Source organism: Artibeus jamaicensis, unplaced genomic scaffold (genome assembly GCF_021234435.1).
Source record: "Artibeus jamaicensis isolate MK-2021 breed Jamaican fruit bat unplaced genomic scaffold, CSHL_Jam_final contig_589, whole genome shotgun sequence".
NCBI classification, from domain to species: Eukaryota; Metazoa; Chordata; class Mammalia; order Chiroptera; family Phyllostomidae; genus Artibeus; species Artibeus jamaicensis.
Window position 1 is genome coordinate 2047356 of NW_026521896.1, and position 138262 is coordinate 2185617.

Consider the following 138262-nt stretch of genomic DNA (forward strand, 5'->3'; position numbering starts at 1 on the left):
GCAGCAGCCATTGAGAGAGCAACACGCTTCTGGCAGAGTGGGGACCCCCACAGCCATGTGAGAGGAGGGAACCATGTGGCTTTGCCGAGTGGGGACCCCACAGCTCAGGTGGAAAGAATCATCATGTAGCTTTAGCAGAGAACCACCACTGGGCTTTGGCAGAGTGGTGACCCCCCATCCCTGTAGCTTTGGTAGGAAGAACCATGAGGTTTTGGCCAGAGTGGAAACCCCTGCAGCTTTGATAGAAGAGGACCACGTGGCTTTGGGTTGCTCCCTTTGGCCATGTGGCCTCAGAAGCAGGAGAGTCTTTGCCTGAAAGAACTCTTGCCAGTAGGCCATGAGAAGGGGCCACATGGCTTTGGATTAGTTAGAGATCCTGCCTGGACAGCAACATAGCTGATGGTGTCAGGAACCTGAATCATGAATGTTTGCTTCTTTTCCTGAGATACAGTACCCTGAATTAGGGCAGGGGGAGAAGGAAGCACTGTGGGTATCTGTTGGTATCCAAGAGGACTTTGATATTTTGGTGAGGACATTATGTCACTACTTTAAGTCTGTATAGCCTTAAACAGACATTTCCTTTCCTTTTCACAAATCGCTGGCTTTGAGAGATGTCTTTCCTAAGGCAGCGGACAATCAAACCTAGTGGGGGTTCTTTTCAGTAAAAATATATTGTACCCACCTTGGCCCTGTGTGTGTCTGTTCTGTAACAACTGTATGGAAGAACATATTTGCCAATGATACATTGTACAAGGGTTAATCTCCAAAATATATAAAGAACTCATATGACTTACCACTAAGGGCATAAACAATCCAATTAAAAATGAGCAAAGAACCTGAATAGACACTCTTCAAGGAGGACATGCAGATGGTACATAGACATATACAAAATGGTCAACATCATTAGCCATCAAATAGATGCAAATTCAAACCACAATGAGATATTAACTCATACCTGCAAAAATGGTTATCATTAATAAATCAACAAAAACCAGCTCTTGGTGAAGACCTAGTGCACTATTTGTGGGAATGTATGCTGATGCAACCTCTCTGGAAAACAGTATGGAGTTTTTTCACAAAACTAAACATGGAACTGCCTTTCGAGCCAGTCATGCTGCTGGAATTATACCCTAAGAATCCTGAAACACCAATTTAAAAGTACCTATGTACCCCAATGTTCATAGCAGAATTATTTACAATAGCCAAGTGCTGGAAACAGCCTAAATGCCCATCAGTAAGTGAGTGGATCAAAAACCTATGGTATATTTACATAATGGAATGCTACAAAGCAGAAAGAAAGAAGGAGCTCTTACCCTTTGTGACAGCATGGATAGAACTGGAGAGCATAATGCTGAGTGCAATAAGCCATGTACTGAAAAATAAATACCATATGATATCACGTATAGGTGTACCCTAATCAACAAAACCAACAAATGAACAAAATAGAACCAGAGACATGGAAATAAAGAATAAACTTTCAACTTCCGGCCAAATGGAGGAGTAGGTAGACACACTGTGCCTCCTCACACAACCAAAATAAGGACAACAACAATTTAGAACTAAAATAATCAGAACTGACAGAAAATTGAACTGTATGGAAGAAGGACAGCCAAGGAGCTGAAATAGACACATGCATCCATACCAGTAGGCATGGCAGAGTTGGGCGGCCAAGTGGAGAGGGTTTGAGGCACAAGAAGCAGTGACACTGGGCTCGCAAAGCACCCTGGGTGTGCAAAATGGCAGCGGGCAGACCCTGGGTGCCCGGGCAGCAGTTGGAAGATCCCAGGCTCAGGGTGGCAACAGGCAGACCCAGTGAGGGGGCGAGTGTGAAGCGAGACACTGTGTGCAAGGTGGCTGGCTGACCGGGTGGTCCCACATTCACACACATATAACTGGGGAGGAAGACAGACCACACAACCCAGGGTCCAAGCACCAGGAAATAAAGCCACAAAACACGGACCGAAAACACGTGTGGGGGTTGATGCACAGCGAGAGACTTCCAGTCTCATGGAAGAGTTTGTTGGAGAGACCCACAGGTCCTAGAACATACACAAACCCACCCACCTGGGAACCAGCAACAGAAGGGCCTAATTTGCTTGGGGGAAGTGGCAGAAGAGACTGAAATTCTAGAGAGAGTAGAGCAAGCACCATTGTTCCCTCTCTGACCCTACTCCCACATACAGTGTCACAACCCAGCCACTGAGTTACCCTGCCCAGGTGAACACCTAGGGCTCCACCCCTCATACAAACAGGTGCATCAAGACTGAAAAAAATGGCCCAAATGGAAGAACAGATCAGAGCTCCACAGCAAATACAACTAAGTGACCAAGAGCTAGCCAACCTCTCAAATGCACAGTTCAAAGCATTGGTAATCAGGATGCTCACAGAATTGGTTGAATTTGGTCACAAATTAGATGAAAAAATGAAGGTTACACTAAGTGAAATGAAGAAAAATGCACAGGGAACCAATAGTGATGAAAAGAAAACTGTGACTCAAATCAATGGAGTGGAACAGAAGGAATAAAGAAACAACCAAACAGAAAGTAATGAAGAAATAAGAATTCAAAAAAATGAGGAGAGGTTTAGGAACCTCCAGGACATCCTTAAACATTCCAACATTCAAATTATAGGGGTACCAAAAGAGGAAGGGCAACAAATGGAAAACTTATCTGAACAAATAATGACAGAGAACATCCCTAATCTGGCTAAGGAAATAGACTTCCAGGAAGTACAGGAAACTCAGAGAGTCCCAAAGAAGGTGGGCCCAAGAAGGAACACACCAAGACACATCATAATTACATTAGCCAAGATTAAAATGAAGGAGAGAATCCTAGAAGCAGCAAAAGAGGAGACAGTTACCTACAAAGGAGTTCTCATCAGACTGTCAGCTGATTTCTCAAAAGAGACTTTACAGGCAAGAAGGGGCTGGAAAGAAGTATTTCAATTCATGAAAGATAAGGACCTACATCCAAGATTGCTGTGTCCAGCAAAGCTTTCATTTAGAATAGAAGGACAGATAAAGTGCTTCTCAGATAAGGTCAAGTTAAAGGAGTTCATCATCACCAAGCCTTTATTTTATGAAATGTTAAAGGTACTTGTCTAAGAAAAAGAAGATAAAAAAACGTGTAGTAAAATGACAGCAAACTCACAATTACTAACAATCACATATGAAACAAAAGCAGAAACAAAGTAAGCAAACAACTAGAACAGGAACAGAAACACAGAAATGGAGATCACATGGAGGGTTAGCAACAGTGGAGTGGGAGGAGGAGAGTGAGGGAGAAGGTACAGAGAATAAGTAGCATAGACAGTAGGTAAAAAATAGGGGGAGGGCAAAAATAGTATGGGAGATGGAAATGGTAAAGAACTTAAGACACATGGACATGAACTAAAAGGGGGAAATGTGGGTGGGAGAGGGTGTGCAGGGTGGAGGGAAATGAAGGGGGGAAATGGGACAAGTGTAATAGCATAATCAATAAAATACATATTTTTAAAAAAGAACAAACTTTCAGTGACCAGATAGGAGGAGGGATGGGGGGATAACAGGGGAAAGAAGGGGAAGAGGCAAGTCAAAAAACATGTATAGAGGACCCATGGGCATGGGCAACAGAGTGGGGATTGACTGTGGGAGGAGAGGGTTGGGGCAGGACAGAGCAACAGGCGTAAATTTGGGACAACTGTACTTGAACAGCAATAAAAAAAGTAATAATTTAAATGTGACAAACTAGATGATAATTATTCATAAAATAATAATAGTAAATGTTTGCCATTTTGTTCATGTTCTGGTCATTGTGTTCTATTTTTTTTATTGTTGTTCAAGTACAGTTGTCTCCATTTTGCCTCCACCAGAAACATAAAAAAATATGTGTATCTTTTACTCAGAGCAGCCCTCCAAGCTAAAATTAAATAAATAATCCATGTTTGCTGATTCAAAAAAAAAATTCACTGAAGCTCTATGCAGCCTCTCACAACAATACCAGCTAGTACACTGATACAGAATTGTTTCTAGAACACTCACCTAGTAAGGAAGTCTGCACTACAAAGGGCCTACCTTCCCAAAAAACGTTTTTTTTGGGGGGGGGCTCTCCCTCACAATAAAGGCCCTATGTGCAAACCCAAACTAACATCATACTCAATGGGGGAAAACTGAAAAAGTTTTTCTTAATATCAGTAATAAGACAAAGATGTCCACTCCCACTGATGAATTGATGTCCATTTCGATTCAACATAATATTATAAGTCCTAGTAAGGAAATCAGACAAGAAGAAGTAATAGAGTACATCCAAATTGGAAGAGATGTATTCAAACTGCCATTATTTGCAGGTGACATTATACTTTAGAGAGAATTCTAAAGATTTCACTAAAAACTATTAAAAATGCTAAATTCAGTAAAAAAGGATAGAAATTAATATTCAGAATGTTGCATTTTTATATACCAATAAAGAACATTTGCAATTGCATTAAAAATACATAGGAATAAATTTAACCAAGGAGGTAAAAGTCCTTACTCAGAAAATTATGACATTAAAGGAAGATTGAAGAAGATACAAATAAATGAAGCATATACCATACTCCTGTATATGAAGAACTAACATCATTAAAATATCCATACTACCCACAGATTTGATCAAATCCATATGCTTAATGCAATTTCCATCAAAATACCAATGGCATTTTTCACAGAATTAGAACAATAATTCTCAAAATTATGCAGATTTACATAATACCTTGAATAGCCACAACAACCTTGCAAAAGAACATGGTTGGAAGTATCACAGTACCTAACATCAAACTATATTACAAGACTATAGTAAATATAATGGCATGGTAACAGCATAAAAACAGACACACAGATCAATGGAATAGGAAGCCCAGAAATAAACCCACTCCAGTAAGGTCAATTAATCTATGACAAAGGACGCAATAATATAAAATTAGGTAAAGACAGTGTATTCAATAAATGGTATTGTGAAAACTAGACTACCTTCTTATACCATATACATTAATAAACCCAAAGTGTATTAAAGACTTACATGTAACCTAAAACCATAAAACTCCTACACAAAAAGATGGGAAGTAAACTTTCTGGCATTGCTCTTTACATTATTTTTAAACATGTCTCCTCCAGCAAGAGAAGCAAAAGAAAGCTAAACAAATGAGACTACATCAAACTACATTTTTTTTGCGCAGTGAAGGAAATAATCAACAAAATGAGAAGAAAATCTACAAAGTAAAACATTTGTCAATCATACACCCAGCAAGAGGTTAATAGCTAAAAAATATAAGGAGTGTGCAATTTAACACACACACACACACACACACAACTACATTCCAATTAAAATTGGGTAGAGGGGGACTTCCGCCAAGATGGAGGCATAGATGGAAACACCTTGCATCCTCGCACAACCAAATCTAAAAACAACAAAGTTTTAACAACAATAAACGCAACCAAACCACACAGAAAATCGACAATACGGAGTTTTGTCTGAAAACAACGAAATGCTCAGCTAAGAAACCAGTAAGAGGGGTGAAGCCAGCAGTAGAGCGGGTTGGCCAAAAAGATTCCCGACCCAGGTGGTGTGCAAGCAGCTGAACGCACGGATCCCAGGTGTGGGCTAGCTACTAGTGGACACAGGGAAGAGGCGTGGCTGTCTGTCTGCGGTAGGTTGAGCATTTGCATGCAGATAAATGAGTGAAGAGGCTAGCATTCAGACCGCATGGCAGGGCGGCAGGCTCCCACATTTCCACTCAGATAAACAGGCGGGGGCGAGCTGTGAGGCGGACCGGGCCAGCGGAGAGGACCGCCAATGCTCCCTCTCTGACCCCGCCCCCACATACAGCATCACAAACCAGCAACCTGTGTGGCTCCACCCTGGTAAACAACTAAGGCTCCACTCCTCATATGTAACAGGCACAAACAGATAAAAAAAATGGCTCAAGAACAACTCAGAGCCCCTGAGCCCATAAATCTAAGCAACCAAGAAATAGCCAAACTTTCAGATGCACAGTTCAAAACACTGGTGATCAGGATGATTACAGAACTGGTTGATTTTAGTCACAAATTAGAGGAACATATGAAGGCTAAACTAATTGAAATGAAGGGAAATACACAGGAAACCAATAGTAATGGAAAGGAAACTGGGACTCAAATCAAAGAAGTGGACCAGAAAGAAGAAAAAAAATAACCAAACAGAAAAATATGAAGAATCATAAATTCAAAAAAATGAGGAGAGGCTTAGGAACCTTCAGGACATCTTTAAACGCTGCAACATCTGAATTATAGGGGTACCAGAAAGGGAAGAGGAACAGTCACCAGTGGAAACCTTATTTGAACAAATAATAAAAGAGAACTTCCCGTTCTGGCAGAGGAAATAGACTTCCAGGAAATCCAGGAAGCTCAGAGAGTCCCAAAGAAGCTGGACCCAAGAAGGAACACACCAAGGCACATCATAATTACATTAGCCAAGATGAAAATGAAGGAGAGAATCCTAGAAGCAGCAAGAGATAGGGGACTGTCACCTACAAAGGAGTTCCCATCAGACTGTCAGCTGATTTCTCAAAAGAGACCTTACAGGCAAGAAGGGGCTGGAAAGAGGTGTTCCAAGTCATGAAACCCAAAGACCTACAACCAAGATTGCTCTATCCAGCAAAGTTTTCATTTAAAATGGAAGGACAGATAAAGTGCTTCTCAGATCAGATCAAATTCAAGGAATTCATCATCACCAAACCCTTATTATATGAAATGTTAAAGGGACTTATCTAAGAAAAAGAAGATAAAAAAGATGAATAGTGAAAGGACAGCAAACTCACAGTTATCAACAACCACACCTAAAACAAAAGCAAATTAAGAGGACAGCTTGATCAGTAGTGAACCATAGAAATGAAGATCACGTGGAGGATTATCAACAGAGGAGTGAGAGAAGGAGAAGGGGGGAGAAGGTACAGAAAATAAGTAGCATAGACAGTAGATAGAAAATAGATAGGGGGAGGGTAAGAATAGTAGGGGAAATACAGAACCTAAAGAACTTGAGACAGGTGTTCATGAACTAAAGGAGGGGATGGTGGGGGAGGGGTGTGCAGGGTGGAGGGGAACAGAGGGGGGAAATAGAACAAATGTAATGGCATAATCAATAAAAAAATAAAAAATAAATAAAAAATAAAATTGGGTAGAGGATCTGAATACACATTTCTCCAAAGAGTACATACAGATGACCAATATACATATGAAAAGATGCTCAACATGACTAATCATCAGAGAACTATAAATAAAAAGTATAATAAGTTACCACCTAACAACTTCCAGAAAGGCTATTATTAAGAAGTCAACAGGATGCTGGGAAGATGGCGACGGAGTAAGACGGAGCTGATGCTAGCTCCTGTACTCATGGGTGAAAATCCTGGCAGATCTATAGAGAAACAGCACAATAAGCCATTGGTTACCCAGCATTTATGAAATTAAAAGACCAGAGATTCTGACCGACGCTGAAACACCAGACAGCGGCAGAGTCAGCTACTGGAGCTGGGACACACACGGCCCCTGTGCTGCCGCCAGAGCAACAGGCCTGGGAGCCGGGGAGTCAGGTACGGGAGCCGGACACTCCAAGCCCGTGACGGTCCTGGGCGACAGAGGAGTCAGGAAACAGAGCTGGGACATTCTTGGCCCCTGTGCCGATGCCACAGCTACTGGCCTGGGCAACAGAAGAGTCAGTTGCAGGACCTGGGACATTCCCAGCCCCTGTGCCGCTGCCTTAGTTACAGGCCTGGGCACTTGAGGAGGTGGCTACTAGAGCCGGGTCATTAGCAGTGGTAGGCGAACAACGCAGGGACCAGCACGAGGACCAGCGTGGAGATGAAGAACATCAAGAAACTTCAAGGAGTCTGCACCACTGAACTTCACAAGGATCATACCACAGAAGTTCACACCATAAAACCAGGGTTTCAGAACAGATCAATTTTAGAAGCAGAGACTAACAAGAAGAGTCTCGAACAATGGGAAGACAAAGAAACAATCCCCAAATGAAAGAAAAAGCAGAAACTTCAGAAAGAATGTTAGATGAAAGAGAGGATGATCAACTATCAGATAGTGAATTCAAAGCACTGGTTATTACGAAGTTCAAAGAGCTCACAGTGAACTACCAGAAACTACAGAGGAACTATAATGATCTCTCTGCAAACTACATCAACATGAAAAAGGAAATGGAAACTATCAGCAAGAGTCAAAAGGAAATGAAGAATACAATTTCCGAAATGAAGAACACAGTAGAAAGTTTCAAAAGCAGGATAGATGAAGCGGAGGATAGGATTAGTGAGTTGTAGGACAAGGTAGAAAGCATCTCACAGAAAGAGCAAGAAAATGAAAAGAGGCTCAGAAAGAATGAAGAGGGATTAAGAGAAATGCGAGACAATATGAAACATAATAATATCTGAATAATAGGAATACCAGAAGGAGAAGAAGAAGAAGAAGGGATATAAAACGTATTTGAATAAGTAATGAGAGAAAATTTCCCTAATTTGATAAGAGAAAAAGTCTCACAAATCCAGGAATCACAGAGAGTCCCAATCAAGAGGAACCCAAGGAGGCCCTTCAAGACACATCATCATCAAAATGGCAAAATTCCAAGACAAAGAGAGAATCTTAAAGGCAGCAAGGGAGAAAAAAGAAATAACATACAAGGGAGCCCCAGTAAGGATAGCTACTGACTTCTCAATGGAAACATTTCAAACAAGAAGAGAATGGCAAGAAATATTCTAAGTAATGAGAACCACAGGCCTACAACCAAGGCTACTTTACCCAGCAAGGCTCTCAATCAAGATAGAAGGCCAAATAAAGAGCTTCCAAGACAAAAGAAGCCTAAAAGAATACGCCTCCACCAAACCAGCTCTACAAGAAATACTAAAAGGACTGCTTTAAGGGAAGGAAGGATAAGGGGGAGACAGAGAGGAACACAGGTACAAAAATGACAATGAATAAGTACCTATCAATAATAACCTTAAATGTAAATGGATTAAATGCTCCAATCAAAAGACACAGAATAGCTGAATGGATAAGAAAGCATGACCCACACATGTGCTGCCTACAAGAGACCCACCTCAGGACAAAAGACCATCACAGACTAAAAGTGAAAGGCTGGAAACAAGTTTTCCAACCAAATGGACAAGAAAAAAAGGTGGGGTAGCAATTCTGATATCGGACAAAATAGACTTCAAAAAAAGGGCCATAAAGAGAGACCCAGAAGGTCACTTCATTATACTCAAGGGAAGAATCCACCAAGAAGACATTAACATTGTAAACATATATGCACCAAACATAGGGGCACCCAAATATATCAAGAAAATCTTAGAGGACTTTGAGAAAGATATTGACAGCAACACAATTACAGTAGCGGATTTTAACACCCCACTATCAAAAATGGACAGATCTTCCAAACAAAATATCAACAAAGATATTGTGGCATTAAACAACACCCTAGAGGAAATGGACTTAACTGATATATATATAGAGAGAGAGCCCTTCATCCCAAAGAAGCTAAATACACATTCTTTTCAAATGCACATGGAACATTTTCAAAGATAGACCACATGATAGGACACAAAACGAGCCTCAACAAATTCAAGAAAATTGAAATCATACCAAGCATCTTCTCTGACCACAAGGGACTGAAATTGGAAACCAACCCCAAAGGAAAAAATCCAAAGCACTCAAACTCATGGAGACTGAATGGTATGCTATTAAACAACAAATGGGTCAAAATGAAATTAGGGAAGAAGTCAAAACGTTTCTGGAAACAAATGAAAATGATCTCACAACAACCCAAAACTTATGGGACACAGTGAAGGCAGTCCTGAGAGGGAAGTTTATAGCAATACAGGCCTACCTAAAGAAGATAGAAACATTTCAAACAAACAACCTAACCCTATGTCTGCAAGAACTCGAGGAACAACAACAAAGACAGCCCAGAACAAGCAGAAGGAAGGAAATAACCAAGATTAGAGCAGAATTAAATGACATAGAAACTAAAAGTACAATTTTAAGGATCAATGAATCCAGGAGTTGGTTCTTTGAGAAGATAAACAAAATAGACAAGCCTTTAAGTAGAGTCATCAAGAAGAGAGAGGACACAAATAAACACAATCAGAAATGAAAGAGGAGAGATTACAACTGATACCACAGAAATAGAAGGGACTGTAAGAAATTACTATGAAGAACTGTATGCCACAAAATTTGAAAATCTAGGGGAAATGGACACATTTCTAGAAAAATACAATCTCCCAAAACTCAGTGAAAAAGAAGCAGAAAATCTTTATACACCAATAACAGCAAAAGAAGTTGAAGCAGTAATCAAAAAACTCCCATCACACAAAAGCCCCGGACCAGATGGTTTCACAGGAGAATTCTACAAAGCATTTAAGGAAGAGCTAAACCCTATTCTCCACAGCCTATTCCAAAAAATCCAAAAGGATGGAAAACTCCCAAATTCTTTTTATGAAGCCAGCATCATCTTAATTCCAAAACCAGATAGAGACACTACAAAGAAGGAAAACTTCAAGCCAATATCACTGATGAACACAGATGCTAAAAGCCTCAACAAAATATTGGCAAATTGCATCCAACAATATATCAAAAAGATCATACACCACGACGAAGTGGGATTCATCCCAGGGATGCAAGAATGGTTCAATATTCGCACATCAGTAAATGTAATACATCACATAAACAAAAGCAAAGACAAAAATCACATGATCATATCAATAGATGCGGAAAAAGCTTTTGATAAGGTACAACACCCATTTATAATAAAAACACTCAGCAAAGTGGGAATACAGGGAGCATTCTCAACATACTAAAGGTCATATATGAGAGACCTACAGCCAATATCATACTCAATGGGAAAAAACTAAAAGCTTTTCCACTAAGATCAGGAACAAGACAAGGATGTCCACTTTCACCACTTCTATTCAATATAATATTGGAAGTTTTAGCCACAGCGATCAGGCAAGAAAAGGAAATAAAAGGCATCCAAATAGGAAAGGAGGAAGCAAAACTCTCACTGTTTGCAAATTAAATAATCTGCTTGAAGTAGATAAATCCCTAGAAACATACAGTCTTCAAAGCCTTAACCAGGAAGAATCAGAAAGTCTGACTAGATGAATTACAACTAATGAAATTAAAGTAGTAATAAAAAAAAGGACTCCCAATAAATGAAATTCCAGAACTAGATAGCTTCACAGGTGGATTTTACCAAACTTTCAAAGAGAACTAACACCTATCTTTCTAAAACTATTCCAAAACACTCAAGAGGAGAGAAGACTTCCCAGCTCATTTTGCAAGGCCAGCATTACCCTAATTTGAAAACCAGAAAAAGACACTACAACGAAAGAAAATTATAGGCCAACATCCCTGATAAACATAGATTCAAGAATCCTCAACAAAATGTAGCCCTGGCTGGTGTAGCTCAGTGGATTGAGTGCGGGCCTGCGAACCAGAGTATCTCAGTTCGATTCCCAGTCAGGGCACATTCCTAGGTTGTAGGACAGTTTCCAACGGGAGACACATGAGAAGCAACCATACATTGTTTCTCTCCCTCTCTCCTTCCCTTCCCGTCTAAAGATGGATGAATAAAATCTTATTAAAAAAAAGAATCCTCAACAAAATATTAACAAACCAAATCCAGCAATAATTAAAAAGGTCAAATATGATCAAGTGAGATTTATTCCAGGGATGCAAGGTTGGTGTAGTGTCTATAAATCAATTAATGTGATACTTCACATAAAGAACATGAATTAAAATCATGTAATCATATAACCATATCAGTAGATGCAGCAAAGCATTTGACAAAAATAGCACCCATTTGTAATTAAAAAAAAACTCTCAGTAAAGTAGGAATAGAGAATACACACCTCAACACAATAAAGGCCAAATATGACAAACCTATATCTAACATCATACTTTTTAGGGAAACCAAAAGGCATTTCCCTTAACATCAGGAACAAGACAGGGATGTACACTTTCACTACTCTTATTCAACATAGTACTGGAAATCCTATCCACAGCAATGAGAGAAGAAGAAATAAAAGGCATCTAAACTGGAACGGAAGAAGTAAAACTAATTATTTGCAAATGAGAAGATACCATATAGAGGGAACCCTAAAGATCCATTGAAAAATTACTAGAACTGATAAATAAATTCAATAAAGCAGCAGGATACAAAATAAATATCCAGAAATCAGTTGTATTTTTATACACCAGAAATGAACTTGCAGAGAGGGAAACTAAGAAAACAATCCAATTTATAATTGCATCAAAAATAAAGTAAAATACCTAGGAATAAATTTAACCCAGGATGAAAAAGACCTGTACTTGGAAAATTATAAGACACTACAAATGAGATTGAAGCAGATGCAAGTAAAGGGAAGCAAGTACCATGTTCATGGACAGGAATAATTAACATATTAAAATGTCCAAACTTCACAAATCGATCTATAGACTGAACACAATTCCTATCAAGATACCAATGGCACATTTCACAGAATAAGAACAAGTATTCCAAAATTTATGGGGAACTAAAAAAGCCCCACATATCCTCCACAGTCTTGAGACAGAGGAACAAAGTTGGGGGAATCACTCTACCTGATATCATACTATACTACAAGGGCATAGTAAAAAAAAAAAAAAGAAAAGAAAAAAAATATATATATACACAATACCATGATACTGGCATAAAAACAAAAATGAATCCACATCTTTATGGTCAATTAATCTTTTACAAAGGAAGCAAAAACACACATTGGGTGTAAAGACAGTCTATTCAATAAGTGGTGCTGAGAAAACTGGACAGGTATGTGCAAAAAAGTGAAACTAGGCCACCAATTTACACCATACACAAGAATAAACTCAAAATGGATTGAAGACGTAAATGTAAAACTTAAAACCATAGAAATCCTAGAAGAAAGCATACAGTAAAATCTTGGGCATTTGTAGTAGTAATGTCACAGGTGGGCACAGGTAACCAGGTTCTTGGAGCTTGGGACAAAGATTTGAACTGAACACCCACAGTGTATAGCAGAGAACATGAGAGCAGGCCAGCTCCAAGCAGAGACTGACCTCATGGGCTGGAGGGACTCTATTCTTATAGGGCAGATCCTTCCTGGCTAGTGTTGACAGGCTTTTACTGTGACAGGTAGTTGTAAAGGTACTGCACATGTGGTCTCCCATGGTTTTCCCAGATTGGCTGCCCGGGAAGGGGTCCCACAATGTTACCTAGTTGACCCCCCTTCTCCTGGGGTCCCCCTGTACTAGGTTCACCTTTCCCTTCATCAGAGAATTATAGCTCTCCATGTTAGAGATTGGTGGAAAGGAAGGGAATTATTTATTCAAGTTATACAGGCTTAAGAGTAATGACTTAATGTCTTCATCAAAATCCCAAAGTCCCTTAAAACACCTACATGACCATTCTAGAGGTTATCCTTGAAACTGTTGCTATGCAAAACAACTCAGTGGCCCTGCTCCATGTACCCCATCCCCCCAGCTCAGACTTGTGGGGGTGAGGACATCTCATATTTTTAATATTTCCTGGACACCCTGAGTTCTGGACCCCATTACAAATCCTTCTTTTGGGGGGCTCCTGGCTGTACACTCCTACAGCAATATTGTTTTTGATACGTCTCCTTGGGCAAAGGAAACAAAAGAAAAAAACAAACAAATGGGACTACATCAAGCTAAAAAGTTTTTGCACAGTGACAAAAACCAGCAACAAAATGAAAAGATGGCCCACTGAATGGGAGAGCATAATGTGAAGCAAAGCTATTTTATTTCACATTTTACTATTGTACTATTTTACATATTTACTATTGTACTCACATTTTACTCTGGCTTTGCCAGAGTGGTGACCCTACCCTCTCTGCAGCCAAGTGAAGGAAAGAACCAAGTGTTTTCAATCAGAGTGCTGACCCCTGCAGCTTTGGTAGAAGAGGCCCACGCAGCTTTGAGGTGCTCCCCTTGGCTGCATGGCCTGGGAAGCAGGAGAGACTTTGCCTGGAAGAAGAGTGAAAGAACTCTTTGCCAGTGGACCATGAGAAGGCGCCACATGGCTTTGGAGTAATTAGTGATCCTGCCTAGAGATGGTGACCCACAGGATGATGGCAGCAACCTGAAACATGGACGTGTGCTTCTTTTCCCGAGATACGGTACCCCGAATTAGGGCCAGGGGGAAGGAAGCACTGTGGGCATGTGTGGTTATCTAAAGGACTTTGATACATTAATGGGGACATTGGGTCACTACTTTAAGTCTGTATAGCTTTAAATAAACCTTTCCTTTCCTTTTCACAAATGTCTGGCCAGCATTGAGAGATGTCTTTCCTCTGGGGGCGGACAGATGAGCCCAGTAGGTATTAGTATACTGTCCTTGGGAGGGGCCCCTGTTTTCTGTAACAGTTTTTGGCATCCCTGGGTGAGCCAAATATTGCCCCCCCCCCGACCTCTGTTCTGTAACAGTATTTCCCACAGGTTGTTTCCTCCTTCATCTCCGTAATGGCTCCATCATACTTTTCCTAAATAATTCTCATCCAAATTCTGGTCCCAGTCCTATATACTTAATCCACTTACTTTCTACATCCTTTTCCAGTTATGCCAGGTTTACTGAACATTTTAGAATGGGTATTTGTTTTTTATTTTCAGGTATTTTTATATTTTAATGACCATCCTCTTTATTAACATAAACCAGCCTATCCTTTATACATAGTATTGCCCCTGGTTCTCTCTCAATTAAAGATGAGTCTAAATTATATCTGTACCTGAACTGCAACCTGATTTTGGAGAAAAACCTTTAGCTTTCACTCTTTCCTGATTTTTCCTTTGGTTTTGCTCCACTGATTTCTGGTGCTAAATATTATTGAGTAGAAACTTAACACTTGTCCACATCTGTTCTCCTTTAAGCCACTTGAGGTTTTCCCTGAATCCTCCAGAGCCTTCCTTTATTTTACAGACCAGTAAATGTGACGTATTTTAGTTTTCTGGATTAATTTTCCCATAAACATGACAGTCCTGATTTTGGCACTTGGGCTTTTTTTCTTATATCACTCTACTTAACCTCTATTCTTTTCATGACAGTTCTGTAGGGGGCCCCCAAAAGAAGGATTTGTAATGGGGCCCAAAACTCAGGGTGTCCAGGAAATATTAAAAATATGGGATGTCCTCACCCCCACAAGTCGGAGCTGGGGGGATGGGATACATGGAGCAGGGCCATTGAGTCATTTTGTACAGCAACAGCTTTCAGATAACCTCTAGAATGGTCATTTAACATAGCTATAACCTTTAACTGGTTTCATAGATATGTTAAATATCTGTGGCAATGCTTTGAGCAAGGGAGAAGGGAGTGACTTCCACCCAAGATGTAACTGGGAGGCGACTCCCCAGCCCCCCCCCCCCCCCTTACAGCACCTGTGTGAGAGCTTGGAGTTGAGTGGCTCCATGCCATGGGGCCATGCCTGCCCAGACTATGGTAGCCCAGTAAAGCTGGAAGGATATGGGAGTCTTGGCCGGTGTAGCCAATTGCAGGAGGAGTCGGAAATGGGACTGCAGAGGAATCCCACTGACATGGGATTTAAATGCAGACGTGGCAACCGTTGAAGGGAGAACCATGTGGCTTTGGCCAGAGTGGGGGGACCCCACCCCCTGCAGCCATGAGAAGAATCATCATGCAGCTTTAGCGGAGAACTACCACATGGCTTTCTATTTCTTTTCCTGAGATACAGTACCTTGGACTGGGCAAAGGGGGAAAGGACTGTGTATGTTTGTGGGTGTTTTAAGGGACTTTGGGATTTTGATGAAGACATTAAGTCATTACTCTTAAGTCTGTATAACTCGAATAAATAATTCCCTTCCTTTCCACCAATCTCTAACATGGAGAGCTATAATTCTCTGGTGAAGGGAAAGGTGAACCTAGTACAGGGGGACCCCAGGAGAAGGCAGGTCAACTAGGTAATGTTGTGAGACCCCCTTCCCTGGCAGCCAATCTGGGAAAACCATGGGAGACCACATGTGCAGTACCTTTACAACTACCTGTCACAGTAAAAGCCTGCCAACACTAGCCAAGAAGGATCTGCCCTATAAGAATAGAGTCCCTCCAGCCCATGAGGTCAGTCTCTGCTTGGAGCTGGCCTGCTCCCAAGTTCTCTGCTATACACTGTGGGTGTTCAGTTCAAATCTTTGTCCCAAGCACCAAGAACCTGGTTACCTGTGCCCACCTGTGACAGTTCTGTCTTCAAAGTTTATTATTCAAGATAAATGTCTAGTGTTTGTGGAATTATCTTTTCTCCTATTTCTGGAGTCTTCTTTAATATGTTTCACCAGTTTCTAAGGACCCCTTCTCATCTCTGATTAGCAAGGTTCTCATCCTGTAACAAGCTTCTGTCTAGCCTCGCCCATATTAGAAAGCACTTAGGGTTTTTTTTGGAGTTTGTGGATTTTCCTTTCTCTAAATTTCACTGAAATTGGAGTTTGCTGTTTTGGTCCCCATTTGTGACTTTGAATTGTTCCCAAGAGATGAAAGAGTTAAGACTCACATCTAAGCTGTTACACTGGTCATACTAGGAACTCTTCCCCCCCTACCCTCCCCCAGGGTGGGGCTATGGAAGCGGTCTTGGAGAAGAACAAAGCAAAACTCTAAATGCTGCAGAGAGGATTTAAGTTGTACATATGAAAACAAAATCCCTAAAACAACGGAAGGTGAAGGATCCATAACCACATGCAAGAAACGGACATTATTTTATTTTTTTAAAAAATATCTGAATCTTTCGTCAGGCCAAGTGGTTTTCTTTTTGATTCTTCAATAGTCAATTTTAGTCAAATAAAATTGATGGTACAAGCCCTGGCTAGTGTGGCTCAGTGGGTTGAGTGCCGGCCTGTGAACCAAAAGGTCACTGGTTCAATTGCCAGTCAGGGCACGTGCCTAGGTTGTGGGCTAGGTCCCCAGGAGAGGATAGAGGCAAACACACATTGATGTTTCTCTCCCTCTTTCTACCTCCCTTTCCTGCTCTCTAAAAATAAATAAATGACATCTTCAGAAAAACTGATGGTACAAAAATATATGACCCTCAGATAACTTAGGAACCTGACCCCAGATTCCACTAAGAAAAAACCAAAGAGCTGGTGGCACCCTGCCGACCGTTGTTAGGATTCCAAGGATGATGTGAGATGGGAGCCCTGGAGGAACCACGGAGAAGACAGCGAGCTAATAACAAAAAGCAAGTTTACTGAAAGCAGGGTCCCTTGGGAGCAAGGGAGGGGAAGCAGCAAAGCTGAGTTTGCATTTGGGTTGTTCTGTGCAGGGTTTTTATATAAAACCTGCGCACTTTGGGGAAGTCTTGTCTATCTCTGGGTGTATCCAAACCGTGCCATCCAGCCCCCGGAACCTGCCTCCCAATCGTCCACTTGGGTGTTGCCCCACGCTGGTCTGCCTGCTGATTTTCTGTTTTGCAGACTCAGGCACCTCGTATGCAGCGTCAGGCCAGACTGTCAGTAGCCACATGACCTGGGGAAAAAGAAAACACACCTCATAAGTCCACCACAAAAATATAATCACCCCTCCACTCTTTATTAAAAAAGAAAGCCTTGTTTCTTTTCTATCAGCTTCCTAAAAAAAGAAAAACAAAACCCCCCAAAACTAGCGGGCGCATGCGCATCTGAACAACGATGCAGAAGTAGACACCAAGAAACCCAAAAGAAGAAAAAAGTTCACAGGATCCCTCCCCACTTCCCAGCCAATAAAAGGCCTTTCTCTCAACTCCTGGGAGCACATGTTCCTCTTTTCAGTCTGGGGGCAGGTTCCCTTGAGCACAAGCTTAATAAGCCTTTGCCTAACTCTTTTTTTTTTTCCCTTCTTCTTCTTCTTCTGGAGGAATAGAAATGCCAATTTCTATCTCTGGGTAGAAATAAAGAGAACCCAGGTCTCAGGTAATACCCCCAGTATCATTTTTTTCCAGGTGAAGAAAATGAGGTAACCCTTCCAAATTTGCCTATGGCCTTACACACACTAGGGCCATACTCAGAGAGTCACTCCTCTTCCCCTCTTCCCCTAGTCATCTCCCCGCCCGCCCAGTACACACTGCTTGATGCGTGTGTGGGTAACCTGTCTCCTTCAGCACCATTGTGAGCTCTCCCTGGTGCCTTTTGGATCTGAGACTTCCAGGTTTCCACTCCCTGAGCGGTGCAGGTTCCCTGCTCACCCACTGATTAAGACCAAAATGCCAATTTAGTCAGTCTCGAGTATTCGCCGAGTGGGATGTAATTCCTAGAAGAAGCACAGTTCCACTCATCCCTGTTGGACAACTCATGGCAGAGTGTCATCTCTGACAATCTTCCACTTGGGCGGATGCCTCACCCTTTCCGGCTCTAGACTACAGTTCCCAGTATTTCTTGCGGCTCCAATCAACTTCCGGCAGGGACGGGGCTACCCCGCTTACCTCCCTTGGAACACACGTAGGACTCCTTGGGATTGGCCAGATCTTGTCTTCAGGGTGTGGGATCTGCGTAGTGTGGAAGCCGCACTCCGAGACTGCAGGTGGCTCTCGAACACTGCTGGCAGCAATTTGGGGAGGGCACCGGGCTGTGGGCTTGGCCTAGTATTTGCGCTAGCGGAAATCTTAGTGACGGCGCCAATTTGACCAAACCGATCCGCTCGGGACTACATTTCCCAGAGGACCCCGCAGGGACAAGGCCTCTTCTTCCCTCGCGTGTGTTATTTTGGGCCTCCTGGTAAGGTGCTGTGCAAGGTGAGCGTTCTCGATCTTTGGGACGCGACTGCACTACTCTGGTGCATCCCTGAGGGTTTGAAGGGACGGTCCGTGCGGGTCCGGAGTCTCAGGCCTGCTTCAGATGGTCAGGCTGGGGCGAAGTGCGGGGATTCCATCTGTACTATTGTGACCTTATGTGACTGTGTGGTGCTCTGTGCATGGATGTGATTGTATATCTCGTGGTAGGCGTGTCATTGTGACTGTGACCGTGCGAGGAGCTCTGTGTACAGGTGTCAGTGTGGATATATACGTTGTAGGTGTGTGATTGCGACAGTATTACGGTGCTGTGTGTAGGTGTGACTGTGGCCCTGGGGTGGGGCTGTGATTGTGTGCATTCGTATAACTTTGTGTGACATTTTGTGGGAGGTAGTAGAGGGAATGTACATAATCTGTGATGATGTGGCTGTGATTGTTATCCGAGGGCTGCGTGTTTGTAATTGAGGTTGTGTGAATGTAGGCGGCACTAAGTGTACTGGATGTCTGTGACTGAGGATGTGTGAGCAGGATCATGTAACTGTTTGTGGCACTCTCTGAGCAGTGGGAGGGTGCTTGTAATTGTACCAGGGAGACAATGTGTTGGTGTGTGAGTCCAGGACGAATTTTGGTCCCGGACAGCAGACTTTTCCAGTTCTAACATTCAGAATGCTCAGCACAGCCTCGACTCCTCTGACCTCTCTCCATGGGTGGTAGGTTTAGGAGACCTGCCTCTGATCTGGCGAGCTGGCATCTCACAAGAAAAACCTGGCATCTATTGACTTCTTTCTCCTTCCCCAGCTCTGCTTCTCAGGAGGTCCTCAGAAGAAGGAGAAATGGCTGCTGGCCAAGCCAAATACAAGGTGCATTGGGGTTTCCTATTTGCTCTTTTTCTCTGGGATGGTCTTGCTTAACATATAGGCCCGTTAAATGTCCTCTTTCTACAAATTAACACTTAAGAAAATAATGAGAATACCTGAGGGCAGACACACATCTCAGTATACATCCTCATTTTCTACTAAATAATGTTTGCATATTAATTTAGGAAATAGCTTAGTTACATCTGTGTGCTAAGTTTTTGCTTCTTAAACACACATGTACGTACCACAAAACATGATTATTTTAAAGACTGTGGAAAGTAGGAAGTTAAAAAGAGTATAGCCGGTCAATATTTTGATCTATTTCCTTCTAATAAGTTTCCTATGCATATATTGTGTATATTTTTTCAACATTGGAATTTTACAGTGTTTACCATTTCATAGCTTATGTTTTCACTAAAATTTATTTGTTGCTATTATATAGTTTCTTCTTCATTCTTTTAAAAAAGTTCTGAATATTACAAGCACATACATGCACAAAAGTGCTTAAATATAAGCATAAGAGCATAGTTTATAAGCATATAAGCATAATTTAAGAAGTATAAAGAGAAACTCTGTATAATAAAATGTTTAAAAAATATCTTATTGATTATGCCACTTCACTTGTCCCATTTCCCCCCCTTTCATTCCCCTTCACCCTGCAGACCCCCTCCCCCACCATTCCCCCCTTTAGTTTATGTCCCTGTGTTACAAGTTCTTTAGATTCTATATTTCCCATACTGTTCTTGCCCTCCCCCCTCTATTTTCTACCTACCGTCTATGCTACTTATTCTCTGTACCTTCTCCCCCCTTCTCCTCCTCCCACTCCCCTGTTGCTAACCCTCCATGTGATCTCCATTTCTATGGTTCCACTCCTGATCTAGCTGTCCTCTTAGTTTGCTTTTGTTTTAGGTGTGGTTGTTAATAACTGTGAGTTTGCTGTCCTTTCACTGTTCATCTTTTTATATCTTCTTTTTCTTAGGTAAGTCCCTTTAACATTTCATATAATAAGGGCTTGGTGATGATGAACTCCTTGAATTTGATCTTACCTGAGAAGTACTTTATCTGCCCTTCCATTCTAAATGAAAGCTTTGCTGGATAGAGCAATCTTGGTTGTAGGTCTTTGGATTTCATGAGTTGGAATACTTCTTTCCAGCCCCTTCTTGCCTGTAAGGTCTCTTTTGAGAAATCAGCTGACAGTCTGATGGGAACTCCTTTGTAGGTGACTGTCCCCTTCTCTCTTGCTGCTTCTAGGATTCTCTCCTTCATTTTAATCTTGGCTCATGTAATTATAATGTGCCTTGGTGTGTTCCTTCTTGGGTCCAACTTCCTTGGGACTCTCTGAGCTTCCTGGATTTTCTAGAAGTCTATTTCCTTTGCCAGCTTGGGGAAGTTCTCCTTTATTATTTGTTCAAATAAATTTTCCACGCATGGCTGTTCCTCTTCCCCTTCTGGTACCCCTATAATTCAGATGTTGGAGCATTTAAACATGTCCTGGAGGTTCCTAAGGCTCTCCTCATTTTTTTTGAATTCTTGTTTTTTCATTCTTCTCTGTTTGGTCATTTTTTTCTTCCTTCTTGTTCACTGGATTGATTTGAGTCCCAGTTTCCTTTCCATCACTATTGGTTTCCTGTGCATTTCCCTTCATTTCAATGAGTTTAGCCTTCATTTGTTCCTCTAATTTGTGACTAAAATCAACCAGTTCTGTGAGCATCCTGATCACCAGTGTTTTGAACTGTGCATCTGATAGGTTGGCTATCTCTTGGTCGCTTAGAAGTATTGTCTCTGGGGCTTTGAGGTGTTTTTCTGCTTGAGTCAAAATGTTTTGGTCTGTTTGAGCCTGTTACATATGAGGGGAGGAGCCTTAGTTGTTCACCAGGGTGGGGTGACCCAGTCACTGGTTTGTGATGCTGTATGTGGGGGCAGGGTCAGAGAGGGGCAGTGGCATTTGTTCCACTCTCTCTAGGATTCCTGTCCCCTCTGCCGCTTCCCACAAGCAAATTGGGCTCTTCTGGTGCTGGTTCCTGGGTATGTGGGCTTGTGCACCCTCCAGAACCCTATGGGTCTCTCCAAGGAACTCTCTGTGAGCCTGGGAGCTTCTCCTGGCACCTGGACCCCAAAAGTCTTTGCAGTCGGTGCTTTTAGGCTTTATTTCGTGGTGCTGTGGCCCTGGTTTGCTCTGTCTGTCTCACTGCTCGCTCCTCTGCCTGGTTTATCTGTGCACCAATGTGTGACCGCAGTCAGCCAACTGCCTTGTGCCCCCACTGGGTCCGTCCCTTGCCACCCCACACCTGGGATCTGCCCACCACCACCTATACTCCTGGCTCGGCCAGCCACCTTTCCTGCGGGATCCTGGTCTGCCAGCCACTGCCTCTGCCCTTTTTACCGACCTGGCTGAATGGCAGTTCAATTTTCTGTTTGGTTGTGTTTTTGTTACTAAAACTTTGTTGTCTTTAAACTTGGTTGTGTGAGGAGGTCCAGTGTTTCCACCTGGGCCTCCATCTTGGCCGGAAGCCTTGTATAATAAAAACTTGCATCAGCACTCCAGAAACCCCAGTTACTCCTATACACAGGAAAAAAAAACAAAACAAACTATTGTCTTCACCTCTTTAGGTAATCTTTATCCCGACTTTAAGGTAGTAATTATTTGTTAAATAGTTGACCACACATTTACACATTACTAAAAGATACAGTTTAGTTTTTACATTTACCTTTGTAGAAATAAAATTGTGCTGCGTAATGAGTTTTGAGTCTTGCTTTTCTTACACAATACTATGTTGCTTTAGGATCAGTCTTGTTGTGAGTTGTTAAATATAGCTATAATTTGGATGTTTGTTATTTCCTGTTTTTTACTACTTTGAAAGGATTGCTTTGAACATATAAGTGTCCTGGTGCACGTATAGATGCTTTCCTAGGGCATAAACATGTGACTGGAATTGCTGGGCTTTATGATATATGTGTATCTTTAAATTTCCTAGATATTGCTGAACTGATTTTCAGTATGCTTGTACCAGTCATCCTGTATTCTCTCTAATACTTGGTTATTGTTTTAATTTTGGTAAATCTGCAGATATAATGTGTATCATATGGTTTTAAAAGTATAACATATGTTGCCCAAAGTACAGAAATCAGAGTACATGGCTGATGAATTTTATAAAATTAGCATATTCATTTAACCAGAACTTTTGAATCAGTTGAAATAGAACATTACCAACATTCCAGAAGCCTGATTCTTGTCCTGTCCACTCACTACCCACCTCTCCCAAAGTTAATCGGTATTGTGTTCTATGGTCATAGATGAATTTTACCTATTCTTTGTACAAATAGAATCCCACAATATCTCCTCTTTTGTGTTTGATTTCTTTTGTTCAACATTAAATTTCACATGTAACATGAATGTGTTATGTAATAATATGATATAGTATGGAAATTTTATTCATCTACGTTGCTTCACCTAGTTGTAGGTCATTTATTATTATTGTTTAAAATTCCCTTGCATGAACATACCACAGTTTAGTTATTCATGCCCTTATTGATTGCCATTTCGGTTATTTTCAGATTGGGGCTACTATGGACAAGGCTTCTATGAGCATACTTGCACACGTCTTTTGGGGCACATATGAATGCATTTTTATTGGGTATATGCCTAGGAGTAAAATTCTGTGTCATAGGTACATATTCAGCTTTAATATATACTAACTATTTTCAAAATGGTTGTATTAATTTACATTCTTGACTTCATTGTATGAGAATAAACTTTACAACAAGAAGTTTTACTAGAGATAAAGAGTAATAGTTAATAATATAAAGGTTACACCATCAGTAAGATATTACAGTTCCAAATGTATGTTCCTTCATAAAATGACTTCAGATATATTTGACAGAACTGAAAGAAGTAATAGACAAATCTCAATCATAGTGGGGGATTTTTAGCACTATTCTCAATAGCTGATAAAACAATCAATAAAAACCCAGTAAAGTATATAATATTTGAACAGTGTGATGGACAAATGTGACGTAATTGATATACATAGCACAGTGTTCTTTACAACTTCAGTATATATTATTTACAGATGCATATATGCCACATATCCAAATAGATCACATTCTGTACCACAAGGGAATTTCAGAGCATTTGTTTCCATTTTCCAGGCAAAGTCTCTCCTGCTCCCCAGACCACGTGGCCAAAGGGAGCACCCCAAAGCCGCTGGTCCTCTTACACCAAAGCTGCAGGGGTCTACACTATGGCCAAAACTGCATGGCTCTTCTCTCTGCAAAGCTGTGGAGAGGGTAGGGTCACCACTTTGCCAAAGCTGAGTGGTGGTTCTCTGCTAAAGCCACATGGCGGTTCCCCCTACTAAAGCTGCAGGGGTCCCCACTCTGCCAGAAGTGCAGGGCTCTCCTCACTGCCACAGCCACAGCCACGTGGTCCTCTCTGCAAAGCTATGCGTGGCTCTCTCAATGGCTGCCGAGTCTGGGTTTTAAGTCCCCCCGCCAGTCTTCCTCTGCAGCCCCATTTCTGGCTCCTCCTGCAATCAGTCACACATGCCAACACTCCCATATCCTCCTTCTAGCTTTACTGGGCTGCCATAGTGACTCTGGGCAGGTGCGACTCCCCATGTCATGGAGCCAATCTTCTCCAAGCTCTCATGCAGGTGCTGTAACTTGGGGGACCTGCCCCTAGTTACGTCTTGGTGAAAGTCACTTCCATCCCCCTGGTTCAGCTATTTAACATATCTGTGCAACCAGTGAAAGGTTATAGATATGTTAAATGACCATGTCAGAAGTTAGCTGCAGTGTTGCTGTACAAAACAGCCCTCAATGGCCCTGCTCCATTTGTCCCTTCCCCCAACTCACACCTGTTGGGGGGAAGTGGGGAGGACATCTTCTATGTCTTTCTAATATTTCCTGGACACCTTGAGTTCTGGACCCCATTCCAAATCCCTTTTTGGGCCCCCCTTGGCAGCACCCTGTTACAAAAATAGAACTACAAAGAAATCCAAACATGTATCATCTATGATTCATCATCAGTTCTAAGGCTCACTTTTATTTCTCATTTCAACATATCTGAAGTGAGGTAATATGTAATTTCTTTCTTAATTAGCATGTAAATTAATGGTGTGTTTTAAGTCTCATGAAATATATTATTCATATGTCACTTTATACTCCTGTGTCACCTCCTCTGGGGGAAAATTAAGTAGGATTTATAACTCATACCTCACACTAAAATAAAATTATAATTGATAATCCTATGATCTTTTACCAAATACTCATAATAAACTAATTAATTAAAGATTTACATGTATGAGTAAAAGCATTAAAGTTGTACAAAACAGTGAAATTTATACAAATATGTATAGATCACAAAGATCTTACTCAAAGGTAGAAAAGTTGACATTTTGACTGTTTTGTGCGGCAAAAACACATAAGCAAAGTTAAAACATTTTTTTCTACAAAACAAAGCTAAGGTGTAAGAAAGAAGAATGCTTCTGTGTAGGTATGGGTACAGGTCTGTGGTAGGGAAAGTTGACTGACTTCCTTGGGTTTGGAAAGTGAGAAGACTTGATTAGGGAAGTCTTTAGTTCTGATCAGGGGGCACTGTGTTCCTGGCCAAAGGGTGCCATTTGGATGAATCTGCCCTCAGAGGAGAGATCTGCTTACAGCAGGTCATAGCAGCTCTTTCTTGGGTTCAGAACAACAGCATCACTAGATGGGGACGGCCTGGCCTGAATTACATGGTTGAATTACAGGAACCTGGGTCGTTTGTGTGAAGGAGAGAGAATCTGTACTCTGTATCCCGTGAACCTACTATACAGGATCTGTCTTGCTGTAGCTAAGCCTGGGGTTTCTGGGGTTCGTGAAGGAGTAGCATATATCTCCTAACTAGAGTTATATATCATTGGACTAAGGAAAGTGGAGATAGTTTTTACCTGTTCGGTCTGAGAGCTGCAAGGCCGTATGGTTTCTAGAGCATTTCATTGCTTCCTCAGGCCTACCTTCTCAGAACACTATCCTTTTGTAGGAAAATGGCCCCAAGGAGGACTGATAATCTGCAATACTAAAGCCATGGCCCAGGTGAGTTTATGTTTTTCTTACTTTCTTGATATTATTTTCTTTTAATTTTTAAAACAATTTTTTGAGGACATGTGAGCATTTGATTTTCTTTCTGGCTTTTTGTCTAACAGGGTTCCCCTTCAGGATCCTGGTCCCCATTTTCTCTCAATGTAGCCAGAAAATTCTTTACCATTCGTAAATGCCCCTCTTCTTTTGACTCACGATTGATGTTTCAATTCAGTAAATAATTGACCATCTTTCCTCAGCCCTCAGGACTATGATGGAGAGGAAATGTATTGTCTTAAAAGAAACAAAAGTAGATTTGTTTCAGGTGGAGGTATGAGTTACTAAGCTGGGAACAAGCATTGAAGAGCCAAGATTATCTCTACAGATCAGTATTCTCCAGTAAGATAGGATGGAAGATGGTAGATTGTTGAAAGATCTCCTGGTTTATGAGGCTTGGAAGATTGGGGAGTTAGTATTTTGGCTGTTACAGACAGATCTCTGTAAATTTTTTAGAGCATTTATGAGGAAATCCCAGTGTGAGGTGGAACAGGAAGTGTAGCTTATAATGAATTTCAGTATGAATGACCAGTTTTCTTTATCTTAGAAATATAGGTAGGAATGATAGATGGTTACAGTGAGTTCAGCCAATTAATAAGTTGTTGAGATCATACTGTCAGAGGTGAGAAGAACCTTCTAAATCTGCCCAGTAATACCTGTATTATGGAAAATTCTGGCATCAGAAAATAATTACTAAAGAATTTGTACTAATAGGAAGTTATTTGTAAAGTAAGTCCCAAACATGAACTAGAGTTTATGAGAAACTTAAGAGATGCTCTTTTGGAGATATTGGTGTTTTAAAATGTATTTATGAAAATGTTACATTACAAATTCAAGGACTATTAAGAGTAGGGCCCTAATCTACCACTTCATCTTACTCTCTAAAGGCAGATACCCTCATCTCTTTCAGCTGATTGCAGTGGGACTGATCCACATTGTACATTAATATTCCTATGTTGGTATTTCTTGATTAATAAATGTTTAAATATTATCTAGTTATTTTTTGTCAAGTATGTGTGAATTCAGATGTGTTATGTGACACTCTGTACTTCCTTTCCCTACAACAGAGTGATGTCACCATTTTCTTTAAATCAGTGCTTTACTTGATTAGGATTAAAATATTCAATTGCCCCTATACTCTGCCATCCTACCTTTAAAAACTTTACTGTAATAAAGTTCAGGCACAGAAAAGTAGTCTTATAAACTATCATATATTTACCATTCCACTTCAATAATTATCAATTCAAATTCAATCATGTTTCATCTATTCAGCTGCCTCTTTCTTCCTTGCCAACTCCCCTACCCTCCCTCCCACATGCAACACTATTTTGAAACAAATAGAAATAACTATGTCTCTCTAAGAGATAAGGATTATATTTTAAATAACTATTATGCTATATTACACCTAAAAAGTTAAAATAATTATTAATATCATCAATATCTAGTCAGTGTCCATATTTCCATAATGCTCAAAATTTTAAATGATTTATTTGAATTAGGATCTAAATAAGGACTGTGTACAACAATTGATATGTTTCTGAAGTATATTATTTGTAGATACCCCTTCTATCTTTTATATTTCTGTGCAGTTTTTGATGTTGAGAAAAACTTATTCGTTTGTTCACTGATTGTATTTCTGTGGTATCATTTAAATGTTTTCTGAGAATTGGTAGTTAGGTCTTGAAGCTTCATCAGATTGAGCTGAAATATTTTTATGAAGAATATCTCATAGGTGGTGATGTGGGATTCCATTAGAAGGCACATTATAACTGGCTTTTCTTTTTATATTAAATCAGTTTTTACAATGAGATGGTTTCTTGAAATCCTGCAAAAGTGACCAGTAGTTTTTCATTCAGCATTGATGATCATGGATATCAGTAGTCAGTATCATGGATATAAACATTTTTGATCTGATCAGTCCATGACATTAGATCTCCAAATTATACTATTTTTGGCCAGTGGGAGGCCAGTGGTTGACTCCTGAGTTCTTTTAACCTGGTTCTAATAGTTTTTGATATCTCTCTTGCTTTCTGATATAACAGAATATTCAAACTCATCTTTTAATTTCTGAATCCATCCTGAAATCATCTCTTTTCCCAAAGAACTTTGGTTCCTTTGATTTGAATATGGTACTTAGAGACTACAATCTAGACACTAGCAATGCTCATTGCTACTGTCTAGACCTTTTTAAAAAATTTAAGTATGGCTGGTATACAATCTTCTATTGGTTATATTAGTTTCACCTGTTAAATATAGTGATTCAGCATTATTATACCTTTCCATTTAAAAAATATATATTTTACTGATTATACTATTACAGTTGTCCCATTTTCCTCCCTTTATTCCTCTCCCGCGTTCATACCCCTATAACCTTCATTCCCTCCCTCAGTTCATTTCCATGGGTCATACGTGTAAGTTCTTTGGCTTCTCCATTTCCTATACTATACTTTCCTCTATTTTCTACCTTCCATTTAGCTACTTGTTCCTTGTACCTTTTCTCCCAATCTCCCTCTTCCCCTTCCCCCTCCCCACTGATCACCCTCCCTGTGATCTCCATTTCTGTGATCTTGTTTGAGTTTTTTGCTTAGTTCATTTTTTTTTAGGTTTGGTTGTTGACAGCTGTGAGTTTGTTGTCATTTTACTATTCATATTTTTTTCTTCCTTTCCTTAGATAAATCCTTTTAACATTTCATATAATAAGGGCTTGGTGATGATGAACTACTTTAACTTGACCTTATCTGTGAAGCACTGATTTAATCTGCCCTTTAATTCTAAATGCTAGCTTTGCTGGATACAGTAATCTTGGATGTAGGTCCTTGCATTTCATGAATTTGAATATTTCTTTCCAACCCCTTCTTGCCTGCAAGGTTTCTTTTGAGAAATCAGCTGACAGTCTGATGGGAAATCCTTTGTAGGTGACTGTCCCCTTATCTCTTGCTGCTTACAGAATTCTCTCCATTTTAATCGTGGGTAATGTGATTATGATGTGCCTTGGTGTACACTTCCTTGGGTCGAACTCTTTTGGGACTCTCCGAGCTTCCTGGACTTCCTGGAAATTTACTTTCTTTACCAGATTGGGCAAGTTCTCCATCATTTGTTCAAATAAGTTTTCAGTTTCTTGCTCTTTCTCTTTTCCTTCTGGCACCCCTATGATTGGGATGTTGGAATGTTTAAAGTTGTCCTGGAGGTTCCTAAGCCTCTCCTCATTTTTTTGAATTCTTGTTTCTTCATTCTGTTCTGGTTGAGTGTTTATTTCTTCGTTCTGGTCCAAACTGTTGATTTGAGTCCCGGTTTCTTTCCCTTCACTGTTGGTTCCCTGTACATTTTCCTTTATTTCACTTTTCACAGCCCTCACTTTTTCATCTATTTTACAACCATACTCAACTAATTCTGTGAGCATCCTGATTACCAGCGTTTTCAACTTTGCATCTGATAGGTTGACTATCTCTTTGTTGCTTAGTTGTATTTTTTCTGGAACTTTGACCTGTTCTTTCATTTGGGCCTTTGTTTTTTTTTTTTGTCTCGGGTACCTGTGCATAGTAAGATGTGGAGCCTTAGGTATTACCCAGGCCAGGTAACTGTCTTTGCTGCATTGTGGCACTGTATGTGGGGCAAGGATCCGAGAGGGAACAGTGCCTCTTATTCAGCTCTCTGCAGGCTTTCAGTCACTTCTGCCACTACCCAAAAGCAAATTGGGCCCTTCTGTTTCTGATTCCCTAGTGAGTGAGTTTGTGTATGTTCTAGGACCCTGTGGGTCTCTCCAACAAACTCTCCTGTGAGGCTGGGAGTTTCTCCTGCTGTCTCAACCCCCTCAGGTTTTTTCATCAGAGGTTTTGAGGCTTTATTTCTCTATTCTGGAACCCTGGGTTGCATAGTCTGTCTCGCTTCCCACTTTTTCCTCCTAGTTTATCTGCACACAAATGTGGGACTGCACTGTCTGCCAGCTGCTGTCTTGCCCACCCAGGTGCTCCAGACACTGCCTTGCCACAAGTCCTCTCCACCAAGCTGCCCATCTGCATCTCTCCTACTGGCCTAGATGAATATTTCTTTAACTCCTTGGTTGTCAGACTTCCATACAATTCAGTTTTCTGTCAGTTCTGGTTGTTTTTTGTTTTTAAATTTGTTGTTGTCCTTTTGGTTGTGCAAGGAGGCACAGTGTATCTACTTATACCTCCATCTTGGCTGGAAGTCCCCCCTTTCCATTTGATCGCCCTACTAATTCTAATAATTATCTGTCACCATGTAAACTTATCACAATATCATTGACTATGTTCCTCTTCTACTTTTCACCCTTTCCCTGCCTTCTCTCTTCCAGCAGCCATCCCTTTGGTCTCTGTTTCTGTGATTCTGTTTTTGCTTTGTTTGTGTGTTTGTTCTTAGATTCCACATATAAGCGAAGCCTGTATCTGTCTTTCTTTGCCTGACTTACTTCACTTAGTACAATACTCTCTAGATCCATCTATATTGCAAATGATAAGATATCTATTTTGTGTGTATATATACATATCTTCTTTACCCATTTATCTGTTGGTGGAGGTTGTTTACATACTTGGTTATTGTAAGTAATGCTACAATGAATACAGGGGCACATATAGCTTTTCAAATTAGTGTTTATGTTTTCTTTGGATAAATACCTAAAGTGGAATTGCTGGGTCATACTGTATATGTTTTTAGTTTTTTGAAGTATTGCCATACTGTATGTGATGGACCTAGTCTGAAAATTTTTTTAAAGATTTTATTTATCTTTAGAGGGGAGGGGAAGGAGAGAGGGAGAGAAATATCAATATATGGTTGCCTCTTATGTGTCCCCTGCTGGGAACTGGCCTGCAACCCAGGTATGTGCCCTGACTGGGAATCGAACCACGACCCTTTTGTTTGCAGGCCCATGCTCAATCCACTGAGCTACACCAGCCAGGGCTGAAAATTGTTTCTTTTAAAAAATTTGTTATTGTTCTATTTTTTTATTTAAATGATTTTATTTTTCAAATAAAGTAGACATATAATATACTAGTTTCAGGCATACACCCCAGTGATTAGATATTATATATGAAGGGGGACCCAAAAAACATGTAATTTATTTATTAAAAAATGTGTGTTTATTCTTTCATGTAACCTTCAGTAACCTTCAAAGTACTCTCCATTTGATGCAGTGAACCCATCAAGACTTTTTTCCACTGCTCAAAATAGTTTTTGAACTTGTCAATTTTGATAACTTTTAGCGCTTCTGCCATTTTTTGTTTCACCTCTTCAAAATCAGGAAAACATTCCCCTTTGAGGATTTTATCATCTGGAGAAACAAACAAACAAACAAAAAAAGTCACTTGAGTGAATAGCGAGGGTCAGGCATGGATATCATGTCATTTTGGTCAAAAACAGATGAATGCAGGCACATTCATAAATCACTCAGCATGAAATGGACAAATGCAGCTTCTCACAATGCTGTCAGCTGGTGCACTGATACAGATGTGTTCCTGTGACATTTACCTAGCTGAGGAAACCTGGACTACAACCGGCCTGCCCTCCAGAAGATAGAGTGATCATCTCAACAAATCTTGTAACCATCTGACACCATACATAGTTATTTGTGGGGGAGCTTTGTCCAGCAGAGCTCCCCTGGCAGCTGTGGATGAGAATAAGTCAACCAAAACATGATCTGCTTGGGGAGGAAAGGCTGACCAGTCTCTCAGAGGAGAAAGGCCTTGAGCCTCTTTGTCAGTGGGCTTTTAACAGGTTTAGTTTACATAGGAATACAGGGCATATATGTGAATCTCAACAATCATTGTCAGGCAATAATGATCAAACAACAGATAACATTCAAAGAACTCTGAGGGCTTATTCTGAGTCAGGGTCAGATAGGGAGAGCGACACCATAAAACTTTGGGAAACAAACTCATTATATGTTGGGACCCTTAACATTTAAATTGAGGGTATTTTTAGCAAAACAGGTTTCACAGGATTTTATGCATTCTTTCTCAGGCCTGATCGCCCCTGGGAACCATGTTCCTGCACAGGGCTGCTCCACCCTCTGGCATTGGTTAAGGCATGAATCAGGTGGGGGATGTGGGCAGTCAAGAGATTAGGAGGTTTTGTATAGATAGAATGAGAATTCAGGCTATAACAAAGCCAAGGGGTGAAGGTCCATCATCCCTTTTCTATAGTCTCCTAAGTCCTTCCCTGATGGCCCCTTTGCCACTGTGCCTGTCTTAGGTTGTTCCTTCCTTGATGAATCTTACCCATCATTGACTATCCTCCAGGGGCCAAGCAGGGTGCAGTAAGGGGGGCAAAGGCTGTGCCCCGGCCAGGAGTACAAGTTTTGTCTCTTTACTGTCTTATGGTCCTAAGGTCTTTTTATCCAGTCTTAGTCGTGGGAAGTTACAGCTTCTGAAACCAGGCAGGGTGGTTCCCAACAGTTATTAGAATATTATCATTTTTTTAAAGATTGTATTTTTTCATTTTTAGAGAGAGGAGAAGGTCCCCCATACTGGGGATCCAGCATACAATCCAGACATGTACCTGAGATTGGGAATCAAACTGGCAACCCTTTGGTTCACAGGCCAGTCCTCAATCCACAGAGTCACACCTGCCAGGGCTTGATGTGGTTTGTTTTTTTAATGTAAAATAAACTGATTACTTGCTTCTGTGTCAGAGATCCAAAGATTCTGATTCTCAGTGACACCAGTATACTTGCTTATTTGTTTACCCCACAATAGAATAGAATAGTCTGAAGTATTTCTTTTATTACACAAGTATACTTATGTTTATTGTTTCAGGAATCAGTGATGTTCAGGGATGTGGCAGTAGATTTCTCTCAGGAGGAGTGGGAATGTTTGGACCCAGCTCAGAGGGACTTGTACAGAGATGTGATGCTGGAGAACTATAGCAATCTGCTGTCAATGGGTAAGGTCATCCATATCAGTAATTTAGAGTTCTCCTCTGGAATGTCTCTTTCTTCCACAGTGAATTTTTCAGCTGCTTTTTGAATTACCAGCTGAATTTCTGCTCCCTATTTCCAAGTAAATGTTTGGAGATAAAATGAAAAGGAAGAGTGGAAAATGAGAAGCTCCATTTGGCTATAGCTGAAGCTTCATCTTCTTTCTTTGACTATTCCTGTAATGGCATCTATTTTTTGATTATCAAGGGACTGGATCTTATTTATGGATTCAGTTTACTCACAGCATAATCACGTTTCATATCTTTTCTTATGAGCAGGACTTTACATACCTAAGCCTCAAGTTATCTCCTTATTGGAACAAGGGAAGGAGCCCTGGATGGTTGGCAGAGAGCTGACAAGAGGTCTGTGTTCAGGTGAGTGAGAAAGGATTGAATAAATCAGGGCATGACAGGTAATAACTCAGTTGATCAATGAAGAAACAGTATCTTTGAGATGTTGTCTTGGAAGCTTCTATCAAAACACTAGGCCCGTGGAAAAAAACTTAAGTTCTTCTAGCATGAGTTTACAAATGACCTGTTTCCATTCCTTCCCTCACTTGCTAGTCTTTCTATTACTCTTCTCCAGCACACCACTTAATTTCAAGTAGAAGGTGTTATTCACTTCCCCTCCAAAGAAAACTTTCACCTGTATTTAAGATTCAGTTCCTTGCTAGCTTTTCTTCCTCTTAAACTCATCTAAATGTTTTCTGTTACCACACCCGAAATAAGATTTGTGTGTGGATGTACACATGCATGTGTGTATCTGCACTGCTCCTCCCCTCCAAAAAACAGTCCTCATTAGAGCTGCTGGCATTGGGTTCCTGCTATTGTAGCTGGAGCAGAATAAGCAAAGAGGGAATTGTGTGAAAGGGGATCAGCAAAGTAGAAGGATGTGCTAGATGCAGGTAGGAGGGAGGGTGTACCTGCCAGTATTGGGGTTTTGTGGACCTAGATATGGGCTTTGAATTCTGTTATGAATGAGGCAGGTGTAAAGCTATTTTCTTCAGAATGAGATCATATGAGCATAGGAGTGACATGTTTTTAAAGGATCACTCTAACTCAGAGGTTGCTATTTCAGGATTCCTTTGTATAGCATTCAGGGAGTCCATGAATTAGAATGACAAGAAAAAAATGCATCATTATATTTAGTAACCTCTAAGTGAAATATAGCATTTCCTCCAATTATGATGTATGTAGCAAATCATAATATTAGTTCTGTGACTTTGACATGAATGGAAATCAACATACTGTATTTATTTATGCTCATCACTATTTCATAACTCCTGTAGTACTTGGCTCACTGCTAGGTCTTACTATTTAATATCTTAATAATAAGAAAACCTCCAGGAAGAGGGGAGAACCCCTGTGAAGGCCTTTTTAGGAGGGGAAAGCTTGGTGTGTTTCAAGAACTGAAAGAAAACCAGTGTTCTGGGCCCCGTGAGCAAGTGAGAGTAGAATGTGAGTTAAAGTTGGAGTGACAGATAGGATCCACATTGTTCAACCTTTGCCCCTCATTGTGAGGAGTATGGACTTTGTGTAGTAAAATGCCAAGCCAAGATTTGGTCCCTTAATAGAATAAAGACTGTGAAGCTTGTCTGTTCAGGTGACTGGGGAGACTGGGTTAGGAGGCTATTATAATGGTCTGTGTAAGATGATTCAGGTTTGAATGAGGGCATTGGCAGTAGAGATAGAAGAGGGTAGTTTTAAAAGTTACCTAGGAGCTTAAGTAGATTGAAGTTGCTTAAAAATCATACAGAGTTAGAAGAATAAAAGATTATGCTGGAATGATTCTCTGTTTTTTGCTAGAGATGTTCTAATAGGCTCCGTTTTGATGTCTTCAAACCATTTAATTAGCTTAAAATTTTTATTTTTGGTAAGAAATTCTTTCGTGCCCTGGCTGGTGTAGCTTAGTGGATTGAGCACGGGCTGCGAACTAAAGGGTTGCAGGCCAAGTCCCCCAGTGGGGGCCACGTGAGAAGCAACCACACACTGATGTTTCTCTTTCTCTCCCTTTCTGCCCCCTTCCTCTCTCTCTCTAAAAATAAATAAACAAAATTTAAAAAAATTATTTTGTAATAATACCTGTCAAATACTGAACATTTTGTTCAAAGAGAATTACAAATATTTTCCTCACCTTCCCAGTAATCATGAGTTAATGATTATCTCCCTTTTACAAATAAAGAAATGGGAGTTTAGAAAGGTTAAATAATTGCCTTGGAACACATAATGAGTAAACATCAGAGCTGGGGCTCAGCTTATCAGTCTGCTTCTGATTGTTGTCATCTTTCCATCACAGTATTTTGTACACTCTTTCTTTCTGTCTTCCTTAAACTTTAGTTCCCATTCTTTTCAGTCACTGCAGTGATACATGAGCAAGAGACTCTTGAGATCGGCATCACAAAATTCCAAAGCAAACACTGTTTTCCCTTAATCACCAACACATGACGTATTCTGTCTTCCCTGTCTGCCACTCCCATCAGAGTAGCCCAGTACCTTAGATCCCATGTGGCTTACGCTCTGTGATCTCTCACATTTCATTCAAAATATCCTTTATTATGGAGCCTATTCTGTTTCTTCCCCAACTGAGTCTGCTGCAGTTTAATTCTGACACTAACTACCCACAGTTAGCATAGACCTCACAGGTTAACAGCAAAATCCTACATGATACTGCCCTTACTGCAGATGCCAGCTGCAAGTATCATCTTCAGACCTCCCACACTTCTGATCAACTGGCAATAAAGCTGAGGATTTCCATGACCCCTCCCTGCAGGTTCATTGATTTGCTAGAATAACTCCAAACTCAGGAAAGCTTTATGCTTATAATTATAGTCTTACCATGAAGGATTCCTGTTAAGCCAAAGTCTGGTAGGCTTCCAGATGCAGAGATTCAACACCCTCTCCCTGTTGAATCAAAGTGGATCATCCTTTTAGCATTTAAGTATTTTTGCCAGCTAGAAAGATCCACTGAGCTTTAGTGTCCAGAGTCTTTATTGTGATTTAATTATATTGACAACATTGGCCACTCAATTTCTGATCCCTCTTGTGTCTCCAGAGGTTAAGTAGCTGAAAGTCCCAAACCTCTAATTACATGCTTGGTGTTTCTGGTGACCAGTGTCTATCTAAGGACCCACTATGTGTCACTTCATTATCATAATAAAAACATTCCTATCACTCAGGCAATTCTAAGAGTTTTTGAAGCTCTGTGTTATGAACCAGATTCAAAGACCAAATTTATTTTTTATCATATCAGGAGCCCAAGAATCTTCTCCTATATAGATTTATTCCTCCCAGGAGGCCTTTAATGGAGGTCAGGAAATTATCCATTTCATGTAATACATAAATGTATAGTAAAATCTTACACTTGGTTTCTTATATACCCAAATATGCATGCTTATATAGATATATGTAGAACTAGTCATTTTTTTCATATGCTCAAGCATGTACCAACCTTTCCTGATGATTCTGATCCACATCAGCATTTGAGAATAATTGTGGTTTTCTACTTGAATAGTCTCTTCCTTCTGCTTTCTGTATTATACAGTCATGCACCACTTAACCACAGGGATATGTTCTGAGAAAGGCAGTGCTAGGTGATGTCATTGCTGTGTGAACATCATAGGGTATACTTACACAAACCTACATGGCATAGCTTACTACTATAATTGTGTGTGCTATACTTTTACACAGCTGGCAGTGTAGTAGGTTTGTTTACACCAGCTTCACCACAAACATATAAGTAATGTTACACTACAACCTTAGAACAACTAGGACATTGTTAGACAATAGGGATTTTTCAGTTCCATTGTATATATGAGATTGCCATTGCATTTGTGGTCCATAGCTGACTGAAATATCATTATGGTGTACATGACTGTATCTCATTTCTATACATTTTGTCCATTTTTCAGATTAAACAGATATACTTGAGAATTGTATGTCATTTACTACCACATATTTTCACTATAGTTTTTTAATTTCTATTATAAAAGTTGAACTTTTCACAAATGGGTGGAAAGAATATTTACCATTTTATTTTCTTTTAGATCTGGAGTCAATGTGTGAAACCAAGTTATTATCTCTAAAGAAGGAAGTTTATGAAATAGAATCATGCCAAAGGGAAACAATGGGACTTACAAAGTATGGTCTTGAGTACTCCAATTATAGAGATGTTTTGGAATATGGAAGTCATCTTGACAGACAACTGGGATATCAAAATGGACATTTCAGTCAAGAAATATTTACTCCTGAATACATGCCTACATTTATTCACCAGACATTCTTTACTCTACATCAAATAATTAATAATGAAGAGAAACCCTATGAATGTAAGAAATGTGGAAAAGTCTTTAGTCTGAATTCACAATTTATTCAACATCAGAGAATTCATAATGGTGAAAAATCTTATGAATGTAAGGAGTGTGGGAAATTCTTTAGTTGTGGCTCACATGTTACTCGACATCTGAAAATTCATACTGGTGAAAAACCCTTTGAATGTAAAGAATGTGGAAAGGCCTTCAGTTGTAGCTCATACCTTTCTCAACATCAAAGAATTCATACTGGTAAGAAACCCTATGAATGTAAGGAATGTGGGAAGGCCTTTAGTTATTGCTCAAATCTTATTGACCATCAGAGAATTCACACTGGTGAAAAACCCTATGAATGTAAAGTGTGTGGGAAAGCCTTTACTAAGAGCTCACAACTTTTTCAACATGCAAGAATTCATACAGGTGAGAAACCTTATGAATGTAAGGAATGTGGCAAAGCTTTTACTCAGAGCTCAAAGCTTGTTCAGCATCAGAGAATTCATACTGGTGAGAAACCCTATGAGTGCAAGGAATGTGGCAAAGCCTTCAGTAGTGGATCAGCACTTACTAATCATCAGAGAATTCACACTGGGGAGAAACCCTATGATTGTAAGGAATGTGGCAAAGCTTTTACTCAGAGTTCACAACTTCGGCAACATCAGAGAATTCATGCTGGTGAGAAACCCTTTGAATGTTTTGAATGTGGAAAAGCCTTTACTCAGAACTCACAACTTTTTCAACATCAGAGAATTCATACAGATGAAAAACCGTATGAGTGTAATGAATGTGGAAAGGCCTTTAATAAATGCTCAAACCTCACTCGACATCTGAGAATTCATACTGGGGAAAAGCCCTATAACTGTAGGGAATGTGGGAAAGCATTTAGTAGTGGATCGGATCTCATTCGTCATCAGGGAATTCATACTGATGAGTAATAGAAGTTAGTTGTCACCTCCTTAAATATTTTAAACAAAAAATAATGTTTGCGAGTTACCTTTCTCACTATTTTTATTTCTTATTATATATGTATATTTTTTAATCCAAACATATTTCATTCTGTGTTATGAATTCAAATTCTAAATTGGCATTTACCTCCCAATATTGTACTAATTGCAGATGTTCAATAATTTCAATAATTTTTTCTTTTCCATTAATTTGTTCTACCTTCTTAGTGTTAACATTATATTCTTCTTTATATTTGGTTGTATTTCAGGGCTACTTTTTCTGATCTACTTATTTGTGCTTACACCAATATCACACTGTTTACATTGTGTGACCTTGTATGTTTCAATTCCTTGTGGAAATTTAACTTTGTTTTTGAAGCCATTGTTAATCTTTTTGTTTCACAAATTTATATTATAAAACAGAAAACAAGAAACTAAAAAGCCAATATTAATTGTAATGACATTAACCATAGATGACTACTCTCAAGTGGTAGAACACATCCTACCAGACTGTCTTTAAAGAAAGTGTAGTTGTGATAAGCATATCATACCTTCACTTGCTTTTATCATGCCAAAAAAATATGATTGTCATTTCAGTAAATGTGGATTATTATTATTATTTATGACATATATAATGGTTTTTTAAATTTACTTTATTATTCATGTTACATTTAAAATCTGCCCTGATTAGTATGACCCAAAATTTATCTTTGTATGCTTGTTTTTGATTTTAAACCATGTATTTTAATTGCCTCAATTATCCATGTCTTCTCCTTGTAAACTATTATGTTTTTTTCATCAACCCTAATCCCAATGTTAAACTATAAAAGTAATTAACCACTATTATCAAAGTGTCATTTATTCTTCCAGATATGTTTTACTTTTTATTGATAGATGTGAGTGGCATTTTGTTTCACATGTTTTATTTCATATATAGTAAATATAATTATGCTCTGTATTGGTTGTTGTAAGGATTCAATGAATTAACATAAATTTGAAGTATTAGAACTTTTTCTCTGACATAGTAAATGCTTAGTAAAAATTGTCCATTGTTATCATTGATACACCAATTTTCAAAATTATATTTCTTATTTTGGGGAAGTATTTTAAACATATTGTTTACCTTTGTATAAATCAAAGAATTTGTAATAAAGAGGAATGTATTGCATATACAGAAGCTCTTCTCATCCCTCATTATTGAGCATGGAATTTTGAAAGGACAGGATAAAGTATGCATCAGTAGTCTGCGTTCAGACTTTATCTTTCATGCTGCACAAAGATGAATACCAGTCTGAAACCTTGTGGATATAATGAGTGACAGTAAGATAGCCATCAAATATTCAAGTATTAATTCAGTGTCCCCTTTGATCAATATGGATTAAGGAACTAAAATTTTAATACACACATTAGTTAAATGTGAATGAAAATGATAACACAACTGAAAAACCTGGGAGTGGCAAAGTTATATTGGAAGTTTTATAACCCAATATGCATACATATATTAAAATACTAGGAAGATCATTAATAAATAAAATCAACGTAAAACCCAAGGAGCCAAAACAAGCAAAAAAAATTTTTTTGAGTGTGTAGCAAAAGGCATTATTAGATATAAAATGCAGAAATAAGTGAAAACTAAAATAGAAAATTTTATTATTTGACTTAAAAAAGGCAAACTTTTGTAGTTCATGTGAGGAAGAGTGACAGACAACACTGAATGAGAAATAGAAATGATAGCCTATTTAAATTTAAAAGGACTTTCTATGATGAAAATGTTCTGGATTAGTGCTGTAGGTTGCGTAACTTGGTGAATATACTAAAAAACACTTAACAGTATACTTTAAAAGTGTGAATATAATGACATGAATTTTATCTCAATTAAAAATCTTAAAAGTTAATATTATAGACATTTTTATAATATATCTTAAAATTTGGACAAAGCCTGTGATTTTTATAAAGAAATTAAATTGACAATTGTATATTTCTGACCAAGATGGAGATGTAGGTAGATAGATTGTGCCTTCTTGCACAACCAAAAGAAAGATAACAACAAATTTAAAAACAAAAAGCAACAAGAACTGCTTGAAAATCAAACTGTATGGAAGTCTGACAACCAAGGAGTTAAAGAAGAATTTATCTGCCCTGGTAAGAGGGGTGGAGATGGGCGTCTGGGGCAGAAAGGATTCACAGCAGGTGGCAGCTGGCAGACCAGGTGGTCCCACATTTACATGCGGATAAACCGGGAGGAAAAATGGGGGCAAGACAGATGGTGCACCCAGGGTTCCAGCTCAAGGAAATAAAGCCTCAAAACCTCTGACAAAACCATGGCAGTTGAGGCAGTGGGAGAAACTCCTAGCCTCACAGGAGAGTTTGTTGGAGAGATCTGCAGGGTCCTAGAATGTACCCAGACCCACCCATCTGGGAACCAGCACCGGAAGGGCCCAATTTGCTTGTGGATAGCAGAGGTAGTGACTGAAGGCGAGCTGAGAGCTGAGCAAGTGGCACTGTTCCCTCTCACTCTTCCCCTATATACAGCACCACAACGCAGCACAGGTGATTGCCCTGCCCTGGCTAATACCTAAGGCTCCATATCTTACTACATAACAGGTGTGCCAAGATGAAAAAAATGGCTGAAATGAAAGAACAGATCAAAACTCTAGAAGTACAACTAAGCAATGAAGAGATAGCCAACCTATCACATGCACAGTTCAAAATACTGGTAATAAGGATGCTCACAGAAATGGTTGGGTATGGTCCCAAAATAGATGAAAAAGTGAAGGCTATGAAAAGTGAAATAAAGGAAAATGTACAGGGAACTCACAGCGACACCAAGAAAAGGAAACCAAGACTCAAATCAATGATTTGGAGCAGTAAGAAGAAATAAACATTTAACCAGAACAGAATGAAGAGACAATTCAAAAAATGGGAGAGGCTTAGGAACCTCCAGGACAACTTTAAACGTTCCAACATCCAAATCATAGGGGGGCCAGAAGGAGAAGATAGAGAAAGAAATTGAAAATTTATTTGAAGAAATAAAGAAGGATAAATTCCCCAATCTGGCAAAGGAAATAAATTTCCAGGAAGTCCAGGAAGTTCCGAGAGTCCCAAAGAAGTTGGACTCAGAGAAGAACACACCAAGGCACATCATAATTACATTACCCAAGATTAAAGATAGAGAATTTTTAAGGCAGCAAGAGTAAAGGAGACAAGGACCTACAAAGTAGTTCCCATAAGACTATCAGCTGATTTCTCAAAAGCTTATAGGCAATAGGCTAGAGAAAAGTATTCGAAGTCATGAAGACAAGGACCTCCATCCAAGATTATTCTATCCAGCAATACTAGCATTTAGAATTGCAGGGCAGATAAAGTGCTTCCCAGATAAGGTCAATTAAAGCACTTCATCATCACCAAGCCCTTATTATATATGTTAAAGAGATTTATCTAAGAAAAAGATCGAAACTATGAACAGTAAAATGACAACAAACACAATTGTCAACAACCAAACCTACAAAAACAAAAACAAACTAAGCAACAACTAGAACAAACAGAATCAGATAAATGGAGATCACATGGAGGGTTATCAGTGGGGAGGGTTATCAAAGAGGAGGAAGGGGGAGAATGAGGGGGAAAGTACAGGGAATAAGTAGCATAAATGATAGGTACAAAATAGGGAAAGGTTAGGAATAGTATGGGGGAATGGAGAAGCCAAAGAACTTACATGTACGTCACATGGACATGAACTAAACGGGGTGGGGGGTTTCAGGGGGTGTGTAGGGCAGAGGGGAACAAAGGGAATATGGGAAAACTGTAATAGCATAATCAATAAAATACATATAAAAAGTTTTCCAATGTGTAGTTTCAGTTTGGTGCAGCAGGGTATTGAGCTAACAGGTCTCAGCCTGCATTAAAGAAATAACCAATAGGTAGTGAACAGAAAATAAAATGTACAAAACAACTGACAACTATAAAATCTTAATACTTCTTTCTGAAAGGAGCATTTTAAAATTAGACCACAAGATACTTTAAATGTCACATAGCTACTTAAGAAGGCATCAAACTAGATATAATTATAGGTAAAATCTATGATGTTTCAGGAACTCTTCCAGGACAGAGTAAAATATGTTAGCAAGTTATCTACTTTTATGAATTTATCATAATTCTAATGTTAAAACTTTCTAGGAAAACACAAAAAATATAGTTGACCTTTGAACAACATGGTTTTGAACTGTGTGAGTTTACTTATGTGCAGATTTTTTTCCAATAAATACAGTCAGTGCTATATATCCAGTTTTCAAATCTGGACATTCAGCCAAGTGTGGGTTGAAAAGAGTATTTTTGCATTCCAAACCATGGATTCCTAACAGTTTGTTGGGAATTTTTAGTGTATGTCTGTGTGTATCTGTTGTTCTATTACATTTGTCCCCTAACAGATTTTTGATCCACAGTTGTTTGAATCTGCAGATGTGAAGAACCAACTTTAGTTAAATTTGGGGAAAGTCAAAAGTTATATGCAGATTTCTGACTGCAGGACAGTCAGGGCTCTAATCCCAATCTTGTTTAAGAGTCAACAGTACGTCTAGAATCAGTTATGAAAATGTGATGTTATACATAAATCTCTTAATCAATTAAAAATATTTGTCACAATCTGAATTTAGGAGCAAAATGTTTCTGATAAAGACTTATTCAAACTTCCTACTATGAAATTTGGAAATCAAGTTGATTTAGGTAACACAGTATTCTTTAGTATACTGTGTTACCATTACCTTGGCAACACAAGGTAATTACCAAACAATTTCTAGAGTTCAAATAACTAAAGCACTACAAATAAAAATATATTATTGAGCCCTAATATCTTATTAGAGGTGGCCTTTCTTTTGCTTTGCAGTTTTTTTGAAGACGTTAAATTTATTAATTTTTTAATTTTTTAAAATTTTATTGATTATGCCATTACAGTTGTTCTCTTCCCCCCCCTTCATTCCCCTCCACCCTGCACCTCCCACCCCTATCTACCATTCCCCCCCTTTAGTTTATGACCATGTGTCTCAAGTTCTTTGGATTCTATATTTCCCTTACTATTCTTGCCCTCCCCTATCTATTTTCTACTTACCATCTATGCTACTTATTCTCTGTATCTTTTCCCCCTCTCTCCCCCTCCCACTCCCCTGTTGCTAACCCTCCATGAGATCTTTATTTCTATGATTATGCTCCTGATCTAGCTGCCCTTTTAGCTTGCTTTTGTTTTAGATGTGGTTGTTAATAACTGTGCATTTGCTGTCCTTTCACTGTTCATATTTTTTAATCTTCTTTTTCTTAGATAAGTCCCTTTAACATTTCATATAATAAGGGCTTGGTGATGATAAACTCCTTGAATTTTATCTTATCTGAGAAGCACTTTATCTGCCCTTCCATTCTAAATGAAAGCTTTGCTGGCTAGAACAATCTTGGTTGTAGGTCTTTGGATTTCATGACTTGGAATACCTCTTTCCAGCCCCTTCTTGCCTGTAAGGTCTCTTTTGAGAAATCAGCTGACAGTCTGATGGGAACTCCTTTGTAGGTCACTGTCCCCTTAGCAGTTTTTGATAGAATGGGATATATTTGATAAATAAACTTGAGTTATCCTACGGCATTATCACTACACTAATTCATTTATACCCTACATCTCAATTGAAGAGCCTTGAAAACATAGATAATGAATCATATCATTGCCATGAATTTTTTCTTAATTTTTAAATTTTTTTCTTCAAAGCTACACTACTACTCTGGTCTTGATGTAAAACACAGCATTCAAGATGATATGGGTATTAGATTGTATAGAGTTAAGCTTTCCTCACAAGAAAGTAACAGCTGAATTATAAATACACTCTACATTTTCTTAGTAAACTACTTTATTTTTATTTTATTTTATTTATTTATTTTTAGAGAAAGGGGATGGGAAAGAGAAAGTGGGAGAGAAACACCAATGTGTAGTTGCCTCTCATGTGTCCCCTACTGGGGACATGGTCTGCAACTGCTGGGTTCCATGAAATCCCAGTTTGACTGGGAATCAAACTGGTGACCCTTTGCTTCACAGGCCCATGCTCAATCCACTGAGCTACAGCAGCCAGAGCCTTAGTAAACTATTTTAGATAAATCATATTCATACAGAAAAGTACAAGAATCCTACATGTACAGCTCATTAAATATTTACAAGTTGAACAAACATGATAACTAGCCCCAAGATCAATAAAGATAACATCTTTATGGTTTAACTTTTTTTATGGTTGTTCAAGTAGTTTTCTGCATTTCCCCCCCCCCACCATCCAGCCCTCCCCACCTCCATACTGGTTGCTCCAGTCTGCAGTCCCACCAAAAGTGCACTAGGGTGCCCTTTTCCCCACAACCTCTCCAACACTTGTTTGTTGCTTTGTTTATGATAGCCATTCTCAACTGTGTGAGGTGGTATCTCACTGTGGTTTTAATTTACATCTCTCTGATGGCTAGTGATGCTGAGCATCTTTTCACGTCTCTGGACCCTCTGTATGTCCTCCTTGGAGAAGTGTCTGCTCAAGTTCTTCACCCATTTCTTAATTGGGTTGCTTGTCCTCCTGCAGTGGAGTCATGTGAGTTCTTTATATATTTTGGAGATCAAACCCTTGTCTGAGGTATTATTGGCAAATATGTTTTCCTATACAGTTGGTTCTTGTTTCATCTTAATGCTGTTTTCTTTAACCATATAGAGGCTTTTTATTTCGATGAGACCCCATTTGTTCATTCTTTCCTTTATGTCCCTTGCTTTAGGGGACATATTAGTGAAAACATTGCTGTGTGGAACATCTGATATTTTTCTGCCAATGTTCTCCTGAAGGACTTTTATGGTGTCACAACTTATATTTAAGTCTTTTATCCAACTTGAATTTATTTTGGTGTATGGTGTGACTTGGTGGTCAAGTTTTTCTTTTCTTTTCTTTTTTTTTTTGCATATTGCTGTCCAGATATCCTAATACCACTTGTTGAAGAGGCTATTTTTGCCTCATTTTATGCTGATGCCCCCTTTGTCAAATATTAATTGATCATAGAGACTTGGGTTTATTTCTAGGCTCTCTGTTCTGTTCCACTGTCCATATGTCTTCTTATGCCAGTACCAGGCTGTTTTGATTACAGTGGCCTTGTAATACAGTTTGATATGAGGTATTGTGATCCCTCCTATTTTATTCTTCCTTTTCGAAATTGCTGCAGCTATTTGGGAGTTTGTGGGTCCATATAAATTTTTTAAGTGTTTCTTCAATATTTGTGAAATATGCCATTGGTACTTTAATAGGTATTGTGTTGAATCTACAAATTGCTTTGGATAGTATGGACATTTTGATGATGTTAATTCTTCCAATCCATGAACATGGTAAATGTTTCCATTTGTTTGTTTCTTCCTTGATTTCTTTCTTCAGTGTTGTGCAGTTTTCTGAGCACAGGTGATTTACCTCCTTGCTTAGGTTTACTCCTAGGAATTTTATTTTTCTTGTTACTATATCAAATGGGATTTTTTCCTGATTTTTGTTTCTGATGTTTCATTGTTGGCATGCAAAAGTGCCTTTGATTTCTGAATATTGACTTTTTGTCCCACTGTTTTTTCAAATTCATTTATTAGGTCAAACAGTTTTCTGGTAAAGCCTATACAATTTTCTATGTACACTATCATGTCATCTGCAAACAATGACAGTTTTCTTTCCTCTTTTCCAATTTGGATGCTTTTTATTTATTTATTTCCTTTTCTTGTCTGACTGCTGTGACTAGGACTTCCAATACTATGTTGAATAGAAGTTTTGAAACTTGACTTGTTCCTGATTTTAGTTTTTGCCCATTGAGTATGATGTTGGCTGTAGGTCTCTCGTATATGGCCTTTATTAGGTTGAGAAATGCTCCCTATATTCCCCCTTTGCTGAGTGTTTTCATCATAAATAGGTGCTGCAGCTTATCAAATGCCTTTTCCACATCTATTGATATGATTATGTGATTTTTGTATTTGCTTGTTTATGTCATGTATTACATTTATTGATTTGCAAATAAATTTGATTTGCAAACTGATTGTTGTATTTATGTTTATTTATTGTACCATGCTCACATCCCAAGATGACTCCCTCTTGATCATGGTGTATAATCTCTTTAACATATTGCTGGATTCAGTTTGCCAATATTTTGTGGAGGATTTTAGTGTCTATGTTCATCAGCAATATTAGCCTGCGGTTTTCTTTCTTTGTTGTGTCTTAATCTGGTTTCCAGATTAGGATGGTGCTGGCTTCATAAAAAGAGTTTTCGAGTCTTCCATCTTCTTGGAATTTTTGGATTAGTCTGTGAAGGATAGGGGTTAGCTCTTCCTTAAATGCTTTGTAGAATTATCCTGTTAAACTGCCCAGTCCAGGGCTTTTGTGTGTCAGAAGTTTTTTGATAACTGCTTCAATTTTGTCTGCTGTTATTGGTCTGTTAAGGCTTTCTGCTTGTTCCTTGAATTTTGGGATATTATATTTTTTTTTAGAAATTTGTCCATTTCACCTAGGTTTTCAAATTTCTTGGCACACATTTCTTTGTAGTAATTTCTTACAATCCTTTGTATTTCTGTGGGATCAGTTGTAATCTCTCCTCTTTCATTTCTGATTGTGTTTATTTGGGCCCTCTCTCTCTCTCTCTCTCTCTTTTTTTTTTTTTTGCTATAAGTCTGCTTAAAGAGTTGTCAGTTTTGTTTGGTTCTTTTCAAAGAGCCAGCTCCTGGATTTATTGATCCTTATAATTGTGCTTTTATTCTCTATGTCATTTAATTCTGCTCTGATCTCGGTTATTTCCTTCCTTCTACTTGCTCTGGGCTGCCTTTGTTGCTTTTCTTTGAGTTCTTGTAGGTGTAGGATTAGGTTGTTTATTTGAAGTGTTTCTATCTTTTTTTAGGTAGGCCTGTATCACTATGAACTTTCATCTCTGGACTGCCTTTGCTGTGTTTCATAAGTTTTGTGTTGTGAGTTCATTTTCATTTCTTCTCAGAAACTTTTTGATTCCTTTCTTGATGCCATTTTTTTGACCCATTCATTGTTTAATAGTATGTTGTTCGATCTCCATGATTTTGAGTGTTTTTCCATTTTTTTCCTTGAGGTTGGTTTCTAGTTTTAGTCCCTTGCGGTCAGAAGAAAATGCTTGATATGATTTCAATTTTCTTTCATTTGTTGAGGCTTGTATTGTGACCGATCATGTGTTCTATCTTTGAAATTACTCCATGTGCATTTGAAAAGAATGTGTATTTTACTCCTTTGGAATGAAAGGCTTTATATATATCAGTTAATTTAATTTGATCTACGACATTGTTCAATGCCTAAATATCTTTGTTGATAATTTGTTTGTAAGATCTATCCATTTTTGACAGTGGGGTGTTGAAATCCCCTACTATATTTGTGTTGCTGTCAATATCTTTTTTGAAGTCCTCCAAGATTCTTTATGCATTTGGGTGCTCCTATGTTGGGTGCATATATATTTATAATGTTTATGTCTCCTTGATTCTTCCCTTGAGTATTATGAAGTGGCCTTCTGGGTCTCTTTTTATGGCCCCTTTTTTGAAGTCTAGTTTGTCTGATATGAGCATTGCTATTCTGTTTTTTTTTTTTCCTGTTTGTTTGTTTGGAAAATTTGTTTCCAGCCCTTCGCTTTCAGTCTGTGTATGTCTTTTGTTCTGTGGTGAGTCTCTTGTTGGCAGCATATGTATGGGTCATGATTTCTTATCCATGCAGCTATTCTATGTCTTTTGATTGGAGCATTTAATCTGTTTATGCTTAAGGTTATTACTGATAGGTACTTATTCATTGCCATTTTTTTCATACCTGTCTTCCTCTCTCTCCCTTCCTTCTCTTAAAGCAGTCCCTTCAGCATCTCTTGCAGAGCTGGTTTTGCAGAGGTGTATTCTTTTAAACTTCTTTTGTCTGGTAAACTCCTCACTTTGGCCTCCATTTTAATTGATAGCCTTGCTGGATAAAGCAGCCTTGGTTGCAGGCCTCTGGTTCTCGTCACTTGGAATATTTCTTGCCATTCTCTTCTGGCTTGAAGCATTTAAATTGAGAAGTCAGCTGCTAGTTTTATCAGGGCTCCCTTGTATGTTACCTCGTGTTTCTCCCTTGCTGCCTTTAAGATTCTCTCTTTGTCTTGGAATTTTTCCATTTTAATTATGATGTGTCTTGAAGTGGGTCTCTTTGCATTCCTCTTGATTGCAACTCTCTGTGTTTCCTGTATTTGCGTGACTTTTTCTCTCATCAAATTAGGAACATATTCCATCATTACTTTTTCAAACAGGTTTTCTATCCCTTGCTCTTCTTCTCCTTCTGGTATCCCTATTGCATGGATATCATTACGTGTCTTGTTGTCCTGCATTTCCCTTAACCCCTCTTTATTCTTTCTAAGTCTCTTTGCCTTTTCTTGCTCTTTCTGGGTGTCTTGTACTTTGTCCTTTGGCTCACTGATCTGAACCTTTGCTTCATCTAGCCTGCTTTTAATTCTTCTACTGTGTTCTTCAGTTCGGAAATTGCATTGTTTATTTCTTCTTGGTCCTTGTTGATAGTTTCTATTTCCTTTTTCATGTTGATATAGTTTGCAGTGAGTTCATTGTAGTTTCCCTATAGTTTTTGGTAATTCTCTGTGAGCTCATTGAGCTTCCTGATAACTACTACTTTGAACTCAGTATCATAATTGACTTGCCTGTATTTCATTTAGCCTCCTTTCTGAGGCTTCTTCCTTTCCTTTCATTTGGAGATTGTTTGTTTGTCTTCCCATTGTTTGTGAGACTCTTCTTGTTAGCCTCTGCTTTTTAAATTGATCTGTTCTGACTTCCTGGGTTTATGGTGTGAATTTCTATGGTAGAAGACCTGTAAGGTTCAGTGGTGAGGTCTCCTTGATCTCCTGAGCTTGCTGGTCTTGGGCTGTTGTTTATGTTGGTTCTCTTTATGACTTTGATTTTTGATTGTTGGGTCTTTCTTTGGTGGGTCCTACCCTCCAGCTGGTTAACTGAGGGTCATTCCATCTACCATGTCTTGTATTCTGTTGTGCAGATGTGGACAGGTTCTGTTGAAGCTGATTCTTCTGTGTGTATAACGTTTTCAGGCTTCTCTTGCTCTTGTTCAGTTGTTTGTTCTGGGTACTTTCTCCACCATTTAATTGTATTTCCAGATAGGTCTTGGGTTGAGGTTAGTGCGGCTTCCACTCCCTCCTTCATATGCTTTCATTGTTATCTGTTGGTGGTTCTTTTGTTGGTGGGTTTCCTCTTCCAGCAGGTATACTGGTGTTCAGAGCTCTCGGCTACTCTTTTTTGTGATCAGTTAGTGGGGGAAAGCAAAATGTTTTAAGACAGCGGGAGTGTATTCTATGATATTTAAAGTAGCAACCCATAGAGAAGAGATAGGAGATCCTTTGGATATGTATAGTGTTGACTGTGATATTTCACCCAAGTAGCCACTTGTTAGAAAGGGTGTAAATATATAAGATTCTTGTTAGGGGTGGGGAAGGATTGTGAGTTGGATCTAGAAAGGAGTGATCTTGTGGGAGGTCAGATTATGAGATAAAGTGAGAGTAAAGGATATAAAATAGGTGTAGTGTGGAAGAGAATAGAGTTAACCACCACCGTAATAAAGTTCAGGAAACAGTGAAGTGAGCTAAGATTTGGGAGTGGTGCTGTGTGGTATTTACAACTGTGTGGAACAGCAATTTTTACAATAGTAATGGAGGAACAATCATGACAGAATCTATGTGATCTGAATAACAAGAATTGGAAGTACAAGACCTAGAATAGAGTGCTAGTGAAACACAAGTGAAGAGAAAAATGGAAAATTAAAAATATACTATGAAAGAGAGAGCAAGGGAAACCAAACAATGAAATTTAACAAAAAAGTGAAAAAGACTAAACAGAAAGAATAGAAATATAAAAATACTAATAAAATAAATGATGCAAGAATAATAAAATAATAATAATACAAAAATACAATAACTTGCAAGTTCTCTGAAGTAGCAAAGTGAAATTTGTGTCATTGTGCCAGTTGTTGGAATGACCCCTCTTTGGTTCTAACTCTGTTTTTTCCACAGTTCCAGATTTTATTGTCTTACTTGTGGGAATTTTTTAAAACAGGAAGGAAGGAAGGAAAAAAGAATAAAAAAGGAAAGGAAGGAAGGAAGAAGGAATAAAGGAAAGAAAGGAAGAAGGAATTTTTTTTAAAGGCCTTCTGCTGCCTTTAAACTGGCCAAGCCAGTTCTGCTGTTCCTTCTGGCTGCAGCAGGCTGAGGAGGAATTGGTTTTTCCTTTCTCCCTTCCTGAGCCGCACTCTTCACAGTTGCCCAGCCTCCAGCCCAGTTCCTCAGTTCATTGCTGGGCCCCCAGTGCCCTGTGCCCAGCATGTGCCTTCAGTCCACCAGTTGCACTGTCCTTGAGGTACACCAATTAGGGGCAGCTCAAACATCACCTTCTTGCTCTTTGCTATCCTATATGCTAGGGGCTCTCAGTGCTCCTTCATGGTAATTCAACATGCCTTCCCCCACCCCACAGACTTAAGTCTTTCCGGGGATTGCTGACTCCTTGAGCCCTGTGGTTCTACTCTGTGGGGGCATCTCTGCCTTCTTCTTAGAAAGCCAGTTGGTTCTGCAGGGCCTGGGTGCAGGGGCTGGGTGGGAGGTGCCTCTGTGTGGTGGGGTCAGGTGTGCTCTGTTCCAGGGATGTGAGTCTGAGCACTCGGCCTCACTGCTGGGGAGGGACAGGCAGCTGCTGGGCTGTGTGATCAGGTGCACACTGTCCCCAGGGCTTCAGGAGTGAGCTCATGGCCGGGCGAGGATTGGGGTGCAGGAGGTGGGGGTGGCTGCTGTGGAGAATTCCCCAAACGGCCACTGAGTGCCTCTTTTTTCTCATCTTCTTTTTGAAAAATCCCTCCTATTCAAGCTTGTCACTCCAAACAAGCACCTAGCCTCTCACACAGCCCAACTCTCCAACCGGACTGGGAACTGACCAGGTCAGAGTAAGTCACTGCCCAACTCTTCCCAGCTGGTGTCCACAGTCTCAGAGCACACTACCCCTGTGTGTTTGCCTCTTTGTCCTTATTCCCCTCCTGAGACTTCAAGCATCCAAGTCCTTCCTGGTGCTGCTCAAACCTTGTCTGACAGGGGAGACAGCTGTTGACCTGGCTGTCTTCCAAGAATCCTGTGGCAGACCTGGTGGGCACTGAGCCTGGGGCTACAGCCACCCTGGTTCCTGCCCTGGTCCCAGGAACCTTATTGTCCTGAAGTGCTCCCCTTACTGTCTGATTTTTCAATGTCCTGTACAGTTTTTAGTCTCCAACCTTCATGTAAGCTGGGATACCATTGGTTGTTCACTCTATTCCTCAGAAGATCAGCTAGGTGTTACACCTGTGTACAGAGGGAAGTGGACTCCACTCCCACCTATCTCACCACCATCTTCTACAAGAACAGAATTTAACTTTCACTGCAATTAAAATGTAGAAAAACATGAAAGGTCTTCATTTCCATGACAGCATGAAAACTTTAGTAAGATAAAAATCATACTTTCCCTTGGGACTAAAAGTGGTGGAAGCAAGGAAGACTTGAATAATTATAAGACATCATAATTAATATGCCAAATTTAAAAGACAAGGAGAGAATCTTAAAGGTGGCACAGGATAAACAGATAGTAACATAAAAAAGAACTCTGATAAGGCTACTAGCTGATTTCTCAACAGAAACACTACAAGCAAGAATGGAATAGAAGGAAATATTCCAAGTAATGAAAAGCAAAGATTTGCAATGAAGACTAGTATACACAGCAAGGCTCTCAATTAAAATGGGAGGTGAAATAAGGAGTGCCCCAGTCAAAAGAAGAATATACCTCCAGAAAGAATATACCTCCATCAAACTATCATTGTAAGATATGCTAATGGGACTGCTTTAAGGAAAAGAAAAAGAGTGAGAGAAAGAGGAAGACAGGTACAAAGGGGGTAAAATGGCAATGAATAAGTACATAACAATAATAACCTCAAGTGTAACTGGATTAAATGCTCTGATCAAAAGACATAGAATAGCTGAATGGATAAGAAAACATTACTAGCACATATGCTGCCTACAACAGACCCACCTCAGAACAAAAGACCTACACAGACTGAAAGTGAAGGGTTGAAAAATATATACTAAGGAAATGGACAGGAAGAAAAAAGCCTGGGTATCAATACTTATATTAGACAAAATAGACTGGAAAACAAAGGCTATAAATAGAGACCCAGAAGGTCACTTCACAATATTCAAGAGAAGAAACCATCAAGAAGACATAAATATTGTAAACATGTATGCACCCAACTTAGGAGCACCAAAATATATAAGGAAAATCTTGGAGGACTTCAAGAAAGATTTAGACAGCAACACACTTACACTAGGGGATTTTAATACCCCACCGTCAACAATGAATATATCTTCCAAACAGAAAAAAATATCAACAAGGATATTATGGCATTGAACAATGCCCTAGATCAGAGGGACTTAACTAATTTTATACACACACACAAAATATATAATATGTGATATATATATGTATATATATACATTTTCATCTCAAAGAAGCAAAATACACATTCTTTTCAAATGCATATAGAACATTTTCAAAAATAGACCACATGGTAGGTCACAAAACAAGCCTCAACAAACTCAAGAAAACTAAAACCATATCAATCATTTTTTCAGACCACAAGGGCCAGAAACTAGAAACCAACCTCAAGGAAAAAACTCCAAAACATTCAATTCATGGAGATTGAATAACGTGCTATTAAACAATGAATGGGTTAACAATGAGATCAAGGAAAAAAATCAAAAGGTTCGTGGATAAAAAGAAAATGAACACACAACAGTTCAAAAGTTATGGAACGCTGTGAAGGCAGTCCTGAGAAGAAAGTTGATAGCAATACAGGCCTACCAAAAACAGAAAGAAACATTACAAATAAACTGTCTCTCCCTATAGCTACAAGAAATGGGGAAACAACAACAAACAAAGCCCAGAGCAAATAGAAGGAAGGAAATAACCAAGATCAGAGCAGAATTAAACACCATAGAGATTAAAAGCATAACTGTAAGGATCAATAAACCCAGGAGCTGATTCTTTGAGAAGATAAAATAAATTGACAAGACTTTAACAGACCCATCAAGGAAAAAAAAGAGAGAGGACCCAAATAAGAAAAAAGAGAAATGAGACAGGATAAATTACAACTGATCCCACAGAAATACAAAGGATAGTAGAAATTACTACAACATTGTGCAAAGAAATTTAAAAACCTGGGTGAAATAGAAAAATTTCTAGAAATATGTAATCTTTCCAAACCAAATGAAGAAGATGCAGTAAGCCTGAACTGACTGATAACAGCTGGTAAAATAAAAACAGCAATCAAAAAACTCTCAGCTACAAAAGCCCTGCACTAGGTGGTTTCACAGGAAAATTTTACAAAACATTGAAGGAACAGCTAACCCCAATTCTTCTCAAACTATTCCAAAAAATCAAGAACAGAGAAGAATCCCATACTCCTACATTGAAGCCACCGTCATCCTGATCCCCAAACCAGATAAAGACAATACAGAATGAACACTACAGGCTATTATCACTGATGAACATGGACACTAAACTCCTCAACAAAATATTGCTAAACTGCATCCAACAATACATTAAAAAGATCATACATCATGATCGAGTGGGATTCATCCCAGGAATGTGGGCATGATACAATAATTGCAAATCAATAAACATAACACATGACATAAATGAAAGGAAAGAAAAAATCAATAGATGTGGAAAAAACATTTGATAAGGTATAGCACTTATTTATAAGAAAAACATTCAGCGGGGGGGTACGGTGGGATGGGAGAAATAGATTAAAAAAATGTACTTGAAAAGTAACTAAATAAAATAATATTAAAAAAATAAAAATAAAAATAAAAATAAAAGAAAAACATTCAGCAAAGTGGGAATAGAGGGAACATTCCTCAACATATTAAAGGCCACATACAGGAAACCTAAGCCAATATCATACTCAACAGGTAAAAATCTAAAAGCTGCAAAGTCTAAAAGCTTCCCACTAAGATCAGGAACAAGACAAAGGTTTCAGCTTTCACCACTTTTATTCCACATAGTATTGGAAGTCCAAGCCACAGGCATCAGAGAAGAAAACAAAAAGATCAAAAGACATCCAAATTGGAGAGGAGGAAGCAAAACTGTCATTGTTTGCAGATGACATGATATTGTACATAGAAACCCTGTAAACTCTACCAAAAAAACCTACTTGGCCTAATAAGTGAATTTGGCAAAACAGCGGGATGCAAAGTCAATATTCAGGAATCAAAGGAATTTTGTACACCAACAGTGAAATATAAGAAACAAATCAGGAAAAAAATCCCATTTTATATAGCAACAAGAAAAATAAAGTACCTAGGAATATACCTAACCAAGGAGGTAAAAGACATGTACTCTGAAAACTACACAGCACTTAAGAAAGGAATTAAGGAAGACACAAACAAATGGATCCATATATCATGTTCATGGATTAGAAGAATGAACATCATCAAAATGTCCACACTACTCAAAGCAATTTATAGATTCAATGCCATCCCTATTAAAATACCAATGACATTTCACAGATGTAGAACAAATATTTAAAAAATTTATATGACCCTGAATAGTTGCGGCAATGTTGAGAAAGAAGAACAAAGTAGGAGGGATCCCAATACCTGATATCAAACTATATTACAAGTCAATGGTAATCAGAACAGTCTGGTACCAGCATAAGAACAGACACAGGTCAATGGAACAGAATACAGAGCCCAGAAACAAACCCAAGTCTCTATGTTTGATTAATATTTGACAACCTAAGCAGAAGCATAAAAGAGTAAAAATAGGCGCTTCAACAAATATTGTTGTGAGATATGAACAGTGACAAGAAAGAAGAAAGAAAGAAACTCGACCACCAACTTACACAATACACAAAAATAAACTCAAGATGCATAAAAGACTTAAATGTAAGTTGCAACACCATGAAAGTCCTAGAGAAGGACAGGCAGGAAAATCTCAGATACTCCATGCAATAATATCTTCACCAATATGTCCCTTAGAGCAAGGGAAATAAGGGGAAGTAAGCAAAATGGTAATGCATCAATTTAAAAAGCTTCTGCACAGCTAAAGGAAACATCAGCGAAATGAAAAGGGAACCAAACATATGGGAAAATATATTCAATTGTTTGGAGCTGTCCTGCCTGGTTTCAGGGATTGTAGCCTCATTAATGGACAAAAGGCTCCCATGGCTAGAGCTAAGTGAAAAGGCCTTGGGAACATGAGCCACTAAGGAGACAGAATATTTCCTTGTGGTGGGAGCACAGTCCCTGCCTCCCTCACTCCCCCCTGCTTGGCCCTGGACAATCACTGGTTAGCCATTGAAGGGTAAGATCACTCAAAAGAGAGGTGACCTAAGACAGGCACAGTCACCATGGGCTATCAGGGAAGGACTTAGGAGTCTATAGAGAAGGAGCAGGAAGACCATCACTCCTTGGCTTTGTCATAGCCTGAGTCCTCAGTCTTTCTGTAAAAGTTTCCTAGTCTCTTGGCTGCTTTGTTCTCACCCCGCAACTCAGCCTGGTAACTATGCCAGAGACAACTGTGACCGTGTACTGAAATAGATGGCTCCCGGGGGGTGAATCTGGCCAGAGAAAGAATATACATTTTTTTTGAGGCTTGTTCTGCCCTGTTGCTATGAAACAGATACTTGAGCTAAAGCCAACCCTGACTAGAGACAATCCCTGTGTTTCTTCAATTATTATTTGTAAATGATGTCAGTTTCTGATGACTAGCTTTTTGGATATTGGTTGATGAACTTTATGTGCATACTATGTATCTCTGTATGAGCTGAACTCAATAAAGTTGCAGGGAAGGAGATGTTCAGGACCTTTCTCCTCTGAGGGACTGGTCACCTTTCCTCCCCAAGCAGATCATGTCTTGGTAGATTTATTCTCATCTTCAATGGCTCAGGGTAGCTCTGCTGGCAGAGCCCCCCCCCCACAGTCAATGATACTTTGGACAAGAGTTTGATCTCCAAAATATATAAAGAACTCATAGGATGCCACTCCAAGAAGACAACCTGATAAAAAAAAAATGGGCCAAGGACCTGAACAGACACTTCTCCAAGGAAGATATGCAGAGGGTCCAGAGACTATGAAAGGATGCTCAGCATCACTAGCCAACAGAGAGATGCAAATACAACCACAAGGAGATACTTCTTCACACTACTCAGAAAGGCTGTCATAAACACATCAACAAACAACAAGGGCTGGCAAGGTTGTGGAGAAGAAGGAACCCTAGTGCACTGTTGGTGGGAATGCGGACTGGTACAGCCACTGTGGGAAAAAGCATGGAATTTCCTCACAAAACTAAAAATGGAAGATCTGCCTTTTGATCCAGCAATTCCACTGCTGGCATTAGATGCTAAGAATCCTGAAACACCAATTGAAAAGAACTTTTGTACTTCAATGTTCATAGCAGCACAATTTACAGTAGCAAAGTGCTGGAAACAGCCTAAGTGTCCATTAGTAAATGAGTGGGTCCCAAAACTGTGGTACATTTACAAGATGAAATACTACACAGCAGAAAGAAAGAAGGAATTCCTACTCCTCACAATAGCATGGATGGATCTGGAGATCATTATGGTAAGTAACGTAAGCTTGGGGGTGAAAGATAAATACCGTATGATCTCACCTATAAGTGGAACCTAATCATCAAAACAAATGAGCAAGCAAAATAGAACTAGAGACATGGAAATAAAGAATAAACTGACAGTAAACAGAAGGGCTGAGGGAGGGGGATAACGATGGAAAGCAGGGGAAGGGTTGTCAAGGAATATGTATAAAAGACCCTTGGACAAAGACAACTGGGGTGGGGGACAGGATTGAATGTGAGAGGGTGGTATGGGTAGAGCAGGGCGATGTAATGGTGGAAATGGGGACAACTGTAATTGAACAAGAATAAAAAACAAATATATAAATACATACATATATATACATACGTACATAAAAATATGGCAGAAATATCCTTGTTATTCAAACTTAAAAGGAAAATATTTTAAATGTTGACTTATAAATGCAAAAGCTGGTACATTATGTTTTGAAATAGTTTCTAGGGGAATTTAGCCAAACACTTAAAATAGCATTCCTTTGATTAAGAAAGATGAAACTTAGTAAATGATGTATCAAGGTCTACTGACACATACATATATGATAAAGAGAAGTAAATATGGGTTACTCCAGTCTCAAAACAGCTGACTGAACTTTCTTAAGTTGTCACACCTCTGATTCCCAATTCCTCCAACTTTAAAATTGGCTAAGAATATTTATATATAGTATTGTGAGGAATAAGTGAGATAACATTTACAAAGAACATTACAGGGTTCTTGAATTTTACAAGGTACCAATTAAGTGTAAATTCTCTTTGCCAGAAATTTGCCATGGGTGTTCTATTTATCTTTATTTGAAATTCACAAACTGTGGTATGGGTAGGTTCTTTACCAATATTAACATTAGGGTATGCATTCTTTTTTTTCTTTAAATATATTTTATTGTTATTACAGTTGTCCCATTTCCCCTCTTCATTCCCCTCCACCTCCCTTTAGTTCATGTCTGTGTGTCTTAAGTTCTTTAGCTTTTACATTTCCCATAGTGTTCTTGCCTCCCCCTATTTTCTGCCTGCCATCTATGCTACTTATTCTCTGTACCTTCCCCCCCCCACCCCTGCTCCTCCTCCCACTGCCCTGTTGCTAACCCTCTATGTGATCTCCATTTCTCTGGTTCTGTTCCTGTTCTACTTGTTTCCTTAGTTTGTTTTTATTTTAGGTGTGGTTGTTAGTAATTGCGAATTTGCTGTCATTTTAGTATACATGTTTTTTATCTTCTTTTTCTTAGGTAAGTCCTTTTAACATTTCATATAATAAGTGTGTGGTGATGATGAGCTCCTTCAATTTGACCTTATCTGAGAAGCACTTTATCTGACCTTCCATTCTAAATGAAAGCTTTGCTGGATAGAGCAATTTTGGATGTAGGTCCTTATCTTTCATAATTTGGAATACTTCTTTTCAGCCCCTTCTTGCCTGTAAGGTCTCTTTTGAGAAATCAGCTGACAGTCTGATGGGAACTCCTTTGTAGGTGACTGTCTCCTTATCTCTTGCTGCTTCTAGGATTCTCTCCTTCATTTTAATCTTGGCTAATATAATTATGATGTGCCTTGGTGTGTTCCTTCTTGGGTCCAACTTCTTTGGGACTCTCTGAGCTTCCTGGATTTTCTGGAAGTCTATTTCCTTTGCCAGATTGGTGAAGTTCTCCTTAATTGTTCAAATAAGTTTTCCACTTGTTGCTCTTCCTCTTCCCATTCTGGTATCCCTATAATTCAGATGTTGGAATGTTTAAAGATGTCCTGGGGGTTCCTAAGCCTCTCCTTGTTTTTTTGTATTCTTGTTTCTTCATCCTTTTCTGTTTGGTCATTTTTTTTCTTCCTTCTGGTCCACTCCATTGATTTGAGTCCTAGTTTCCTTCCCATCAGTATTGGTTCCCTGTGCATTTCCCTTCATTTCAATTAGTTTAGCCTTCATTTGTTCATCTAATTTGTGACTAAAAGTAACCAGTTCTGTGATCATTCTGATCACCAGTGTTTTGAACTGTGCATCCAATATCTTGCCTATCTCTTGGTCGCTTAGAAGTATTGGCTCTGGGGCTTTGAGGTGTTCTTCTGCTTGAGACAAAATGTTTTGGTCTGTTTGAGCCTGTTACGTATGAGGGGCAGAGCCTTAGGCGTTCACCAGGGTGGGGCAACTCAAGTTGCTGGGTTGTGATGCTGTGCATGGGGGCGGGGTCCAAGAGGGGAAAAAATGATGCTTTGCTCCACTCTCTGTTGCACCTCAGTCCCTTCTACCTCTTCCCCCAAGCAAACTGGGCATTTCTGGTGCTGATTCACATGTGGGTGGGCTTCTGTGCATTCTAGGACCCTGTGGGTTTCTCCAACAAACTTTCCTGTGAGGGTAGGAGTTTCTCCCTGGGCTTTAACCCCCACAAGTGTTTTCAACTGGTGTTTTGAGGCTTTATTTCCCAGCACTAGGACCCTGGGTTGCGCAATCTGTCTCACTCCCCAGTTATCTGCGTGCAAATGTGGGACCGCTGCCCAGTCAGCCAGCCATCTTGCACCTGGTGCCCCACTTCTCAATTGCTGCCCCTCTAGGTCTGCCCTTTGCCACCCCATGCCTGGGGTCTGCCAGCCGCGCCTGGGTGCCCAGGGTCTGCCCAGTGTGCCTTGTGCCCAGGGTGCCTTGAGCGCTTGGTGTCAGTACTTCCTGTGCTGCAACCTCTCTCAGCTAGGCCACCCGACTCCACCCCACCTACCAGTCTGGATGAATGTGTCTATTTTAACTCTTTGGTTATTGGACTTCCATACAGTTCAGTTTTCTTTCAGTTTTGGTTGTTACTTTGTTTCTGAATTATTGTTGTCCTTATTTTAGTTGTTTGAGGAGGCACAATGTGTCTACCTACATCTCCATCTTGGCAGGAAGTATTGCATTCTTTACAAATGCCTCAATAAGCAGTGCCAAATAAGCTTTGGTAAAACTGTACTTTTATCCTTCTCTACGCAGGACTATAGAAAAACATTCTAGTGCACAGAATATGGGTGGTGAATTAAAATAACTAAGATAAGAAATTATTCTTGGGGTCATCACTCTCAATTTTATTTCATTCCCAACTCAAACAAGAACTACTGTGATCAAAGATGAAGTAACTTATGAAATGAAGCTCATAGATACACAGAATAGATTCATGGTTGCCAGAGGGTGAAGTGGGGTATGGGCAAATTGGTGAAAGAGATCAAAGGGTGCAAACTTCAGTTATAAAGTAAGTCATAGGGATATAAGGTACAGCATGGTGACTATCATTAATAATACTGTATTGCATAATTTAAACATTGTTAAAGACTTTTCAGCATAAGAAAAAAATTAAAACTATGTATGATAACTAGACTTATTATTAGACTAATTATCACTAGATTTATTATTAGTCTATTACTTGTTGTTAGACTTATTATTAGTCTAATTGATTATTAGACTATTATTAGACTTATTACTATTAGACTTATTCACTAGACTTATTGTGGTGATCATTTTCATTATATATAAATATCAAATCATGTTATATATGAATTGTATCTCAATTGAAAAAAGGCATAATTAATGTACATAATAGTTTACCAAAAGAATCACATGCCATGACTCTCGCACTAATGAAGTCATGAGGGCAATCAGTGATTTGCCATGAAATATTTGTATTAAATAATAACAAAGTTGGGAAAATGTATATTTATTATATAAATTTCAACAAAATAGGTAAAAATGAGTTCATCCAAATAACTGTGTATTAGATTAGACATAAGCAATTTAAAATTTGTATTGCTTTGTTATTAAGATACTGTTACTAAATATACACCACTTTGTAATCTAATATTATTTTATAAGAATAAGTAACATTATTAGTAAAAGATTTTGGAAAGAAAAATATATTGGAAAAGTAGATGAATTAATTCACTTTCCAGCAAATTTAAAAACGACTGTGTGCTGATTATTTCCTTGTCATTGTTTTACTCTGACCATGCCTTTCCGTATTCTGTAATGCTGGGGCTGGGACTAAACATTTCTTAGTCTCTCTTTGCTAACTAAATTTCTGTTTTAGTTTGCCAGTGGAGACATAAAGTTAGATTGGAAGGCAGAGAGGGGAAAGGCACTTGCTTCCTGTATTATGGTTTTTCAGTATCTCTCTAGCAGCAGAAGAGGGCTACAGGTGGCCTGCAGATTCTTTCTGCTTTCCTAGCACTAGACTACCAAACTCATTTAACAGTTGGCCTGAGAGCCCTCTCAGAGATCTTAGGTTCTGGTAAATCTACCTCTTCCCCCGTTGGTCCCCAAGCTCCAGAGCATTATCTTCTTTCTTCTTTCTCCTTCCTCTTCCTCTTCTTCCTTCTTCTTTTTTAAAAATAATTCTATTGCCCTCTTCACTTTTTCGATTCTTCAACATGTGTAATTAACTTCCTATAATTAATCTCCTGTTTGAAATTCCCAGTGTAGTTCTGCTTTCTTGACTGAACTCTGTTGGTAAGAGTCCCATCACAACTTATTTTAGTAGTGTAACCACTTACTTAATTGGCATACTTTGAGGACCACTGCCCTACTCTACTGGAGATGACTGGGACCAACCAGTGATGGACTTGATGATTTGAGATAGGAATATAAAGGACAAAAAGTCTTCCAATGATCAATTACTGTCATATGAAGAGATAGTCATACATATACAAAGTTTCTCTGAAGGTATACCTTGCCAATTAAGAATGGGTCATCTTACAGCATGGATGGAACTGGAGAGCATTATGCTAAGTGAAATAAGTCAGGCAGTGAGGGACAAATACCATATGATCTCACCTTTAACTGGAGCATAGTCAACAAAAGAAAAAAGCAAACAAAATATAACCAGAGACATTTCAATATTAAGAACAATCTAGTGCTTGCTTTGGCAGCACATATACTAAAATTGGAACAATACAGAGAAGATTAGCATGGCCCCTGCGCAAGGATGACACGCAAATTCGTGAAGCGTTCCATATTTTTAATTAAAACCACAATGAGATACTACTTTACACCAGTCAGGATGGCTATCATAAACAAAGCAACAAACAACAAATGTTGGAGAGGTTGTGGGGAAAAGGAGTCCTTAGTCTACTGTTGGTGGGATTGCAGACTGGTACAACCATTATGGAAAACAGTATGGAATTTTCTCAGAAAAATAAAAATCGACCTGCCTTTTGACCCAGCAATTCCACTGCTGGGATTATATCCTAAGAATCCTAAAACATCAATATCACAGAACATATGCACCACAATGTTCATAGCAGCAAAATTTACAATAGCCAAGAGTTGGAAGCAACCTAGGTGCCCATCAGTAAATGAATGGATCAAAAAATTGTGGTACATATACACAATGGAATTCTATGCTGCAGAGAGAAAGAAGGAGCTACTACCATTTGCAACAACATGGATGGAACTGGAAAGCATTATGCTGAGTGAAATAGGCCAGGTGCTGAAAGACAAATACCATATGATCTCACCTTTAACAGGAAGCTAAACAACAAAACAAACAAGCAAGCAGAAAAAAAAAACAAAGACACTGAAATAGAGAACAAGGGGACAGTGAAGGGAAAAGTTCTTCCTTCCCAGAGGGGAGAAGGAAGGGAAGTTAAGGGGAAAAAGGGGGAGGGATTTGGAGGAACAAATAGGAAGGACACAGGGATGAGAACTAAGGGGGGTGGAAATGGGAGGGAGGTGGGGAGCAAGGGGTGGGGGAGGCTGGGATGGGAAAAATAGACAAAAAACTGTACTTGAAAAATAACTAAATAAAATTAATTTAAAAAATAAAAATAAAAATAAATACGCAGACAAAACAAAGAAACTTAAGAAAAAATAAAGGGAAAGCTGAATGGGAAAAAAAAAGAACAATCTAACAGTAAGATAACCAGAGGGTAGAGGGGAGGGGATAATGGGGATGGGGACAGGTTTTCAGGAACTATTACAAAGGGCACATGGAGAAAACCAAAGGGGAGGGTAGAAGCAAGGGAGGGAAGTGAATTTGGCTGGGGTCTGGGGGAGTGGTGGGGAGAAAATGCAGACAACTGTAATTGAATAACAATAAAATATTTTTTAAAAAGAATGGGTCATCTTAAATTTCTAGCATTTTGGTTTGAAATGTCCAAGATGATTTCTCATCTGTATGGTAATCAAGTCCAAGGAACAGTTATTTGATGTATGTACCAGTACCAAATCATAATTATCATCCAAAGAATACCTAACTAGTAAATTTTCCTATTAATAGGAAGAAAGACTTCTTCCACGGACGCAACCCTAAGGCAAGACTGGAAACAAAGTTCTACCGCCTGTCATAGGTAACTCCTGCGACCCAAGGGGTAACAACACGGTGCAGAGCCAGCCACTGTGCCATAGCCCTCTCACACAGCCAGTCACTCACATTCTCGGGGTGCCAGGCCCCCAACCTATCACACAGTGACTCCCAATAAGAGAACGAGATTTTTGTACAGAAACTCACTGCACCAACAGAACCCATCACCCCCAGCTGCGCAATCACAAAAGTGTGCAGCGGCGTTGCACACAGACCGCCACACCTGAGCACACACAGTATCAGAGGCGCGCAGCCCCGTAGGTTCCTCACACACAGTAGGTCGCCCAGGGTCTTCCAGGGTCGCACACAGCTCTGGGTACCTGGGTCCGAGCGCCTAGCGGAGCAGCGGTGGGCCTCGAGCCCTCTGGGAAATGTAGTTCAGCGAAGAACGCCGCAGCGCAAAGCCTTCTGGGGCTGGTGGTTCGCGGAGTCGCAAAGAAAAGCTGGGTAGGTAATCCAAGTCCCTGTAGCTCTAGGTTTCCCCAGACGACTTCTGAGGAACCACCGCTTCAACCCGCTGCAACCTCCACCTCTGTCTGCACCGCTGGTGGTTCTGGGAGGCGACGTCGCGGTTCTCCGGTCAGGCGTCGGGTTTCCAAAGCCCGCGGTACCGGTAGGTGGGTAGGGCCTCCCCTAGCGCGGGAGCCAGAGGTCGGGGACCAACTTGGAGTTGTGACCAGGACGGTGTCACTGGGGATATTGTGTGTCATTATGTATAACTGTGTGAGAGGCTGTCGGTGTGGCAGTGTGATTTTGTGTTTCACTCTGTGTGTATGTGATTGGGTACGACTATGCATACTCTAGTGTAACACTGGAGTGTGTGTGTGTCTGTGACTGTCTCTGCAGGTACAACTGTGTGTTACTGCGTATGGGTTTGTGAGACTGTGGGTATGACATTGTGTGTGTATGTGATTATGTTTCACCACTTGCCTCTGTAGATACAACTGTTCGAATGTGTGTGTCAGCAGGTCCATCTATCTCTACAAGTATAATTTTGTGTACTTATGATAGAATGTGTGGTCTTGTGTGATATGTAACTGTGATTGTGTGCGACTGTCTCTTTGTTGGAGTAATGTATCATCATCTCTGACTTTGTGTTAATGTGTATGTGTGTGACATGGTTGTGATTGTACGACCATGTATATATGTGTGATTGAGTGAGAATTTGTGTGTGTGTATGTGACTTAGTGTGTGATTGTAAGGCACAGGAAGATTAAAATTACTTGCCCAAGTGCACACAGTTAATAAGTGACAAAACCGGGATTTGAGCCCATGCAGTTTGGCCCTAGAGCCCTTGTTTTAATTACTAAAGTGAAAAATGGGGGCCCTGGATTCTGAGGGTTTTGGAAAGGATTGTCTGTGGTCTTGGACTAGGAACCTTTTGGACATGGGAACTAAACCTGGGTCTCTTCCTTCAGTCCCTTTGTGAATCACAAGAGCCAGTCTGAAGACATAGTAGTGAGACCATCCTCAAATTGGCTGCCTCTAGGACAGGAAAACCTAACCTAAAAGCTCAGTCTTCCTCTCTCTCTCTCCTTAGGGCATGAAATTAGAGATTTTAGCATTTTCCTTACTCTCCCATGTTTGGCCCCAAGAGAGGCTGATCCGTGGCTCTTTTTCTGATGTACTAAGTGAGCTAAATATTTGGTTCTGACCTTCTCATTAATAAAGAACAATAATTATTTTATTTCCTTTCCAAATGTGTATGTAGAATCCAAATGGCAACAAGGTCAGACTTCTCTATGCCAGGAGTTGGCTCATGCAATCTTGACAATAAGGGAAAAAAGATCCTGAAATGTGGATTAACTTGCCCATGGTCATGTAGACAATGAGTGAAGGAGTGGAGAGTCTGAACTGATTGAGTTTATACAACGCTAAGTCTTTAACATGACTTTCTTTCTGATGGTTCATCTCAAACTTGGAAAATATTACCCAAGGAATACACAGCTATTTGCAAACAGAAATTCAAAATACATTTATTTTATGGAGATCTGTAGGGCTCTCAGATGCTGAGAAGACTTTGAGCCTTCTCTGGGGTTGCTAAGGCTTTTATGGACAATTTCAAGCTGCATTGCCCTAAGGAAATTACTTTGTTAGAACTGAGCCAGCTAGTGTAGAGTAGCCCAGAATTAGGGGTTGTGTATCCTAAATTCTAGGTCAAACACAACTAATCTTATTTTCAGAATGAAGAAATGTTGGCTCTGACAGTACAAGGAACATAGTTGAGGGTGTAGACTTTGTTATTGGTGTAGTGTTAAAATTTAATTTGGCAAGGATTGCCTCAGGCTGCATTTCTGTGGACTAATAATGCTGATATCTGCCATCTCTTAAAGATGCTTCTCTAAGAAACATATGGCATTGATTTCTCAGTTTATGTTGAATATTTCACATTCAGATACTGTGGTCTCTCAAAAGAGAACCAGTTTTTAAGTCACACTGCAGTTTGACTTTTAAGACTTAATTGCTTAAGCTTTTTGAACTTTAATTTCAGTTGTTGGTAAAATGGGGATAATAACATCTACTTTTGCAGTTTTGTGATAAATAATGTAATGACATATACAATAGGTATAACTACTATATATTACAGGAGGCACAGTAAGATTTATTTATTTACTTATCAAATATTTTTTGAGCAGTTACAATGGTTTAGCTTTATTCTAACATTAGAGATATACTGTATTTTGCCATGTATAACACACACCTGTTTTTTAGTAGTAATTCCCATGTATAGTTTGCATTATCAGTACATGGGAACTGGAACTACCCACGTATAATGCACATCCTTATTTTTCCCTCAAAAATTTGAGCAAAAAAGTGCTCATTATACATGACAAACTATGGCACCTGTGGAACCAATAAGTTCTAGCTCTCTTAGATTTTATACTATTGATTGGAAAGACAACAGTAAGCGGGGAAAGTAAATACGTACCATATTCGAAGATGTTAAATACAAAGAAGAAAAATAAATCAAGATAAGGAAAAAGAGACTGGAATGGAGGGTTTCTTTGGATAGAAATTTTAGGGAAGTCCCTCTGATATGGTGACAACTAAGCACAGATAGAAATGAAGAAAGGCACTGAGCCAAGAAAGGGAAAAGGAAAGGCAACAGCCTTGCAAAAAGAGCACACAGTTTGAGGAACTATAAGGAAACCTGTGAGCCTACATTGGGGTGAACAAGGGGGAGAAGGGTAGGAAATGAGGCCTGAGGGGCAGCAATGACCAGATCATAAACTACCTTGTTGGCCATAGGATGGACTGTAGATTTTGGTGAATTCAAGCTTTGTATTCTTATTATCAGTCAAGACTTCAGGGATTAAGATCAGCTTTGGCCTTTTCTAAGATCTTGGAAGTGGATAGAGCTGAGACTGTGGGGACCATAAAAGTTCTAGCTTTTTAAGTCTCAGATCAGCAGAAATGGCAAGATTTGCCACTTTCTCTTCCTTAACTCTCCCTTCTCAGGACCTTGTTCTCCAAAAGAGAAAATTGAAGAAGGAAGGAAGAATGGCTGTTGGACTTTGTAAATCCATGTTCCAGGTGGGCTGATTTTTTAAAAATTTGGTTTCCAGAAATTTCACCCCTGTTTTTTAAGACTTTGGACTACGGGGAGGGTCACAGATAGCCCAGTGAGCACTCTCTCCACTTTTCTTTCTCTATCATTTTTTCATATATTCCTTCCATAAAACATGTAGTATCTCTTTTACTCACAGTTATGCTCAGGTGTGTGATGAAACTCTCCTCATTTGATAGGTCATGATCCATTGTATTGGAGATGAATACAAATGAAACAAAGGATAGAGTGTGATTGTCGAGTGTCTTATTAAATAGGGAGGCAAGGATGGTCTTTTTGAGGAAGTGACATTTAAGCAAAGAAATACCTCAGTGAAAGTAGGGAGTAAATTTTGTGGAAATCTAGGGAAGAGCTTTAAAATGAGAAGCAATAGCAAGTATGAAGTTCTTATGGTGGAAGTATGTTTGATCTGTACCCGAAATAGCAATGAGCCAGTATTGTGTGAAGCAGATGGGCACTGTGAGATCAGAGGAGTATCTAGAGGACAAATTATATAAGCCTTTGAAGGTCATGATTAGGACTGTGAGTTTTGTTCTAAGGGTGAAGGAGAGCCATTGGAGTATTTGTGATTTGTTTGATTTATGTTTTAAAAGGAAAAGAGGTAGCAGGGAATTAAGGGTGGAAGCAGGGAGACTATTCAGGGTCTACTGCAATAATCCAGTTGGAAGGTTATAGCTGCCTGGACCATAGTGGTGGCATTGGAGCCAGTGAGATTCTGGGCTTGCTTGTGAAATGTGAGAGGAAGAAATCAATCATGGATGATTACAGAGATTGGGAAATTGCATTAATGGTCATGACATTTATTGAGATTAAAATACTGGGTGGGGTAAGACAGGAATCAAGAATTGAGTTCTATATATATTAAGTTTGAGAGACCTGCTGGATATCCAAGAGGAATATGGATTATATATCTGAAATTCAGGACTGGAGATGTGAATTTGAGTCTCATTTTATGTATTTAAAGCCATAGGACAGCCCTGACCAGAATGGCTCAGTTGGTTGGGCATTGCTCCAGAAAGCGAAATGTTGCTGGTTCAATTCCTAATCAGGGCACAGGCCAAGGTTTCGGGTCCCGTCCCCAGTCAGGGTGTCGTCCCTGGTTGGGATGCATATTAAGAGGGAACTGATCAATATTTCTCTCTCATATTGTTGTTTCTCTCCCTCTCTTTCTCTCTCAATTCCCCTTTCTTTATAAAGAAATTTTAAAAAAATTTTAAGGAATAGGACAGGATGAGATTATTTTAAGTTTAGGACTGTGGTGAATGTAAATAGGAAAGAGGGCTAAGGACTGAGTTTCGGGCATTCATCATTTAGAGGCTGACAAGTAGAGGAAGAACCAGCAAAAGAGATTGAGAAGGACTGATGCAGAAGGACAACCTGAAGAGTAAGGGTCCTGGAAGTGAAAAGTAGAAAATCTTCACGGAGGTGACGATCAACTGAGTTAAATTCTTCTGAGAGAGGTTGAAGAAGATGAAGACTGAGAGCTGGCCCCTGGATTTGGTAACATGCTCTTGAAAATAGCTGGTTTATAGAGTGGTTGAGATGAAAGCATCACTGTAATAGATTTAAAAGAGAATTGAAGGCAAAAAAGAGTAAGAATAGAGACAATGAGTCTGTATGTTCTGTGCTGTCCAGTAATGTACCCAGTTGCCACAAATGACTACTCCAAATTGATATGTGCTATATATGTACAAAACACATACCAGATTTTGAAAATTCAGTATAAAAAGAATGTAAAGCATTAATAATTTTATATTAATTCCAGGTTCAAATAACATTTTCTGTATTTAGAGGTCAAATAAAAATGTTATTTTTTTTTACACTTAAAAATTTTTTAATTTTAGGACTTCTGCCAAGATGGAGGCGTAGGTGGAAACACTTTGCATCCTCGCACAACCAAATCTAAAAATAATAAAGTTTTAACAAAATAAATGCAACCAAACCACACAGAAAATAGACAATACAAAGTCCAAAAACAACGAAATGCTCAGCTAAACCGGTGAGAGGGGTGAAGCCAGCAGTGGAGCAGGCGGGACAAAAAAGATCCCCTACCAGCACGGTGCTCAGGCAGCTGAGGGCGCGGCTCAGGTGCAGGCTAGCTACAGGGAAGAGGCGCAGTTGGCTGTCCACAGTCAGTCGTGCATTTGCACGCAGATAAACCAGTGAAGAGGCGAGCATTGAGACCGAGAGTTGCAGGGGGGCGGACTCGCACATTTGCACTCAGATAAACAGGCGGTGGCGAGCAGTAAGGCTGACTGGGCAAGCGGAGAGCACCGCCAGTGCTCTCTCTCTGACCCCGCCCCCACATACAGCATCACAATCCAGCAACGGGGTTGCCCCACCCTGGTGGACACCTAAGGCTCCGCTCCTCATACATAACAGGCATAAACAGACCAAAACAATAGGCTCAAGAAGAACAGCTCAAAGCCCCAGAGACAACATTTCTAAGCAACAAAGAGATAGCCAACCTATCAGATGCACAGTTCAAAACACTGGTGATCAGGATGCTCACAGAACTGGTTGATTTTAGTCACAAATTAGAGAAACAAATGAAGGCTAAACTCATTGGAATGAAGGGAAATGCACAGGAAACCAATAGTGATAGAAAGGAAACTGGGACTCAAATCAAGGGAGCAGACCAGAAGGAAGGAAAAAATGACCAAACAGAAAAATATGAAGAAACAAGAATTCAAAAAAAATGAGGAACCTCCAGGACATCTTTAAACGTTCCAACATCTGAATTATAGGGGTACCAGAAGGGGAAGAGGAACAGCCACAAGTGGAAAACTTATTTGAACAAATAGTAAAGGAGAACTTCCCCAATCTGGCAAAGGAAATAGACTTCCAGGTAATCCAGGAAGCTCAGAGAGTCCCAAAGAAATTGGACCCAAGAAGGAACACACCGAGGCACATCATCATTACATTAGCCAAGATTAAAATGGAGGAGAGAATCCTAGAAGCAGCAAGAGATAAGGGGACTGTCACCTACAAAGGAGTTCCCATCAGACTGTCAGCAGATTTCTCAAAAGAGACCTTACAGGCAAGAAGGGGCTGGAAAGAAGTATTCCAAGTCATGAAATCCAAAGACCTACAACCAAGATTGCTCTATCCAGCAAAGCTTTCATTTAGAATGGAAAGGACAGATAAAGTGCTTCTCAGATAAGATCAAATTCAAGGAGTTCATCATCACCAAGCCCTTATTATATGAAATGTTAAAGGGACTTACCTAAGAAAAAGTAGACAAAAAAGATGAACAGTGAAAGGACAGCAAACTCACAGTTATCAACAACCACACCTAAAACAAAAGCAAACTAAGAGGACAGCTAGATCAGGAGTGGAACCATAGAAATGAAGATCACATGGAGGGTTAGCAACAGGGGAGTGGGAGGAGGAGAAGGGGGGGGAGAAGGTACAGAGAATAAGTAGCATAGACAGTAGATAGAAAATAGATGGGGGGAGGGTAAGAATAGTATGGGAAATATAGAATCTAAAGAACTTGAGACACGTGTTCATGAACTAAAGGGGGGAATGGTGGGGGAGGGGTGTGCAGGGTGGAGGGGAATGAAGGGGGGAACTAGAACAACTGTAATGGCATAATCAATAATTTTTTTAATTTTTAGTATATTTTATTGATTATGCCATTACAGTTGTCCTATTTGCCCTCCTTCATTATCCTCCTCCCTGCACACCTGCTTCCCCACCATTCCCCCACCTTTAGTTTATGTCCATGTGTCACAAGTTCTTTAGATTCTATATTTCCCATACTATTCTTGCCCTCCCCCCGTCTATTTTCTACCTACTGTCTATGCTACTTATTCTCTTTACCTTCTCCCCACTTCTCCTCCTCCCACTCCCCTGTTGTTAACCCTCCACGTGATCTTCATTTCTATGGTTCCCCTGCTCCTGATCTAGCTGTCCTTTTAATTTGCTTTTGTTTTAGGTGTGGTTGTTGATAACTGTGAGTTGGCTGTCCTTTCACTGTTCATCTTTTTTGTCTTCTTTTTCTTAGATAAGTCCCTTTAACATTTCATATAATAAGGGCTTGGTGATGATGAACTCCTTAAATTTGATCTTATCTGAGAAGTATTTTATCTGTCCTTCCATTCTAAATGAAAGTTTTGCTGGATAGAGCAATCTTGGTTGTAGGTCTTTGGATTTCATGACTTGGAATACTTCTTTGCAGCCCCTTCTTGCCTGTAAGGTCTCTTTTGAGAAATCTGCTGACAGTCTGATGGGGACTCCTTTGTAGGTGACAGTCCCCTTATCTCTTGCTGCTTCTAGGATTCTCTCCTTCATTTTAATCTTGGCTAATGTAATTATGATGAGCTTTGGTGTGTTCCTTCTTGGGTCCAACTTCTTTGGGACTCTCTGAGCTTCCTGGGCTACCTGGAAGTCTATTTCCTTTGCCAGATTGGGGAAGTTCTCCTTTATTATTTGTTGAAATAAGTTTTCCACTTGTGGCTCTTCCTCTTCCCCTTCTGGTACGCCTATAATTCAGATGTTGGAACGTTTAAAGATGTCCTGGATGTTCCTCATTTTTTTGAATTCTTGTTTCTTCATATTTTTCTGTTTGGTCATTTTTTCCTTCCTTCTGGTCTGCTCCCTTGATTTGAGTCCCAGTTTCCCTTCCATTACTATTGATTTCCTGTGCATTTCCCTTCATTTCAATTAGTTTAGCCTTCATTTGTTCATCTAATTTGTGACTAAAATCAACCAATTCTGTGAGCATCCTGATCACCAGTGTTTTGAACTGTGCATCTGATAGGTTGGCTATCTCTTTGTCACTTAGAAATGTTGTCTCTGGGGCTTTGAGATGTTCTTCTTGAGCCATATTGTTTTGGTCTTTTCATGCCTGTGATGTATGAGGAGCGGAGCCTTAGGTGTCCACCAGGGTGGGGCCACCCAGGTGTCTGGATTGTGATGCTGTATGTGGGGGCGGGGTCAGAGAGGGGCAGTGATGTTTGTTCTGCTCTGTCTTGGATTTCAGTCCCCTCTGCTGCTTCCTGAAAGCAAACCTGGCCCCCCTAGTGCTGGCTCCCAGGTTTGTGGGCCTGTGCACTCTCCAGGACCCTGTGGGTCTCTCCAATGAACTCTGTGAGCCTGGGAGCTCCTCCTGGCACCTTTACCTGGAAAATCTTTCCAATTGGTGCTTTTAGGCTTTAATTTTTAATCGCTGGGGCCCTAGCCGCTGTGGTCTGTCTCACTGCTTGCTCCTTTGCCTGGTTTATCTGCACCCGAATGCGTGGCCATGGTCAGCCAGCCACCCGAGCCCTCACTGGGTCCACCCGTTGCCACCCCACACCTGGGATCTGCCTACCACTGCCTGCGCTACTGGGTCGGTCTGGCTGATTTTTCCTGCCTGACCCAGCTCCGCCAGCTGCTGACTCCGCCCCTCTTACTGGTCTGGCTGAATGGTTCCTTGTTGTCGGACTTCCATACAGTTCAATTTTCTGTGTTTTGGTTGCATTTTTGTTACTAAAACTTTGTTGTCTTTAAACCTGGTTGTGCAAGGAGGCACAGTGTTTCCACCTATGCTACCATCTTGGCCAGAAGTAAAAAAATGTTATTAAATTAACTTTACTTATATATACTTTTTAAATTATTTATTTATTTATTTTTAGAGCGGGAAAGGAAAGGAGAAAGAGAGGGAGAGAGACATCAATGTGTGGTTGTCTCTTGTGTGCCCCCCATTGGGGACCTGGCCTGCAACCCAGGCATGTGCCCTGACTGGGAATTGAATTTATTATATATACTTTTTAATGTAGCTACTGAAAAGGTTTAGGTAACATATGTGGCTCACATTGTATTCTTTCGGACAGTACTGATATAAACAACTCTTTGGGAATGTTTTGTTATTACAAAGAAAGAAACGGGACAATAGCTAAAGCGAGATCATGGAAAGGAATTTGTGTATCTATTTATAGATGGAGGGTATTACATCAGTTTATATACTGATAGAAATAATCCAGTAGAGTGAGAAAATATCAGTAATACAAGGGAGATATCTGATATCTCCATGATGTTTACTAGGAAGAGAGGAGACAGTGTCCTTATATGGACAAGTGGAGTGATTGGTCTTTTTTAGGAAGCCTGCAGTTTTATCTGTAGTAACAAAGGGAAGGTCAAATATATGAGTACAGATCCTGGTCAGTAAACACATATTAGGGGCTAGAGGATGCGGAAGTCCAAAGTGAGAACAGGGGAGGACTTGGTGGTAGTTCAAGAGATATTAGGTATGAAATAGTCATGGGAGAGTGAGAGAGTGAATTTACGAGAAAGTATATTAGAATTGCCTAGTGGTGCTTTTGGGGGATCATCTCTGGTCATATCCTAGCAGTACACTGGGTCAACATGTTTATCAGTCAGGGTTCTGGCAAGAAACTCAAAAGGGAGCTATTTACAAGTATATAGAGAAACTACAAAGAATAGTGCTATACCCTGGGGTAAAAGCAGAGTTCCCCTACTAAGTTTAGGCCTGAACCTGGAGAAAGAGATGTCTGAATGGGGAGATCCCCTGATAGCCACTGTGACTTTTGACTGAAGGATAGAGACCACTGTGGCTGGTGCTGCAGGGAGTGAGCCAGGGGAATAACTGTTGTGCCTTTCTCAACTCCCTCCCATGGTTTGCATGTGGCTTAACTCAACTGAAAATGTGGTGGGAAAGGGGAGGCTCATGATGTAACCAATACAGGTTAGCCTCCCACAACACACAAGTGTAGAGGGACAACACTATGGAATGTATTTTTTTCTCTAGCCACATTTATTTGTATTTTTAATGTGTAGAGTAACCATATGTGATATTTTATTATTTTTAATAAAAATGAGACCGTTCTATGCAAAATGGAACTTGTAATTTTTAAGCATTGAGTATTCTTCCTGCAATGGATGTATCATAGAAATCTTCATCATTTATTCACTAAGTGGCAATTATTTCCTGAGTATTTACAATGTGACAGATTTTGTAATAGACACTGGATATGCATGAGCTTATAAAACATATATCCTTCCCCTCATACAGCTTACATAGATCAGTGGTATAGCTTAAACTCTAATTTTTGGAAATTTTTTTTTTAATATTACCTTCCAGAAATCTCTTCATATAGAAATCTCTTCATATATACTTCATTATTTTTTCAAGATACTCTCCTGGAAGTTTCTCATGTATAGAGCCTAAATTGCAGACCATGCTTTTTTTTAAAAAAAGATTTTATTCATTTATCTTTAGAGGGGAAGGGAAGGAGAGAGGGAGAGAAATATCAATGTACGGTTGCTTCTCCTGTGTCCCCCACTGGGAACTGGCCTGCAACCCAGGCATGTGCCTTGACTGGGAATCGAACCGCGATCCCTTACTTCACAGACCTGCACTCAATCCACTGAGCTACACCAGTTAGGGCCAGACCATTCCCTTTTATTAAAGCCCAATCCCAGGCTTCTTTCATTACTCTGAGGCAGATGGTATCCCAGTTTGGGGAATACAGAAAATGCTTTCTATAAGAATGACTTGATACTTGGCATATGTAACATAAAACTCAGCCTTTACTCATATACTTTAATGTCATAAAACTCATGATTCATTCTATGAGCTAATTTTTTCCCCTGTATATGTCCTTTGTCTTTCACAAAAATGTATATTTTCAAAAAGTAAGGCTGCTTTTGGTAGTTCTTTTTCTCTTAAATATTTGAAAAATCAAGGCATATACTTATTTCCCAATAATGATTTTCGTAATACCACTTAGATTTTTTTTTTAATTTCAGGGGTTGGTAACCTTTAGGGATGTGGCCCTAGATTTTTCCCAAGAAGAGTGGAAATGGCTGGACCCATCTCAGAAGGATTTATACAGGGATGTCATGTTGGAGAACTACAGGAATTTGGTATTGCTTGGTAAGGACACCCTCTCCAATAAATTAAAATCTTCCCTCTGGAGTGTTTTTGCTTCCTCCATTGGGCATATCTAAGACATCTAAGTACTTAGCTGAATTTTTACTTCTGTTCCCAGGGAATGATTTGCAGTAGTTTTATAGCGTTAGAAGTTAGTAACTCTCTGTGCTGTAGAATAATGGTTTGGAATAGCAGCAACAATATGGCATGGGAATTTATTAAATTGCAAGTCATGGGGTTCTACTCTAGACCTACTAAATCATAAACCCTGGGGATAGGCTCAGTAGTCTGTGTTTTAATGAGCGCTCCAGATAATTCTGATGCCTGTGAAAGTTTGAGAACCACTGTGACTCCTGATTAGTATGTCTGGGGTAGGGACTGAGGATATATATTTCTGACAATTTCCAAGGTGATGGTTCTTCTGCTCTAGCACTTTGAGAACCACTGCTGTGGAAGAAGTTTTATCTCTCTTATCCTCCATGCAAATATCATTCCATCCTCTAGCCCTTCCTGTAATGTCCTTTCTTGCCTGATAACCAGGAGATTGGGTGTAAAATTCTGGAACAGCAGTGGCATGTTCTGTCTTTCTCTTTTGCTGTCATTGTTTTTCTGTAAACAGGACTCTCCATTTCCAAGCCCGACATGATCTCCCTGTTGGAGCAAGGGAAAGAACCTTGGATGGTGAAGAGAGAGATGTCAGGTGGTCAATATACAGGTGAGTAACAAGAAACTGGGAAGGGTGGGCTGTTGTAAGGTGCCAGCCCAAATGGTCATGGGCAGGCTACCCTGGCTCCAGAAGAAAACTGAAATCCTTTTAGCATTCTCTTCCTTAAAAATCTCACCTACACCTTGGGTTTTTTCCTTTCTGTTTCTATCAAATTATACTCTCTATAATACTTCTGCCTATACCCTGAATTCCAGTCATTCCCAACTCTTCTTTCCCATTTATAATCAGAATGGTATAAATTTATAAATTTATTTTTAGGGTTTTTATTTTTATTAAAGTTACTGTCAAAATTATATACATATGATGTTTAGAGTCAAGTGATTCTAGAAGGCTTATCCCTTTAAAAAAAAGGAGCCTCTTGCCCTGCTTCCTACTTGTCCTCTTCCTAGAGGAATCCACTTTTCTTTTGCAGTTTCCTTTGGTGTTTCTTTTGTGTCTCTAACAAATATATTTCTGTTGCTATTTCATGATTTTTTTTAAATTTTTTATTTTTAGAGAGAGGGGAAGGAAATGAGAAAGGGAGGGAGAGAAATATCGATGTATGGTTGCCTCTCTGGGTTCCTCGCTGGGACCTGGCCTGCAACCCAGGCATGTGCCCTGACTGGGAATCGAACCATGATACTCTGGTTCGCAGGCCCACGCTCAATCCACTGAGCTACATCAGGCACGGCTAAATTTAACACTTTTTGATTCTGAATCCAACACATATGAGTGCACATACATATCTCCCATCTCCCAATCTCAGTCTCTCCAAAATCATAGTTTTGATTTAATCACAGTCTACTATTTACATTATTATGGATTTTAAGCTAGTCATAGCAGTGTTGGTGCATATAAAGATCACTTTTTCTGTATAACTCTTTTAAACCATTTTTTAATTTTTTAATTATAGCTGACATACAGTATATTAGTTTCAGTGTACGGCCCAGTGATTAGACATTATATGACTTACTAGGTGATCATCCTGATAATTCTCATAACCATCTGACATCGTACGTAGTTATTAGAATATTACTGACTATATCCCCTATATAGTACTTTACATCCCCATGACTATTCTTTAACAACCAATTTGAATCCCTTCACCATTTTTACCCATCCCTGAAACCCTTTTCATCTTCCGTCCATCAAAATGTTCTCTGTATGTATGTCTGCTTTTGTTCCATTTGTCCATTTATCTTGTTGTTTTTAGATTCAATTGTTGAAAAATATGTATTTATTGCCATTTTATTGTTCATATTTCTTTTCTTCTTCTTAAAGAAGACCCTCTAACATTTCATATAATATTGGTTTGGTGGTGATGAACTCCTTTAGCTTTTTCTTGTCTGGGAAGATTCTAAATGATAACTTTGCTGGGTCAGTCATCTTGGTTATAAGTTCTTTTCATCATTTTGAATGTTTCTTGCCATCCCTTCTGGCCTGCAAAGTTTCTGTTGAAAAATCAGCTGACAGTCTTTTGGGTGCTCCCTTGTAGGTAACTATCTGTGTTTTTTCTTCATGCTTTTAAGATTCTCCCTATAACCTTTGGCATTTTATTTATGATGTGCCTTGTTTTGGGCCTCTTTGAGTTCATCTTGTTTGGGACTCTGCACTTTCTGGACTTGTATGTCTCTTTCTTTCACCAGGTTAGGGAAGTGTTCTGTCATTATTTTTTCAAATAGGTTTTCAGTTCCTTTTTTTAAATATATTTTACTGATTATGCTATTACAGTTGTTCCATTTACCCCCTTCACTCCCCTTCACCCTGCATACTCCCTCCCACCCTCATTCCCCGCCCTGCCCTGCACCGTTTTAGTTCATGTCCATGGGTCGTACATATAAGCTCTTTGACTTCTATATTCCCTATACTATTTTTACCCTCCCCCTTTCTATTTTCTGCCTACCATCTATGCTCCTTATTCTCTGTACCTTTTCCCCCTCTCTCCCCCTCCCACTCCCCTGTTGCTAACCCTCCATGTGATCTCTATTTCTGTGTTTCTGCTCTTGTTCTACTTGTTTGCTTAGTTTGGTTTTGGTTTTGTTTTTGTTTTAGGTGTGGTTGTTAATGATTGTGAGTTTGTTGTCATTTTACTGTTCATATTTTTTATCTTTTTCTTAGATGAGTCCCTTTAACATTTCATATAATAAGGACTTGGTGATGATGAACTCCTTGAATTTGGTCTTATCTGAGAAGCACTTTATCTGTCCTTCCATTCTAAATGAAAGCTTTGCTGGATAGAGCAATCTTGGATGTAGGTCCTTGCCTTTCATGAGTTGGAATACTTCTTTCCAGCCCCTTCTTGCCTGCAAGGTCTCTTTTGAGAAATTAGCTGACAGTCTGATGGGAACTCCTTTTTAGGTAACTGTCTCCTTTTCTCTTGCTGCTTCTAGGAATTTTCTCCTTCATTTTAATCTTGGCTAATGTAATTATGATGTGCCTTGGTGTGTTCCTCCTTGGGTCCAACTTCTTTGGGACTCTCAGAGCTTCCTGGACTTCCTGGAAGTCTATTTCCTTTGCCAGATTAGGGAAGTTCTCCTTTATTATTTGTTCAAATAATTTTTCCACTTACTGCTCTTCCTCTTCTCCTTCTGGAACCCCTATAATTGGAGTGTTGGAATCTTTAAAGATGTCCTGGAGGTTCCTAAGCTTCTCGTCATTTTTTGAATTCTTGTTCCTTCATTCTTTTATGATTGGATATTTCTTTCTTTCTTCTGGTACACATGGTTGATTTGAGTCCCAGTTTTCTTCCCATCACTATTGGTTCCCTGTACATTTTCCTTTATTACACTTAGTGTAGCCTTCATTTTTACATCTAATTTGCAACCAAATTCAACCAATTCTGTGAGCATCCTGATTACCAGTGTTTTGAACTGTGCATCTAATAGGTAGGCTATCTCTTTATCACTTGGTTATATTTTTTTCTGGAGTTTTGATCTATTCTTTCATTTGGGCCATTTTTTTTGTCTTGATGTGCCTGTTATGTGGTGAGGGATAGAGCCTTAGGTGTTCACTAGGTCAGGGTAACCCTGATTGCTGTATGTGGGGGAGGGGTGCAAGAGGGAACAATGGCCATTGCTGGGCTCTCCCCACTTTCAGTCACTTCCTCTACTTCCCACAAGCAATTTGGGCCCTTCTGGTGCTGATTCCCATGTGGGTGTGTTTGTGTACATTCTAAGACCCTGTGAGTCTCTCTAACAAACTCTCCTGTGAGGCTGGGCATTTCTCCCACTGCTGCCTCAACCCCCACAGGTGTTTTCAATTGGTTGTTTGAGGCTTTATTTCCCTGTGCTGGGGCCCTGGGTTGTGCAGTCTATCCTGCTCCCCAGTTGTTTTTCTGCACAGGAATGTGGGACCTTGAGGTCCATAATCCACCGCCTCACCAGGTCTGCCTGCTGCTGCCTTGCGTATGCTGCTTCACAATCCGTGACTTCGCTGGGCCCACCAGCCGCCCCTCCTGCCAGTTTGGATGAATGTGTCTTCTTTAACTCCTTGGTTGTCGGACTTCCATACAGTTTGATTTTCTGTCATTAGTGGTTGTTTTTTGTTTCTAAATTGTTGTTGTCTTTATTTTGGTTGTGTGAGGAGGCACTGTGTGTGTACCTATGCTTCCATCTTGGCCAGAAATAGGTTTCCAGTTTCTTTCTCTCTTCTTCTGCCACCCCCTTAATGAGGGTGTTGTTATGTATGAAGTTGTCCCAGAGGCTCCTTAAACTATCCTCATTTTTTTGGATTCTTTTTTCTTTTTGCTGTTCTGATTGGGTGCTTTTGTTTCCTTGTATTCCAAATCGCTGATTTCATTCTCAGCCTCATTACTCTGTTGTTAATTACTTATAAATTATTCTTCATTTCAGTTAATGTATCCTTCATTTCTGACTGGGTCTTTTTATGATTTCCATGTCTTTTTTTATGCTGTTGAAGTTCTCACTAAGTTCCTTCAACTTCCTTATAACCAGTGTTTTAAACTCCATATCTGGTAGATTGCTTGTCTTCATTTCACTTAACTCTCTTTTAGGAATTTTGTTCTGTCTTTTTATTTGGGACATGTTTGTCTTCTCATTTTGGTAGACTCCCTGTGTTTCATTGTTTCTATTAAGTGGAGACGCTACATCTCCCAGGTTTGGTAGAGTGGCCTAATGTAGTAGGTCTCCTATAGGATCCAGTGGCACAGTCTCCTTTTTCACTTGAGCTGGACACTCAAGGTAAGCACCCATGTAGGCAGTGTACACCCTCCTGTTGTAGTTGAGTCTTGATTGCTGTTGGCACATTAGCAAGAGGGATTTGTCCCCAGGCCAATCGGCTGCTAGGATTGGCTTTGACCACCATGAAGGTTCAGTTGTATAGGTACCCACCCCATGGAGCAGGACTTACTTCAGTGGGGCTTTGGTGCTTACTGAGTCTGCCCCTTAAGAGTGTCCCTTGTGGAGGAGGTTGCAGGGTGCTTCAGCGTGGTCTTAAGCTGTACACTGAGTGCACTGGCTCTGGAGCCTTCCAGGAAATGCAGTCCCAGGGCAGCTGCCACCTGTGTCCTGCCAGGAGTCACTTGGCATGAGCTACATAGTGATATGCAAATGGCTGCTACTTGTGCTTAGCTTGGAGGTATACAGGAGAGACCAACCTGTGAGGTGGCTGTGACTAGTGCTGGGCCTGGGGCCACTTAGAGGTATGGGGCACACTGAGGCCAGATGCTGCTTGCTTGAGAAGTTTTAGGAAAGTCTGAAGCATAAGCTAAAACAGTGTATTTATATAGAAAAGCCACTGTAAACCATCATTGGTAGAACTGCAAGTTGGGTGGGGTAGGACCTCAGGTAATCATCAGGGCAAGGATAACTGTGTTAGTCAGGTTGGTAGAGCCTCAGATGTTTTGACAGCTTGCTGGGTCTGTGAGGGGAGGGCTCATCAAAGGACCAGTGGCCTCTGTCAGCATTTCTGTCTGGTGGGAAGCTGCCCCTCCATCTCTTGCACTGATGCCAGGCATATCACTTTCTCCCTGCATGTCTCTGGTGCCTTTGGAGCTGATGCCCCAGAACTGGAACTCAGAAGGAGTGAGTCCAAGTAAGTCTTTGTATGACCCTTTAAGAGGAACTACCTGGGATTGCAGAAGCGCTTTGTCTCACTCAGCCACAATTCCAGCTGGTTTTTACAGTGAGAAGTTATTGGGACTTCTTTTCCTGGCACTTGCACCCTTGGCTGGGCAGCCTGGTGTGGGAATGGGACCCCTTGCTCCTTAGGATGGACGTCTGCAGCAGAGATATCCCTCTTGATTTTTATCTACCACAGGTGGGTGTGGGACCAACCCTCCTACCAGTCTTGACATGGCTTCTTCTTTATATCCTTAGTTGTAGGACTTCCATTTCAGCTAGATTTCAGGCCATTCTGAATGATGTTTGTTCTGTAGTTCAGTTGTAATTCTTTAATCTTCACCTGAGGATGTTTATTGATTTTAGAGAGAGAGAAAGGGAGAGAGAATCAGAGAAAAACTTTGACGTGAGAGAGAAACAAAGATCAGTTGCCTCCCATATGCATCCTAACTGGGAATGGAACCTGCAGCCTAGGTACGTGCCCTTACTGGAAATCAAACCCACAGCCTTTTGGTGTATGGGACTGTGCTCCTACCAACTGAGCCATGTGACCAGGGTGTAATTAAAACATTTTTTTTTAATTTTAGAGGAAGAAGGAAATGAGAGAGAGAGAAAAACATCAGTTTGTTGTTCCATTTATTTATACATTCATTGGCTGCTTCTTGTATATGCCCTGACCAGAGATCAAAACTACAACCTTGGCTTATCAGGACAATGCTCTAAGCAACTTAGCTATCCAGCCCAGGCCTAGCTGTAATTTTTATGTGGCTGTGGGAGAATGTGAGTACCATGTTGATGCTGCCTTTTTGACCAGACTTGTGTAAAACTTTTTATTGTGTCTGTAGTTAATAATTATCTGCAGGGTTTGTCTATTTGTCCTGCCTACTTTAAGACACTCAGACACATTGGGTTATCTGTTGATTTCATTATGCAGGAGAAGTTCCCAGAGTCTTCAGATATACCTTACTTCAGACAAATGCATTATTACATCTGCATCTGCTGAATTTGGGTTTATCCATTGTTTTCTCATGATTAGATTGAGCTTTAATGCAGTTTTTTAAAGACTGCCACAACAATAATGCTGTATTCCTTTCAGTTTATCATATCAAGTGATTCATAATGTTAATATGTCTTAATATCGATGTTAACTTTGAATACATGGTGAAGGTGGTGTCTACCTTGTTTCTCCATTTACAGTTACAGTTTTTCTTTTTTTTTTTTTTAGAGATTTTTTTTTAAAGATTTTATTTATTTATCTTTAGAGGGGAAGGGAAGGAGAGAGGGAGAGAAACCAATGTATGGTTGCCTTTCATGTGTCCCCTGCTGGGAACTGGCCTGCAGGGAACTGGCCTGCAACCCTGGTATGTGCCCTGACTGGGAATCGAACCGTGATTGGTTCGCAGGCCCGCGCTCAATCCACTGAGCTACACCAGCCAAGGCACAGTTTTTCTTTTTTTTAATTAATATGTTGGAGGAGATACTTTGAGACTATTCAGATTCTTCTAAAACTTTTGTTCAATATTTTAAAAAAATTTTATTTTATTGATTATGCCATTACAGTTATACTATTCCCCCCTTCATTCCCCTCCACCCTGCACCCCCCACCCCTACCATTCCCCCCCCTTTAGTTTATGACCATGTGTCTCAAGTTCTTTGGATTCTATATTTCCCATACTATTCTTGCCCTCCCCCTATCTATTTTCTACCTACTGTCTATGCTACTTATTTTCTGTACCTTCTCCCCACTTCTCCTCCCACTCCCCTGTTGCTAACCCTCCATGTGATCTTCATTCTATGGTTTTGCTCCTGATCTAGCTGTCCTTTTAGCTTGCTTTTGTTTTAGATGTGGTTGTTAATAACTGTGCATTTGCTGTCTTTCACTGTTCATCTTTTTTATCTTCTTTTTCTTAGATAAGTCCCTTTAACATTTCATATAATAAGGGCTTGGTGATGATGAACTCCTTGAATTTGATCTTATCTGAGAAGCACTTTATCTGTCCTTCCATTCTAAATGAAAACTTTGCTGGATAGAGCAATCTTGGTTGTAGGTCTTTGGATTTCATAACTTGGAATACCTTTTTCCAGCCCCTTCTTGCCTGTAAGGTCTCTTTTGAGAAATCAGCTGACAGTCTGATGGGAACTCCTTTGTAGGTGACTATCCCCTTAGCTCTTGCTGCTTCTAGGATTCTCTCCTTCATTTTAATCTTGGCTAATATAATTATGATGTGCCTTGGTGTGTTCCTTCTTGGGTATACCTTCTTTGGGACTCTCTGAGCTTCCTGGATTTCCTGGAAGTCTATTTCCTTTGCCAGATTACGGAAATTCTCCTTTATTATTTGTTCAAATAAGTGTTCCACTGGTGGCTGTTCCTCTTCCCCTTCTGGTACCCCTATAATTCGGATGTTGGAGCGTTTAAAGATGTCCTGAAGGTTCCTAAGTCTCTCCTCATTTTTTTGAATTCTTGTTTCTTCATTCTTTTCTAGCTGGTCATTTTTTTCCTCCTTTTGGTCCACTCCATTGATTTGAGTCCCAGTTTCCTTTCCATTACTCTTGGTTTCCTGTACATTTCCCTTCATTTCAATTAGTTTAGCCTTCACATGTTCCTCTAATTTGTGACTAAAATCAACCAGTTCTGTGAGCATCCTGATCACCAGTGTTTTGAACTGTGCATCTGAAAGTTTTGCTATTTCTTTGTCACTTAGATATATGGGCTTTGAGATCTTCTTGAGCCATTTTTGGTCTGTTTGCACCCATTAAGTATGAGGAGCGAAGCCTTAGGGGTGGGGCGGGGCCTCCAGGCCAGGGTCGCTGGGTTGTGACGCTGTATGTGGGGGAGGGGTCAGAGCCGGGAAATGGCGGCCCTCTCTGCTGCCGTCTCACTGCCCACTCCCTCACCGGTCTATCAGCGCAGGAATGTACCAGCACAGTCAACCCGCCGCCCTTCACCCTCACTGGATCCGTGGGTCGCTCACTGGGTCGCTCACTGGGTCTGCCCTTTGCAACCCCATGCCTGGGATCTGCATGCCTGAGTCCATCTGACGGAGGTTTCCTGTGCAACCCCACTCCGCCAGCTGCTGGTTTCGCCCCTCTTACCGGTCAGGCTGAAGCATTTGTTGTTATCAGACTTGCGAAAAGTTCAATTTTCTGTGGTCTGGCTGTGTGTTCTGTGTTGTAGACGATCGGCGGGTCAATACACACTCTTGGAGTCCGGAACCGAATTGATAAAAATTTTAATGGCCAAAGATTTTCCTGCGCAGGGGCGAACTTCCCCAACTGTGACCGGAGTCACGTAGCTACTCAGAGCTACAAAATGGAAGTCGTGCCTGGCTTAAAGACTACTGGGTATTTATATTTTCTAGCAAGCAAGCAAAGGCATACAGAAGCAGAGGTGGCGGTTAGCTATTGGCTTATTTAAAAACGGCGAGGGTCTCTGATTGGTGGGTGCTGCTGCTGGCGGGCACTTTCTGGCGGGCCTGGGTTAGTTACCTTATTTGGCTAGAATTTTAAACCCAATTGTTCCTGGATGTTTGTTCATTACCCTGTTCCAGGAACTGCAGATTTAGGGTTGGGTAATGCCCTAGCTGTAATTTTCCTAGCTGGGTATAACATTCTGTTGCTAATATTTTGTTGTTTCTAAACTTGGTTGTATGAGAAAGCATGGCGTCTCCACCTATGCCTCCATCTTGGCGGAAGTCCCAACTTTTGTTCAATAATTTTAACATCCATTGGCTTAATAGATCGTGTCTGCAACAGCTATTACTATTGTCTTACCCTAATATTGATGTTTTTCACTTCCCTCTTTTCTTACATTAATTAGGATTGTTCTACAGGGAAGAGCTGTTTATTCTCTCCCATTTCATTATATATTCAATTATTTCTTTATATTTATAGAATCATGGTTTTTATTTTTTCTTTGAGATAAATCCAATGAATCTTTATTTTGAGGCTTAACATGTTCTAGCTCTGCCCATTGGCCTTTCCTTCAAATTAGTTTCTTTGACCTTTTGAAATGTCCCTCCCATTATTTAAGCACCTTTTTTTTGTGCAGTTCAAGGTGTTCCAGATTCATGTAGTTTTACTTACCCCAGCTTTAAATCAAGCACTTCTCCAAGGAGTCCTGGTTGCTTTTATTTGAAAATGATGTTTAGAAGCTATGGTCTGAATGTCATTACTCCTAGGCCTTCCATAGAGTTAGCTGGGAAATATCTATATGTATACTAAAGCATACACAGACGTACACACACTTCTAGGTTTTTGCCTGGATCTTTTTGTGTATTGGAACTATCAATTTATATTGATATCCTGATTCTAGTCCTACTCCACAGTGTTTATTGTAGCCTTTCTCATTTACTTATTTATACTTTCTTTTTATGATAATGAGAAACAATATATTTACCTATTTGCTCACTTTTAATATTTATATAAAGTAATTGCAGAATTTCCTATCTATTTCTCTGTAAGAAACAAATTTACTAACTAGATTACATTATTTTGGTATGTTTTTCTAATCTTTAATCTTATAGTATTCAGTTAGAATGCTATTTTTCAAAATTATTTTGGTTAGTGTTTTTAGGTTCATTTTATTCTATTTTTCGTTCCTACCCCATCCTGTTTGGGTTATATTGTTTTTTGTTTGTTTGTTTTTGTGTGTTTTTTTGTCTCTGAAACATTAGTGTGCTATAAAAAATAAAATCAGGACTTCCACCAAGATGGAGGCATAGGTGGACACACTGTGCCTTCTCGCATAACCAAGTTTAAAAACAATAAAGTTTTAGCAACAAAAGCACAGCCAAACCACAGAAAATTGAACTATATGGAAGTTTGACAACAACGAACCCTTCAGCCAAACCGGTAAGAGGGGCAGAGCCAGCACAGAGCAGGGTTGGGCAGGAAAGATCCAATGGACCAACCAAGGCGCTCAACCCAGGCATGCCAGCAGCCATGGGCGGATCCCAGGTGTGGAGTAGTAGGTGGGCCCACTGAGGGGGGACTGAGGTCACACATTTGCACGCAGATAAACCGGTGAAGGAGCAAGCAGTGAGACGGACCATGAAGGCCCCAGCAGCCGGAAGCTGCAGAGGGAACACCATTGTCCCTCTCTGACCCCGCCCCCACATGCAGCTTCACAAACCAGCCACCTGGGTGGCCCCGCCCTGGTGAACACTTAAGGCTCCGCTCCTCATAGTAACAGGCACAAACAGATCAAAACATGGCTCAAGAACAACTCAGAGCCCCAGAGTCGATAAATCTAAGCAACGAAGAAATAGGCAAACTTTCAGAAGCCTAGCACAGTTCAAAACACTGGTGATCAGGATGCTCACAGAACTGGTTGATTTTAGTCACAAATTAGAGGAACATATGAAGGCTAAACTAATTGAAATGAAGGGAAATGCACAGGGAACCAATAGCAATGGAAAGGAAACTGGGACTCAAATCAAAGGAGTGGACCAGAAGGAAGAAAAAAATAACCAAACAGAAAAGAATGAAGAAACAAGAATTCAAAAAAATGAGGAGAGGCTAAGGAACCTCCAGGGCATATTTAAATGCTCCAACATCCAAATTATAGGGGTACCAGAAGGGGAAGAGGAACAGCCACCAGTGGAACACTTATTTGAACAAATAATAAAGGAGAATTCCCTCAATCTGGCAAAGCAAATAGACTTCCAGGAAATCCAAGAAGCTCAGAGAGTCCCAAAGAAGTTGGACCCAAGAAGGAACACACCAAGACACATCATAATTACATTAGCCAGGATTAAAATGAAGGAGAGAATCCTAGAAGCAGCAAGAGATGAGGGGACAGTCACCTACAAAGGAATTCCTATCAGGAGGAGTAGGTCTTTTGGTTTCTCAAAAGAGACCTTACAGGCAAGAAGGGGCTTGAAAGAAGTATTCCAAGTTATGAAATTCAAAGACCTACATCCAAGATTGCTCTATCCAGCAAAGCTTTCATTTAGAATGGAAAAAGTGCTTCTCAGATCTGATCAAATTCAAGGAGTTCATCATCACCAAGCCCTTATTATATGAAATGTTAAAGGGACTTACCTAAGAAAAAGAAGATAAAAAAGATGAACAGTGAAAGGACAGCAAACTCACAGTTATTAACCACCACACCTAAAACAAAAGCAAACTAAGAGGACAGCTAGATCAGGAGCAGAACCATAGAAATGAAGATCACATGGAGGGTTAGCAACAGGGGAGTGGGAGAAGGGGGTAGAAGGTACAGAAAATAAGTAGCATAGATGGTAGGTAGAAAATAGGGGGAGGGCAAGAATAGTAAGGGAAATATAGAATCTAAAGAACTTGAAACAGGTGATCATAAACTAAAGGGGGGGAATGGTGGGGGAGGGGTGTGCAGGGTGGAGGGGAACGAAGGGGGGAAATAGAACAACTGTAATGGCATAATCAATAAAATATATTTTTAAAAAATGCAAAAAAAAATCAGAGCTTTTCAAGAATATATTCTCAGATAAGGCAAAGCTGAAGGAGTGCATCATCACCAAGCCCTTATTATATGAAATGTTAAAGGGACTTACTTAGGAAAAAGAAGATCAAAACTAAGAACATTAAAATGACAACAAACAACCATGAACAACTGAATCTAAAAAACAAAAGCAAACAACTATAACAGGAATAGAATCATAGATATGGAGATCATTTGGAGGATTATCACCTCAGAATGGGAAGGGGGAGAATGGAGGAAAAGGCATAGGATTTAGAACCCTAAATGTGTACATACAAAATAGACAAGGGGGTGTTAAGAACAGTGTAGACAGTGGAGAAACCAAAGAAGTTACATGCACCACCCATGGATATGAACTAAGGAGGGAGGGAATTGCTGGAGGGAAGGGGGGAACCAGGTGGAAAGGGGCAAAGGAAGGAAAATTGGGATAACTATAATAGCATAATCAATAACATTTACTTAAAAAGGAAACAAAAGACTATATCCTCCATACAAAAGACTATATCCTCCATACAAAAGACTATATCCTCCATACTTACCTGGCAGGGGAGATACCATGATCAAGAATATATCCTCAGAAATGTGTTGTTCCTTTCTCAAGCCTACCATCCTGTTTCCATTTGCTTCTTCCTTTTACCCCTTTATTATCCACCCTTTGTAGATTACCAGTGTCTTTTTTCCTCAGGTTTGTCCTTTTTGTTTCTTTTGCACAAATGAGCAGAAATATATGTAGTTTCTTGTATCTCCTTGTATGCTTCATGAAGGGTAGCATACCATAGACTTTGCATATTGCTTTTTCACTGAGTTATATGTATAAGAACTCACTTCATATTAGTTAATAGGGAGCTTTCTTATTTGTTTTAAAGATTTTATTTATTTATTTTTAAAGAGAGGGGAAGGAGAAAGAGAAACATCAATGTGTGGTTGCCTCTCAAGTGCCCCCTACTGAAGACATGGCCCACAACCAGGCATAAGCCCTGACTGGGACTCAAACCTGCAACCGTCTGGTTTGCAGCCCACCCTCAATCCACTGAACTACACCAGCCAGGGCAACTTTCTCATTTTTTAACAGCTGCAGAATATTCCTTTATGTGGATGTTATTGTAATTTTTTCCACCACTCTGTAATGTGTGGACATTTAAGTTGCTTGTAATATTTTACAATTACGAACAATGCTACAATGAATAACCTCGTACTTATGTATTTTTTGTGTTGTTGAGGCTGTGTTTTCAGGGCAGATTCCTAGATGTTAGATCACAGAGTAAGTACATATGTAATTTTATTAGGAATTTCTAAATTCCCCTGTAGAAAGGCTGTGCCAGTTTCATTTCTATATTAATTTTCTATTGCTGCTACAACAAATTACCACCATGTTAGTAACTTAAAACAACAGAAATTTGTTATCTTTTAGCTGTGGAGTCCTACAGGGACTCGAGTCAAGATGAGTCTTACAGGGCTGGAATCAAGATGTCAGTAGCCTGCCTTCCTCCTAAAGGCCCTTTGGGACAAATTGTTTGACTGTTTTTTTTTCTTTAGAGCCTTTACCGGTTCTTTTATTTTCAACTTTGTAGAATTACTTTGTTTGAAATGTAGGGCTTACATTTAGTATAGAATTAAGTTTTGCTTTTTGAACAAATCTGAATATAATTTCTATTTAATAAGTGAACGTCCGATTGCACTTTTGATATATTTGGGCCTAATTCTGTATATGGTTTTATGTCATTTTTTTATTTTATAGTTTTTAAAGAAACTTTTATTTATCTGTTCCCCTAGCATTTTTTGTCACATAATACCTTATTTTTTATAATAATTAGGAATTTTTTCCTTTTATCTCATGTTATTAGCTCCTCTGTTTATGTAGACAATTTTTCTTTCTGTTACTCGATTGGTGAGCTTTAAAAATGAGCCTTTGATTTTTACCTGTTGCAGATGAATAGGCTTATCGCACTTTCACATTCTCTTCCCAAATTTAGTTATTTGTACTGTTTTTACATTGTCAAGACATACTATATTTACCTGCTATTGTGTCACATTTATACCAATCTTTTATTTAGTCTTAGTTTTGTGGTGAAGTTTATGAAGTATATTCTGCTAGTTCTTTTGCCGAATTTTTTCTAGACATCTGTTGATCGGCTGAGGTTAGTCCTCTAGCAGCTTCATAAAAAAGAACTTGTGCAAACGGTGTCCTCCCAAGTTCTGTTTATAATCGGCCATTCTTATAATACTGGTGTTAAAAGATTTTTTGGAAGAAGTTTGATGACAGATTGATGTTTTTCCTTTATGTATAAGTAGCTTTATAATTTTTTGGTCTTCCAGATGGTTCTTCTAAGTCATTTTATTAAGGCATATCTCCAGCTTCACCATTTTGGGTCACTTTTTCCTGGGACAAAAGTGTTCTCTTTTAGAATGGAGAGTCGAGTTTTTTATTTTAGGAAATATTTTTTTAGTGATAAAGTTAAAAATACAGAAAAGTATAGAGAATAATATAATGCCTAGAATTGATGATAATATTTTGATATGTTTTTATTTTTTGATGAAGAGATAAATTGTCATAAGTTCTCTTTGTTCATCATTCTCATTTCTCTCCCTCAATCTCCCTCTTGATCTCAGAAATGACAGTCATGGGTTCAGCGTATGTCATTCCAGTTCATTTTTAAAACACTTTATTGTAAACTTTTATGCATCTGTAAAATGAAAAGTGTCTATATTCATAGGTAGTGTTTCTTTACATTTTATTCTGCAACTTGCTTTTTATTACTCAATGTTGAAATTTATCCTTTTTTAGTCTTTATATAATACAGTTCTGTTCTTTTTAAAATGCTATATAATATTCCCTGCTTTGAATTTACCACATTTTATTTAACAATTTTCCTACTGACGGACATTTAACTTGTTCTCATCTTCTGCATCCCACGTAGTAGCATGGTATGTTTCCATACACATGCACATAGTCTGTCAAGTATTTGTACCTGGAAGTAAAATTGCTGGGGTGTAGAAGTGCACATTTTACTTCCCTAGATACTCAACTGTTCTTGAAGGTAATTATATCAGTTTATACACACCTGCTAACCATGTCTGGAGAGTTCCTGTTTCATTATTCCTTTGATACTCTCCAATACAGGTTTTTAATATTGCCCTTGATACCGTCTAACTTAAATCTTGCCAGAATGATGGGAGAGAAATACTTTTGAAGTTGTTTTAATTTTTTTAGTAAGATTGAACATTTTTCCAGAAATGAATTGTTCACTAGGTTTTTTTTCCTGCTAATATTTTTAACCCATTCTTTGGGGTTAGATTATTTGTCATTTTTTGGTATTGACTTGTAGATCTTCTTTATATATTCTCAGCACTCATTATTTTTCTATAATATGTATTATGCTTGTCTTTTGCCCAGACTGTCCCTTATCTTTTAACTGTGGTGTATTTTCTCTCACCCAGTTTTTTACTTTTTATTGAATTTATTGGGGTAACACTGGTTAACAAAATTACACAGGTTACAGGTGTACAATTCTACAACACATTGTCTGTACACTGTATTGTGTGCTCACCACCCAGTCTCAAGGCTCCACCCATCACCATTTACCCTGCCTATACGCCCTTCTACTTCCACACACCCCACCATTACCCAGTATCACCATACTGATGTCTGTGTCCATGAGTTTTTTTCTTTTTTTCATACTTGATCCCTTGATGCCCCCACCTTCCACCCCCAAATTCACCCTAACTGTTGTCAGACTGATCTCTATGGGTATGTGTCTATTTTGCTTGTTCATGTTCGTCGTGTTGATTAGATTCCACATATGAGTGAAATTGTATGGTACTTTCTCTGACTGCCTTATTTCACTTACTATAATGCTCTCTAGGTCCATCCACTCAAAGACTAAGATTTCCTTCTTTTTTATGGCCAAGTAGTATTCCATGGTGTTAAGTGTACCACGCTTTTATTTATTTTTTTTTAAATTTTTTTATTGATTATGCTGTTACAGTTGTTCTATTCCCCCCTTCATTCCCCTCCACCCTACCCCCCATCCCCACCGTTATCCCCCCTTTAGTTTATGACCATGTGTCTCAATTCCTTTAGGTTCTATATTTCCCATGCTATTCTTGCCCCCCCATCTATTTTCTATCTACTGTCTATGCCACTTATTTTCTGTACCTTCTCCCCCCTTCTCCTCCTCCCACTCCCCTGTTGCTAACCCTCCTTGAGATCTTCATTTCTATGTTTCCACTCCTGATCTAGCTGTCCTTTTAGTTTGCTTTTGTTTTAGGTGTGGTTGTTAATAACTGTGAGTTTGTTGTCCTTTCACTGTTCATGTTTCTTTAACTTCTTTTTCTTAGATAAGTCCCTTTAACATTTCATATAATAAGGGCTTGGTGATGATGAACTCCTTGAATTTGATCTTATCTGAGAAGCACTTTATCTGTCCTTCCATTCTAAATGAAAGTTTTGCTGGATAGAGCAATCTTGGTTGTAGGTTTTTGGATTTCATGACTTGGAATACCTCTTTCCAGCCCCTTCTTGCCTGTAAGGTCTCTTTTGAGAAATCAGCTGACAGTCTGATGGGTACTCCTTTGTAGGTGACTATCCCCTTAGCTCTTGCTGCTTCTAGGATTCTCTCCATTTTAATTTTGGCTAATGTAATTATGATGTGCCTTGGTGTGTTCCTTCTTGGGTCCAACTTCTTTGGTACTCTCTGAGCTTCCTGGATTTCCTGGAAGTCTATTTCCTTTGCCAGATTGGGGAAATTCTCCTTTATTATTTGTTGAAATAAGTTTTCCACTGGTGGCTGTTCCTTTCCCCCTTCTGGTACCCCTATAATTCAGATGTTGGAGCGTTTAAAGATGTCCTGGAGGTTCCTAAGACTCTCCTCATTTCTTTGAATTCTTGCTTCTTGACTCTTTTCTGTTTGGCCATTATTTGCTTTCTTCTGGTCCACTCCATTGATTTGAGTCCCAGTTTCCTTTTCATTGCTATTGGTGTCCTGTGCAATTCCATTCATTTCAATTTGTTTCGCCTTCATATATTTGTCTAATTTGTCGGTATAATCAACCAGTTCTGTGAGGATCCTGATGACCAGTGTTTTAAACTGTGCGTCTGAGAGTTTTGCTATTTCTTCATCGCTTAGATCTATGGGCTCTGGGGCTTTGAGATATTCTTGCGTCATTTTTGGTCTGTTCTGGCCCTTTAAGTGTGAGAAGCGGTGCCTTGGACTCCCAGGTCGCTGGGTTGTGATGCTGTATGTGGGGGCGTGGTCAGAGCGGGGAAATGGCGACCCCCTCTGCTGTTTCTCACAGCTGGGTGAGGATTAGCGTCTTAGGTGGTTCACCTGGGCTGGGCCACTCAGAGTCGCTGGGTTATGACGCTGTATGTGGAGGTGGGGTCAGAGCAGGGAAATGGCTGCGCCCTCCACTGCCACTTGCCGTGGGGACCCGCCGGGCCCCGGTCCAACCGCTCACTCCCTCGCCTGTCCGCCCGCACACAAATGTGCGATCACAGTCAACACGCAGCACCACTCCCCCGTTGTCTCCCCCGCTGTCGCTCGCGTGGTGGCTCGTGGCTCGCTCGGTAGCTCACTAGGTCCAACCCTGCGCCTGGATTCCGCGCGTGTCTGGATTCCGCGCCTGAGTCTGGCTGACCGAGACCTCCTGTGCAACCCCGCTTCACCAGCCGCTGGTTTCGCCCCTTACCGGTCAGGCTGAAGAATTTGTTGTTAACGAACTTCTGAAAAGTTCAATTTTCCGTGTTCTGGCTGTGTTTTCTGTTGCTAATATTTAGTTGTCTCTAAACTTGGTTGTGTGAGAAGGCACGGCACATCCACCTATGCCTCCATCTTGGCGGAAGTCTGTACCACACTTTTATATTCACTCATCTATTGATGAACACTTGAGTAGCTTCCAAATCTTGGCTATTGTAAATAACACTGTAGTGAACATAGGTGTTTATATATTATTGAGAATTAGTGTTTTGAATTTCTTTGCATAAATTCCAGAAGTAAAGTCACTGGGTCATAAGGCATTTCTATTTTTAAATTTTTCAGGTAATTACATACTGCTCTCCATAGTGGCTGCACCAGTTTTCATTCCTACTGACAATGCACTAGGGTTTCCTTTTCTCCACACCCTTGCCAAGACTTTGTTGATCAGTTGATGATAAATCAATAAACTCTAACATATATGATCTCATTTTTTCAATTTTCATTTCTCTGACAGTGACATTGAACATCTTTTCATATGTATATCGACCATTTATTTTTCCTCTTTTGAGAAGTATCTATTCAGATCCTTTGCTTATTTTTTAATTGGCTTATCCTCATGATGTTGAGTTGTATAAAGTCTTTATGTATTTTGGAAATTAACTCCTTATTAGATATATCATTGGCAAATATGTTCTCCCATATAGTGTATTCTCTTTTTATTTTGTTGTTGGTTTCTTTTGCTGTGTAAAAGCTTTTTCATTTGTGATAGTCCTATTTATTTATTTTTTCATTTGTTTCCCTTGCCCTTGGAGATATTTCAACTAAATTATTGCTACAAGAGATGTCTGAAATGTTACTGTTTATGTTTTCTTCTAGTATATTTGTGGTTTCACAACTTATATTTAAAACTTTATTCCATTTTGAGTTTATTCTTTTGTATGGTTTAAGTCTGTGATTTGTGATTCTTTTTTTTTTGCATATTCCTGTTTAATTTTCCAACACCAACACCATTTACTGAAAATACTATTTTTACTATATTGTATGCTCTTGCCTCCTTTGTCAAATATTAACTTACCATAAAAAGAGTAGGTTTATTTCTGGGTTCTCTATTCTGTTCCATTAATCCTTATAACTGCTCTTGTGCCAGTGCCAGGCTGCTTTGATCACAGTGGCCTTATAGCATAGTTTGATATCAGGTATTGTGATAGCTTCAACTTTTTTTTTTCAAGATTGCTAGACTATTTTGGGTCTTTTGGTTCTGTATAAATTTTTGGAATATTTGTTCTAGAGCTCTGAAATATGCCATTGGTATTTTAGCAAGAAATGCATTGAATCTATAGATTACTAATGACAATATGGACATTTTTTAGGAGGAGAGAGAGAATTAGAGAGGGAGAAAGAGAATGAAATATTGATGTGAGAGAAAAATATCAATCAGTTGCCTCCTGTATGTACCCTAGTCAGGGATCAAACCTGCAGTCTTAGTATGTGCTGTCCCTGAAAATTGAGCTCACAAACTTGGGGTACAGGACGATCCTCCAATTAACTGAGCCACCAGACCAGAGCAGTATAGACACTTCAATGATGTTAATTTTTTCAATCGAAGAACATGGTATATGCTTTAACTTATTTGTGTCTTCCTCAATTGTTTCTTCAATATCCTATAGTTTTCCAAGTACAAGTCTGTTACCTCCATGGTTAACTTTATTTCCATGTATTTAATTTTTGTTGTTGTTATTGTGATTGTTTTCTATTTTCTCTTTCTGGTAGTTTTTTTATTTATGTATAAAAATGCCGCTAGTTTCTTAATATTAATGTCATATCTTGCTACTTTGCCAAATTCCTTTATTAGGTCTAGTGTTTTTTTGGTAGAGTCTTTGTGATTTTCTGTGTACAATATCATGTCATGTAGAAATAATGAGAATTTTATTTCCTTTTTTTATTTTGGATGCCATTTATTTCTTCTTGTCAGATTGCTATGTCCAGGACTTCCCATACTATGTTGTATGAGAGTGGTGAAAGCAGACATCCCTGTCTTGTGTCTGATCTGAAGGGAAACTTTTATCTTTGCTCATTGAGTATGATGTTGGCTATAGGTTTTTCATATACAATCTTTTTTTTGTACTTCTTTTTTAAAAATATCTTTTATTGATTATGCCATTACAGTTGTTCTATTTGCCCCCTTCATTCCCCTCCACCCTGCACACCCCCTCCCCCACCATTCCCCCCTTTAGTTTATGACCATGTGTCTCAAGTTCTTTAGATTCTATATTTCCCATACTATTCTTGCCCTCCCCCTATCTATTTTCTACCTTCCATCTATTGCTACTTATTTTCTGTACCTTCTCCCCCCTTCTCCTTCTCCCATTCCCCTGTTGCTAACCCTCCATGAGATCTTCATTTCTATGGTTCTGCTCCTGATCTAGCTGTCCTCTTAGTTTGTTTTTGTTTTAGATGTGGTTCTTAGTAACTGAGTTTGCTGTCCTTTCACTGTTCATCTTTTTTATCTTCTTTTTCTTAGGTAAGTTCCTTTAACATTTCATATAATAAGGGCTTGGTGGTGATGAACTCCTTGAATTTGATCTTATCTGAGAAGCACTTTATCTGTCCTTCCATTTTTCCATTCTAAATGAAAGCTTTGCTGGATAGAGCAATCTTGGTTGTAGGTCTTTGGATTTCATGACTCGGAATACTTCTTTCAAGCCCCTTCTTGCCTGTAAGGTCTCTTTTGAGAAATCAGCTGACAGTCTGATGGGCGGTTCCCTCTGCCTTTTCCGCCACTGGGGCCTGCACGGTCTGTCTCACCGCTTTGCTCCTTCACTGGTTTATCTATGCTCAAATGTGTGACTGTGGTCAGCCCTCAGTGGGTCCACCCACTTCTCCACACCTGGGATCTGCCTATGGCTGCTGGTGCACCTGGGTTGCATGCCTGGGGTGGTCCGGTGGATCTTTCCTGCCCAACCCCGCTCTGCTGCTGGCTCTGCCCCTCTTACTGGTTTGGCTGAAGGGTTCTTTGTTGTCAGACTTCCATGTAGTTCAATTTTCTGTGGTTTGGCTGCGTTTTTGTTGCTAAAACTTTGTTGTTTTTAAACTGGGTTGTGCGAGAAGGTGCATTGCTTCCACCTACACCTCCATCTTGGTGGAAGTTCATAAACAGTCTTTTAATAAAGGTATGTCCTCTCTATCCCTACTTTGCTGAGAGTTTTTATCATAAATATGTGCTGGATTTTATCAAATGCTTTTTCTGCATCTATTGACATGATCATTTGATGTTTATCTTACATTTTATTTATGTGATATACCACATTTATTGATTTTCAAATATTGTATCAACTTGGCATTCCTGCAATAAATTCTACTTGTTTGTGGGATATGAATGTATACCACATTTAAATGTATTGCTGTATTTGGTTTGCTAATATTTTGTTGAGGACTTTAGCATCTGTGATTATCAGAGATATTAGCCTATAACTTTCTTCTGTTGTACCTGATTTTGGAATTAGGGTAATGCTGACTTTGTAAAAAGAGCTTGTAAGTCTCCCTCCTCTTGAATTTATAGAGTAGTTTGAGTAGGATAAGTATTATTTCTTAAGTGTTTGGTAAAATTCACCTGTGAATCCATTTTGTTCTGGACTTTTGTTTGCTGGGAGTTTTTTTTATTACTCCTTCAATTTCATTAGTTGTAATCAATCCGTTTGGGTTTTCTGACTCTTTCTGATTCAGTTTTGGAAGATTGTATATTTCTAAAAATTTATCTATTTCACCCAGATTGTCCATTTTGCTGGAATGCAGTTGTTCATAGTATTTTCTTGCAGTTCTTTGTATTTCTGTGATGTCAGTTGCTACTTTTCTTTGATTTCTGATTCTGTTTATTTGGCTCATCTCTCTTTTATATCTTCATGAATCTGGTTAAAGGTTTCTCAGTATCGTTTATCTTTTCAAAGAACTAGCTTTTAATTTCATTAATGTTTTTTGTATTCCTTTTTTGTCTGTGTCACTTATTTTGCCTGACCTTTATTATTTCTTTCTTTTTCTTACTCTGGGATTTGTTTGTTGATCTTTCTCTAAGTCTTTTACTGTAGGGTTAGATTGTTTATTTGAGATTTTTTTTTTTGTAGGTAGGACTGTAATGCTATGAAGTTCTTTCTCAGGACTGCTTTCGCTGTGTACCATGGATTTTGCATTCTTTGTGTTCATTATCATTTGTTGCCAGTAATTTTTAAAATTCTTCCTTGATCTCATTGTTAACCCATTCATTGTTTAATATCATGTGATCTAGCCTCCAGGCGTTTGAATGGTTTTCAATATTTTTATTGTAAAGGATGTCTACTTTCATGCCACTGTGGTTGAAGATAATGCTTGATATGATTTCAATCTTCATGTATTTGTTAAGAATCATTTTGTGGCACAACATGAGACCTATCTTTGAGAAGGTTCCATGTGCTGTTAAGAAGAACGTATATGCTGCTGCTTTGGGATGAAGTGTTTGGTAAATATCAATTAAATCCATTCGATGTAGTCTATCATTTACAATCACTATTGCCTTGATGATTTTTTGTCTGGAAGTTCTGTCCACTGATGACATGTGGTATTAAACCCCTCTACCATGACTGTATTCCTGTCAATATTTCTCTTAAATTCCACCAAGATTTTCTTCATATATTTAGGTGCTCCTATATTGTGTGGATTTGTTTATAAGGGTTATATCCTCTTGTTGGATCAATCACTTTTTTATTATGTAATGGCATACGTTGTCTCTAATTTTGGCCTTTGTTTTTAAGTCTATTTTGTCAAATATAAGTATTGCTACCCCAGCTTTTTATTCATTGCCATTAGCATTTAATTTTTTCCATCACTTCACTTTCATCCTGTTTAAATATTTTGTTCTGAGGTGGCTCTCTTGTAGACAGCATATAAATGGGTCACATTATCAGCCCTGGCTGGTGTAGCTCAGTGGATTGAGCACGGGCCTGCAAACCACACAATTGCTGTTCGATTCCCAGTCAGGGCACATGCCTGAGTTGCAGGCCAGTTTCCAGCAGGGGACACACGAGAGGCAACCATACATTGATGTTTCTCTCCTTTCCTTCCTCTCTAGAAATAAATAAATAAAAATCTTTAAAAAAAAAGGGTCACATTATATTATCCATTCAGCCATTCTGTGTCTTTTGATTAGAGCATTTAATCTACTTCCACTTGAAGTTATTATTGATAGGTATTTATTTATTGCTTTTTTCCTGTGTATGTATTTTCCTCTTTCTAACTATTCCTTCTCTTATATCAATCCCTTTAATATTTTTTGCAATACTTTCTTCTGGTAATGAATTCCTTTAGCCTTTTCGGGGGACCAGGGGGAGATCTTTATTTGACATCCAATTTTAAATGATACTCTGCTGGGTACAGTAGTCTTGATTGCAACTCTTGCATTTCATCACTTAGAATACTTGATGCCAGTCCTTTCTGCCTTCAGGTGTTTCTGTTGAAAAGTCAGCTTCAAGTCTTACCTGAATTCACTTACAGGTAAATGCCTCTCTCTTGCTGCATTTTTAAAAAATATATTTTATTAATTATGCCATTACAGTTGTTCTATTTGCCCCCTTCATAACCCTCCACCCTGCACACCCCCTCCCCCACCATTCCCCCCTTTAGTTTATGACCATGTGTCTCAAGTTCTTTAGATTCTATATTTCCCATACTATTCTTGCCCTCCCCCTATCTATTTTTTACCTGTCATCTATGCTACTTATTTTCTGTACCTTCTCCCACTCCCCTGTTGCTAACCCTCCATGTGATCTTCATTTCCATGGTTCTGCTCCTGATCTAGCTGTCCTCTTAGTTTGCTTTTGTTTTAGGTGTGGTGGTTAATAACTGTGAGTTGGCTGTCCTTTCACTGTTCATCTCTTTTATCTTCTTTTTCTTAGGTAAGTTCCTTTAACATTTCATATAAGGGCTTGGTGATGATGAACTCCTTGAATTTGGTCTTATCTGAGAAGCACTTTATCTGTCCTTCCATTTTCCATTCTAAATGAAAGCTTTGCTGGATAGAGCAATCTTGGTTGTAGGTCTTTGGATTTCATGACTTGGAATACTTCTTTCAAGCCCCTTCTTGCCTGTAAGGTCCCTTTGGAGAAATCAGCTGACAGTCTGATGGGAACTCCTTTGTAGGTGACTGTCTCCTTATCTCTTGCTGCTTCTAGGATTCTCTCCTTCATTTGAATCTTGGCTAATGTAATTATGATGTGCATTGGTGTGTTCCTTCTTGGGTCCAACTTCTTTGGGACTCTGAACTTCCTGGATTTCCTGGAAGTCTATTTTCTTTGCCAGATTGGGGAAGTCCTCCTTTATTATTTGTTGAAATAAGTTTTCTACTGGTGGCTGTTCCTCTTCCCCCTCTGGTACCCCTATAATTTGGATGTTGGAATGTTTAAAGATGTCCTGAATGTTCTAAGCCTCTCCTCATTTTTTTTGAATTCTTGTTTCTTCATCTTTTTCTGTTTGGTCATTTTTTTCCTCCTTCTGGTTCACTCCTTTGATTTGAGTCCCAGTTTCCTTTCCATTACTCTTGGTTTCTTGTGCATTTCCCTTCATTTCAATTAGTTTAGCCTTCATATGTTCCTCTAATTTGTGACTAAAATCAACCAGTTCTGTGAGCATCCTGATCACCCTGTTCACAGTGTTTTGAACTGTGCATTGGAAAGTTTGGCTATTTCTTCATCACTTAGATTTATTGGCTCTGGGGCTCTAAGTTGTTCTTGAGCCATGTTTTTATCTGTTTGTGCCTATTACTATGAGGAGCAGAGCCTTAGTTGTTCACCAGGGCGGGGCCACCCAGGTCTCTGGTTTGTGAAGCTGTATGCGGGGGCAGGGTCAGAGAGGGATAATGGTGGTTCCCTCTGCTGCTTCCTGCCACTGGGGCCCATGCAGTCCGTCTCACTGCTTGCTCCTTCACCGGTTTATCTGCACATGAATGTGTGACTATGGTCAGCCCTCAGTGGGTCCAAAGCCTTGGGCTCTCAGTGGGTCTGCTCGCTTCTCCACACCTGAGATCCGCCCATGGCTGCTGGTGTGCCTGGGTTGTGCACCTGGGTAGGTCAGGTGGATCTTTCCTGCCCAACCCTGCTCTGGTGCTGGCTCTGCCCCTCTTACCAGTTTGGCTGAAGGGTTCGTTGTTGTCAGAATTCCATGTAGTTTGATTTTCTGTGATTTGGTTGTGTTTTTGTTGCTAAAACTTTGTTGTTTTTAAACTTAGTTGTGCGAGAAGGTGCTGTGCTTCCAACTATGCCTCCATCTTGGCAGAAGTCTATAGCTTTTTTCTCTTGCTGCATTTAATCATCTCTCTTTTTCTTCATCCTTTGCCGTTTTAATTATGATGTGTCTTGTTGTGGATCTCTTTGGGTTTATCTTTATTGGAACCTTTTGTTCTTCCTGAATTTGGGTGACTTTTTCTTCAGCAGGTTAGGAATGTTCTTAGTCATTATTGCTTTAAACGGGTTCTCTATCCCTTGCTCTCTTTCTTTTCCTCCTTTATAATGTGGATGTCGTTATGCTTTATGTTGTCCCAAAGTTTCTTTAAACTATTCTCATTCTTTTAAATTCTTTTTTTCCTTTTGCTGCTTGGAACAGTGATTTTTTTTTCTACCTCGTCTTCTAGTTCATTGATTCTGTCCTCTGCTTCATCCAACCTGTTTTTGATTCCTCCTAGTATACCTTTTCATTTCAGTATTGTTGTCTATTTGACTGGTTCTTTTTTATGATTTCTATGTCTTTTTTAGTGCTTGCTATCTCTTTGTTTAAGTTCTCACTGAGGTCATTTATTCTTTCCCTAAGGTCCTTGATAATCCTTATAACCATTATTTTGAATTATGTATCTTATATTTTGGTTGCTTCTCTTTCATCCATTTTATTTAATGCTTTTTCTCTGGATGTCTCTTATTCTTTCTGAGAGGGAGCATTCTTTCTTTGTTTCCCCATTTTGTCTCTGTGGTTTAGATAGTCTGCTGTGACTCACAAAGTTGTTATGCTGGCTTTATGATGAAGGTGTCTTACTGGGCTCAGTGGCACAGTCTTTCAGATCACCTGCACTACATGCTCCATGAATGTTTCTTGTGTGTTTTGTGAACCCCCTTTTGTAGTTGAGTCTTGAATGCGTTTGCCCTTTCATATGTGGAGTTGACCTTTCAGACTTGGTGACTGTAAGAGTAAATCTCAATCACCATGTATGAAATGCTGTTCAGGGACTTCCCTTCAAGGCAGAGTTGTTTGTGCAGGGTATAGTGCCTACGGGAATTTCCCTTTGGGTGTGCTGCTTGTGTAGCTGGTTGGGTCGATCTCTGGTGTGGTCTGAAGCACACCACTGGTTGTGTTGGTTCTGGGTCTCTTTGGTTGGGGTTCTGGTACAGGTTTCTATCAGACATTTTGAGCAATGGTCTTGGGCTATCTGTAGTTACCATGCTGTGCACTGTTTGTTTCTGCATCTGCTGCATCTTAGTGTGTGTGAGAGGGGCCAATCTGTGTAAAAGGGTTGGTTTCTTCCTGCTTAGAGCTGGAGGTAGATCTGTAAAAGGACAAAGGATCTTTGATATCCACCTCCAGCTGTCAGCTACTCTGCCTCCAACTAAAGTTGCCTGGTCTTCCTTCTGAGCCTTTTGAAAAAAGACTATACAATGGCCCAGACTGATCATGATCCACAGCCCCTTAAACAGGTAGCAAACTCAGTAAGAAATTGCAATGAGGGTGGAGAGAATAGGGTTATAGGTTCCCTACTTGAGGATTACACAGTTAGGCACTACACCCGTGGAAAGTGGCACTCGCTTTAAAGCTACACTCCTTATTCTCTGCTATAGTCACCAACTTTAGTTGTTCCAGGAGGCTCACTGCAGGTTCAGGTCAAATGCAACCAGCCATTTTCTCTGCAGGAGCAAGGTCAGCTTCCTTGGGCTCAGGGATGGATCAAAAGTCTTTCTCATTGGTGAGGATGGCATCCCAACCCATAGCCCCTCATCCTGGGTTCATACAATAGCCTTTGAAGGTCTTATACTTTGAAAGTCTCTGCTCTGAGCCATTCTCCCTCCCCTCTTTGGTATTTCTGGGACTTGGTAGGGCTGATCCAAACAGTCTCCCATTGGGAGTCACAATCCTATAGGGAAGGAAGGGCACTTTTTCCCTTTCCAAGGGTAGCACAAGCTGAATTTGCAGGGAACTTTGGAGTTGCTTTTTCATAATATAGCCACATAGCCCAACACTCAACCCATCAGGCTTTCGATCAGAAGTCTCTCTGGAGAATCCAAAAATCCCATGCCTGTGTGGCTCCCCAGTCCTCCCATGCCCCCAACCATGCAGGACTGGGCCAAAAGTCCCAGCCGTAAACAGCTCTCCACTGTCACAGAATCCAACAGGATCTGGCAGGTGGAGTGGCTCATGAGGTGAGGTGCTGGCTATGTGCTAGAAGTAGGGGAGACCACCCCTCTTTCCAAGACCACATAGTTTTTGTCACTGTCTGCATCTTAGTGCAAAGCCTCCCCAGAATGAAGAGAGTCCTTTAACATCACTGCTGGCTGTAGCCAAAAGAGCCTCTGCCTCACCCAGGTATGGCACCTGGCCTTACCAGCAATCAGAGTCCAGACTGTGAACTCCCCGGGCTGGAGCTGTAATAAGAGGCATGTTCTTCCCTGGAAGAGTACAGTCTGACTCTTTTAGGTGGACTGAATTCCCACTAATTTTCACTGCCAGATATGATGCAGACTCATCTTTCCTCCTCTGTTGATCTTGTTTGTGGACTCCTGCTTGGGGTTGAGACTGCAGACTTCTAGAGTGAAGGAGCTTTGTAGCCACTATATCCCTTTGGCTTCTCACCCACCAGCTCACCTGTGTGTAGGGGCTATTCTTTTCCTCATCTCCTCCCTTCTTGCCAGTCTCTATTTGGCTTCTTCTGTAATCCCCGGTTACAATATTTCAGATCATCTAGCCTTCAGATGGTTGTTCAGGTCGATTGCCCTATATTTAGTTGTAAATCTACTTTGGTCCTGGAAGCCAGTGGATGCAGCTTCCACTTACTCTGCAACCATCTTGGAATTCCTCTAGCCAGAAGATTTTTTATACCATCTTTGTATGCAGATGAGAATGATCTTGTAGACAAGGAAAACTAATAGTGCTAAGAATCCAGCTCCTTGAAACATATTAACATTAATATTGTTCTCAAGGAATTCCATACAGTCATGTATCACATGTTTGAAGCTTAAATATACAGCAAACAATGCACAAATTGGCTTTTCATTACTTTGAGTACTTCATGCCAGTCACTTCTGTCCTGAAATGTTTTTGTTGAGAAACCAGCTCACGGTTTAATGGGGGCTCTTTTGTACTTAAACTGTGTTTCTCTTGCAGCTTATAAGATTCTCTGTTGTTAACCTTTGACATTTTAATTGTGTATATTGGTATGGGGATTTGGGGGTTCATCATGTTTGGGTTTCTGCACTTCCTGGACTTGTGTCTTTTCCTTCAGAGGGTAGGAAAATTTTTGGTCATTATTATTTTTTAATTTTTATTATTTTTAAGTATTTTATTATTCTATTACAGTTGTCCCAGTTTTTCTCTCTTCGACCTCTGCCCAGCCCATGTCCTGCCCCTAGTTTTTCCCCACCTTGTTATTCATGTCCATGGGTTGTTCATACATGTTCCTTAACTAGACCCTTCCCCTTCTTTCCACCCTTATGCCCCTTCACCCTTTCTTTGGTTACTGTCAGTATGTTCCATGTTTCCATGAATCTGGTTCTGTTTTGCTTGGTAGTTTCTTTTGTTCATTAGAATCTTGTTATAGGTGAGATCATGTGATATTTGTCTTTTACCAACTGGCTAATTTTACTTAGAATAATGTTCTTCAGTTTTATCCATGCTGTAGTGAAAGGTAGTAGTTCCTTCTACCTTTCTGCTGTGTAGTATTCCATCCTGTAAATGTACCACAGCTTTTTGATCCACTCATTTACTGATGGATACTTAGGCTGTTTCCAGCACTTGACTATTGTAAATAGTACTATTATGAACATGGGACGCATAAGTTTTTTTTTAATTGGTGTATTGGGATTCTTAGGGTATATTCCCAGTGGTGGAATTACCAGGTCAGAAGGCAGTTCAATTTTAAGTTTTTTTTTAAGGAAATTCCACGCTGCTTTCCACAGCGGTTATACCAGCCTGCATTCCCATAAATAGTGCACTAGGGTTCCCTTTTCTCCACATCCTTGCCAGCATTTGTTATTTGCTGATTTGCCACCCATAATGGTGGCAATTCTGAACAATGTGAGGTGGTATGTGATTGTGGTTTTAGTTTGCATCTCTCTGATAGGTAGGAATATTTACCATCCTTCCATATGTTTATTGGTGATCTGTATGTCCTCCTTGGAGTAATATCTATTCAGGTACTTTGCCCACTTTTTAATTGGATGGCTTGACTTCCCGGTGTTGAGTCAGATGTGTTCTTTATATATTTTGGAGATCAAACCCTTATCAGAGGTATCATTGGCAAATATGTTCTTCCATACAGTCGGTTCTTTTTTTGATTTGATGATGGTTTCTTTAGCCATGCAGAAGTTTTTTAATTTAATGTAGTTTCATTTGTGTATTTTTCCCTTTATTTTCCTTGCGTGGGAGATGTATCAGCAAATATAGCTGCATGAGATATTTGAAATTTTCCTGCCTATGTTTCCACTAGGGCTTTTATAGTGTTATAACTTTAAATCTTATTTATTCTGGTGTATGGTATAAGTTGGTGGTTAGTTCCATTTTTTTGCATGTACCAGTCCAGTTTCCCAACACCATTTATTGGGGGGGCTATTCTTACTCTATTTTATGCTCCTATCCCATTGTCAAATATCAACTAACCATTAAAAATGGATTTATTTCTGGGCTCCTTTTTCTGCTCAGATAATCTATGTATCTGTGCTGATACCAGTACCAGACTGTTTTGATTACACTGGCCTTATAGTATAGTTTGATACTGGGTATTGCAATCTCTACTACTTTGTTCTTCTTTTGTAAGATTGCTGAGGCCATTTAGGGTCTTTTTGGTTTCCATATAAATTTTGAATTATTCTAAAATCTGGGAAATATGACATTTGTATTTTAATAAGAATGTGTTGAATCTATAGATTGCTTTGGGAAGTATGGACATTTTAATGATGTTAATTCTTCCAATCCATGAACACATATATACTTCCATTTATATGTATTTTCCTTGATATCTTTCTTCAGGGTTTTGTAGTTTTCCAAGTACAGATCTTTTACCTCCTTGATTAACTTTGTTCCTAGGTACTTTATTTATTTGTTGCTATAGTAAATAGATGTTTTCCCGCTACATTCTGCTTCTGATATTTTATTGTTGGTGTACAGTCATGCCCCCAATTTCTGAATAATGACTTCGTATTACATTAATTTGCTGAATTTATTTATTAGGTCATGTGGTTTTTTGGTGGATTCTGTGGGGTTTTCTGAGTACACTACCATGTCATCTGCAAATAATAACAGTTTCACCTCCTCTATTCCAATTGGTATGACTTTTATTTCTTTTTCTTGTCTGATTGCTGTGACTAGAACTTCCAATACTATGTTGAATAGAATGGTGAAAGTGGACACTCTTGTGTTAATCCTGATCTTAGTGGGAAAGTTTTTAGTTTTTGCCTTTTGAGTATGATGTTGGCTGTAGGTTTCTCATTATGTTGACATATGCTCCCTCTACTCCCACTTTGCTGAGTGTTTTTATCATAAATAGGTGCTGTACCTTATCAAAACTTTTTTGTTTGTGTCTATTGCTATGATTATGTGATTTTTGTCTTTCCTTCATTTATATGATGTATTACACATATTGATTTGCAAATGTTGTACCATCCTTACATCCCTGAGATGAATCTCACTTGATCATGGTATATGCTCTTTTTAATGTATTGATGGATGTGGTTTGCTGATATTTCATTGAGGATTTTAGCATCTGTGTTCATCAGTGATATTGGCCTGTAGTTTTCTTTCTTTGTTGTATCTTTATTTGGTTTTGGGCTTAGGATGATGATGCTGTCCTCATAAAAAGAGTTTGGGACTCTTCCCTTTTCTTGGACTTTTTGGAATCCCAAAGGGCAGGAGTTAGCTCTTCCGTAAATGTTTTGTAAAATTCTCCTGTGAAACCATTGGGTCCAGGGGTTTTATGTGCCGAGAGTTTTTTTATTACTACTTCAATTTTACTAGCTGTTATTGGTCTGTTCAGGCGTTCTGCTTTTCCTTGATTCAGTTTTAGAACATTATGTGTTACTAGAAATTTGTCCATTTCACCCAGGTTGTCCAATTTCCTGCCATGTAGTTGTTCATAGTGATACCTTAACAATCCTTTTTATTTCTGTTTATTTATTATAGTTGTGACATCTCCTCTTTCATTTTTTATTTTATTTATTTGAGTCCTCCCTCTTTTTATCTTGATGAATCTGGTTAAAGGATTGTTTATTTTGTTTATCTTTTCAAAAAACCAGCTCCTGTATGTATTGATCCTTGGCGTTGTTCTTTTAGTCTCTATGTCATTTAATTGTTCTAATCTTGATTATTTCCTTCCTTCTACTCACTCTGGGCTTTGTTGTTTTCCTTTAGTTCTCGTAGTTGTAGAGTTAGGTGTATATTTGAAATGTTTCTATCTTTTTTAGGTAGTAAGTCTGTTTTGCAATGGACTTCTTTCTCAGGACTGCCTTCACTGTGTCCCACAGGTTTTGTGCTCTGTTGTGTTCTTTTTTATTTGTGTCCAGAAACTTTTTGATTACTTCCTTGATGTCATTGTTGACTCATTCATTATTTAATAACATGTTACTCAGTCTCCATGAATCTGAATGTGTTTGAATGTTCCTTGAAGTTGGCTTCTAGTTTTAACCATAGTGATGTGAGAAGATGCTTGATATGATTTCAGTTTTCTAGAATTTCTTGAGGCTTGTTTTGTGTCCTGCTATGTGGTCTATATTTGATAATGTCTCATGTGCATTTGAAAAGAATGTATATTTTGCTTCTTTGGGGTGAAAGGTTATGTACATATAATTAAGTTGATTTGATCTAGTGTGTCATTCAGTGCCACAATTTTCTTGTTGATTATTTGTGGAAGATCTATCCATTGTTGACAGTGGCATGTTAGAATCCCCTACAATGACTGTTTTGCTGTTGATATGTTTCTTGAATCCCTCCAAGGTATTTCTTATCTATTTAGGTGCTCCTATTTTAGGTGCATGTATGTTTATAAGGGTTATATCCACTTATTGGACTACTTCTTTGTGTATTATGAAGTGACTTTGTATATCTTGTCATGGCCTTTGTTGTGGGATCTATTTTGTTCGATATAAGTAATGCTACATCAGTTTACTTCGTATGTCCGTTTGCTTGGAATATTTTTTTCCATCCCTTAACTTTCAATGTGTCTAGATATTTTGTCCTGAGGTAGGTCTGTTGTAGATAGCATACGTGTGAGGCTGGTCATTTTTTCTTATCCATTCAGCTGCCCTATGGCTTTTGATTGGAGCTTTGAATACATTTACTATTAATGTTATAATTGATAAGTACTTATTCATTGCCATTTTTTTCCTTTTGTACCTGTGTTTCTCTCTCTCTTTATCATCTTAAAGCAGTCCCTTTAGCATATCTTACAGTGCTGGTTTGGTGGAGATGTATTCTTTTAGCCTTTTTATTTTCTGGGAAATTCCTTATTTTGCCTTCCAATTTAAATGAAATCATTTCTGGGTAGTCTTGGTTGCGGGCCTTTGCTTTTCCTTACTTGGAAATCTTGACAAGCCCTTCTGGCTTGTAGTGTTTCTTTTGAGTAATCAGCTGATATCCTTATCAGAGCTCCCTTGTATTTTACCTGCTGTTTCTCCCTTGCTGCCTTTAAGATTCTCACTTTGTCTTTAAATTTTGCCATTTTATTTTTAGAAAATGTTTTATTTTATTTTTAGACACAGGGGGAAGGAGGGAGAAAGAAAGGGAGACATCAATGTGTGGTTGCCTCTCTCACACCCCGTATTAAGGACATGACCTACAACCCAGGCATGTGCCCTGGACTAGGAATCGAACCAGAGACTTTTTGGTTCGGAGGCTGGCACTCAATCCATTGAGCCACACCAGCCAGGGCTAAATTTTGCCATGTTAATTATGATATGTCTCAGAGTGGGCCTCTTTGGTTTCATCTTATTTGGATTCACTATGCTTCCTGGACTTATGTGACTTTTTCCCTCATCATGTTAGGGAAGTTTTCTGCCATAACTTTTTCAAATAGATTTTCTATAGGTAGCTTCTCTTCTTTTCTTTCTGGTATCCCTGTGATAGGAATATTATTACATTTCATGTTGTCCTTCTGCTCTCTTAAACTATCTTTGTTCTTTTTGAGTTCTTTTTTATTTTGTTGCTCTGTCTAGGAGTTTTGTTCTACCTTGTCCTCCAACTTGCTAATTCAGTCCTCTGCTTCATCTAGCCTGCTTTTATCTCCTTCTGGTGTGTTCTTCATTTAAGATACTGTATTCTTTATTTTTTCCTGGCTCTGTTGATTGTTTCTATGTCCTTTTCCTTTTTTTTTTAAGTATATTTTATTGATTATTCTATTATAGTTTTTCCAAGTTTTTCCCCATTGTTCCCCCTCTGCCTTGTACCTCACAACCCTCCAGCATTCCCACCCCTTAGTTCATGTCCATGGATTATACATGTAAGTTCTTTGAATCCTCTGTTTCCTATACCATTCTTAACCTCTCCCTGTCTATTTTATGCCAGCCAGTTATACTTCTTATTCCCCATACCTTCCTCCCATTGTTCCCCCACGCCACTGATAACCCTCCATGTCATGTCCTTTTCTCTGAATCTGTTCCTGTTCTAGTTGTTTTCATTTTATTAGGTTTAGTTGTTGATAGTTGTGAATTTGTTGACATTTTACTGTTCATAGTTTTTTATCTTCTTCTATTTCTTAGATAAGTCCCTGTAACTTTTCATATAATAAGAGCTTGGTAATGATGAACTCCTTTAATTTGACCTTATCTGGGATGCACTTTATCTGCTCTTCCATTCTAAAGGATAGCTTTGCTGGATAGAGCAATCTTGGATGTAGGTCCTTGCCTTTCATAACTTTGCATACTTCCTTCCAGCCCCTTCTTGCCTGTAAGGTTTCTTTTGAGAAATTAGTTGATAGTTTTATGGGTACTCTTTTGTACATAACTGTCTCCTTTCCTCTTGCCGCTTTTAAGATTCTTTATCTTTAATCTTGGGTAACTTAACAGTGATGTACCTTTGTGTGTTCCTCTTTGGGTCCAATTTCTTTGGGACTTTCTGGGCTTCCTGGAAGTCTATTTCCTTTGCCAAATTGGGGGAGCTTTCCTTCATTTCCTTTCAGTATTTCTGTCCTTCTTACATGTCTCTATGGGTCTTTTTCTGTAAATCCTTGGCTATAGTACTTATATTCAGCGAGCCTTCAGTTGGTTATTCAGGTTGATTGTCCTATAATTTAGTTGTAAATCTGGTTTGGCACTGAGAGGAAGTGAGTGTAGCTTCCACAGTGGTCATCTTCAGTCACCCTACTTTATTCATTTTCTAATTGCTTGGATATTTTATTATGAATATAATTTCTATTTAGAAGAAAAATGTTATAGAGCAGTCCTAATGCTAGTCCTCAGCTGTAGCTCCCATATACATTTAGACTGATATAGAAATACTTCCGTGTGTTTTTCCCATGATAGTCCCTTCAACCAGCTGTGGTTGGAAAGGGGGTTGTTCATACTCCTCTTTGCTGTGTTCTCTGCTTCCCCTAACTGTTTTTATGTTTTAGGTATGTTTCTCTTGACATTTCCCCATAATAATTGAGAATTTTACATATCACGTTATATTTTACAGGGATTTTTGATGGAGGAAGGTATAAAATGCAAGATTTAGGTCATATTATAGGTCCTAGAAACATTTTTCTTTTTGCATATTATTGATCATTTTGCCATATATCCTTTAAAATAATTATGTAAGTTCAGAAATAAAATCTTTATGGAGTTCTGATTCAAATTGATTTAATATAAATTAATTTGTGGTAAATAAGCATGTATACATATTTTTCATTTGGTGCAGCTATATATTTTTATTTAAATCTTCTTTAAAATAATTTTATAGGATCTTTTTAGTGTTTCTGTATACCATACTTCCTTCTCTTCCAATTACTTATATTCCAATTGTAATCATCATTCTTTGCCTTCACTTCAAATTTTATTCCATTACCTTACCACTTGCAATTTTGCTTCTACACCTCTAGTTTCATTAAATTCAGGTGCCTGTCTTCATTTTCATATTTCCCATCTTAATGAGATGTATAAAATAGTTCTGACCACAATTCTTTTCCTTTGTCCAAATCTGTGTCCTCTTTTTCTCTCCCTTTATCTAGATCCTGTTCCTATTTATCTTTTCTTCATTTAACCCTAAGATCTTTGTCATATTAATCTGGATCTCTATCCAATGCTTCCTGGTAGAACATTCTCGGATGACAGAAGTGACCTGTATCTGTGCTTTCCAACAAAATGGCCATGTTTTATTACTGAACACTTAAAATATGGCTAGGTAGGACTGAGAAACTAAATTTTTAAACTCCTGGGAATCTTATCTGAAGAAACCTGAAACACCAATTTGAAGAATATATGCACCTCTATGTTGATTGTAGCATTATTTACAATAGCTTTTGGAAGCAGCCCAAGTGTTCATCAGTAGATGAGTGGATAAAAAAGATATGGTACATTTTACACAATAGAATACTACTTGATCTTTAAAAAAGAAGAAAATTTTACTCTTTGTGACAGCATGTATGAACCTGGAGAACAACTGGTGAAATAGGCAGCCAGAAAGCCCTCGCTGGTGTAGCTCAGTGGATTGAGTGCGAGTGGGCCTGCGAACCAGAGGATCACAGTTCGATTCCCAGTCAGGGTACATGCCTGGGTTGCAGGCCAGTTCCCTGCAGGGGACACATGAGAAGCAACCATACATTGATATTTCTCTCCCTCTCTCCTTTTCTTCTCTAGAGATAAATAAATAAAATCTTTAAAAAGAATACAAGTCAGAGAAAGACAAGTACCATATGATTTCACACATACATGGAATCTAAAAACAAACTGAACTAAGAAGCAAAACGGAGACAGATTCAGCGAGCAGGCTGACAGCTTTGATGGGGAAGGTTGGAAGGGTGGAGGAATTGAGCAAAAAAGAAAAAAAAGAAAGAACTCCTGGACATAAACTGCAGTATGGTGATTGTGGGGGAAGGGGAACTGGAACTGGGTGGAGGTAGAGGAGGCTATGGGGGAGATAAATGGTAATAGAAAAAAATACAATAAAATAAAAAAAATAAGAACAAACTACTGATACATACACCAAAAAGTTTTTAATTTAATTATTTAAATTGTCATATGTGCTTAGTGGCTGCCTTATTGAACAGCATAATTCTATACAGTCTTTTACAGAAGGAGATCCAATCTGTAGCTATGTGTGTCATTAGTCAGGTTATTCATTGGAACATATTTTTGGCATTAGCAGAAAACTGCCTCCTTCTTAAGATTTCCCCATGTGGTACAGTCTTAGTTGTTTTTTTTTAAAGTAAAAAGTCACATGTATATACAGTATAAGGAAAATTGTCAATATTATTGTAATAACATTTTCTTGTGACTGATGATTACTGGACTTAATCTGGTAATTTCATCATAAAGAATGTAAGTATCAAATCACTATATTGTACACCTGAAACGGATATAATATTTTATATGAACTATACTTTAATTTAAAAAATACTTCCCCATAGGTCGTATCCTTTTTTCTCAGACTTCCCACTAGACTCTTCTGGGTTTCAAACCAGGTCCATAGTTCTTTTCCTCCTCCAACATCCTACATAAACCTACTTACTATGTCTTGTTCTGATTGTATTTCAAATTCGATCATACTTTGACTTATAATTTCTATTTATTTTCAGACCATATCAGTTGGAAATTACAAACCTAACACATTTCCTGGATACATTTTTACCTCAAAGAGTTTACCTCTCCTATACTTGGCCTGCCACTTGACCATCAACCTATTTCAAAATCCTATGATGTAATAGATATCACATGAGCCTAAAAATCAGATGTAATAATATCTAACCCTACTTAGTGGTGTAGGTATAAGAATTACTTATGGAGTATATATACATTAATTTGTTTCATGTTATGATAAACACCACCAGATGTATAATGAGCCAGACACTGCTAGATATGTTACGTACAGGGTGGAGCAAAAGTAGGTTTACAGTTGTGGGTACATGAAACACAGAGTTTATTCTCATATTATTATTTATTATTATATTATTTTCCATGTTAACAACTGTAAACCTACTTTTTCCCAACCCTGTATTACACCTAATTTTTATACCATACTTATAATGTCATATGATTTTACCTACTAAGAAGCTGAGGCTCAGGAGGTAGATTAATCAGTTTGGTAAAGGCATAATACCTAGCTAGGTAGATGCAGAGTTTGGATTCAAACTCACCTTTGTCTGACCCCAAATTGTGTGTTGTTTCCACTCTGCCACATAGATGCCCATTTAGCTCTCTTCCATTTTGCCTGAATCTGTGACTTCCCTTTTCCCTTCAGTCAGTTACTGATAACAATGAATTGTCTTTTTTCTTTTGCTGAGTGCCATCATGAAACCATTGACTTCTAAGTATTTTTCTATTTCAATCATAGTGAATATGTTTTCCACATGGACAATATGTATTTCCTATTTATATATTCCCTTGGAAATACCTCATATGGAGTTCTTCCTGCTAAGTGTTTATTAGCAGGAAGAACTCTCTTCTTTTTTAAGAGAGTGTTTGGAGCTCCAGGCACCTCAGAATCCCCCAGATCAGAAATGTCTATAATTTCCTCCCATCAGGCTTCTTTTACTTACCATGGAGTTATATACTGTATAAAGCTACAGTTTTCCTGGAGTGGGGAAGATTTATTCTTGGTAAGAGGGAATATAGTGGTCCTGAGTGATAGATATAGGAGAAGAGATTTAGGAGAGTGAGTGAGGAAACAGAAGTAGTTGCTCTTCTATAGAAAGATCAACAGTGCGGATCTAACAGAGAATAAGTGAACAAAGCCCTTTCAGGCTTGGCTTAAGATAGGGGTCCAAGTAGGAAAATATCCATGGCTGTACACAGGAGGAACTGTGGAGGTGTGGGCTTTCTTCAAAGTAGAGAATATATTAGAAAGAAGAACAATACATATGAATAATATGTTGTTTATTTTTCAGTTTTATACTGACTTAATATATTTGCAGATTTATTTTCAATAGATTGGAAAGAGTTATGGAAAAAAATAGTTAACCCCCAAAGCTAATATATGCAGTTCTAGAATAATCACTAAGCACGTCAAAGTGTGAAAATGACTCCATCACTGAAATAATACTTGTATTTTGGAACCCTTATTAAAGCCGTGAAAGTCAAGCTCATATTCTTCAGGACTTATTCCTTAATTAAAGTCGAGAGTTTTGATCTCTGTTTTTCTGACATTCTACTTCTAATCATTATCTTATTATCAAATTCTTTATGTACCATATTGAATTTTTATGCATAGAATTTTTCTCTTTCTCATTAAGAGTTTTTTATTCTTTTTTATTTTTTTAAATCTATTTTACTGATTATGCCATTTCAGTTGTCCCATTTTCCCCCCTTCATTCCCCTCCACCCTGCACACCCCCTCCCTGCACATTCCCCTCGTTTAATTCATGTCCACGTGTCACAAGTTCTTTAGCTTCTATATTTCCCATACTATTCTTGTCCCCCCATCTATTTTCTACCTACTGTCTATGCTACTTATTCTCTGTACCTTCTTCCCCCTTCTCCTTCTCCCACTCCCCTGTTGCTAACCCTCCATGTGAACTTCATTTCTATGGTTCCGCTCCTAATCTAGCTGTCCTCTTAGCCTGCTTTTGTTTTAGGTGTGGTGGTTAATAACTGTGAGTTTGCTGTCCTTCCACTGTTCATATTTTTAATCTTCTTTTTCTCAGATAAGTCCCTTTAACTTTATAAGTCCCAATATAAGTCCCTTATATAATAAGGGCTTGGTGATGATGAACTCTTTGAACTTGATCTTATCTGAGGAGCACTTTATCTGTCTTTCCATTCTAAATGAAAGCTTTGCTGAATAGAGCAATCTTGGATGTAGGTCTTTAGATTTCATGACTGGGAATACTTCTTTCCAGCCCCTTCTTGTCTACAAGGTCTCTTTTGAGGAACCAGCTGACAGTCTGATGGGAACTCCTTTGTAGGTGACTGTCCCCTATCTCTTGCTGCTTCTAGAATTCTCTCCTTCATTTTAATCTTGGCTAATGTAATTATGATGAGCTTTGGTGTGTTCCTTCTTGGGTCCACCTTCTTTGGGACTCTGAGCTTCCTGGATTTCCTCGAAGTCCATTTCCATTGTCAGTTTGGGGAAATTCTCCTTTATTATTTGTTGAAATAAGTTTTCCACTTGTGGCTGTTACTTTTTTCCTTCTGGTACCCCTATAATTGAGATGTTGGAACATTTTAAGATGTCCTGGAGGTTCCTAAGCTTCTCCTCATTTTTTTGAATTCTTGCTTCTTCATTCTTTTCTGTTTGGTTGTTTCTTTTTTTCTTCTGGTGCACTCCATTGATTTGAGTCCCAGTTTCCTTTCCATCACTACTGGTTCCCTGAGCATTTTCCTTCATTTCATTTAGTGTAGCCTTCATTTTTTCATCTAATTTGTGACTAAAATCAACTAGTTCTGTGAGCATCCTGATCACCAGTGTTTTGAACTGTGAATCTGATAGGGTGGCTATCTCTTTGTTGCTTAGAAGTATGGCTCTGGGGCTTTGAGCTGTTTTTCTGCTTGAGCCATAATGTTTTGGTCTTTTTGCACCTGTTACATATGAGGGGTGGAGGTTTATGTGTTCACCAGGGCGGGTCTACCCAGTCACTGGGTTTTGACTGAGGGCAAGGTCAGAGAGGGAGCAATGGCATTTGTTGGGCTCTCTCTCAGATTTTGGTCCCTTCTGCTGCTTCCCACAAGCAAATGGGGCCCTTCTGATGCTGGTTCCTGGGTGTGTGGGCTTGTGTACATTCTAGGACCCTGTGGGTCTCTCCAACAAAGTCTCCTGTGAGGCTGGGTGCCTCTCCTGGCACCTCAACCCCTGAAAGTTTTTCCAGTTGGTGCTTTTAGGCTTTATTTCTCATCACTGGGGCCCTGGGTTGCGTGGTCTGTCTCACTGTCTGTTTTTAAACCTTCCTTGTTTTTCTTCGAGCAAATGTGTGTCTGCATTCAGCCAGCTGCCTTGGGAGGCTCACTGGGTTTGCCCGTTTTCTCCCTGTGCCCTTATCTGCCAACCACCGCCTCTTCCTGCCGGGACCCCTCTCTGCCAGCCAACTCTGCCCCTCTTACCAGTCTGGATGAATGGTTTGTTGTTGTCGGACTTCAGTACAGTTCAATTTTCTGTCTGTTTTGGTTGTGTTTTTGTTTCTAAAGTTCTCTTCTTAAATTTGGTTGTGCGAGGAGGTACAGTATTTCCATCTACACCTTCATCTGGGCCAGAAAGTCTCTCATTAGCGTTTTAAAAGGGGAAAAGGACCTATGTCTCAAGACTTTTTTCTCCTCTACAAGGTACTCTAGTAGTAGGTTCCATATAGTTGAATATATTATCTGATTATTGTAATGTGACAGTAAAAGAACTTTCTTGCTTTTCTCTCTTTGAGATTATCTCATGAGCAATAGTTTTCTTTCTATTTTATCTTAACCAACATCCCCTCCTGAAAGTATCAAGTATGTACTGAGATGTCATATTTTTCTCAATGGTGAGAAATGCTGACCTCCAGATTCCTACTAGACACTGAGAAAAAAATTTTTCCCCTTGGGTCCCATAAAATTTTAAAGTTGTTGAGCATTCTGTCATTATTCATAGATTCTACAAAATGCATTGTCTTAGGCACCGGATGCAGCAGTAGGAAAAAAAAGAAGTAAATAATTCCTGCCCTCATGGAGCTTTTCACCCTATGAATAGTACTGGATAGGGCAGGATGGACTGGAAACTTTACGGACTAGACGACTAGACACAGGAAAACTATCCTTGTGATCAAATCAATTATCTCTAATTCTTTATCTTTTTGGCATTTAGCTTTGTCTACATCTTGATGCCCTACATTTAACTTGTTACCCCAGTCCTCTAGCAGCTCTTTTTGTACTTTGTATTTTGTTCATGTTGTATAATATAATTTCAGAGATGTAAGAATGATGTACTTTCTATCCTCATTCCTTCGATTAAATTCTTCAGTTTCTTTTATGGTAGTTTTCTTTCTCCTTGCAAAGGAAAAAAAGTGATACATTTGATTTCTTGATATTTTTCAGACTGGGAGTCTTGGTATGAAATCAAGGAATTATCTCCAATATGGTACATTGATGAAGAGGAAATATCCCAGAGCATAGTAATGGGAAGAGTTACAAATCATGACTTTGAATGCTCCAGTTTCAGAGAAACTTGGAAATATGAGGATGAATTTGAGCAGTGTCATGGAAATCAGGAGAGGCATTTCAGGCAAGTGGCAAGTCTTAAGGAAATATATGCTGTGAAAACAGACAATGAATATAATGATTCTGATAGAAATGTTCTCTTGAAGTCAGTACTTTTAACACAACAGACAGTTTCTACATTACAGTGGGTACATAAATTTGATATTTATGATAAAATGTTCCCCCCAAATTCAGTCCTAATTGAACATAAAAGACAACATGCTCAGAAGGAATCTTTGATAGGTAATGAATGTAAAGAATTCAAACAGAGTACATACTTTAGTAAAGATGTAGGAATTCCTTCTGGAGAGAAACCTTATAAAAGTAGTGATTTTTCAAATCTCGTAAGTTTCCAGTCATTACTTGCTCAGCATCAAACAGCTCATTTTGGAAAATTACCTGATCAATGTGGTGATGCCATTAGTTGTTACTCATTATTTACTCAACCTCAAAGAATCCACAGTGGAGAGAAAGCATATGCATGGAATGACTGTGGAAAAACCTTTAGACATGACTTCTTCCTCAGTGAACATCAGAGAACTCATATTGGAGAGAAACCATATGAATGTAAGGAATGCAACAAAGCCTTTAGACAGAATGCACACCTTGCTCAACATCAGAGAATCCACACTGGAGAAAAGCCCTTTGCATGCAATGAATGTGGGAAGGCCTTTAGCCGTTATGCCTTCCTTGTTGAACATCAGAGAATTCACACAGGAGAGAAACCATATGAATGTAAGGAATGTAATAAAGCCTTCAGACAGAGTGCACACCTTAATCAACATCAGAGAATTCATACTGGAGAGAAACCCTATCAATGTGATCAATGTGGAAAAGCCTTCAGCAGACGCATAGCCCTTACTCTGCATCAAAGAATTCATTCAGGAGAGAAACCCTTTAAATGTAATGAATGTGGGAAGACCTTTGGCTATCGCTCACACCTTAATCAACATCAGAGAATTCATACTGGAGAAAAGCCCTATGAGTGCATCAAATGTGGGAAGTTTTTCCGGACTGATTCACAACTTAATCGACATCATAGAATCCATACTGGAGAGAGACTGTTTGAATGCAGTAAATGTGGGAAAGCCTTCAATGATGCCTTAGTTCTAATTCATCATAAGAGAAGTCATGCAGGAGAGAAACCCTATGTATGTAACAGATGTGGGAAAGCTTTCAGTTGTGGCTCATACCTCAGTCAACATCAGAGAATTCATACTGGGGAGAAACCCTATGAATGCAATGAATGTGGGAAGGCTTTCCATCAGATATTATCCCTTAGGCTACACCAGAGAATTCATATTGGAGAAAAATCCTATAATTGCAATGAATGTGGGAATAATTTTAGCTGTGCCTCTACCCTTAAACAACATCAGAAAATTCATAATTGAAAAACACTCTGATTATTACAAGAATAAGAAAAAAACATTTATTCACCACTCAGTCATTAAATAAATCTCAGTGAATTCTTTGCTTAGCAATTCTATGAATATAGTACATATGGGAAAGCCTTCAGTTCATGAGCATTCCTTATTTGAAATAGCCCAAGTAGTAGACACCTGTTACTTTGTAATCTGTTCTATGCCCTTTTTGAGACTTACCTCACCCTTAATTTGTGTGATTCTGATGAAACTGTTAATCAGGGAGGACAGCGAATTGGTCATAGGCTGGCCAGTTATTTCCCTGCACCTAGTGATTAATAAGGGATTGGCAAATGGCCCTGTGTGGACCATTTCTAGAGCTCTGGTGGGAATTATTATGGATAGTAAGAGAAGTTTTTTTTCATTGCAAGTTTCAAGGATTTAGTAAGGTTAAAAACTTACAAGCAGGTTTTTGGGTGTTTTTTTTTTTGCCATTACATGAGAAAAACTTTTCCAAGATAAATCCAACACAGATGAAAATGGAGGTAAGAGATAAAAATCTGATGAAATTCTTTGATTTCTTGGATACAAGCATGCCTGAACTCTACACTATCCCTCAGTTTTTCATTTTTGTGATCCAGTTAAAAAATACGGGCTTTTTTTTTTTTGCTTTAGTTAATTTGGATTTTTTTTCTCTTGGAATTAGAGTCCTGATGTATGTACTATATGTTTGCTACACATGTAAAAAAGCCTTGATATTTTTTTAGATATTTATTTTTAGAGGGGAAGGGAGGGAGAAAAAGAAGGAGAGAAACATCAGTGTGTGGGTGCTTCTTATACACCCCCTACTCGGGACGTGGCCCGTAACCCAGGCATGTGCCCTGACTGGGAATTGGACTGGCAAACCTTTGGTTCACAGACCGGTGCTCAGTCAACTGAGCCACACCAGCCAGGGCAGAAAGCCTTGATCTTTTATATGGCATAATTATTTATCCTAAGGAAAAAATTTGTGATATAACAAATATGTGAAAGTTGAATATAAAATTTCATAAAGCTGACAGAATTGCTTCATTTTATTTGTTGATAATTAATTTAGTATTTATTACTCTCTTTCACAGTATGGATGATTTTTTAAATTCTCCTAGTAAAACTCCATAACAGGCTTTCTCATAGGAAATTAAAATAATTTATGGCAGTGACTGACCTTAGGCCTTCAAAGAAAGAATCACAAGCTAAGAGAATAATGGATTCATCAGTTTAGTGAATGGCTCTTCATTTTATTTTATTATTATTATTTTTTTGGCTCTTCATTTTAAAGGGATTATTTAATTTTCTGCTTTTGGTATGGGTTTCAACATAGTTCATGATAGAGTATAATAAGATAGAATTGTAAGTGACGTCTTATGGGTGAGTTGTAAACTTCATTTAGGAAGTTTGTGGATAACTACTTTGGAACTCAAGATGTCAGATAAAAGACATTGCTGGCAGATAAAATAAGCTATTTTCAAATAACAGTAAACATAAAGAAGTTTGAATCTAAAATATTTAGAGAATAAATATTATCATTCTACAGACTAATGAGGAACATGAGGGTGTAAGGTAATGTATTTCTACTTTATGGGTGGATGTAGGGAAGTAAACCTTGATGATATGGAAACATAGCTTGATGATATGGAAACAGTTTAAACCAATTAGAATCAAGGGCATTGTCTGGAGATTATAAATAAAAGCAGATCAGAACAAACGAGTTAGAGTGAAGACTTACATACGTGCATGGAGTGCAACAATGGCTAGTACTTTCACAATTTCTTTAATAGTTTATACTTATACTAACAAATACCTGAAAATTATTTTTCTTAAGTATTAAGACAAATTCCCTTTAAACAATTTTAAAGTACAGATTTAGTATATTTGAATACTTCAAACCTTGAACAGAAACAAATATAATAAAATATTAAACATATTACATCAAATCAAGAATATATTAATATCAAGCTAAATTCATATATACATTTTTTAATGTATTTTACGGGGGGGCTTTCAAGATGGCGATGGAGTAGGACAGAGTAGATACCAGTTCCTAGTACAAAAGGTGGAGAAACCTGGCCGATCGGAGGAGGAGAAGCCAGCAGTTGCCAAGCATATATGAAAATAAGGGACCAGAAACCTCCACGGTCACGGAGGAACCAGACGGTAGGGAGACAGCAGTGGTACAATAGTCTTGGGGACAGAGCAAAGAGAAACAGCAAGGATCTCCACTGGTGCATGATTGGGGGACCAGTGCCTGGCGGTGAGTGCCTGACGGTGCCTGGGCCAACGTTCAGCACCCCAACGGCTCCCTCCCTGGGATTTCTCGGCCGGGCTGGCCAAGCGGCCCAGGCAAAGAGGAGTGGAAGGGATTTCAGCCTGCTCACAGTTCGGGAGTCCAGTGCCTGGCACTCAGTGTGTCTGGGCGAGTGCCTGACGACACCTGGGCCAATGTTCAGCACCCGGAAAGCTCCCTCCCTAGGATTTTTTGCCCGGGACCTGCCAAGTGGCCCAACCAGAGGGGAGCAGAGGGGATTTCAGCCTGCGCACAGTTCAGGGGTCCAGCGCCTGGCGCGGAGCTGCTCCATCCCTAGGATTTTTTGGCCGAGGTTGGCCATGGGACCCAGACAAACAAAGGAGCAGAAGGGATTTCAGCCTGCGCACAGTTCAGGGCATCAGTACACACCACGCAGCATGCCATGACCTGTGCACAGAGTTTCTAGGTCGGCGCTCAGTCCTCAGATCAGCTCCCGGCTTCCAGTACATCCCCCTGGGGCTATCTGGAAGCCCTGGGCCTGGGCGCTGAGGGGTCCTGGGGAAAGAGCTGAGACCCTCAACCCCCTCCCTTTCTGGCCAAGCAAGGTGGGGTGCCAGGAGAGACTTGTTTGATAGAGTTTGCAGAAAGGATACTGAGGACAAAGGGCCCCAACTGAGGACTCTGTGGTTGCCAGCCCAGGAGAACTGACAGGTACAGTGTGGGGCTCTGAATGCAATAGACACAACAGCCTGGTCTGCTCCACACCCAGCTTGGCAGCGAACCCAAGATTAGGCAGAGGGCCTAGAGCTTCCCCACAGAATGGGGGCAGGTCTGTGCTCAATCCCAAGGGAACCAGGCAACTAGGCTGGTGCAGGTGCCCCCAAACACCGTAAACCAGTCCATGGCGGTACCCCTGGGAGAGGAGCGCTGTGAGGAAGTCCTAGTTCCCCATTGTAGGGAGCTGGGGAGAGGCACCAAGTGTCTGGCTCCTGAGAGGGGCTGGCAGAAAAAATCACAGCAATCCACCGTCACCCAACTGCAGCCAGAAAAACCGATTTGGCTACTTTGAAACCAACAAGTGATGTTTCCTTTTATGTTGTTGTTGGGGGGGGGGTTGTTTTTTTTTTTTAACTTTTATTTATTTATTTATTTTACTTTTCTTTCTTTTTCCATTCCTTTTCTTTATCTTTTTGCTTTTTTAAAGTAATCTGTTATTTCTTTTAAATTTTATTACTGTTTCATCTTTCGATACTTTTGTCCTCTTTTCTCGGATTTTCTGTTTTATTCCTTCTTCTTTTCTTTCTAAACTTATTGCGCTTTCTTCCATTTCCCTACCCCTTTTTTCATTCCTTTTATTTCTTTCCTTGCCTTTTCTTTCTTTTACCCACAAAAGTCACAATCAACTTGAAAATACGAAAAGCCCAGAGCTGGACCCACAGAAGAGGCCTCCCAATAGTAGAGTCAGAGAGACAAATTGCACATTGCTGTAGGAGAGAAGCCAAAAGTTGCTGCATATTTGAGTAGGTGGAAGCAGAGAATGACAGGATAACCAAAAGAGACTGCACCACTGAAATTCACAGGCATTCCACCACAGAAGTTTACACCATAAACCCAGGGTGTCAAAACATATTAATCTAAGAAGCTGAGGCTAACAAGAAGAGTCTCACAAACAATGGGAAGGCAAAGAAACAATCACCAAATGAAAGGAAAGGAGAAACCCTCAGAAAGAATGTTAGATGAAATAGAGGCAAGTCAACTATCAGATAGTGAATTCAAAGCACTGGTTATCAGGAAGTTCAAAGAGCTCACAATGAGCTACCAGAAACTACAGGGGAGCTATAATGATCTCACCATGAACTATATCAACATGAAAAAGGAAATGGAAACTATTAGCCAGGGCCAAGAGGAAATGAAGAATACAATTTCTGAATTGAAAAACACATTAGAAAGCATTAAAAATAGGGTAGATGAGACATAAGATCAGATTAGTAAATTGGAGGACAAAGTAGAAAGCATCTCACAGAAAGAACAGGAAAGGGAAAAGAGGCTCAGAAAGAATGAGGAGGGATTAAAAGAAATGCAAGACAATATGAAACATAACAATATCCAAATAATAGGAATACCAGAAGGAGGAGGGGGAGGGGGAGGGGGAGGAGGAGGAGAAGGAGAAGGAGAAGAAGAAGAAGAAGGAGGAGGAGGAGGAGGAGGAGGAAGAAGGAAGAAGAAGAAGAAGAAGAAGAAGAAGAAGAAGAAGAAGAAGAAGAAGAAGAAGAAGAAGAAGAAGAAGAAGAAAGAAGAAGAAAGAAGAAGAAAGAAGGGACAGAAAACGTATTCAAAAGAATAATGAGAGAAAATTTCCCTAATTAGATGAGAGAAAAAGTCACACAAATCCAGGAATCACACAGAGTCCCAATCAAGAGGAATCCAAGGAAGCCCACTTCAAGACACATCATCATTAAAATGGCAAAATTCCAGAGACACATGAAGAGATGCTCAATATCGTTAGCTATCAGAGAGATGCAGATTAAAACCACAATGAGATACCACTTTACACCAATCAGGGTGGCTATCATAAACAAAGCAACAAACAACAAATGTTGGAGAGGGTGTGGGGAAAAGTGGGCCTTAGTTCACTTCTGGTAGGATTGCAGACTGGTACAACCACTATGGAAAACAGTATGGAATTTTCTCAGAAAAATAAAAATTGACGTGCCTTTTGATCCAGCAATTCCACTGCTAGGATTATATCCTAAGAACCCCAAAACATCAATTTCAAAGAACCTATGCACCCCAATGTTCATAGAAGCACAATTTACAGTAGCCAAGAGCTGGAAGCAACCTAGGTGCCTGTCAGTAAATGAATGGATCAAAAAATTGTGGTACATATACACAATGGAATTCTATGCAGCAGAGAGAAAGAAGGAGCTCCTACCCTTTGCAACAACATGGATGGAACTGGAAAGCATTATGCTGAGTGAAATAGGCCCGGTGTTGAAAGACAAATACCATATGATCTCACCTTTAACAGGAAGCTGAACAAGAAAACAATCAAGGAAGCAGAATAAAAACGAAGACACTGAAATAGAGAACAAGGGGGCAGTGACCAGAGGGGAGAGGGAAGGGAATTTAAGAGGGAGAAACGGGAGGGATTTGGAGGAACAAGTATAAAAGACACAGGAACGAGAACTAAGGGGGGTAAAAATGGGAGGGAGGTGGGGAGCACCAGGTGGGGGGGGGGCTGGGTTGGGAGAAATAGACAAAAACTGTACTTGAAAAATAACTAAATAAAATTTTAAAAAAGATTAATAAAGAAAATCCAAATTTAAAAAAATAATAAAATATATTTCATTATGCCATTATATTTGTTCTATTCCCCCCTTCATTCCCCTCCCCTCTGCACATCCCCTCCCTTACCATTCCCCCCTTTAGTTTATGTCCATGTGTCTCAAGTTCTTTAGATTCTGTATTTCCCATACTATTCTTGCCCTCCCCCTGTCTATTTTCTACCTACTGTCTATGCTACTTATTTTCTGTACCTTCTCCTCCCTTCTCCTCCCACTCCCCTGTTGCTAACCTTCCATGTGATCTTCATTTCTATGGTTCTGCTCATGATCTAGCTGCCCTCTAAGTTTGCTTTTATTTTAGGTGTGGTTCTTTTTTTTTTTTTAACTTTAAAAAAAAATATTCATTTATTTATCTCTAGAGGGGAAGGAGGGAGAGAAACATCAATGTATGGTTGCCTCTAGTGTGTCCCTTGCTGGGAACTGGCCTGCAGGGAACTGGCTTGCAACCCAGGCATGTACCCTGACTGGGAATTGAACCGTGATCCTCTGGTTCGGAGGCCTGCTCTTAATCCACTGAGCTACACCAGCCAGGGAGGTAGGTGTGGTTCTTAATAACTGTGAGTTTGCTGTCCTTCCACTGTTCATCTTTTTTATCTTCTTTTTCTTAGGTAAGTCCCTTTAACATTTCATATAATAAAGGCTTGGTGATGATGAAATCCTTGAACTTGACCTTATCTAAGAGGCACTTTATCTGTCCTTCCATTCTAAATGAAAGCTTTGCTGGACAGAGCAATCTTGGTTGTAGGTCTTTGGATTTCATGACTTGGAATACTTCTTTCCAGCCCCTTCTTGCCTGTAAGGCCTCTTTTGAGAAATCTGCTGACAGTCTGATGGGAACTCCTTTGTAGGTGACTGTCTCCTTATCTCTTGCTGCTTCTAGGATTCTCTCCTTCATTTGAATCTTGGCTAATGTAATGATGATGTGCCTTGGTGTGTTCCTTCTTGGGTCCAACTTATTTGGGACTCTCTGAATTTCCTGGATTTCCTGGAAGTCTATTTCCTTTGCCAGATTGGGGAAGTCCTCCTTTATTATTTGTTCAAATAAGTTTTCCACTTGTGGCTGTTCCTCTTCTCCTTCTGGTACTCCTATAATTCGGATGTTGGAACGTTTAAAGATGTCCTGAAGGTTCTAAAGCCTCTCCTTATTTTTTTGAATTCTTGTTTCTTCATATTTTTCTGTTTGGTCATTTTTTTCTTCTTTCTGGTCCACTCCTTTGTTTTAAGTCCCAGTTTCTTTTCCATTACTCTTGGTTTCCTGTGCATTTCCCTTCATTTCAATTAGTTTAGCCTTCATATGTTCCTCTAATTTATGACTAAAATCAACCAGTTCTGTGAGCATCCTGATCACCAGTGTTTTGAACTGTGCATCTGAATGTTTGGCTATTTTTTTGTCACTTAGATTTATGGGCTTGGGGCTCTGAGTTGTTCTTGAGCCATGGTTTTATCTGTTTGTGCCTGTTATACATGGAAGTGGAGCCTTAGTTGTTCGCGGGGCCACCCAGGTGTCTGGTTTGTGATGCTGTATGTGGGGGCAGGGTCAGAGAGAGACAATGGTGATTTACTCTGCCGCTTCCTGCCACTGGGGCCTTTGCAGTGCGTCTCACTGCTCACTCCTTCACCAGTTTATCAGTTTGGCTGAATGGTTCGTTGTTGTCAGACTTCCGTATAGTTCAATTTTCTGTGGTTTGGCTGCCTTTTTTTTTTTGCTAAAACTTTGTTGTTTTTATACTTGGTTGTGGGAGAAGACACAGTGTTTCCACCTACACCTCCATCTTGGTGGAAGTCTTGGAAGTCCATATATACATTTCTTTATTCCTTCTTATATTTCTTGGAGGTATAGGAACACTAATTATAATGCTTTCTATGGATTTAGTAATAACTTACTTTGAAAGCTCCCCAAGGTTACAGTACACTTACCATGCCTAAACTAAAAGAATAATGACTCAGACAGCTGAAGAGTCTGTGTTACTCACTAATTGATTCTTTTTTTTCATGTTTTAGGTTGTTTTTACATTTTTTATTATTGTTCAAGTACAGTTGTTTCCATTCCCCCCTCCATTCCCCCCACCCCAGCCACTCCCAATTCCCACCCTTGATCCTACACCCATTTGGTTTTGTCCATGTGTCCTTTATAGATGTCCCTGAAAACCCTTTCTCCTTTTCCCCCCATTATCTCCTCCCACCTCCCCTCTGGTTACTGTCACTTTGTTCTTATTTTTAGTGCCTCTGGTTATATTTTACTTGCTTGTTTGTTTTGTTGATTAGGTTCTACTTGTAGGTGAGATCATATTTGTCTTTTACTGCCTGGTGTATGTCATTTACCATAATGCTTGCCAGCTCCATCCATGCTGTCATGAAGTGTAGGAGCTCCTTCTTTCTTTCTGCTATATAGTATTCCATTGTGTAAATGTACCATAGTTTTTTGATCCGTTCATTTACTGATGGGCACTTAGGCTGTTTCCAGCACTTGGCTATTGTAAATTGTGCTGCTGTGAACACTGAGGTGCATAGGTTCTTTTGAATTGGTGTGTCAGGATTCTTAAGGTCAACAAAATGAAAAGGGAACCAACCATATGGGAAAATATATTTCCAAATGATACCTTGGATAAGGGTTTGATCTGCAAAATATATGAAAAATTCACATGACTTCACACCAGGAAGACAAACAACCCAATTATAAATGGGCAAAGGACCTGAACAGATATTTCATCAAGTAGAACATCCAAAGGGCCCAGAGACATATGAAAGGAGAGCATCACTAGCCATCAGAGACATGCAAACTAAAACCACAATGAGATACCATTTCACACCGATAAGAATGGCCATCATAAGCAAATCAAAAAACAAGTGTTGGAGAGGATTGGGGTAAAGGGAACCCTAGTGCACTGTTACATGTATATATATTTTTATTTTTTTAGTTAATTGTTCAAGTACAGTTTTCTGTCTTTTACTCCCATCTCAGCTCACCCCGCAGTGCTCCCCACCTTCCTCCCATTTCCACCCCCCTTAGTTGTTGTCCATGTGTCCTTTATACTTGTTCCTATTTTTAAAGTATATGTATTCTGGGTTTTGGGGGTATAAATTTCTTATTTATCAGGTCAAACCATTAAACTATTAAATATTTATCAGTCTGATAGGTAGAAAATTATTTCTCAGTATAATTTTCAATTTGTTCTTTTTTAAATTATGAGTGTGTTTGAGATTCTTTGAACTGTCTCTATTTCATGATCAATATTCAATTGGAAAGTGACCTTACTTAGCTCACATCAGCACTTTATGATGTGATTTGAAAGTATTTTTTCCTAGTTTACTAGTTGTTTTTCAAATTTGTTTATGGTCCTCTTTTCCATACAAAATTGATTGTTATATTATTTCTCTAATTTACCAGTATTTTCCTTTAAGGCATATGAGTTTTGATTCATGTTTAAAAGACCCCCTGTGTCTTAAAATCATTTTTAAAATTTCCCAAGATTTCTTCTTTTATTTTGTGCTTTCATTTTTTACATTTTTTGTGTCTGAGAACCCAATTTTACCCTTACATGCCTACCCCATTTCTCAGCATCTTTTCTCACTTATTTGAAATATCACCTTTAGTATATACTTAATTACCAGATGTATTTGAATACATTGATGTATTTCATTTTCTTTTGTATTAATTTATTTAAGTCTACTGTCTGTAATTTTTTTTAAAGGGGTTTTGACTTTGCTAGCTGTAATGGTAAATTTCTGTATTCCTCTTTCAATTCTGTTGGCTTTGCTATATGTGTCTTGAAGCTGTTGTATTAAATACATAAGTATTTGGTATTGTTATGTACTTTTAATTAATTTATCCCCTTATTGTTACAAAATGACCTTCTTTTTCTGTGGTAGAATTCTTTTTAGAGATTTGCTCTCAAATCTATTTTGTCTGGTATTAATATGCCCACTCTTCTTTTAATTAGTTTTAGCATATTGTGTCTTTCCCATCATTTTACTTTTAACCTATTTGTGGTTTTCTATTTACAATGGGTTTCTCATAAGCAGCATACAGTTGGGTATTTCTTTAAATTCAGTCTAAAAATTCATGCTTTCTAATTGAGGTGCTTAGACTATTCACATTTTTAAATAATTTATTGAGGTGAAGTTCACATACTGTGAAATTAGTCATTTTTAAGTGAACAATTTAGGAGCATTTAGTACTTTCACAATGTGAGGCAGCCATCACCTGTGTCTAGTTTCAAAATCTTTTCGTAATTCCAAAGTAAAACCCCTTACTCATTAAACAGTTTCTCCCCTCCCCTAAGCTCCTGGTAACCACTAATTTGTGTTCCATCTTTATGAACATGCAGGTTTGGATATTTCATATAAATGGAATCATATAATATTTGACCTTTTATATCTGACTTCTTGTAGATAATGTTTTGCAGGTTCAGCTATGTAAGCATCATCTGTACTTCATTCCTTTTTATGGTTGAGTAGTATTTCACTGTACATACTTGTATATATGAAGTATCGCACTTAGTTTTTTTTTACTCTGTTGATGGATATTTTGGATATTTACACCTCTGGCTATTTTGAATAGTGCTGCTTTAACATGCGTGTACATGTACTCATTTTTAGTTAGTTGGGGGTAAACGTAGGAGTGAAATTTTTGAGTTGTATATTAATTCTATGCTTAACTTTTAAAACTTTATTTTTATTGTGAACACTATTGCAGATGTCCCCATTCCCTAGCTTTGCCCACCTCCACCCAGCCCCTGCATGCCCTCCATCTGTCCATCACCACACTCTTGTCTATGTCTATGGGTTATGCATGTATATTCTTTAGATAATCCCTACACCTTCTTTCATCCAGTCCCCACACATCCCCTCCGCTCTGACAGCTGTCATTACTTACCTTTTTTGATGAACTGCCAAGCTGTTCTCTACAGTAACTGAAACATTTTACATTTTTACCAGCAGTGTACAAGTTTCCAGTTTCTCCACATCTTCACTAACACTTACCTTCCTCTTAATTTACAGCCATCCTAGTCCATGGGAAGTGGTACCTCACATTTTTGATTTTGCATTTGCCTAATGACTAATGATGTTAAGCATTTTTTGTATGTTTGCTGGCCATCTGTAATCTTCTTTGGAGAAATGTCTATTCAAGTACTTTGCCCAAACTTTAATTGGGGTGTGTGTCTTTTGGTTGTGGAATCATAGAGTTCTTTATATACTGGGTTGGCCAGAAAGTTTATTCAATTTTAAAGTAAAACTAAAAGACATATTTTTCATTTTCATGAATAACTTTATTAAACAATGTATTCACCATTTTGTTCCATCTTTCAGGCAACTTCATAATTCCATCTTTCCAAAACTTTTTATCTTTTTGAGCAAAAAACTGTTCCAGGTGCCTTTTTCAGTCTTACAGGGAATTGAAATTTATTTCACTAAGAGAATTTTGTGAACACCAAAATAAATGGAAATCTGAAGGTGCAATGTATGGTAAATACATCAGATGAATCAGAACTTCCCAGCCAAGCTATAACAGTTTTTGCCTGCTCATCAAAGAAACATGTAGTTGGTCTTGTATTATCCTGATGGAAGAACATGTGTTTTCTGTTGACTAATTCCAGATGCTTTTCAGTGAGTGCTGCTTTCATTTGGTCCAATTGGGAGCAGTACTTGTTGGAATTTACTGTTTGATTTTTCCAGAAGGAGCTCTTAATAGAGGACTTCCTTCCAATTCCTACATATACAGAACATCACCTTCTTTGGATGAAGACCAGCCTTTGGTATAGTTGTTGGTGGTTCATTTCACCAACCACAATGCCCCACAATCTCTTCCACTCCACATTATTGTGAAGTATCCACTTTTTATCACCTGTCACCTGTTTAAAAAAAAAAGAACATTTTTGTTACTTTAAGTAGAGAATCGCATGTAGAAATATGGTCAAGAAGGTTTTTGCACATAACTTATGTGGAACCCAAACATCACAATGATTAACATAACCAAGCAGTTGCAAATGATTTTCAGTGCTTGACTTGGATATTTTGAGTACATTGGCTTTCTCCTACATGGTATAACATTGATTTTTCTCAGTTAATGTCTCAATTTGATTGCTGTCAACTTCAACTGGTCTACCCAACTATGAAGCATCATTTAGCAAGAAATCTCCAGCACAAAACCTCACAAACCATTTTTGACACGTTACATCAGTCATAGCACCTTCTTCATACACTGCACAAATCTTTTTTTTGTTTCTGTTGCATTTTTACCTTTCTTGAAATAATAAAGCATAATATGCAAAAATGTTGCTTATCTTCTTTCATCTTCAATATTAAAATGGGTACACAATAATGCACCAATTTTGATAAGTTTTTTTAATGCACGCTGACATGACAGCTATCACAATACAATCTAACAAAATTGTTTTGAACGAAGTTAAAGACAGCTAAGCACTATGAGAGCCATCTTACAGAAAAACCAAATGAACTTCTTGGCCAACCCAATATATAGGATATTAGACCTTTATCCTATACATAATTTGCAAATATTTTCTCCCATTCTGTAGGTTATCTTTTAACTTTTTAATAATGCACTTTGATGTACAAAAGTTTAAAATTTTTATCAAGTCAGTTTTACCTAGCCATTGAGATGTGAGCAAAAGGAATGATTGTCATTTCTCTGCTTGCTTTCTCTGACTTCCTGGCTGGGAGATTTCAGAATTTTAACATTCCCCCAAAGATGGAAACTATTTGTTCAGGAAGGCAGAGCTACCCCACTAGCCCTAGACTGCTCTCTCCTAGATTCCTACATGAGGGGGAAATAATTATGTAGTATTTAGGACCCCATATTTTGAGGGTTTTATTGTATCAGCTTAATCTACACTTAATCTAACTTACACAATTCCAATGTGCCATACAAATATTACCATTTTTTTATTTTGCCATGACGAAGGTTGGGAAACAATGATTTGGACCATTTCTTCTTGATCCCTTTTGCTAGCCCCTCCCACTCAGTGTCATTAATAGGAAAATTCCTTTCCCTTCTGCCCATCCAGGTGTTTAATTTATTCTTGTCCCAGCAGATAGAATACCCTCAATTCTTACAGAAAACTTGGGTGTATAGGAAGCTATTGCCTTGCCTTGGGCACCACTTAGGGTAAAGGTTTATGGGCCTTGGTGCTGGAAGCCCTCATGATGTCCCTCTCTACCAGTCTGCCAGTAGTCCAGCATTCATGAAACACTGTACCTGCATCATGGATTCCTACTTGGATGATAGGAGCACTGCCTCTTACAAGAAGGCAGACATTGTCATTGTTTCCACAGCCCTCACAAGTATTTTTCTCCTGTTATGCAGTCTCTCAAACTTTTCCCCCCAACCTCTGAGCCTAATTTTAACACAATAAGCTGCAAAAATTATTGTGAACTGCAGGCTTCTTGGCTTGGTGGTTCCCTTAGACAGATAACATGAGGGCTCCCCTCACAGGAAGATTCTCCCACTTCTGGAACTTCCTGACAATAGCTGGTGGGTACGGAGTCTATAGAATCCTCCCTCCCCCATGCTAAAGAGTTTATTCCTTCATGGCCCTCCATCCCTCTCCTCCTCCTAGTGCTCCTTCTCTGTGCAAGAGAACTGCTTGGGACAGTCCTAGTTTGTCCCTCTGGACCATAGGACAGAGTGGGGTTTTGGCTCTGGGGTGCATCCAGCCTGCCACTTGCGTGTGTTACTGCCCTGAGAGCACTGCTTCTCCTTCCAGAATTGTGAGCTCCGGATCCTTTGAGCTGGAGCATTAACAGCAGTTCCCTGTTCCCAGCAGTGCCCTATTAAGACTTGTGACATAACAGCATGCCTGCCTAGCCTTTCTTAGGGTAATGCAATAGGGCGTGTGTTTCTGTCAATTCCGGAGCTCTAGTTGTTGTGACTAGATGCTACAGAGGGGCCAGACTGTGCAGGCCAAGGAGTGGGGCCAGTCTGTCAGCCTGTGTCCAGGGCTGCCTATTCCTGTTCAGACATGAATGACTGTGTGTCCGATTTGTCGGATCCCTTGGTGTGTCTTTCAGGCTGCTCCTTTGAGTGTGTGTGTGTGTGCATGTGTGTGCCATGGGGGATAAAAGAGGAAGGTCTTTATATCTTGCATTTCTATAATTGCTTGTCTGTGGGGCCTATGCATGGTGGTGTGTAATGTGTTGCAGCTGTATGCATGTGTGAGCGAGAGAGAGAGAGAGACCAAGGCAAGATTGTTGTCACAAGGATAGTGAGATGGTGTGATCTTGTGTGGTTGTGCCAGTATGAGTGTGTGACAGCTTTTGTATGGTTGCTCAGAAGTAACCCTTAGTAACCTATTGATTTAATGGTGTTTGTGAGCATTTTCTTTCTGTGCCTCAAATAGTGGCTGATTTTGCTGATAGGATAGGGTGAATGTCTGAAAATCGGGCTTCAGTGATCTTTCATGCGCGATTCCTCATCCCTGCAGAAGGGTGTGCTCAAGCAGAGATATCATTACCTGTTTCTGTGGTATGATAATGATATTACCAGGCTGATATTTTGTAGGGTGTCTGATGTCTACAGCTATGAATCTCTTCTTCCTTTCTCCTTTGTCCTAATAGCCTTAGAGAACCTCTGATGAGATGTTCTCAGACCGGAATTTGAGTCTCAGTTTGAAGGTTACAAGCGCAGAGTTGCAGACATGGTCTTGTGACTCCAAATGTGACTCCATATAACATATAGAAAAGACAGCTGGAGCATATTTTCAAGGCTGTACCATCTTAAAGAGGGCTAGTTTTGGAATCAGGGAAACCTACATTCTGCTCTGGATTCTTTCACATACAAACGGTGTGACTTTGGATAAGTTACCTCAACCTCTCTGTTTTTATCATCTGTAAAATGGAGGGAAATGCTTAACATTGCACTTGTGTTTGTTTTTACTTTTTTCCTTTGAGAATGCATATAACGTACACAAAGTTCTTATCTAGTTGCTAGTATTATTGCAATTAGAATTATGAAGGTGATTTAAACACAAAATTCTTGAGCCTCTCTGGTGTATACCCTTCCAACTCCCCTTTAAGGAGAGAAAGTTGTGAACTCTATCCCCTAGAGCTTAAGGCAAGTTCTATGGAGAAAAGCAGCTTTCTGAAGAATCTTCATGTGTATCAGAGGCCAGAGGAGGAAGCAAACATGAGATTCAAATCATGTGTGTTTGGAAGCTGCAAAATAGGCCTAGAGCCTTGTATCTCCTTTTTCCTTCTTCAGAGCAGCAGGACTCTTCCCCAGCAGAGGAACCTGAAGGAAGAAGTTAGTACCATGCAAGCCTTAAAGTTATGGCCAGGATGGGTTGGAATTTTCTGTTTCTTCAAATAACATTTTGTTTTTCTTTTTTTTTTTAATTTTATTTATTTTTAGAGAGAGGATAAAGGAGGGAGAAAGGGAGGGAAACATTGATGTACGAAAAAAACTTTGGTTGCTCTCACAGGCCCCCAGCTGGGGACCTGGCCTGCAACCCAGGCATGTGTTCTGACAGGCATACAAACTGGTGACCTTTCAGTTCATAGGCCAGCACTCACTCCACTGAGCCACAGCAGCCAGCTCAAACACCATCTCTTTTTTCATGATGAAATGAGGTCAACTGCATCCAGGACTCAAACTGCCTGTTATCACTCAGCTAAAAAGCAGAGACAGGGATTGGATAATAATTGCACTTTATTAGTATAATATGCTGGCAATCTGAGAAGGTTGTGGGTAAAAATCTTAACATCCACCTTCTGTCAGACTTTCACAAGCAAGTTTATGTAGGGAAAGTGGGAAGGGAGTACAAAGGAAGGAGTCCAAAAAAGTTCTGGTGACATGTAGTCTTGTAATCTTAAGTCCTTGCAGTGGTCATAATAAAAATCTTTATTACTGGTTCCTGGAACATGATGGTCAGCCTCTGTATTCTGGCAGCCAAACGTTCCAGTGTCAGGGCTGGGTTGAATGTCCCTTTGTTCTTGTTTGGTCAACTGTTACTGTATTTAGATCTCAGCCAGAACAGAAGTGTGTAAAGTTAATTATACATTTGATTAATTGGTCACATGTTCTTTTAGTAATTACCTAAAGCTATATGAGAGAAAGCATGGCTGGCCTTAAAAAGAATTGTACCTCTATTTCCCCTATCAATCACCACTGTTATTAATAAGTGTCTTATATATATGTGATTAAATGTTTTAAACTTCTTTTCCATGAAATTCTGCAGCTTGTTCCTGAAAAAACTTAGCCTTAGAGAGAGGTAACTGGATCACTGATTTCCTTTTTCCTAAAGTCAGACTAAGATGAAGACAACAACAGACAAGCAATAAACAGATGAGACAAAAGCATAAAGAACCATAAGAATATTCTTCCAAGGTATAGGAAGTGATTGAAACCAAACTGCCAGTGGATCTTGTCCAGTTTTCTCAATATCTTGTATCTGTGAAGTCATCTGGTCTATGGCTGAAGATATGTGATGGTGATTGTCTGGAATATGTACACAATAGTGAGTGTGAATAATAGTTAAGTTCCTCATTGAAATGCAGTTGGGATATCAAAAGCCATTGTATTTTGAAGTACAGTTTTTCTAATCTGAGTAGTTTCTTGGTCTAATAGTTTAAGAGCTTTTTTTGGAATAGTTTAGAGGCATTGTAGTGTAATTTGTAAGTGCTGTTATCTGCCGATCTAAGCTTAAACTAGCGGAGACTGGTGAGAAGAAGGTAAGAAGGTAAGCGGATCCATCCATCATGTGGTTTGTAGACCTCGGGACCACAGAGCATTCTGTATTGTCAGTTATTGGGCCTGACTGGTAGAATGTCATGTATTTGACCTGGAATAAACAGCAGCCCGATGGTGCAAGTGCCAATCCAGTTGTAGGGTAAATAAGGCCCCCATATATCCCGTAGGTCCAAAGCCAACACCTAGGTGCAGGAAAGTGTTTCGGTGTTGATACTGCAGCCACATTGTATTATTAAATGTAATATTTATCTTACAAGCTTCAGGAGACAGAGCGCGTACACACGGGCTTCTGTTGTAAGTGGTAATGCGGAGCTTTTTGAGCCAAAATAACTGTCTGGGATATGTCAACCAAGTCCATCCAAACACTGTGGTGTAATAAGGACTTGGACTTATTAATCTGTTCTCTGATTAGTGGGTAAATTTCAGTAGGTTAGGTTCCATGAAGCTCATGGAGAACCTATTATTATTACAAGAAATAGTAAAGGTTAGATTGTTTGAAACAGGTCTCTAAGCTTTGATGGCACACCAAACCAAACTATTTGCTGGCCAGATCTTCTGGGAGATCTTCAGCTCTTGGTGTAGGTAATTCTCCACAAACTCAGCAGTTATTCTTATTTTATACTGCAGCTAAAGTGTGTGTCTAGATTGCAAATAAGTTGCCCAAGTGCCAGGTGACCATGACTTAAGATCAAGGTCGCTGAGAGAATAGAAAACAGAGGTCTTCTAACAATGTTCTTCATTTTTCTTCAGGTGGGGCCAGGTCCTATGGTTCTGTTTGTTCAGGTGCCATTTTAATTTGCATATGGTGAATCCAGAGTTTGATGCCTGCAAGTTTAACAGCTGTATGAGTAGTTAGTTACTCCCAAGGATCAATCCACTGAACCTTTCATTGGTCCTCAGGTCCTGCATATCTCCAAGTCTCAAGCAAGACCTTATCTCCTGGGTGTAAAGGATGAAGGGGGTGGTCTGGAGAGTGTTGATCCCTAGAAAAAGCAAATTCATGAAGAGTTAACGATGTTTGATCTAAATGATTTACTTGATTTTAACATATATTTTGTGTTCTTACTCTGGCCTTGCAGACACTATCCTAGCCTGGAATGGCTTTCCATAAATATAACTTCAAAAGGACTTAATTTGAGTTTACTTCTGGGGGACACCCAAATATGCAACAGAGCAGTTGGAAGGGCTTGGCCCCAATAGGATGAGTTTCTTGACAGACTTTAGCCAGTGTTTCTTTGAAGTGTCATTAGCCTTTTCTGCCTTTCCAGATGACTTTAGTCTTTAGGCTGAATGTTGATGCCAGTTTACTCTCAGGTGTTCACTAACTTTCTGCATTATTTCTAACACAAAGGAGTGTACACTGTCACTTTGTAATTGCCGGACAATCAAAAATGAGGGTTTAACTCAAGACCATCGACAACTTCTGAGGCCCTCTCTGCATTGAGTAAGCTTTTATCCACCCAGAAAATGTGTCTATGAATATTAACAAATATTTACCAGCCCTTGATTTAGGCATTTGAGTAAAATCTACTTGCCAGTCTTCAAAAGGGGCTGCTCCTCTGTATCATAACTGCAGGTCTGGAGTGTGGGGATCTCTTTTTTGGGGCATTCTTTTGGACAACTGGACAATTTGCTGTAGCTTTTCTTACAGCTACTGACATTCGTGGTCCACCTAGCCATGGTTGAACAAAAGCAGTCAAAGGCTGCTTTAGTGCAAAGAGGAATGCATGTGCTTGATTGTCCAGCTGGTCCAGCATGTCCAGACCAGCTCAGTTGGGAGCAAAAGTGTTCCTCTTTGTCCATTTTTCATAATTGAATAGGATCAGCCCACCTCGTTTTCCTGGGTATATTCAGGTGAAAAGTCTTCAAGATTTAACTGAAGGATGAGGATCATCATGGATAAACTCCTAGTTGCCTTTTTTGCTATTTGGTCTGCTAATCAATTACCTGATGCTTGCTTATCCAGGCCCTTCTGATGCCCCTGGCAGCATATAACTGCCACTTGAGATGGGGCTTGTATGGCAATCAGAAGTTGTGGTATTTCTGGTGAATCTGTGATCTCTTGATGTGTAGTAGTTAAACATTTTCTCTCTCTCCTGATAACCCCATGGGCATGGACGACTAGAAATTCATTTAGAATCAGTGTATATGTTTACAATTTTTCCTTTAGACAGTTCCAAAGCTTGGATCAGTGCTATCAACTTGGCCTTTTGTGCTGAAGTCTCAGGTGGTAAGGCCCTGGATTCTATAGTCACTTCCATTGTCACTACTGCATATCCAGCTCTTCTCTTACCTCTATCCCTATTGCTGCTCCCATCCCACATACAGAGTCCAATCTGGGTCAGATAAAGGTTGGTCCTTTAAATCAGGTTGGCTGGCATACACCTCTTTAACAACTTCAGAGCATGAATCAAGTCATGAATCAGAGGACCATTTCCAGGGTCAGGGAGGAGTGTAGCTGGATTCAGCAAACTAGAGGCCTAAATAAGTATATGTAGGTTATCCAATAGGATGGCCTGATACTTTCCCCTTATTCCTGCAGTAATCCACAAGCCTCCTTTTTGTTCTAACAGAGTCAAAACCTGGTAGGGGGATAAATAGTTATGAGCTGTCCCAAAGTATCAGCCTCCTGTAACAGCTCATAGGCTGCAGTTATAGCCCTCAAGCATGCAGGCCAACCTTGGGGAGTATTGTCTAATTTCTTACAGGCTATAAGCTGCAGTTCATTTCCCATCATTTGGATCAAGACCCCCCCCAGTCAAATCCCCATTCTTTCATGCCCATATAAATGAACAGACTTCTGTAAGTCCAGCAGTCCTAGGGCAGGAGCTTCTATCAATCTTTTTTAGTATTTCAAAAGTATGTTGGCATTCTGAGGTCCAATTTAAGGGCTCCTTACTTGAACTCTTTAGAGATACACATAGGGGTTTAGCATCAATCCAAAATTAGGTACCCAGATACAGTAAAATCCAGTCATTCCTAAAAATCCTCTTAGCTGCCTTCAGGTCCATGGAACTTTGATTCTAGCTGGTAAGGTCTCCCTATCTCCCATTGAGCTTCATTTAGCAGGTTTTAGCAAAAATCTCCAAAATATAAACTGTTGTTTACAAACCTGTGTCTTCTTTGGGGAGACTTTTTACAGCTGCAGACAGTCAAAGATTCAAGGCTTGTGTTCTCCAAACACTATTCATATGTTTCTCCTGTAATTAACAGGTCATCTACATATTGCAGTAGAACTCCTGATCTCAATGAAAGGGTTTACAAGTGTTTAGTTAATATGTCCCCCAAAATGGTGGGAGAGTTTTTAAGTCCTGAGGCATAAGAGTCAGCAATATTGAGCTTTTATTTGAATTTCAGAGTCTTGCCATTCAAAGGCAAACAGGGACTGAGACTCAGGGTCCAGTGGGACACAGACAAAGGCATCTTTCAAGCCCCGAACTGAAAACCAGTTGCTGTTACTGGATATTCCCATCACCAAAGCTGTCAATAAAAGAGTTGGGAACAATTGCCTCTATATCCTGCACTATATCATTTATGGTCCACAGATCTTGTACAAACCAGTATTTATTAGTTCCAGGGTTTGGGGTTTTTTTACTGGAAAAATAGGAGTATCATATGGGAACCTACAAGGGCATATCAAACCTTTAAAATTTTCTGAACTGTTGGACCAATGTGTTCCAGGGCTTCCTTTTTAATACAGGGTCCTCCATTTTCTGTGGTGGATGTACCCCTGATTTCAGCTCTACCCTTACAGGTTCCACTTTTTTGGCTCTCCCTTTCCCATGAGAACATAACAGAGAATTTGCCTGTTCACTGATCTGTCGCAGAAAGGTAGAGGTGAATCTGGTACAGCTAGGAGCACTTCAAGTTTCAAAGCATGCTCCACAGGGACCTGGAGATGCAATTGCTGGTCCTCTGGAGTAAAAGTAATCTGAGTATGCCATTTAATTAAAAGGTCATTTAATTTAAAAGGTCTCTGCTCACTTCCGGCCAAGAAGGAGGTGTAGGTGGGCACACTGTGCCTCCTAGCACAACCAAAATTTAATTAAAGTATGGTTGCCATTTAATTAAAAGGTCTTTGCTCACTTCCAGCCAAGACGGAGGTACAGGTGGACATGCTGTGCCTTGTAGCACAACCAAAATGAAAGACAACTAAAATTTAGAAACAAACAAAAAAAAACAGCCAACAGACAGAAAATTGAACTGTACAGAAGTCCAAAACCATTAATCCAGACCTGTAAGAGGGGCAGAGTTGGCGGCCAGCCAAGAGGGGTTTCAACAGGAAAAAGCGATGGTTGGCAGAACCCAGATGCAGGGAGGCAATGAGCAGACCCAGTGAGGTGCAAAAGGTGGCCAGCAGACTGTGGTCACATGTTTGCGTGAAAATAAACCAGGTGGAAAAAGGCAGCAAGACAGACTATGCAACCCAGGGCCCCAGAGCTGGGAAATAAAGCCTAAAAGCACCAATTGAAAACACTTGTGCAGGTTGAGGTGGGGAGAGAGACGCCCAGACTCACAGGAGAGTTCGTTGGAGAGACCTACAGGATCCTAGAACGTACAGAAGCTCATGCACGCAGGAACCAGCACCAGAAGGGCCCAGTTTGCTTGTGGGAATCGACAGAAGGGACTGAAATCTGAGAGAGAGCAGAGCAGGCACCATTGTTGCCTGTCTGACCCTGCCCCCACATACAGCATCAC

General features: G+C 39.4%; 2 protein-coding genes and 1 non-coding gene across 11 annotated transcripts; all 3 read left to right on the forward strand.

Annotated features, from left to right (window-relative positions):
- The first annotated feature begins 18476 nt into the window (after window positions 1–18476).
- LOC119055783 (zinc finger protein 383) lies at window positions 18477–39064 on the forward strand. Of its 5 annotated transcripts, none has more exons than XM_037154054.2 (6): window positions 18648–18768; window positions 19564–19625; window positions 25642–25694; window positions 32507–32633; window positions 32946–33041; window positions 36710–39064. In XM_037154054.2, exons 3-6 carry the CDS (start codon window positions 25686–25688, stop codon window positions 37903–37905), a joined length of 1428 nt encoding a protein of 475 aa, XP_037009949.1. In that variant the 5' UTR covers window positions 18648–18768; window positions 19564–19625; window positions 25642–25685; the 3' UTR covers window positions 37906–39064. The 5 variants fall into 5 exon arrangements, with proteins under 5 accessions (XP_037009952.1, XP_037009947.1, XP_037009948.1 ...); XM_037154058.2 differs by having other exon boundaries at window positions 18661–18768; window positions 25610–25694; XM_037154057.2 differs by lacking the exon at window positions 32507–32633 and having other exon boundaries at window positions 18477–18768; window positions 36710–39063.
- Window positions 39065–61479: 22415 nt separating this feature from the next.
- On the forward strand, window positions 61480–61586 carry LOC128628209 (U6 spliceosomal RNA). Its single transcript, XR_008392537.1, has one exon. It is a non-coding gene; the product is annotated as a U6 spliceosomal RNA (small nuclear RNA).
- A 1765-nt stretch (window positions 61587–63351) lies between these two features.
- ZNF527 (zinc finger protein 527) lies at window positions 63352–120585 on the forward strand. Of its 5 annotated transcripts, XM_053670546.1 has the most exons (6): window positions 63364–63375; window positions 66388–66462; window positions 67811–67996; window positions 74252–74378; window positions 74995–75090; window positions 115709–120585. In XM_053670546.1, the coding sequence occupies exons 3-6, from the start codon at window positions 67967–67969 to the stop codon at window positions 117259–117261; spliced, it is 1806 nt and encodes a 601-aa protein (XP_053526521.1). In that variant the 5' UTR covers window positions 63364–63375; window positions 66388–66462; window positions 67811–67966; the 3' UTR covers window positions 117262–120585. The 5 variants fall into 5 exon arrangements, with proteins under 5 accessions (XP_053526520.1, XP_053526519.1, XP_053526518.1 ...); XM_053670545.1 differs by lacking the exon at window positions 67811–67996 and having other exon boundaries at window positions 63352–63375; XM_053670544.1 differs by lacking the exon at window positions 67811–67996 and having other exon boundaries at window positions 63362–63545.
- Window positions 120586–138262: the final 17677 nt, after the last annotated feature.

Coding starts and splice junctions, on each gene's coding strand:
- LOC119055783 (XM_037154052.2), top strand. CDS start 19,599: ATGGCTGCTGGCCAAGCCAAATACAAG. Junction 19,626..32,506: donor CTGGCCAAGCCAAATACAAG/GTGCATTGGGGT, acceptor TTATTGTTTCAG/GAATCAGTGATGTTCAGGGA. Junction 32,634..32,945: donor TAGCAATCTGCTGTCAATGG/GTAAGGTCATCC, acceptor TCTTATGAGCAG/GACTTTACATACCTAAGCCT.
- ZNF527 (XM_053670545.1), top strand. CDS start 66,430: ATGGCTGTTGGACTTTGTAAATCCATGTTCCAG. Junction 66,463..74,251: donor TTTGTAAATCCATGTTCCAG/GTGGGCTGATTT, acceptor TTTTAATTTCAG/GGGTTGGTAACCTTTAGGGA. Junction 74,379..74,994: donor CAGGAATTTGGTATTGCTTG/GTAAGGACACCC, acceptor TTCTGTAAACAG/GACTCTCCATTTCCAAGCCC.